Here is a 136,242-nt window from a genome sequence, read left to right as displayed (position 1 = left end):
TTCCTTGATCTTCCTAATGTCATCAAATGGATGCAGGTACTTGACTAAGGACCTCCAAGGGAGGCTACCAAGGCCATCTAAACCAAAAGCAGAAAAGGACAACCCACAAAACACCTTCCCTTTACCACCACATCACAGACTCTTTCCCTCAGTATGGAGGGTTAATGTGCCCTTCAACCATAATGTCTGAGGAACGGATGGGGTTTTATTCCACTTCCTCTGTGTCTCCCATTCCATGAGGTTCTGATCCATTCCCTCACCAGACCACTCAAGAATGAGTCCCAACCACACCACAGCACTCTGTCACTGATACCCAAACAAAGAGTACTAGAATCTAGTTTAAGGAAAAAGAAAAAGTCAACTCTAAGTCTCCTTTCTCCTCTACTGAGCTCTAGTCTCCAGTCAGGAAACAAGATAGCACCAAAAACTACAGCCTAAGAGACCCCTTCACAACACAGGCCTAGTATTTAAAAAGTCTAAAAGTATCCTGTAGTTGCTCTGGCTGCCGTGATGGAGAAAGAGGCACTTTAAAGAGCAATGACAAGAATTCTCTTTCTGTCTTGCCAACAAGAAACAGGCTTTGGTGAGGTTCCCCACCACTCCTCACCAGTGAAAGAGGGAAGGCACTATTGTAGGAAAACTTTGATGAGGAGGTGGGTTTTACATCGAGCTGCCTATGCAGCAATCTCAGAAGTTATTCTTATTTCATCTAGTAGTTAGTTCCATAGTCCTAATCCATCTTCTGTTAAAATTATGTCTTCTGGGGTCATAAGCCTTCCATTTAGAGTCAATACTTCCCCTTATTCCAGTGGATTGTGGCTATCTTGAGAGCTCCTGGTCTAGGGGAGGTAGAAGTTCTCAGGTAATTAAGACCAATTCCATACAAAATTTTAAAACAGGATGGTGGCCTGGAGCTGGACTCTTGAGTTCAATAAATGATTAGCCAGTGTTGAGAGCAACAGATTGGTTGTCAATTACTTGTATGGTTCATCAGGCAGGCTGCAAAGTGGGCTTATATCTGTAAATGAGTTCTACTTCATTTTCCATCCTCATTTGAGTTCACCCTTTCAAGCTAGCATGTGGGAATTGTACTTATTTGCTTAACTCATTCCCTGTCTGTGCCCATTTCTAGTATTTTTTCCCCTTTGAATTCATAACAACAACATGACGAAAAAGAGGTAGTTGCAATAGAGGAACAAAGCTTGCAAATGATGAGAAGTTAGAACTCCCACCATACTCAGAGGTGAACTGTAATAATGATCATGGTTTGTAGAAGAATTAATCTTGTTGGATCAATAAGAGTGCCCTGAAATGATTTAACACTCTTAGCAACTTTTAGAGGGGCTTTTCTAGCAATCATTCACATAGGTAAATTTCATAGTGCCCAGTGTTGCTTCTGGGAGCTTTTCTTTGGTCTACCCATGTGTATTTATTTGCACCTGTGAAGCATATGTGTCAGTAAGATAGAGAGAGACACAGAAATAAAAAGGAAGGGTGGATGGTGGAAGGAAGGTAAACGGCCTCCCAACGCCCCTTTGAACTATTTCTTTCCTCTGTAGTAGCTGTAAATGTACAGACCATAAACAAACAAGAAACACCAAAGCAGTCTGTTCCACCCACAACTCTGATTTATTCCTGAAATCACCAGATGTCTAGCACGTAAACATGACCCTGAGCAGGAAGTGCCTGGGTTTTCTCCAATCCTGGTGTATGAAAGAGGAGTAGGGAGGGAGGTGGTACTCAAAATACAAATTCCAAACTGCTCCGCCCTTTGTGTTTACAAGGGATCAGAGATAGGTCATGTCATGTCATCTCTCTGGTTTCCAGTCAAAGTGGAAAAGAGCAAGAGGCTGCATTGTTTTCTATCCCTGCAGTGACAACTCAGGGGTAACCTTCAATATTAACTTCTGTGTATAGCTCAATATCACCTGACCTGTAACTGGGTTGACAGGATTCACACGGACAAGGAAGTTTCAATCCTTGCAATATACATTAGACAGCTGCTCTGTAGGAAGTTGTTTGAAGCTAGATCTCCTGCCCTCCCTATCTCCTTCTAGTTCCAAAAACCTTGTTTGATTTCCAAAGCATGACTAACACCTTTCTATAAATGCTGTGTGCTGCACCTTAATTCTTTCACTTTGAACAGTTGTTTCATCAGATTTCTGTTTACTAATATTTCAGTCAACTACAGTTGTTTACTGCCTGATGTGTATACTAGAGTTAAATCACTGCTAAGTCATTTCTAGTCAAGCTCCAACTCCTACCTGCTGGGAAAGATTAATTATTGTTGAAATTTAAATCTTTTGGAGGCATAAGTTATTCTGGTGATGGGCATAAATATACAAATTTAACTAGATTAGTTAAAAACAGGGGAGAGGTGTACATTTCTCCCCTTTTGTCAGCAAACATTGATATCAAGTCTGAACTGTTATTAACTTTTGTATCATTTCCTTTAGACTTGTGTACGCTCACATTTTATCAGGAAATCTCCTTCTGTTCCCACCATTGATGCAGCTCCATCAATGGTATCAATAGGCATGAGCTCTAGTGCAGCTAAAGTGTCAGAATGTTACCGCCGTATCATTAATCCTGCACTGAACAAGTCTAGACAATGCAGTGGTAATTAGTGCTCTTTCTACACTGGAGCTCCCACTGTTCCCTTGCGCCTCAGCAGCGCAAAGCAGCTAGAAAGGTGCCCTAAAGAAACACAAAAAAGAATTCTTGGGTGGTGAAGACTGGCCAACTGTATGCCACCCACTTCCAATTTGCCCTCCATCTAGGGGACAGAGGGGCAAGTACAGCACTAAGTGCTCCTGCTGATCCTGAATGGTGCAGCAGTCCCTAATGTAGGACTAATATAGCTGGCATAATTTAGAGCAGGCTTTGGAGTATTCTAAATTATGCTGAGTGCGCCATTTTGGTCCCAAGCTAGTCCAAGATTAAGGAGTGGAAAGGTGGCTTTTCTTTCCTTCTCTCTCTGCTCTCCTGCACTTGTTACAGGTGCGAATCTGTCCCTTTGTCTCCAGCTCTTCCTTTTTCCTTCCCTGGCCTGCAGCTGGGGTCCTGACAATTCTGTGTTACATAATATTTGGATTTTTGGTACTAAATGAGATGCTTTGCTTAATTTTAATTGGACATATCCCATTGCTTTGGAAAGATCTCCCTTTTGAAAACCCTTTCCCAGACATTTCCAAGCTCCTAAACGTCTTTTGAACCTCCAGTTTTAGATAAATGTGTAAGTAGTTTTTATAGTATTTCCCTTGTTTGATGGAAGATTTTACTGGCTGAGTGTTTCAGTAAAACATTTAAAATCTCATCTATAATTTTTTGAAACCTTCCTCATTGAAGATGAGTTTAATAGCTATGGAATTATTCAAGTCATTTGTCTCAAAGGCTAATTTGCTACCATGTAACATGCTGAAGTAAAACAGTGCATGCCAGCGATGAGAGACTTGATGATTCTCAGGCATAGAACAAATTGTTCAGTGGATTTTTTCTATTCCAAGATGTCTTTTAAAAAAATAAAATAAAAAAAGAGCTTAAACTGTTGGTTTGTTTTAGGCTTGCAACAAGAGGGAACCTGTTAGTTTGGGCGCTTGAATGTACTTATTTATTTATCAGAGTGGATCTTGGCCAGAACATTACTTCTCCAGCTGGCACACACTTGTTTAGCGAATGATGAAGTTTTCTTCCTCCAAACAGACACCAAACTGTGTCATCAGATGTGGTTAGGAACAAATCGGTTGCATTCATTCACCTGCTAATGAACTCTTCAGTGTATCTTCTCCAGCATTAAACATGCAAAGAGGGGCAAAAGAGGGACAAATCCTGATCCCTATGGGAAGCTTGTATAGTTCTCATTGTTTTTAAGCCAGTGTTTGCCAGCTGAGCTGTTCCAAAACAACCCAACACCTCTGAGAAAATAACAGGCATTGGCTGGATGTTTAATCCTGTCACTAGCTCCAGGAACCCACAAAAATAATTGGAGCAAACAAGCTCTCCAGTCATTCCCAAAAACCACCAATTGGCCACTGTTAGGTATATGACAGAGGTGTATGAATACTGTATTCATTTATGAATACTGTATGTTGGTTGGTGAGATGTTTGCTATATCATTATAATGGGCTAAATATTGTGATATTTACGGTAGAACTATATTGGGTTAAATCAACAGAGCTATAGGGAAAATAAGCAGGAAAGGAAACAATGCTCCTGATAAGGCATCCTACAGTAAACACTTGAAGGTCATTACAGGACAATGGTAGAGCCATTGGTACCTTGGAATCTGGCTCAACCTCCTTCTGAGGTCACTGGACTGGTTTGGTCCAGAAGGCGAGGAACGGACAAGAACAAAGGGCCTTTGCCTGGGTTACAAGGACTCTGTCTGTACAGAGAGGAGGAAATTGTTGGGGAACTGTTCAGACTAAGACAGGCACCTACTGGAGTGTCGGAAGAAGCTTGGGCTGCTCAGGCCACCATCACAGAATAGTAAACCTTTAGACAAGATAGATTTTAAAACAATAAACAGTCTACATGCAGGTCTATTTCTCAAAATGTCCCCCCCCCGGTAAAATAAACAATATTTTGATTTTAAGAAAGCAGTCTACTGGCTGTATTTACCATAGGTCACAGACTCCCCAAAGGAAGATTCTCAGCCCTGGAACTCTGTCAGACCTGCTGGGCAAGCACTGTTGATACACAGGATCCCGTAGCCCACTGCATGGCCTAGGAGTGGCCTTCCACCATAGGAGAGGTACAGGCAAAGACTGACACCTGATGGGCTACACTCAGAGAGCTCAGGAAGGGGACAGAGGTACAGTATGCCCTGCAACAATGACAGGTGTCATTGGCAATTTCTCAGGAGAAGACCATGAGCAGAATAGCAAGGGGTGTGATGAGAGAGTAGTGGATTAGGATTGAAATGCAATATTGACAGGGCTGTGTAGGAAGCTTGTACATAATGTCTGTGCACACTGTGCCAGATTCCCGGCATGGCTACTAATTCTTCTCCTTGTTGAAACTTAAAAGATCACTCATGAAAAAACAGACAGACAGAACCCTCACCCCAGAAAAACAAAAAGTTTTCAGAGCAGCGAACCCAGCAATTACTCTGATTGTCACTTAAAGCAATGGACCTTTATTTAGTTCTACTCCCAAATTTATTCAAATCTTATGGTGTCCTTGACTGGCTACATTTTCAGCTACAGGTGATATGGTGTAACCATTCATGAGAAAAGAAAAAGAAAAAAGCCCAAATATCTGTGGCTCAACGGAGCCTTCCTTTAATGTACTGGTGGGTGAGTGTGCGCGCGCGCTTTCACATTGCTATCTAACAATAGGCCCACAGAGGGGATTAGGGACTCGCTGGTGCTACTACCACCTAAGAGAGATCTCCTTTGGCTCAAGTGATAGTTAGAGGACTGTTTTTGGAACGGAAGGACGAAGACTCTAGACCCTAAGCCCCATGTGTGAGATTTATCATCTAGTCATTGTGTCTTGGATTTTTTTTGTTTTGTTTTTTTTACAGCACACCTCTCCAAGTCTGATATCTCAAACCCTGTCCCTATGAAAACAATGATGTTTATTACTGGCCTACATGTTTGGGCTTCCCAAAAATAAACCCAAACTTGTGATGGCAGCAAACCTTGTTTTCAGGTGCACAAGGAGAAGATAAGATACATTATATTTGATGTTAGTTGTTGGATGAGGTACAACTTTACAGTGTCTTTTGTGTCCACTGTCTCCTAAATTGCTTTACAGGGTTAAACAATGCAAGTCAGCTAGGTACAAATGACAGAAAATGATTGGTGATAATACACTGCCTAGGATGTGCTTGGTGCTTTCAAGAACAGGAAATCACACTACACTTACTGGTAGATAGGCACTGCTGCAATCAATGCAGCGAGTGTCAATTTAGTGGGTCTGGTGCAGACATGCTAAAATCGATGGGAGAACACTCTCCCATCGATTTGTGTACTCCACCTCCTGGAGAAGCATAAGGAAAGTAAACAGGAGATGCTTTCCTGTCAACACAGCGCAGTATAGCCACCATGGTAACTTACTACGATCTAACTATGTCGTTATTCATGTAACTGAAGTTGCATAAGTTAGATCGATTTACTGCAGTAGTGTAAACCAGCCCAAAGGTTAGACAAACAGACCAAAGTGAGGGAAGGAGAGCAACAAAATAGATTTTCTCTTCAAATCAATGAGATTCCCCACAGGAAGCACAGGGAAAATAAATCAGTCTGTAAGGGAGAGTTAAAAGTGGAGAAGGTAGAAGCCTTGTGCATGCGCTCAGGGAGGTCACATCATGCATAGGGGCCACAAAGAAGAAGGCATGAAATTGATAGTTAGAGAGACTGAAAATTAGGCAGCCATGGGTGATGACGTCAGGGAAGTGAAGAAGGGTGAATGGGGCAGGGGAGAAGGGGGGAAAAAAAGAGTTTTATACAGAGCCTTGAGATTGAAATCAGTCAGTTAATTTCAGCCAGTAGAAAAAGGAAAAACCCAGGGGGAAAAGACAGGAATTCCAATGAAATTTAATGTGGAGAGTCAATGAGGTGGGAAGGAAGGAACATGTAGGCTACCCCAGATTTCACGAGCTCAAGAGGAGGGGACTTACACCAACACTAGAAAGATTCGCAAAAAGAAAAGGAGGACTTGTGGCACCTGAGAGACTAACAAATTTATTTAAGTATAAGCTTTCATGAGCTACAGTTCACTTCATCGGATGCCATTAATAACTCACGAAAGCTTATGCTCAAATAAATTTATTAATCTCTAAGGTGCCACAAGTACTCCTTTTCTTTTTGCGAATACAGACTAACATGGCTGCTACTCTGAAACTAGAAAGATTATGGAAAGAGACAGAAAGGCCTTGTCTATGTTAACTTTTCTGCTGTAATATTCCCCACTCTTGCAATCCCACTTGTGGTAGCAGCAGTGGGAGTGCTAATGTGGACAAGGTGCCAGCAGCTACCAGTTTTAAATGCCATATTATCTAGACCTGCTTGGAGCAGGGCAAGATGACCTAGGGGTGAAAATGCCAGAAGCCAGTCTCTGCTACTACTGCTACCAGGGGTGGAGCGACACCTGTGGGAAATTTTAGAGCTACAGAGGAACCTCAAATTTTAGAGCTAGAGTCACAAAGGAACATAGGCGTGGTGATGCTGAGTGTTGCCACACACAAGCTATGAAATATATGACCCTCTAGTAGTTTAAACGCTGCAATTTTACTGTGTATACAAGGCCTTAGTTGAACTATTTTCTGTTGTATACAAGGAACTAAATGATGGAGGATGAATCAGTTCAGCCCCCAACTACCCTGGCCATACTCTATCACCGGCCAGTGGGGCTGCATGATTTACCTGTGTCTCCCCGACTATAAATGTATTCCTTTATTTTGGGTACAATTCTGCCACCCATACTCACGATACCTTACTTCATGAGTAGCCCCATTGACTTCAATAGGATCCCCTCATGAAGTAAATTACTATTTGGTGTGAGTAGTAGCTGCAGTCTCTGGCCCATAACTTTTTTTACAGGTCTCTGTTGAGCACTGTGATAAATGTAATACTTGTAACTCCTTATGTCTGTGACCTTGACATGTTTTACCTGGGCCACTGTTAACTCTCTCTTTATACTAAGTAATGCATAAGCTTGGATTGCTGCAGTAAGGCAAGTGCAAACAAACAAAAGCCAACAAGGAAAGCACTACAGCTCAGCATCTGCTGTCTTTTTAAATGATTGTTTAAGAAGAACTTGGAAGAATGCATAAACAAAAAAAGGACAGAGACCAATTACTCAGCACACATACTGAAATCTGGTTGAGTTTAATTAGCAGTGAACTCCATTACACCAAGGAGTTTGTTTTTCAACACTGCCATCATTTACAATTTGACAGGGTGGAAAAGGCTTTGAGAGAGTCCATCTCCAGCCGCACAGCAGGAAGTCCATAATGAAGCCTCATCAGCCATTAAACTGTTTAAGTGGCACAGACTGTGGATTGGGGCATGGGTTGGGGGGGCACACCAAACTTTACCTCCTTATTGTGTGGACAGGAGAGGTATAGGCCTTTCCCCCTCTCATTTAGCAAAATGGACTGAAGAAACAAAAGAATTTTCATGATTTATTTCAGCTTGTGGAACTTCATGTGACCAATTTACTATGCCCCCTTTGCTCACATTCCCTGAGCAGCTTCAGAGAGTTAGGGCAGTATTATACCAGTTGTGATGTTTTAAATGCTTAAACCATTAGGATAGCATATTGCCATTTTAAAAGGAAGAATAATTAGATGGAGTACATGCCAAGTAACCTTTCTGGCCCTCAACCTATATTCACTGGCTGATTTCTTGTAGGCACCATGGTGACAGTGGGTCCTGAGGAGAGAGAGAAATAAGAGTAGAAGGTAGTGGCCATCTGAGGCAGTTCAGGGGGAGTGTTTCATGTGGAAGGAGGCCCGAAGGTGTTTGTGTGAAAAACTGACAAATGAGCCAGTGAAGCTGGCACCAGGGAAGAGGGGTGATGCAAAAAGATACTAGACTGAAGTAGCAGAGAGAGGAAGAGTTGTGAAGGGAATTGAAGGGCAGGGCATGAAGCTTGAACATGATCTGAAGAAACAAGGTAGGCCAGTAGAAGGATTCGAAGAGGGGTGTAAAGGAGAAAAGGAGATGATCTTGGCAGCCATGAAGGCAAGGGAGGAATTAGGGAGGCTGGAAGGGAGGAGGATACGGTATTCAAGGTGGTAGATGATGGGTGGATGCAAATTAATTTTTGCTGTCTGAACAGCAAGAAGATTATGAATCTGAGAAATGCTATGGAGGAAGCAGCAGCAGCAGCAGCATTTGAACCCAGCCTGGATGGGTGGTGTAAAAGAGAGGGTAAAGCTGAAGATGACTCCCTGCCCTCATGCCCATAACCTGAGAGAATGGTCATATTTTCCACAGTGACAAAATATTGGGGGAGTTCAGATCTGACTGTGTTAAATTTAACATGATGATGAGGCATTCAGGAGGAGATGTCAAAGAGATAGGTTAAGATATGGGATTGGATTCAGGAAGTCAATTAAGTCCGGGAAGGCAGATCTCTGAGATATTGGCATAGAGATAGTAGTAGAAACTATGTGAGTGGATGAGATCACCCAGCCAGATTTAAAGGGAGAGTAGGAGGGGCCAACAACTCAGCCCTATGCTACCCCACAGAGTGAGAGAGGAGAAGAGGTGAACCCACTGGAAATTATAGAACTGACTTCACTACATCTCAGTGTAGTGGAATAATTCCACTTATTCTACAAGTATTGCAGAAAAAAGAGATCTTTAATAAATGTTTGCATTTGTGACTTACCAATGTCTTTTAAATTTTTATCCTAGCTACCACTGGAAGGTTCAGAAATAAAAACTTAATAATTCACCAAGGAAAAATCAAGTTGTTAGAGAGTGTATAATATAAAAAAGTATCATTTGCTATTAAAAATCCTAATAAATGTCTTGCACTTGACTGAAAATGTTTTGTACTTTTACCAGACTCCACATTCTATCACTAAGTCATATATTCTAATAGCCAAGTGTACAGCCTTCCCGACCAGAAAGGATTGTTAAAATCAGACTTTTATTTGTTATGGTTAGAGGGATACACAACTTTGTTTGTTGTGTACAAAGTATCACAATGGTCTGCAAGAGGAAAGGAGTTTAGACTGCCAGATCCTCAGGTCAGGGATTTGTCATTTGTGTTGTGCTTGTCAAAAGAAACTGTGATAAAGTAGCATGTACACTTATGGCACCACAGAAATGTATAAAAATAATCATTTTATTGCATTTTTAGTAAAGAGATTTTTCTCTAGAGACTGCTGGTTGTTAAATAGACAATTCTGACAGAAATTTATGACTATGGTGTTTAGAGAGACAAGGTGGGTGAGGTAATAACTTTTATTGGACCAACTTCTGTTGGTGAGTGAGAAGCTTTTGAGACATACAGAACTCTTCTTCAGGTCTATGTGATGACTCATTATGGGGGCATCCTTTTTAGTGAATCCACTGCTAATGAAAGATGCTGGATTCACAGCTCTAAAGACTGCAATCTTCTGATTTTTCCATTGAACAATGGATACAGAAGGAGGATAACTTACCTCACACTGCCCCATCAATGTGCCTGACTCCTCACTTGAAAGATACTTCTAAGGGATAAGAGGGATATACAGTTTCCAGGGCCCATTTACTCTTTGTATTTTTCTGCTGAGACTGACAATATGGTTGCCAACTACAACCAGAATGGGTGGTTTGGGGATATTGATGCCTGTCCACAAGCCGGACTGAGACCTCTTATTCATTGCACATAAGCTACTGAACAGCCATTAGTCACACACTGGCAACTATAAGGTTTTAGACCAAAGTTCAGACATACATTAACAGCATTTCCCACTGCAAAAGGTAATGTGGCCTTAGCCTGCTGCACACCATTCAGCTGCATAGCTGAATTATTCAAAAGCAGAGAACAGTCTTTAGAGGATTCCAATTACAGTGTCAGAGATCAAGAATGAAAGAAAAATTAAAATGGTGGCAAGACAAAGATTCTACTAGAAGAGGCGTAATATTGAAATATTACAAGCAAAATATTACCTTCCTCCTTATTCAAATAATGGAATTCAGACACAGGACAAAGAAACAACAGCAACGGGTAATACAAAACACATGTACCATGTCACATAACCCAGACTGAAACACACAAAACCATTGGGTTAGCATTGAAGACCATTCAGAAGACAGAGCTAGTGCAGAATGCTTGGCAGTATGAGCTGAAGGGAATACACTATTGATCCAACCCTTTCGTGTGGCAGGGCATATATGCTAGGGCTGGTGAATGCAGCACTATGTTGCCTACCCCTCCATAGCCCCTGGTGGAGGGGTAAGTTGGGGTTGGGAGGAGAGTGCCAAATGCAGGAGGGGAAGAGCAGCCCAAAGGCAGGTGTAATGAGGCTGTTCTAACTTATGCCAAGGGTTCATGATCTCCTGGAACAGGCAAAATCCAGGATGTGCAAAGGTAGATTAAAATTGTAGTTGTCCAGAGGATGACAATTCTGTTTTATGACAGCTTTCGACGTTTCAAAATTTGTTTTAGCTCTGCATTGGAATGAAGACAAAACTTTTTGAATGTTTTAGTACAACAGATTTTTTGTTGAAACAGCTGTTTTGGGATCAAAAAGCCCAGGTTTTAGATTCAGGTTTCTATGTCTCATCACAAGTGACCAGAGAGCCCTGGATACAATTCCAGACAAATACTTACTATAAACTGATCCATCTTGACATATCAGCATATTTCAATAACATTTAATTGAGCTGAAAATGTTCTGATTAACTTGACTTAAAACTAGGAGTCTCTCAGGAAGCATACCACAGTACCTAGGCCCAAGTCTCAGCTTCAAATTCAGTGTGTAGTTGAAGATGATAAAGTTGGTACAGATATGTTGGAAGAGAGAATAACAGCCTTTGAAGATTATGTAAAATCAATGGATGTAGCTGCTTTCAACAAGATCTAAACCCTGCTACATCTGGAATAAAAGTACTTGAAAGTTTAAAAAAAAAAGTCTCTCAACTGTACTGGTTTCCTGTTTAATTCAATGTATTGGCTGATCCATAAAACCCTAAGAGGCTGGGAGTCTCTCAGGAGGCATACCACTGGATCTCTCATTAGCTGAGAGACTGCCTCCATGTCCATGTGCCATCATTAGAGAGACAAGGTGGGTGAGGTAATACCTTTTACTGGATCAGCTTCTGTTGGTGAGAGAGACAAGCTTTTGAACTACACAGAGCTCTTCCTCAGGTCTGTGTAAGCTTGAAAGTTTGTCTCTCTCACCAACAGAAGTTGGTCCAGTAAAAGATATTACCTCACCCACCTTGTCTTTTCAACATCCTGGGACCAATGGCTGCAACAACACTGCATGTGCCACTGTGGCAGCTGATACCTGGCTGACAGTCCCTGGGTTTGATTATTCAGGCTTGGCATTCTCGGTGAAAGTTCTGAACCTCCACTTAGCTAAACCAAACCCAAATGTATTTGCCATTTCCATTCTCTGGCTTTTCCCTGAGAGGATTGTATGTTGTGTAATAGTGAAAGAGTTTTTCATAGTTGACACTGGTCAGAATGTTACGTGTTATTCGTATTAATATTGTTCAGTGAGCAAGGGCTCAGAGTCTAATCCTGCTCACCAAAAATTGTCACTGACTTCAACAGGAGAGGGATTGGTACACAGAGGATGGTGGCTTTAATAAAATAAAAAGTAATAACAACAACACATGGGGTACTGAATTAATAACACTAACGAGATTGCTAGGCTTAATTAAATATACCTTTAACACTGATAAAATATGACCTAGTTAATTTGATGTGCAACTGCTTTGTTAATATCTATTAGATTATTAACCCAACCATTTCTTGAATAATCATTTTTGAATTTTAATTAAAGTTGTGTAGTAAAAGTTTCTCAAATTTCTCCCACATGAATATTTCCTCCATTTTTCATGGCAACCATTTCATATTTAATTACATTTGCCATATTAAGCTAAGCTGAGAATAATGCCTGAGGTAAAACTTTTGAGCAAGTCATGACAAATTTGGTTGTCAGTGCATAAATCAGATGGTGAAGCCCAGTCACCTCTACCCTTGAAGCCCTCAGAATAATGATAGGAGTGATATAGAGATTTGAAACCACATGAACCCAGATAAAATATTCTAATCTAGACCTGAAATGCTTTGTTATCAGACATTCATCACAAGACCAGTGAATACCTAAGGCCCTGATCCTAAATGAGCTTCATCGATGTTGAATTCTGCTGAAGTCAATGAGTTGCAGTTGCACTGAACTAAATATGCACCCACACGAGTCATTTTGAGCCTGACCCCAGGTTCTTTCCATTACCGTCACTTCTCCTGCCAGTGTCATATACAGTAGTACCGCCTGATGAAAATAGGACTATAAGTCATAAACAGAATCAGCAGCTGTTTAGAAGGCACATGTAAAGGGGAGGATAATGATGAAATTATTCAATCATTTAGTAGATGGTGCTTAACCCTGGTGTCTTGGACAAAGTCCAAACAAGATAATCAATCTCTCTATCTAAATTGCCCTGTTCATTTAATTGGATGAGATCTCTCTTCACTTTCTGTGCCAGATTGGTGTGAAGTGTGGTTGGCACCGTTATAATTGCAGTCATGTTCAAGTGACTGAATTTCATTTCTAGGAGAAACTCTGCAGGGATTTGCTGTTGCTAGAGTATGGGCTACATAATTTGATTCATAGTTTATAATTCTGTGAAATGCTTTGAGGCTTATACCAGGTGCTATATAAATAAATGCACAGGAATAATAATCCTTGAAATGTAATCTGATTACACAAAATTAACAACCCTGAAAATATGTCAGCTTGTTTTATAAATTCATAAGTTTGTGGCAATGTTGAACAATTTAACAGAATTTAATGGAAAAATGGAGCACTCCAAGAATTAGGACATTTGTGTGAAAGTTGAAAAAATTGCAAAGTCAGGTGCAATTTAAGCTTGTCAAACAAAAATGGATACATGGAAAGGATGGGGAAATTGTAACCTAAAGACCATGTATTATTGGTTTACTATGCAGAACAAAGAAGCAGATTGAGGACCATGGTAGGAGGAGATCAGAATCAGAAGAAGGTCAGAGCCTTTGTTTTACATCTCATCATAAGGATGGCACCTTAGAGGCAGAGCACCCCAGCATTCTGGTGAGGCATTGGTAAGGTACTGACTCTGAAGTGTGTCATCCACTGAACCCATCAGTGTCACTTTGTGCAGCACCCTGGATTTTCCCATGCAAACAACAAACAACATCAACTCTGCTCATCTTAGAATCATAGAATATCAGGGTTGGAAGAGACCTCAGGAGGTCAACTAGTCCAACCCCCTGCTCAGAGCAGGACCAATCCCCAACTAAATCATCCCAGCCAGGGGTTTGTCAAGCCTGACCTTAAAAACCTCTAGGAAGGAGATTCCACCACCTCCCTAGGTAACACTTTCCAGTGCTTCACCACCCTCCTAGTGGAAAAGTTTTTCCTAATATCCAACCTAAATCTCCCCCAATGCAACTTGAGACCATTGCTCCTTGTTCTGTCATCTGGTATCACTGAGAACAGTCTAGATCCATCTTCTTTGGAACCCTCTTTCAGGTAGCTGAAAACAGCTACCAAATACCACGTCATTCTTCTCTTCTGCAGACTAAATAATCCCAGTTCCCTCAGCCTCTCCTCATAAATCATGTGCTCCAGCCCCCTAATAATTTTTTGTTGCCCTCCGCTGGACTCATTCCAATTTTTCCACATCCTTCTTGTAGTGTGGTGCCCAAAACTGGACACCGTACTCCAGATGAAGCCTCACCAATGTCAAATAGAGGGGAATGATCTCGTCCCTCGATCTGCTGGCAATGCTCCTACTTATACAGCCCCAAATGCCGTTGGCCTTCTTGGCAACAAGGGCACACCGTTGACTCATATCCAGCTTCTCATCCACTGTAACCCCTAGGTCCTTTTCAGCAGAACCCGTAGGTCTTTTTCTGCCTTGTCAGGTAATGACCCAAATTGTGGTTAGCGCCTAGCCAACAGATTACAATAACAGTTTACATTATGCAATGCCATCCTGAGCAGTAACTTGATTACAGAATGGTCTGAAAAATAACATGGAACACATTATTTTCCCTCTGTGGGCAATCTTGTCTTTCTGTAATAAGTGTGAGTGAAGTCATGGTGCCCACAGCCTTGCTGTGCAACTCCTACACATATGGTAACTATTAATCTGTAACTAATCCAATTAAGGAGCCAATTGTTTTAAATTGTACGACATTGTTATATGAAGTGTGGTTAAGGCAAAGTATTGATAGGAAGGAGAAGTGAGCTCTTTGGGGAAGGGACCATTTTTTAATGTTTGTACAGTGCCTAGGACAATGGGGCCTTGATTCTGATTGGGGTCTTTAGGTGTTACCGCACCAAAACAAACAACACTAATCATGATAATCAGGATTTAAACCTCAGATTTGTGATTGCCCAAAGTCAAAGTCACTCACCTTTTTTGTGACTCTGTTTGATCACCTGTGATCAAATGGTGACAATAAAAATACCTACTTCACAGGGGACTAGACTGTGACAGGCCCTTACAGGTATGCTGGGGTGAGCAGTGCACAAGGAATCTTCTTCCCATCTTTTCCCTTGTGTTCTCTGAAGCCTGAATGCAGTCCCTCTGCATGGGGGAGTGCCAGAACTGTTCTCCCTGGGCACCCCTAATAATGGAAGGAGTGGGGAGGAGGTGGTTCCCCTGCTCACTTACTGCCCCTGCCCTCTTCTCTCCTCCCCACACACTGGCTAGCAGAAGGGATGTAGCTCCTGAAGGAGCTTAGCAGGAATTCTGCCATTCTGAGGCAGAATTCCTCCAACAGCCCCTCCAGGGATTTACTCCACACCAGCACAGACCGTGCCTAACTGGCATGTTAGAGCCCATGGACATTATGTTAATTTACTAATGTTTGCCAAGTGCTTTGAAATCCTTGGGTGGAAAATATTCCAGAAGCACAAATCATTCATAATAATTCTAGGTTGGTTATTAAAAACCAACAACTAGGATTCCAGGTAGACATTAGCATCCCCACATGCTTCCCCATAATTCACTTTTGCCTTTGTTGTAACTGTTTGGAGAATTACTTCAGAAGCATTGCATGAAACACATGCTCTGCAAACTATAAATAGAAGTCAGTCTATCAGAGGTCCTTTAACACATTCATTTGACTAGCTCCTCTCTGACAATTTGCTAGCAATGTAGATTACAAAATAAATGATAAAAATACCTGAATAGCGACTTTGTTGTCTGATTTTTTTTCATTATTCCTTAATAACCTTTGAAGTAGCATTGAAACTCTGCCAGGAATTCTTCCATTTCATGATTATATTCTGGCTGACCTATGATATCATTTAGCATTTCACCTACAGTGGTTTATTCAGATTTGATTGTATGATCATTACACACCACAGACATAGTCTACAGCTTTTGCAGATAATTTATCACTCATTTGAGCTAATTCTGCACTCATTTGCTTCATGGAAGAGAGACAACCGTTCTCTCAATGTTTTTAATGACTGGCTGTATTAATAGGAATACCTTATGATACTCCAGCCATTATGGCCATAAATCATTTGCAGGCCCAGATCACCCATTGTCCCAGAGACATTTGTTAGAGGGGGTAGGACAACGCTGAGGTGAACTTCCTCAGATTGCCATCAAAGCATCCCCTCAAGGGAGCATTTGGGACCATACAGTATTTGCAGATGGTAAAGTCTCCCAACACTGAACATCCAAGGGATCCACAGGGAAGGAATCTGCAGAGAAAGGAGCTATCCACATGTAATGATCCTCATCTTCCCATGTTCTCCCCCTGGCATCATGGTTCCTGAAGGAGCAATGCTGTCATCAGCTGGGCCTTACAGTTGCTCAGCAGCAGATGCAGAGGGAATTAATGCAGCTCTGTGCAATATCAGTTCTCTCCTGGATTTTTGTAGGGAAGTCCAGAGAGGGGGGTGTAGGGCATGGTGCAATGAAGGAGGGCCATGTTGGTGCTCTGCCCCTGCTGTTCATGGCACTCCTCCCTTCTGAGCAGGCATGGTAGTGCATTATACTCACTTCTTCCCTCAGTGTGTAAACAGGTTAGAGCATGGAATTGCTATCTGTTTGGCACAAGTACAGTACAGTACAGACCTGCATGCACTGTGGTGCCATATAAGGGGTAGACTGTAACCTGGACTGCATATCCACGTATAGGTGTAAGGTGAGCAAGAACCCTTCCTTACGTCCATGCCTGACTACCCAGACCTTGGGTCCAGGAGTGCATGGGCAAATAGAAACTGGGCACCCACTATTCCCCCCCAAACTGGTATGTGGGGAATGGATGGAACCTTGGCTCTGCACCCATTAAGCAGGTTAGCAGAACTGAGCCTGTGCAGGGAAGGAGAGGTAGTAATTTGCTGCTGAGATGAGTCACAGATTTTGTAGTGAATATCTAGTCATTTATGTGATATACAGACTTTGCTATATAAGTTTTGTAACAGATCACTTTAGCCACAAGGCATTGTTTCTGTGCTCTGATTGAATGACTTATCATGAACGACTCCCCCCTTTGCCTCAAATGAATTTTGTTTCATTTCCTAAACACATTTCTTTTTTGATTAAGCAACATTTTGGGTTTAAACCCAAAATGTTGATGTTTTGAAATTTTTTTTAAAAGTTGTTGTATGAATGTTTGCAAACAGCAAATACCAAAGGGGTATGAACAGACCAATTCACAATGTAGTTTTGAATTCAGGGAACTGAACAGATTTTTACACTAGGAATTCTGCAGCAACATCTAAAGCCTAGACGTTAGTTGAAAATTGACTGATTTTTTCTTTGACCCCATTCTTGAAAGTAATGCTTTCTGGAGGTGTTACTTTTAGAGATCATAGTTGCAAGGTGGTCTTTCAGATTGCTCATGCTGTAGAAGGCTGGGAATTTTTGCTGTGGCTTCTAACTCATAAATAGGTCCTTTTGATTCTAGCCTCTCTCTGCTGGTGGCCAATAATAATAGTAGTAAATTGTGTAAAACTATGTACAGCGCTGCTCTTTGATAAATAATTATTGTAGTCTAAACCCTCTTCATTTTGTATTAGTGACCTTGCCAAAATGCTGATATTTTAATCTAATCTTTTACGGGCAATTAATGAAACACATGGCTTTGGGGGCCATTTGATTTTACTACCTTTCTGTACTTGAGCAATAGTGGGATACCATTAGATCGGATACTCCCATATAAAACAAGTAGCACAGAGTTCAGGTGCTAACATCCTGCTCTTGTATATTTTGTATTTGTGCTGGGGCTGTGCATATGGGTACTACTGGAAAGCAACGTGTCAGTATTGCGTGGGCCATTTTTCTTGCAGAGAACCATTATGGGTCCAGTATAACAAAAGATCTGGTCTTCTAAAGTTATGTTCACCATCTAGAAAGTGAAATACTAGGAACAGATCAAATCTCTCATTATTTGGCCTCATAAGTAACTCTGATGCTTTGTCTACACTGGGAAACCAATTTTAAAACTAGTTGGTGCCAGAGGCCACATCCACACTACAGACTTTTGGTCAGAGGTATGAGGAGGTACCATCTCTGACTGATAGCTGCACTCAAAATTCCCTAGTATAGACACAGCTATACTGGCAAGACTGTGCAGCTTTTACTAATATAGCATGTTTTACTCGGGGAGGTGATGGTGAGACTAAACCAGCAACAACACAGAGTTGCCAGTGTATGCTGAGTCTATAATAGGAGTGCTTTGCTGGTATAGTATACTGGCATTAGCTGTAACACTAAAGCACTCCTAGGGCAAACCAAAGTCTAGACAAAGCTTTGGCAGCTGGAACCGTTTTTATAGCTGGCTTAGTGAAACCTGCTTCCTGGAGGTTAACCTAAGTTGAGGACATTTCCAGTTTTAAAACTGGCTTGAATTTCTGGGATGACTTCCTGTGTGTAAATCAGGCCTGAAGGATTAAGACAGCCAGTGATAACAAGCACGCACAAACACACAGCTGTGACCTGTGGTGTCCAGGACAATGGGTGGAGCAGTTTTGTATATTTAAAAAGATTCTATTGAAGGACATCACATAGGACTGGTGAAGGCAGAAAAATTTAGAGCTGGGCAAACAGATTTGGATGGACTGAAATAAACATTGGCCTGACCTGTCACCCAAGATATTAACTGAATCTATTTATTTATTTATTTATAGATTTGAAAAAGTTTGGCTAACTTAAAAGAAAAACAAACAAATAAAAATCCATCTTTGTTCCCCTTCCTAGTTTTGACTGAAGGAGAAACAAAACATCATGAGGTAAATAAATCCTGTCCACCTTTTTCCCTGGGGTCATGGAAGCCAGGAGCCTGCAAAGAAGCCTGTGCAAACCCTTTCCTATTCCATACAGCTGAGGATGGAATTAGGGTGAATGATGCTGGTGGATTTGCAACTACGTGATAAACTATTGGATATTCTCCCTGCCCCCCTTCTCTCCCCACACAATGGCTACTGTTTCCTCCCACATCTGTTGTTATTATTATTTATATTATGTCCTGCTCAACATAACATCCTTCAAGCTGCAAGAATGCCCACTGCCTTTTCTCATTCTGGACGTGGATGGGAGGATTCCACTGAGGAAGAACTCCAGCATGCAGCCTGTATATCCAGCATGCAGCCCAGGGATGAAGACTTGCCTCTATTAGGAATCCTAATGGAAACAGAATGCGTTGTAGATATCTTGCAAGAAATGCTCACTGGAACAGGCTTTCAGATGGAATTTTTGCACCAAAACAATTTGGATAGTTCCCCTTAACACTGGGATGCCTTTACCCAAGACCTGATGGTTTTAGCATTAAAAATATCTAAGGTATGTTTTTGAAAACTTATTGATTAAAAACAAGGGAAAGCAGGTTCTTCATACAATATATGAAACGCATCAGCTCCAAACCTCCAAATTCGCACATATCGCTCTTTACTTAAAATGTCTACATAAATGCATGATAAAAGATCTGAATCATATAGAAAATATACTCAGTATGAACACTTAAAATAAGGAATTATCTGCAACCCAGCTGATTACAGCCCAGCCCTGCAGTCATTTCTCACACAAAATCTCCCACTGAATCAGGGCTTAACTTAATTGGATGTTCTATTACATTTTATGGGCCAGATCCTCAGCAGATGTAAATCAACCTGACTCCATTGACCTCATAAGGGGTGAATTTCAGCTGGTGTACATCAGTGTAACTCAGTAAAGCTAGGCTGATTTCTATCAGTTGAGGATATGATCCAGCATGGCTTGGGATGTGGCTGTTATGGAGGGGGGGTCATTTCCAGAGTCCATCAACTGTGCAGTGCAGTGCAGTGCTTTGGCCTCTCCCCTGCTTAAGCTGCTCCTCAGAAAGATTTTACATTCTTAAGGGCATTTAGCACTCATCATTGAGATTTCCTGGCTGCACAGGCCCTGATAATTACAGAGTAGGAGCAATACTAAATCACCTCTGTTGTTACTGCCTGATCTTATCCTATAGCATTGCCGATGGCTGTCTGCTCTGTCTGCAGCATGTGTAGCGAGAGGAGGGCTGATAACTACTGTACTGAACAAGAATACTAACACATCTTTCCCTTAGGCTGTTATCAGTGCTCAGCTGAGTCCCATGCTAGATTGCAGGCAATGTTCTTTTACTAGCACATCCTGTAGGACACCAGTTATCCCAACAACACAACAGAAAAGGTGGCCCAAGAAGCCTTTCTGTGGGTGCTCAACATATTTATAATTATTTTAAAATAGCCCTATTCCTACAAGACTGTGGGGATGCTTCTCCTGCCATTTACACCAGTGTAAGTCAGGACTCAGAATAACTCCAACTGAGGGTCAGAGTTGTGACCATGAAACTGATGTAATGGAGAGAAAAATCAGGCCCTATTTATTAAGAACGTTAGCGTTCCTTATATGATATTAACTTGCAAATAATTGCTCCAGCACTTCATGCACCAATGGAAATATTTTGAATAGCATACTATGGCAATTTGCAACTTTCTTGAATGAGGAATGTGTTTTCTCTCTCTTGTGGATCTTCCTTTGTGACTTACTGAACTGTGGTTTTATATAAATATGGATGGACTTACTTTCTGGTTGGTCTACCTTTAAGCTGGCTGCTGGCCTTGTCTGGTCCCCTGGGGACCTATCTGTGGCCATGCATCCTGATGGTTTCCTGAATCTCTCTCCCCTGGTCTGGGATCTGTGTTAGGTGAGGGGATGAAGACTGAATGGACTAAGAGGAGATGCATGGAGGATGCACATTGCTACCCTTCAATCCCATGCAAATTAGCCAGAAAGGATGACCCTGCCTTGCAGCGTCCACTCCCAAACCTGGCAGATCTATGTTGATCACCAGGAGCTAGCTGATATGCATGTAGAGGATCAACAGAGGGAGGACATGGAAGAACAGACCATCCACACAGATGATCCTGGCCTCCCATGGATCCCAGAAGGTCCACTCAGATCCCTACTAGTCTACTAAGTTTGGAAGCAACCCCCCACAGCCTTTTGCATACAGAGGAGAGGAGGAGCCATGAGCTCCCGCTTCCCGCTCTGGTGATGTGGGGGTAATAGCTGTGTGGGGATCCTTTAACCCCATCCTGTGGGTCTTTACATGTAAGGGGATGATTTGGGCCAATATTAATTGCAGAGGAAGACTGTTGAAAACAGGTGCAACCAGTAGCTGGTTAAATCAGTACAGCAAGCAGATATGCTGTGTCCTGCAGATTTTCTGCATTACCCTCATGTTGACCCAACATTCAAACTAATTGGGTTCATCCTCTGATCACTACTCTGAGGCAGGTCATTTCTATTATTTAAAAATGGATCAGAAGGAGAGCTGGTCTATCTGACTGCCATGCTTGCCTCCCTGGTATCCTTACTCAATTCATTCTTTGGGAAAGAGGTGCAGAAACTAAGGCAAACTAGCTGTGAGTGCTGACTCTCCTAACACTTTCTACTAGAGCTGTTTTTTCAACAGAAAATTAATGTTTGACTTTTAACCCCAATGTGGTAAATATCTGTTTGGTTTCTTGTTGTCTAGGGCAATCTCTATCAGAAAGAGGAAGTAGTAGTTTCAAACATACTGTACATTACTGACTGGTGTAATAGGCAAGGTTTGTCTAAGTTGACTTATGGTGACTCAGAAATATGATGTGCTTATCATTGATTTAAAAAAGAAAGTCATTCAAAAACAGTTTGTGTCTCTTCCCTCTCTGATTTTTTTTGCTACACCCTGCTGTGTGACTGAAAGTAGTAATATCAGGGAGCACTGCTCTTTTCTGTAAATTAATCACTGCTATGCTAAACACTGCTTGTTCTGAAATCCTGAATCACATTTGAATTTTTGGTCATAACTTTCTATGGTATGTCATCACCTTGGGTTTTCCCTATTTTAAATCCAAATGCAACTCCAGAATAGCATAGAATGGTTTAAAAGTTGACTCAACAGTTACACAAGTGCAACCATACTAACTTAACAGGAAACGCATGTGTGTACATCTAAGGGTTGAAATAGACTCAGTGATGGGAGCTATACGTGGTTTAATGACAGGTTTCAGAGTAGCAGCCGTGTTAGTCTGTATTCGCAAAAAGAAAAGCAGTACTTGTGGCACCTTAGAGACTAACAAATTTATTAGAGCATAAGCTTTCGTAATTTGTTAGTCTCTAAGGTGCCACAAGTACTTCTTTACTGTAAGGAGAGTGATCACTTAAGATAAACCATCACCAGCAGCAGGGGGGGGGAAAGGAGGAAAACCTTTCATGGTGACAAGCAAGGTAGGCTAATTCCAGCAGTTAACAAGAATATCTGAGGAACAGTGGGGGGTGGGGTGGGGGGAGAAATAACATGGGGAAATAGTTTTACTTTGTGTAATGACTCATCCATTCCCAGTCTCTATTCAAGCCTAAGTTAATTGTAGCCAGTTTGCAAATTAATTCCAATTCAGCAGTCTCTCGTTGGAGTCTGTTTTTGAAGCTTTTTTGTTGAAGGATAGCCACTCTTGGGTCTGTGATCGAGTGACCAGAGAGATTGAAGTGTTCTCCAACTGGTTTTTGAATGTTATAATTCTTGACGTCTGATTTGTGTCCATTCATTCTTTTACGTAGAGACTGTCCAGTTTGGCCAATGTACATGGCAGAGGGGCATTGCTGGCACATGATGGCATATATCACATTGGTAGATGCGCAGGTGAACGAGCCTCTGATAGTGTGGCTGATGTGATTAGGCCCTATGATGATATCCCCTGAATAGATATGTGGACAGAGTTGGCAACGGGCTTTGTTGCAAGGATAGGTTCCTGGGTTAGTGGTTCTGTTGTGTGGTGTGTGGTTGCTGGTGAGTATTTGCTTCAGATTGGGGGGCTGTCTGTAAGCAAGGACTGGCCTGTCTCCCAAGATCTGTGAGAGTGATGGGTCGTCCTTCAGGATAGGTTGTAGATCCTTGATGATGCGTTGGAGAGGTTTTAGTTGGGGGCTGAAGGTGATGGCTAGTGGCGTTCTGTTATTTTCTTTGTTGGGCCTGTCCTGTAGTAGGTGACTTCTGGGTACTCTTCTGGCTCTGTCAATCTGTTTCTTCACTTCAGCAGGTGGGTATTGTAGTTGTAAGAATGCATGATAGAGATCTTGTAGGTGTTTGTCTCTGTCTGAGGGGTTGGAGCAAATGCGGTTATATCGTAGAGCTTGGCTGTAGACAATGGATCGAGTGGTATGATCTGGATGAAAGCTAGAGGCATGTAGGTAGGAATAGCGGTCAATAGGTTTCCGATATAGGGTGGTGTTTATGTGACCATCGCTTATTAGCACCGTAGTGTCCAGGAAGTGGATCTCTTGTGTGGACTGGTCCAGGCTGAGGTTGATGGTGGGATGGAAATTGTTGAAATCCTGGTGGAATTCCTCAAGGGCTTCTTTTCCATGGGTCCAGATGATGAAGATGTCATCAATGTAGCGCAAGTAGAGTAGGGGCATTAGGGGACGAGAGCTGAGGAAGCGTTGTTCTAAGTCAGCCATAAAAATGTTGGCATACTGTGGGGCCATGCGGGTACCCATCGCAGTGCCGCTGATTTGAAGGTATACATTGTCCCCAAATGTGAAATAGTTATGGGTGAGGACAAAGTCACAAAGTTCAGCCACCAGGTTAGCCGTGATAGTATCGGGGATACTGTTCCTGACGGCTTGTAGTCCATCTTTGTGTGGAATATTGGTGTAGAGGGCTTCTACATCCATAGTGGCTAGGATGGTGTTTTTAGGAAGATCACCAATGGACTGTAGTTTCCTCAGGAAGTCAGTGGTGTCTCGAAGATAGCTGGGAGTGCTGGTAACGAAGGGCCTGAGGAGGGAGTCTACATAGCCAGACAATCCTGCTGTCAGGGTGCCAATGCCTGAGATGATGGGGCGTCCAGGATTTCCAGGTTTATGGATCTTGGGTAGCAGATAGAATACCCCAGGTCGGGGTTCTAGGGGTGTGTCTGTGTGGATTTGTTCTTGTGCTTTTTCGGGAGTTTCTTGAGCAAATGCTGTAGTTTCTTTTGGTAACTCTCAGTGGGATCAGAGGGTAAAGGCTTGTAGAAAGTGGTGTTGGAGAGCTGCCTAGTAGCCTCTTGTTCATACTCTGACCTATTCATGATGACGACAGCACCTCCTTTGTCAGCCTTTTTGATTATGATGTCAGAGTTGTTTCTGAGGCTGTGGATGGCACTGTGTTCTGCATGGCTGAGGTTATGGGGTAAGTAATGCTGCTTTTCCACAATTTCAGCTCTTGCATGTCGGCGGAAGCACTCTATGTGGAAAACCAGGCTGCTGTTTCGACCTTCAGGAGGAGTCCACCCAGAATCCTTCTTTTTGTAGTGTTGGCAGGAAGGTCTCTGTGGGTTAATATGTTGGTCAGAGGTGTGTTGGAAATATTCCTTGAGTCTGAGACGTCGAAAATAGGATTCTAGGTCACCACAGAACTGTATCTTGTTCGTGGGGGTGGAGGGGCAAAAGGAGAGGCCCCGAGATAGGACAGATTCTTCTGTTGGGCTAAGAGTATAATGAGTTTAATGAGTGTCTGGTAACACACTATAAAACATTTTGGAAATTTACTAAGGCCTGATATTCAGAAACTTGAGCCCTGAGGTCTGTGCATTTTGCACATAGGGCTACTGCAACGACAGATGCTAATCTAATGTGTGCAAACAGGTATTTAGTTCTGCTTTGCATATGTAACATACGTGCAACAGCAGCAAGTGCATTCACAAAGTAGGCATGGAATAATATGTGCGTGCAGTTCTTAGGATTCTGAAAATCAGGTGCTTAATATTTTCCCCAGCTACAGTGGGTTCCCCCCCTGCAATTTTACAAGTGAAAAGAATGATGTGATGAGGGATATATGTCAGGTTAAGGTTTTTGTGATGGAATTAATGCCTGTATTCACACCTTACACACTATTGTAATAATCTTTGTATAAAATATGCCTTGTCAGGTATCATTTGAAAACTAAACTCACATGATTAAATGTTGCTATACACATTATATGTAAAGTTATACATGAAGTCAGGACTGAAAGGTGTTTACCATATAACCAGTTTCTCAGAGACAAAAGACAAGCTGATGCCTCTAGCTAGGTATCAAAGTTGAGGGGCAATCATCTGTCAAGTGGCCATTCTTTGGCAAGTAAGTGGGGAGGAACAAACAGATCTGCCTCTTAGCAAGCAACAGCATGGAATCTCTTTCACCACCAGACTCCTTGTCTTTGTCCTGACAGCCAGAATAACCATCAAGAAAGTGTATCTCAAAGGGGATTGGACTATAAAAGTGAGGGGAAACACACCCCAAAGCATCTCTCCTTATCCATCTCTCTTTTACTTAAGACAACAAAAGAAACAGTCTTTGGGAGCAGATTCTGACTTGAGAATTTGGTCAGCAATGTTACTGGGAACATGCGGTAAGGGATTTCACCTTGAACCAAGTCTAGTTTGTTATGTTTTAGTTCTAGGAAGTGTTTTATCTTTATTTCTTTTGTAATCATTTCTGACTTTAATGCCTTATACTTGAACTCAGTTGAAGTATCTCTTTGTAGTTAAATAAACTTGTATTCTTCTTTGATCAAAACTAATAGTGTTGTGAATTGTTTGGGTCACTCCATTTAAAGTGGCAAACTGTTGTATATTGTTCCCTTACAGGAGCGACGGACCTAAAACATCTGAACTGTCCAAGAGAGGGCTGGACAGTGCAGAACACACATTTTTGGGGAAAAGAGAGGACTAGGAGTGTGTTAGGGTCACCCTGCAGGCAGTAACCAAGGTTGTTGGAAGCCAGAGTGTGGCTGGCATGCTGCTGCGGTCAGAGTTGCTGGACCAGGGCTGTGGCTATACACAGACACTCACGGTGTGACTTGCATGCTGGCAGGCTGATTGTGAATGGCCCAAGTTGGAAGGTTTCGGAGTGGAAGCACCCAAGGTTGCAGGGCAGGGGTGACAACCCCTCACTGACCTGGATTTCATCCCAGAATGTCATAAGTAGTATAGTCGGCAGGATTTATACACGGCTTGCAATTGTAACTGAGATTTATACTTTTGAAACTGTTCCATTGCTTAATGAGTCTCCAGAGTGGTGGCTGGGAACAGTCAAAGAAAGGTTAGTTTGTTGTTTCTGTTTGGTTATTTCAGGTAGGGGAAATAAAAATAAAGCATAAATATGAGCACTAGTGAAGCAGCTGTAAAGCCAGAGCTGGCCAGGCTGGAGAAAGAAGAGAAAGACAAAGAGTGTGAATACCAAAAAAGCAAGATGAGATTAAAGCCAAGGAGAGGGAGGCAAAAAAGCAGCAGCAGGAAGAAGCACATGAGCAGAGACAGGAGAAAGCAGCCACCCACCAATGAGCCAAAAGCCTAAGCCGCACAGTGTTTTTGTTTTTGTTTTAAGTATGAATCACACTGGAAGTTCCCACACTGGAAGTTTAAGCAAGTGGGGTTGTAAAGATAGATTTGCAAAACAAAGAGCCAGCAGCTGACTGTTCCTGCTCAAGTCCTCCCAATAGTTCTGCTTTTGTGCTGTTATTCCATGACCATCTCACTCAACCTTTGCAGGCTGGACAATCAGAGAGAAACTTATGATCCCAGCCAACAGCTTCCTTTTTTAAGTGCTTTGCAAAGCACTTCCAACAGCCTGGGAAGGGAGATTAAAAGAAAGACAGGTATTTGAGGGAGTGAAAAATAAAGTGGTTTATCCTGCTATGAATTTATTGGCCTCCTATTTCTCCGTGCCTTAAAAGGCAGGGCTACTTAGGCCAGACCTATGGTATCCAGAGGCCAAGTGCACACCTGAGAGTGTGGGACATTGCATGGTCACATACTCTGGCTGATTCTTCAGAGAAATGGATTGTTAATCAGTATTACTGCTTCACCTGTATTTGTCATGCAGTGAAGGGATATGTCCTAATTATTCCCATTACTAGGCAAACCCAGCTGATTCATGTTTCTTTTAGAAAAGAGAACTAGTCTGGTGTGTACTGCACTGTCATGAATCATGGGCTCTACTGCTTCCAGCTGTATTTATCATGGGAGAATGTGTTCAAAGGAAATTGTGAGTCAGCTTGTTTAAATGTCATGGCTTTGACTTCTGCTCCCTGGATTGTTTCTTGAAAGGTTTCATGTTCTGCAGATGCAGCTCCTCTAATTTTTCTGTGATCGAGCTGTAAACTCACGAGTCAGCTCTCACAAGTGCTGCCAAAAACCAGAGACGTTTTGCTTAATGTCTCTATTCCATCACCTCTTTCCCCATCGTGCCTTTGGGAGACAGGCCAGTCCTTGCTTACAGACAGCTCCCAACCTGAAGCAAATACTCACCAGCAACTACATACCACACAACAAAAACACCAACCCAGGAACCAAACCCTGCTACAAACCCCAGTGCCAACTCTGTCCACATATCTAGTCAAGGGACACCATCATAGGACCTAACCACATCAGCCACACCATCAGGGGCTCGTTCACCTGGACATCTACCAATATGATATATGCCATCATGTGCCAGCAATGCCCCTCTGCCATGTACATTGGCCAAACCGGACAGTCTCTATGCAAAAGAAGAAATGGACACAAATCTGACATCAGGAATCATAACATTCAAAAACCAGTAGAAGAAAACTTCAACCTCTCTGGTCACTCAATAACAGATCTAAAAGTGGCAATTCTTCAGCAAAAAAACTTCAAAAACAAACAGACTCCAATGTGAAACTGCAGAACTGGAATTAATTTGCAAACTGGACACCATCAGATTAGGCCTGAATAGAGACTGGGAGTGGTTGGGTCATTACAAAACTTAGACTTAATTTCCCCAATACTAATTTCTCCCTACTGTTACTCACTACTTCTTGTCAACTGTCTGAAATGGGCTGCTCTCTTACCACTTCAAAATATTTTTTTTTTTCTCCCTTGGTATCCTGCTTTATCTCGTTACACTGTCCTCACACTTGGCAAGCAATCCCCCGTTCTTTCATGTATTTTTACCTGCTCCTGTATTTTCACTCCATGCATTTGATGAAGTGGGTTCTAGTCCACAAAAGCTTATGCGCAAATAAATTTGTTAGTTTCTAAGGTGCCACAAGGACTCCTCATTATTTTTGCTGTTACAGGAATACAGCACAAATGAGCATACGGTAAGCAAGAAAGCAAATGAAGTGGGAGGGTATTGTCTATGGCATAAGGGGAATGGGAGGCCAGGTTAGCACTACTAACTGAGGGAATCTGTTGTAACGTAGAAGAAGGGACTAGAAGAGAGAGAAAGTCAAACGAGGAAATAAGATTTGGTGGATTGAGGCAGGATACCTGTAGAGGGGAGAGCGCACAGAGGGGGAGAGAGAGAGAGAGAGAGAGAGAGAGAGAGAGAGAGAATAAAGGAGGAAACACTTGAGCATGTACTTAAGCCCATCCTTAGTGAAGCTTGATTTCAGGCATGTGCCTAAGTCTCATTAAGAGCAAGGAGACTTAAGCACATAATTCAAATTAAACAGGCTTAAATATGGTGCTGAATTATAGTCAGAAAGAGCACCTGAGGTCTGGATGGAAGACCAGAGGGTAAGAGCATGTGGGCCTAAAAACAAAGGGCCCAGGAAAGACACAGCATTTTCATTACAAATCCCTATTGTTGGGACTTTCAAAATGAGGGTTTTTTTTTCTTTTTTTAATCATTTGGCCAGCATATGCATGCCTCAGTTTGAAATGGATTGATTTAGTCATTTTTTGGCATGTAAAAGGCCAAACTCCCCCTCATCCTTTATAGAAGAAAGGATCATTGTTAATAGCTTCAGTTAATGCATTTTTTTCTCCTCCTTTTAGCAAACTGCCAGGGGGTGGGAGTGGGGAAGACTAGCTGTGCCTTAAAAAACAACAAAACAAAAAGACAGGCGTTTAATATTGAATGTGGACTAATGCCCTTTGCTATTTGAAATGGTACTTATTTCTTGAAAGCTGAGCTAGAAAGGGCCCAATGCTTCAAATAGCTACCGTCCAGCAAACACTATTGATTTCATTGAGATAACTAACTTTAGTGTCTATAGAATCAGGATCTCAATGTATAAAAAAAGTTGCCTGTATTATATGGAATAGCTACTTTTTCTAAAGCTATTGTTGTTTCAGTGGCATCTGGCTCCCTGAAGCCCTGGCTGTGAAATGCTTCTATTGATTTCAAATAATTCCATTGACCCATCCAACTCTGTTCCTACCTACATGCCTCTAGCTTTCATCCAGATCACACCACACGATCCATTGTCTACAGCCAAGCGCTACGATATAACCGCATTTGCTCCAACCCCTCAGACAGAGACAAACACCTACAGGATCTCTATCATGCATTCTTACAACTACAATACCCACCTGCTGAAGTGAAGAAACAGATTGACAGAGCCAGAAGAGTTCCCAGAAGTCACCTATTACAGGACAGGCCCCACAAAGAAAATAACAGAACGCCACTAGCCATCACCTTCAGCCCCCAACTAAAACCTCTCCAACGCATCATCAAGGATCTACAACCTATCCTGAAGGACGACCCATCACTCTCACAGATTTTGGGAAACAGGCCAGTCCTTGTTTACAGACAGCCCCACAATCTGAAGCAAATACTCACCAGCAACCACACACCAGAACCACTAACCCAGGAACCTATCCTTGCAACAAAGCCCATTGCCAACTCTGTCCACATATCTATTCAGGGGACACCATCATAGGGCCTAATCACATCAGCCACACTATCAGAGGCTCGTTCACCTGCACATCTACCAATGTGATATGTGCCAGCAATGCCCGTCTGCCATGTACATTGGTCAAACTGGACAGTCGCTACGTAAAAGAATAAATGGACACAAATCAGATGTCAAGAATTATAACATTCAAAAACTAGTTGGAGAACACTTCAATCTCTCCAGTCACACGATTACAGACTTGAGAGTGGCTATCCTTCAACAAAAAGCTTCAAAAACAGACTCCAACGAGAGACTGCTGAATTGGAATTAATTTGCAAACTGGATATATTAACTTAGGCTTGAATAGAGACTGGGAGTGGATGGGTCATTACATAAAGTAAACTATTTCCCCATGTTATTTCTCCCCCCACCCCACCCTGTTCCTCAGACGTTCTTGTTAATTGCTGGAAATGGCCCACCTCAATTATCATCACAAAAGACTTTCCTCCTTTTTCCCCCCCCTCCTTCCTGCTGGTAATAGCTCATCTTAAGTGATCACTCTCCTTACAGTGTGTATGATAAAACCCATTGTTTCATGTTCTGTGTGTGTATATAAATCTCCCCACTGTATTTTCCACCGAATGCATCCGATGAAGTGAGCTGTAGTTCACAAAAGCTTATGCTCAAATAAATTTGCTAATCTCTAAGGTGCAACAAGTACTCCTTTTCTTTTTTGCAAATACAGACTAACACATCTGCTACTCTGAAATCTGGAGCCATTGAAGCTTTATGTTCTTACAAAGGCATCACTGTCTTTAAAAATCTTTCACTTTTACTGCTGTTGTTCTAATTGTTTCCAGCTATATATGTAGATTAAATGACCAAATGAGTGAACAAGCATTTCAGATCTCTAACATTCAAAGGGAATAGGAGACTGCCTGGTAAATTTTGCTCCGGTCTCGGTCTTGCTCCTGGAAGGTCTTGACTCAGTATTTTATTGTCCAGGCAACATGGCACTTCTGTTGGTGCCAGTGGGAGAGCAGATGATCCCAACTGGCTGGGGAATGAGCTTCCAAATTTGCCCTATAGTGGCATCAAGGTACTATGATTAGTCTTTCAGGTTGATGTAGGGCTTATAAAGATTACTAATTGGACTCAGGGTTTCCCCACTATATATTTTGTCTTTGATTTAAGTGGGTTCTTTCTTCCTGTTTAATATTCTTTATTAATTGTATTACCATAGGACCCCAACTGAGATCAGGGCCTCATCATGCTAGGCACTGTATAAACTCATAGTGGGAGGTAGTTTCTGTCCCCCCAAAGAGCTTACCATTTCCTCTTACCATGTGGAAGAAGAAACAGAGGTGGGAAATGACTTACCCCAGGTACCAGAGCAAATCAGCGGTCCAGCCAGGAACAGATCCCAAATCTCCTGATTCCCAGTCCCATATTGTCTCCCCTCTTTCTATTTTGGAGTGAATGAATTGGGAGTCATCTGAAAAAACTGGCATTCTGTTTGAGTTGCAGGGCCCTCAAGGTCTGCCAGTTTTAGGGAGTGATATTTCAAACAATTATGAATGGAATTCTAATTGTATCACCTGTGAAACTTGCACAACAAATCCTCTAGACGAAGAATATATATATCTCCATCCAAATTCCAGTTATACCACTGAAATCTAAAAAGTCACACAATTTAATTCAAAGCAACTCAGTGTCAACAGGGTAAAGCAGAATTTAGCCCATACTATATACAGTCACAAACTCTTTCATATGGATGGGATCGTCAGCTGGTAGCTACAAGACAGAAGTCAACCTCTCAACTTCAGAACCTCTGAAAGATCTATCACTAGTCTCCTTCATTAGGTATGTGCTTGCTAAGTATGCTTTAAAAGCACTTATTAATTAAACTTTAGGAATATTCTCAAATTACAAATGGGCTTTTAATTGTGGGTTTTCGGCACTTCTCAGGATTGGACCCTCCAATTTCTACCAGATCATAAATAAAGAAAATTTAGAAAAAAGATTTTGAAAGAATTTGAACTTGTTTTCTGTAGGGGATAAATCCAGACTAAACTGAACTGAATTCCAATCCCAGTCACACTGAGAATTAAACCACATTAAAGAAAACCTCTGAAGCGCCATACTTTGGACAGCATTCCTGCCACTACAATGTAAACATGGTTGGCCTGGTCAGCAAGGACCTACTTCAGAACAGGTTTTAAATGAAAACAGTCATGCCCAGTCCACAGCTCAAAGATGTTTAAACTATATGTTAAAGAGGTTCTGTTGACCCATTGTAATTGTCAATGAGATGGGGCCTAAGTGTCCCCATTACCCATAAACCTGAAGGCATGTCAGATTCTAAGATTTGAGCCAAGATTTACAAATGGAAGTAATATGTGCATTTCTCATTCAGAGATCATATGCCGTACATATTTTCAATGTGCTACACGTGTGCATAGACTCTACTATCTGAAAGGGGGCACATTCTTATATCTCTGGGAAATCTCACATCTGAACTGTCCATTCATATGCTGTGTCTAAAAAGAGTTCATAGACAGTAAGTATATTTTTATTTAATGAGTCAAATCCAACATTAATAATAATGGACAAACTTTAAAAGATTTTGAGAAGGCACTGGACAGTTTACTTGTTTCTCTGAACTATCCAAACTTCTGTGTCAGCAAAAATGATCTGGAAATCTCACCAGAACAGATTTTCTCAAGAGATTTCCAGTTCTTTCTGCCTGGATAGAAATAGTTCAGTCTTTCTTGTAGAATTTCAGCACTTCTACTTCATGTCCCAGCCAGATCCAGGAACTGAAGAAGGGTATGCAAATTCATTCTAATGGCAGTAAGATAACTTCCAGGCTCTTTGGGGCAAAGGTTCATTTCTTATTTTATCCATTCCAGTTTTCATCCTGTTTTCTAATTAGTAGCCAACAACAGCGGCACCAACTCTTGCAAGTCTCACAACATTTGGTGTGTTTTCTTAAAGTCCTAGACCACAGATACGGAGACCTCAGTGGTTCAGAAGCCAACTTAACTATCAACATTACCCAAAAAAGCTACTGTAGTGTGAATAATTCATGGTTTCATTTACTTTAGTATATATTCATATTTAAACAGTCTGACAGGGGAAATATTTAGTATATGTATATATTTTATTCTCACAGCAAAATGACTGACCAAGTATTATAATAGTATCAACTGCAATTGATTAATAACATAGTAAAAGCATCCTGATTGGTTAATAATTAAAATCACACTGTTTTAATTTCATGTGCTGCAAAGAGCCGGAGGAGACACATTAAGGAGCCACTTGCAACTAGCGAGCTTCCATCTGAGCATCACTGCTTTAGGCCCTGGCATATGAATACACCATAATCTCATATTCTATTAAAAGTTTTCAGTCCTTAGAGATAAGCTTACCAATGCACTTAAAGTTTCAAAAACCAGAAGTAAAATAAAAATAGATTTGAAATTCTTTTAAGATCTTGTGATTGTTAAACCAATTTCATGGTTTTTGGGAACCTGACTTCTGATTTTTGAATGCTTGGGGTTGGCAATACTGCAAACATTAATGAGATGTTCCTTAATCCTGCCTAATTATGCCTGATACTTCACAGGGATGGATGATACTGAACAATCTCTGAAAAGACATAATTAATCAGAGATTGCAATCAATCTGTGTTTTAGAGGATTTAATAATATTAAGGTTCAGTTTGACTAAGCACCCAAAAGCCTAGATGTAATCAAGACCCTCAGTTGCATTGTCAGATTGTATTTCCAAAACTGATATCAAACTCACAAGATTTCCATAACACTAGAAACGACTCTTAATAGAGCCTTATGCAAAAACTGAATAACTTCAGGATCTTAGAATTAAGCATGAAGCTTGTTTGTGCAGGAGACAGGTTTTTCTCAAGGGCTGAATGAACGCCTTCACAAACTGCCTACCAGCACAAATCTCTCCAGCTTCCTTTCCAAATGCAATGTGTAGTTCTTTGACCTTGTCTTTGCTAATATGAGGTACAATGTACATTTAATACTATACTTACTTTAAAAAAAATAACAATTCTATCCTGGTGAAGAGGAAGAGGGAAAGAAAGATCTTCATGTTAAAGATGCCTGTCACAGCACACAATATATTTTTGGAAGGTGCTTGGATACTCTGATGAAGAGGGCTATGCAAGTATAATAGCACAGAAATTATCATCTTCTTTCTTTACCCTATCAACCCCCCTGTCATTTATCATCTAATTTTGGACAGGTCATTGTATTTGTTCTGAGAGATACTTGTGGGCACTACCTAAATAATACTTTTGCCTCCTGTGACAGACAGAATCAGGAAGTACAGAGTGAAGCTAAGCTGAAAAATAATAGAGAAAAGTTAACCCAAATAATTCAGAGCCTTCCAAAAGGTTCATTTTGGAGGTAGACATAGGCAAAGATGTGGATTCTGCTGAAGGTGAGTCATGTTTTATGGTGTCTGAGCAAACATGTGTTGTTTGTTTATATAGAACCCTAGAAGCACATGGCCATTAGGGAAGCAGTGCTACCTAGTGGCTACAGCAGTGGACTTGGGTATGAGACTCTCTTTGAGATTCTCTTTGTGGCTCTGCCACTGACCTGCTGGAGGACCTTGGACAAATTACTTCCTCTCTCTGTGACTCAGGTTCCCCCTCAGTAAAATAGGGTTAATGAAACTGACCTTTGTAAAGGGGAGTTCACACGCTACCTATACTAATGGGAGGCTCAGCCAGGCTCTCTCAGGCAGAAGCAGCTCCATCCCACTCCCTGCTGTGCTGCCAGGGAGAGCAGCCGAACGTGCCTGGGGAGAAGCACAGGGAGTGAAGGACAGAGCCCCCACCCCACAGCTTACATGGGGGCAGGGAGGGCGCTGCAGCCTCAGGCTGAGTGCAGGGCAGGAGAGACACATGGGGCAGTCATGTCCCCATACTGGGGGGTACAAGCTATCTATGGGTGCAAGGGTGTGTACCTAGTCATTGATCCCCCAGTCCATCCAGTTCCCCACATCCAGCACTTCTCTGCCTTTTATAGGCTTGCCGAAAGAATGACACCCTGGAAAGAGGATATTATGATATGAATGAAACCCTCCATTTGTTTAGTCATTCTTCTGCAATGATTGCCTCATATTCCCCATGATTCAAGGCCAAAATTCAGACCGACAATCTCACTCGTGGATAGCAGTTCAAGGGAGCAAGGAATAAGAATACAAAACAGTGACTCGCGTTTTTTGTGCCAGTGGATCGTGAGCCCATATAAAAAGCACAAGCACTTTAAAAACATGCCTCAGACCAATAGCCAGCCTGTGGCACGAGCTCAGTTACATTAATTTGCTGATGGTTTTTAACAATTTATAATAGTGCACACTGGGCACTTGTCTATACTGTAATAGCTGCCCCCACTGATTTAAAATGGAAATCACTTTTCCTGTTTTTAACCAAGCACATTTGCTATGTGAGAGATGTGCCATTTTTCCAGACCATGCCAAGTATATCTGGGATACTGATCGGGTTAGGTAGACCGTGCACCGGACTGTCTTGGCCCCTCACAGGACCTGAGCTGAGGCAATTTTTGTGGGCAGAGGCTGCAGGTTTTCTAATAGTTGGCTACAGTGGAAGAACAAACCTCACATTTTGGGGGAGGAGAGGGCTGTGTGTGCCGCTGGTTTTAAGTCTGGTCCAGCTGTGCACCAGGGGCCAAAGTTACAAAGGTATTGCAGTGCCTAAAGATGCAGATAGGGGCCTAGTGGAATTCACAAAGGTGCCTAAGCAGGTTAGGCACCTAACTCTCTCCCAGTTAAGTTAATTGGGATCCAGACAGACACATACAAAGTTCAGTGGCCATGTCTGAAAATGTTGGCCAACTATTAATATCCGCCTCCACAGTGAATTGCAGATATAAAAAAAATGTGTGGGCAAAGTTAAGACTCCACTAAAACAGAGACTATCACTGGAAGCCATTAAGCCTACTTTTTGTATTGTGATCTCCCTTGATACATTTCTGAATAATTATATTATACATTTATGACTCTTATTTAGTGGGTTAAGGACAGAAATGAGATGGATGCATGTTATTAGTGTGACATATGTCAATTTCCCACAATATCTTTGAAAGGCTTTATGGCGTTAAGCTTATGTATTATTGTGGACTGGGATTGTATGTAGCTTCTTTCTGGGAGAGATGAGATAAATATTACAACCCCATGCTTTGGGGGTCGATTTTTTTAACTGAATGGTTGATGTATGATTGTGTTCTATTCCATAGGGGAGGGCTACCACAGCTCCATTAGGAACTAAAGACAGTGGTGGTGATTAAGGCAAATCAGGCAGGTTATAACTCCCCAGAAAAGTATCACCTCCTGGGAAGGCTTGCATGAATTTTTAAATATAGACAATAGATTGTTTTTAGGCAGTCTTAGTGTTTATGACAGTGGTAAGAATCATGGAAAGAATCACTTTCTTCTAATACCTAACATGGACATTTATTAGAATGAGGATAATAATGGTAGCTAGTGCCTGAGTTTCTTCTCAAGATTTGCTATCTTAAAAAAAAAACAAAAAACGAACCCCACAGTAAATGTACCCTTGGCCTGCTCACTTGTGTCAATTTAAAATGAAATCTTTATATATACTTTGGGTTCAGTTTTTCAGAAGTACTCAACATCGACCCACTGCTGCTCCCATGAAAGTTTACCCTTGACTTCAATGGGAGCAGAGTTAGGCCAGTACTGAGTGCTTTTGAAAGTCAACACCTTTACTTCTCAGTTTAAGCATGGTTCCTCAACACAGTAAAATTGTACATATGGCCAGCTTCTCGGGGAAGGTGAAGGATGGGTTCATTGGCAGAGACGGAAAGTTGATGTGGAAGTCTGGCATTAGAGCCGCTGGAAAACAATTTCATTTTGTGAAAACTTTCGAAGTTTGTTTTTGTTCTGTATTGAAACAAAACCAAAACCTTGCTCCCATTGTCACAAAACAGAATCAGTGGCATTGGAACAATTTTTACAGTGGGTGTGTTGAAAGCCATTGAACTGTAAATCCTGTATGTGATGGAAACCACTTCAAGCCAGGGGTGATGCTGTGCCCTCAGCACCCCTAGTTCGAGCATCCCCAAACAGAATTGTAAAACCCTGTCTATTTCTGAATTAAAAAGGTTTCCAATTTGGCTCACTCTCACTTTAAGTGACCGGATTGGAGAGTTCACTCTGGACCTCAGGAAACTTCCTGTCAAAATAGCCATCAAAAACTGATATATCTTTGCAAAACAGTTTGGCTTCAGTGAAACAGAATATTTAAAGGTGAAAAAAATGGTCAAAAATGCTCTGACCAGCTGTATTTGGCATCTTGGGTATTCAAGACTTCTCAAAAAGATGTGGTGGAAGGGGACTAGATGTGGTCCCTCTGTGAGAGAGATGGTAGGTCCATTTGGCAACTGGGAAGGAGTGGTGTTTGTGGTTGTTTTCTATGTGGGCTACAGAACCTATCACTCTATAGAGACTTTTGCCTAAATTGTATCAATACCCAAGGATACCCAAGATCCTAACTTGTGATGGACCTTACCAGCACTGTCCTTACTTATTGCTGGCATTTTTATACCTAGACAATACACAACACAGGCTAGCTACTACTCCAGTTATGTGTTCATTTTATGGCAATCCGCAGTGGTTTGAGTAGTTACAATTCAAAGAGAACCATTCTGTTGGGCTGTGAGTACATAAGGGAGAGAAGGTATTTGTTCTCTTTCGATAGCTCCACCAAACAGATCTGTGAAATGTGATCAATATTTAGTTTGCAAATATCCAAACAGGCAAATGGCAAGTGAGCAAAATAAGTTAAGAACCTCCCTCCTCCTCAAACAGCCTTGTCCCTCAAAAAAGCACTTATTTCCCCTGGGTGAAAATTCAAGATCCACTGTCATTTATGTCATCTGTAAATATCTTTTTCTATATAGCTCCAAAGTTCACAAGTCTAATTCATCTAGTTTTGAAATAGCTAGGGTAGGCTTAAATTAAAAATCCTAAATTTGAACATCAGGCTCTGGGAATATTCAGATCCACATCTGAACTTCATGTTTGTCCTTCATCCTTATAATGGATTATAAATACCCTAGCTAGAAGAGAGTTCAGATCCTGCTCTAAACTTTGTGGTTCTTCTACACGATCTGTGCTTTGTGTGGACAAGCGCATGTTGTGTCACAGAAAAGAACAACTTGAAGCATTACTTACACACACACACACACACACAAAGAGCCTTTGAGACCACTGATTAGAATCTCCACTTTGAGTTCTTTCTAATTAGACAAAGACGGGACCCCCCCCCCCATTTAAAAAACCACCACAAATGTGAAATGTTACGTAGCCCAGCAGATTTGCAAATGTGATTAAAAATAATTGGAGAGATAAACCAAACCTACTTAAAAGTAACCGAGGGCGGAAAAACCAGGTACTCGATGGGAAAAATAGAACTCCTCCCGCACTTTGATTTAGCTCTTACGTGCAGCCCTGCACGAAGGTGTTTGGTTTCAGCAGCACTGTAGAGTCCGGGGTTGTGTTTTTGTTTGGGTTTTGGCAAGGGTAAAAGAATGTGGTGGCAGGTTTTAACGAAGCCGAAGGGCTGTTGGAAAGCAGTAACCCGCCTGACGGTCTCCCGAGTTCTGCGTCCACAGAGCTGGGAGCTGCAGAGGGCTGAGAACCTGGCGCTTCTCGTGTCTCGGGGCTTCCTTGCCAATCCATCCTTCATTGGCCACGCCGCTTGTGTGGCCGTTTCAACAGAACCGTCCGCGCAGTGCTGCAGGAGTGGGGAAACACGCGCCTCCAGATGCAACCCTAAATGCATCTTGCCATGGGCTGTTCTGGTAAAACGTTCAACAAGGGTTAAAATAGCTTTCTTCCAGGGCAGGGCTTCGCCTTTTCGGCGCAATTGAGCCCTCTGGCATACCTGTATTGTCTCGCCACTGCTCTAATTGGCATGCCTGTAAATAGACTTTCCGGTTGGACCTCTACCTGCAGCACTAGCAAGGAAACAGCTGAGCAGAGGCTGAGCCAGCCAGATTCACTGAAACTGCAAGGGCGGGGTGAACTCAAAGATCCAGAGGTTTGGCTAGGCTAACGTAAGACTTCTGCATGTACCCCTTCCTACAGCCGCTACTTGGTTCGTCATTTACAAAACGCATTAAAGGGAGACAGAGTCAGGTTTAGGATTCCTCCCTTCTCTTAAGAACTGCATGTAAAGTCTCTAGAACACCAGCATGTTTATAAAAAGAACAGGAGGACTTGTGGCACTTTGGAGACTAACAAATTTATTGTAGCTCACGAAAGCTTATGCTCTAATAAATTTGTTAGTCTCTAAGGTGCCACAAGTCCTCCTGTTCTTTTTGCGAATACAGACTAACACGGCTGCTACTCTGAAACCTGTCAGCATGTTTGAGTCCTACAAAACCCAGGAACAATGCTGAATACTCCTGGCACTTTATTGATTAGTTTTGTATGTGTTCACCGCATGTCGGCTTCACAGAGCATTTTCCTCACCCTTTCCTCACAACTCAAGACAGCCGGCAGTTTCCAAGTCTGCATCTCTATAACCCCTCCATCCCTCCTTGGTTCCTAAGCCCATGAGGTAACCTCTTTCTTCTTCACTGCACCCCAGCAGGCTCTTCTGAACTTCCCAGATAGTTCATTCCCCTCCCCCGCCAACTCTCTCCCTCTCCCACACATCACCTCATCTTTAGACAGGGTGGCCAAACATGCTGGGTATGGACAATTTCTCTGTCTGGCCCCCCATGGCTTCCCTACTATATAATAAACCAGCACTTTAAGGACTGCGATGGGAAAGTCCCAGAGTGGGCAAGTATTACTGAAATCTTGCACCTTTTGGAGTCTTGGGACAGCTACATCAGTTGTACACACAATGCCACAAAAAAAAAAAAAGCATAACAGCAGGGAAAGAGTAGGGTGGATGCAGTGATTCTCAAACTTCATTGCATTGCTAATTTCTTCTTACAACAAAAATTACTACATGACTCCAGGATGGGGGACTGAAGCTTGAGCCCTTGAGCCCCACCACCCAGGGCAGGGCAAAGTCCAAAGACTTCACACTGCCCAGAGTTGAAGTCCTTGGGATTCACCTACAGCCCCTGCCCCAACCAGTCTAACACCAGCCCTGGTAACCCCATTAAAATGAGCTTATGACCTACTTTGTGGTCCCGAGCCACAGTTTGAGAACTGCTGGGCTAGAGAAAATGATGATCTTGTTGGTAAGGCACTAGACTAGGACTTCAGAAATCTGGGTTCCAATGTGTAGCTCTGTCCCAGATTTCATATGTGTCCTCAGGCAAACTACTCACACGAGTTCTTCAGCTGTAAAATGTGGATAATAATCCCTCCCTTCTCTCATCCTTTGTGAGGTATACTTAGATTGTAACCTCATTGGGGCAGAAGCTACTAGAGTTATGCACGTAGTACAAAGAAAAGCAGTACTTGTGGCACCTTAGAGACTAACAAATTTATTAGAGCATAAGCTTTCGTGAGCTACAGCTCACTTCATCGATGCATCCGCTGAAGTGAGCTGTAGCTCACGAAAGCTTATGCTCTAATAAATTTGTTAGTCTCTAAGGTGCCACAAGTACTGCTTTTCTTTTTGCGAATACAGACTAACATGGCTGCTACTCTGAAACCACACATAGTACAGTGATTCCCAAACTTGTTCCGCTGCTTGTGCAGGGAAAGCCCTCAGTGGGCCGGGCCGGTTTGTTTACCTGCCGCGTCTGCAGGTTCGGCCAAGCACAGCTTGGTAGCCGTGGTTTGCTGCTCCAGGCCAATGGGAGCCACTGGAAGCAGCGGCCAGTACGTCCCACAGCCCGCGCCACTTCCAGCAGCTCCTGTAGGCTTGGAGCAGTGAACCACGGCCAGTTGGAGCTGCACTCGGCCGAACCTGCAGACCCGGCAGGTAAACAAATTGTCTCGACCCACCAGGGGCTTTCCCTGCACAAACGGCGGAACAAGTTTGGGAACCACTGACATAGTGGATGTTTAAGTTTATTGGCAATTGCAAAAAATAATTAAAAAATTATATTGGTTGAACAAAAAAAGGAAGTTTGAAATTCAGTGAATTGAAAAGTGATTTTGGGTTGAACTACATTTCATACAAATAAAATGTTTTGTTTCAATTTTGAGCATTTTTAAAGGTTTTGAATTTTTTTTTAAATAAAACTGAAGGGAATTTCAAAACAGCAATTTGAACCAAAACCCGAAACATTGAAAATATTGATACAAAAAGTTGGTCTGAATTTTGTTTTCGTTTGAAACAATTTGGACCAACTGATGTATATTTGCAAGATAATTTGGTGTTGCCAAATCTACATTTTTGGCTGAGAAATGTTTTGCCTGAAACATTTCACTCAGCTCTAGGACCTATACCTTACTATGCACAAAGTCGAGGAGAACGAGGCAATGACATTGAGTTGGGCCCAAAAGGCTGGGCCCCACTCAAACAACAGTCTTCAAAGGTGATCATGAACACTGGAAGCAGGAGTCATGGCAATGAAAGGCTTCTTCAGATGTGTGGACCCAGGGAGAGGAAAAATGAGGGTTGTTCTAAAAAGGTGGAAAGTGTGACTGTTCATGTCAGTTTTATTTGAAATGGTTTATCTGTGGGTCAGTCTAGGTACTTAAATGGCTCACATCACCATAGTATCCACAGGTCTCCCACGTACTTAAGAAATAAAAATCCCACACTCCCCATCCTCCTTCCAAATTGCAGGCAAAATAGCTTGATTAATTTATAGGTGCATTATTTGCTTGTCTGTCTAGGTTCATCTCTGTATGTATGTATGTATGTATGTATGTATGTAATATAGAACTTGCTGATGAGAAACTAAAACAGAGAAACGAGTGTTGCAGTTAGTTCTGAAAGTGGCATGGCCTAAGCTCATTCGTCGTTCTTGTGGGGGTCAATTGCACAGACTAGGTTCAGATGCTGTGAAAGTTCTTTTCCTTAATGCCGAGGGGGGGGGGGAGAGGGACGACGACGGGGAACAGACACACCAATCAGTGAAGATGAATTACGTTTCCCATTTCTTTGGGAAACTGACCAAAAATCACATTTCATCTCTCATCTGCAGAGACGGGAGATCAAATTAAATATGGTAAATCATGGAAAGTATTCAGAGTAGCAGCCGTGTTAGTCTGTATTCACAAAAAGAAAAGGAGTACTTGTGGCACCTTAGAGACTAACAAATTTATTTGAGCATAAGCTTTCGTGAGCTACAGCTCACTTCATCGGATGCAATGCTCCTATCCACAGAAGGGCCAGTGTGAGATTAACATGATGAAGCTTCATGCTGTCACTTGCTACTCAAAAGAAAAATCAGCTCTCTCCTTTCTTGATAAGCTGATGAGACATTTATATTTCATTGCCTGCAATTTTGTTCTGAATTGAAGCATTACATCCATCTGAGATGGAACTATGTACAACTCCATCTGCTGGTAGCAGCTAAAACTGCAATTCCTCAAACAAAGCATTTCATGCGCTAGAGTTTGTCAGAATAAAGTATAATTAAATACCCCCCCATTTATATAAACAATAACAAATTTAGAAAATGCAAAGGCTGCATATTGCTTACCACACTGAATATACTGGATGTGCTTACAGATGTTTATTTTCTATGTATTGATTTATCTAGATCCTGTCAGGCACCCATCATTGTTATATTTTAGTAATTCCTTATCTATCACCATCTCTCATTCTTTCCCAGTGGGTAGGTTTGACTGGGTAGGTGCATTATGGTGGGGGTTGTGTTTCTGTGTATGGAGAACTACCATGGGACAGTTGAGCTGAAGAGTTTGCATTGAGTGAGACAGGAGTATTTGGTGACCTAACATTAGTAGTGGGTCCCAGCTGCTCTCTCTTCTCTTACCTTCCAGGAAAGGAAAGAGTCAGAATCACAAATGATAGTCATTGCTGTTTCTGCTTCAATGACTGCCATTTATGTGAACAACAGCCCCACTAGTAATCAGAACTATGATATATGTGCAGTGTAGTTTAATTAGTTACTGTGAAAAATCTTAACTACACACCCTAACTTTGAGGGTGGCTAATCTAAGGTTGAGCCAGTTTCTACCTAGCCCTAGCACAGGTGTGAGAGTCAAGAGGAGGAAAGCACAAGGAAGCAGGCAAGATAGCACTCCCAGCTCCCCCTTCTATCCCTTCCATCCCCAAGCTGTAAATCACCACAATGATGATCCAGTTTGTAGTATATGGGACATTAGCCAGATAAAAGCTTTGGATGCATCCCCTGACATGTCTGTAGTTTTAGTACAGAGAGGATCTTATTGTCTCATCTGCATTTTGACAACAAGGCTGTATCTTATACAGAACTTCACTTCTTTAGATTATGTTTACATGCTGCTGCTCACTGCCAGAGATACATTAGGTACCTCAAGAAGAGACCAGATTGATATTCTGAAAAAGTGCATATAAACCAGCTTCTGTTTTGCTGCCTGTAATGAAGATTATGTAAGGAGATTCATTTACAGATAATTTAGATAACTATAGAAATTTACAAGACAGGCTGAGTTTTGCCCAAATCGTAATTTTAAGATATGGCTTTAATATAGTCAATCCCACATTTATCAATTTTTCAAAAGATCTTTGATAATGTGAATCATTCTTTATTGGGCAGTAAACTTTACAGCTTTGGTTTTAAGTACATCTTCTAGAGCTGTGTGAATAGATTTGGGGCTGGAGCAAATCAGTTATTTTCCCAGCAGTTCTGGGCCTCCACAAGTTTGTAGTATTCTGCAGACATTGCTGGATTGGTTGCTTGATTTTCAAAAATACTTTTTCATTGAGCCTTTTTTGTCTCTGCTGAGGAAATGCTGATGGCCTCTCCAGATTAAAAAACAAAAAAACTCCCAACCCCAAACTCATTTATTTCTCTAATTGAACGTTGGGAATCACGTCTCAAGAGATCAGTAGTAATAGTACAGGGAGCTTTTAGTTAACTGGTAAGCCTTAATCTGTAGCATGAGTCTGCCACTCAATACTGAACACTAGAAGTCATTACGGTCAAACAGCTGTTTAGAGATCTATATGAAATGAGTTAACTATTTCAGCAGCTGTCCTAATGGAGAGATGCCTAAATCCCAAAAATTAGTATTATACTTGACACTAATTGGAACCCATTTGGCATCTCAGTAGTGATAACCAAGAGTGAATGGAAATGAAGTTTAAAAACCTCTCACTCAAATCATGATCTCTTCATACCAGCACTGAGGCCATTCAGGGGAAGGTGGCCATCTCATTGCCCATACAGTAGCTTTGGATATTAAAAAAATGAGTTAGTCGTTTTCTGATAAGAAAACATTTTCTAGATTTGAAAGCTGGAACCCAAGCCCTGGGCCCCTGCAGGTGGGGCCAGTGGAGGGAGAATTGAAAAAAATGGTGTGTTCTGGTTTTAGGTTGAAAAAAACCATTTTAGCCAAACTGATTTTTTTTATTTTTTGAAATTGCCAACAAGCCAAACAAAATCCAGTATTGGCCCAGCTTTAGTCACAAATGTAATGGAGCCAGAATATCATTTTGGCACTTTTGCCATTTGGAAGATGTCATTTTGCTCCCAAAATGGCATCCTCTGCACAGCATGACCTCACACTTGCGTGGGAGGATCACATTATTTGCCATGCTCCTTGAGCATCCTGGCTGTATTTCCCTATGCAGGCAAAAGGGCCTCCATTCACTTCCATTCTGCTACTACAGCTGTACAACCCCTGCTAGCAAGTGCTTCCAGGCACATTTAGCTCTTAGTAGTTTAAAATCTACCGTTCTGCTTGGAAGAAACAGGCAGATCCCAGAGAAATAATGATCTATGCTTCCTCTCTTGACTCTATAGCAACAGCTAAGAAGCACAATATTGTTACCAAAACAGTGCCATCATCAGTCAAGGCTGCAGATGCTAACTACAGCCAGCTGTGGTGACAATGAGTGAAATAAAAGGATATTAAAAAAGCAGCTATATTAGCTTTAGCTCTGATAAAGACAAGAAAAGTTATGTTTGCATATAGAAAAGAATGTGTGTGTGTGTGTGTGTGTATATATATATATATATATAAATATAATCTCCACTATTTACACACACAGTTTTCAAATACAGCATCATCCCCCAAACATTTTTTGACTACAGATTTTAGTCCAGCTGGTCTGAAAACAGAAGACAGTTATGTGAAAATCACCGCGCAATACTGTTTTTCTATCAAACATTTCAATGAAATCTTTGACCATCTCTGTTTTCAAGCTTCTAAAAGAGCATTCCTAATAATGATGGAGAAACTCTAAAGACTCAGATCAAGGCCAGTTTGAATAATTTTCCCAAATTACGTATGCTCATCCAAACCTTTTAAAATCTGCATAATGTAGCTGAAAAACTGCTAAAACTGGTTCCCTTATGAGATTTCCGATACTTTCTGCTTGAGTCAGAAGTACTGCAGTATGCTTTTTCCATGGTATTTAGGTACTCGGAGTTCAGGGCCTAATCAGAACCAAACAGTCCAGAGGGAGGCAAACAATGAATAGTATACTGCAGAAGTAACATTTCGGAAAAGTTTGATTCTAGCAAGGGCTATTCAAATGGTTCAAGAAACAAGGCGTGCATATATTTGTTTGAATTCCAAAGAATTGTTTTGTTCAGCCATATTAATTCCCTTCCCCCCCGCCCCACAAACACACACTATCCAGAAATGTTTACACAAATGGGGTTTTGTTGCACATAAGGTTGTGTAGCTGCTTTTTTTTTTTTTAAAAAAAAAAAAAACCCACACACAGCCAAAATGAACAAGCCACTTGAACAAGCTTATTTGTACGTAGCCGCCTCTATTACTTGTCAGTTCTACATCAGCACTGATGATTTTCCCCATTTGAAAAGTTTCAGTCTTCCAATTCAATTCAAATCAATCTAGACATCCATTCAATCATGGGGCAGAAATGATACTGTGGGATTGATTGACCAGTTCTTCACCACAAATACTGCACAGTTCCTGAAAACTGATAGAATGAGAATAGGTGTCAAATATTGATCAATTAAAACAAAACAAAAAAACCACCAACCCACACACCATACGTGCAGAAGTCAGGATTGTTTGCAAATGATTCACCAGCAGGAAAAAGAGCATGTGTTCACAATTCAGTCATCACTAATTGTTAAGTTACATACTTAACACCAAATTTAGGGCTCTTCTACACAGGGACACTCAAGAAAGCTAATCAGAATTATTACAGTGGATTAGTTAAACTACATTAAATCCATGTATATTTTTACTCAGAATTAAAGTGTTCTTAACTTGGTTTAGCTTAAATTCATTTCTAAAGTGAGTTGGAATAAGATCATCCACACAGGTTTTTAATGCAGTTTAACTAATCCATTGTAAATTCACACTTCTAATTAATTTGGATTAATTTTCCTCAGTGTCCTTGTGTAGACAAGCCTCTAAACTTCATTGTGGGCTCTCTCTGTGTGAAGACTTTGGGACAGTGCTCATAAAATTTAACTGGACAGCAACACTTCTGGTGGTCACTCCAGCCTCATGGTAGTCTGCCTCTTCTTGCAACTTGGCTCTCCAGCCTGGGCATGTTTGAGTTCCATCCTTTCCAGAGTAACAGGAAGTCCAACAACTAAAAGTCCCAATCCTTATACCAAAGCCCTCTGGTTCTAGCCTCACAGGTTTCTCTCTACCTTTAGCCCAAGAGAAGAAACTTCCAGTTACCTCTCACCTGGATCTCTCTCCCCTCACTGCCCTCTACTCCTTCCTTTCTGAAGATTCAGCTCCTCCCCAGCTGGGCTTGCTCACCACTCATACCTGACCCAACCCCAGGTGCCACCTAGTTACCTAATTGGGCTCAGGCTACTGTTAACTCATGGTTAACTGTGTGGAGTTTATACACCCATTACAGTTGGGTAGAATCTTTGTTACATTTAAGCATTTATCATGCATCTGGTGGGTCTTAAAGCCAAGCTGAAGTGAATGGTTTGATAATTTACAGGGCTGAAGCCTTCAAGTCTGCAAAACTTCAAGCAAGAATTCAGGATGGCTATTTAGAATCCATAGTCATATGCCAGAGATGAAGCTCTGGGTCCTGCTTGACAATATGAAAGCAAAACTTCAGTTTGGATTTTTGTGGATATTTGCAAAGAATTATGCCAAGAGTTGCTTTCTTCTTCCAGATTTCTTGTCAAAAACTGGGGCAAGCTGGCTTCAGCTTGCAAATTGCTGAAGTTATGTGGATTTAACCAAGTACTATACCTGCTGCTACAGATCCACAAGATTGTGGGGGCCTAAGCAATTGTTTGTCTTTCTTGTGATTTGAGCTGCCCCAAATTTTTGGGAACCATTCATGTATATATTCATTGAGCAAATTATCCTTCATTCACTATTGCAACCCCTCAACATTGAGAAGTCATTTGTCAAGCCTCAAAATCATGATATTAACTGCGAAATAAAGTTGTTTTTTTTTAAATCAGGTCTTTATTTTTTGCTTATTTCTGATTTTTGAGATTTAGGTGACTTTTGGGCTTTTTTCCATAACCATGGGGCTAGAAATGTACTTAAAGTGAAACCTCCAGAAGCTGGGGCTTTAAGAAAAAATAGTGCAAAACTCATGAGAGTTGACAATATGTGTTTGTATTCTTTATCTAGGACTAGAGTGCCACAACCCCTACTTGTCCGTGCAGAGAATGGGGAGGTTTGGGGTGTCGGGTGTAGGCTTAGCCCCGCTCATATTGTGGCTCTAGCCATTGGGACAGAAGAGTATAGGTTATTTGCCTGATAATTTCTTCAGTGAGGATATGGGCAGGGAGACAGGTGGAGACTTGGAGTCTTAGAGCCCTGGTTTCACCATCCATAACTCACCTGTCAGAGTAGCTGTCTAGACATAGGGACTATTAAGCAATTCCAGAGAAAGCACAAATGAGAGAGAAATCATTATCCCCATCCACCCTTGCAAGTGAGGAGAAGCAGAGGAATTGTGTCTCTGAGGTTGTTTGTTCTCTAGGCTGCTCCTGTGATAGTGCAGTTACATGGCACCCCCTCCTTAGGGCAGATTGTAACTTTACAGTCTAACCCCTTCCTGCACATTTAAAAGCAAAATGTTATAGTAGTCAAAGTTCGGGGCTTTGTGGATGTTCCAGTTGGAGGTAGAAATTGATGGAATCTGGTATTTTCTTTGGTGTTGTCTTCTTTATTTACAAGGAATGTGCAGATTCCTGAATGCAGAAGACAAAAGGAGCAATTTCTTGGTTTATACCCTCAAGCCTCTTTAGCCAACAGAGGCAACATTTTCTCTAGCTTTTTCCACTGTGGTTAGAGGCTCCTGCTTGGCTTTCTTGCCTCTTCCTCTCTCTTTCTTCTTGTTTGTTCTCAGTTTTTGTGATCTCTTCCTTCCAAACAATACTCAGTCAAAAACTCCTGGGTAGGTTCACATGCACCCTGCTTTTGTCTTAGGTGGGGATTTATGCTAACAGTAATGTTAATTGAAGGATAAGTTCATGCCTGTCAATCAATGAGTTTTAATTAAATCCATAACAAGGTCCCACCATGCTCATAACATTGTTGATAATTCACCACAGGAGGAACAATGTAGTGACTTTTATTAAAACTTTGTTGTGAAAACATTAAGAAGCCATTTATTTGTACTGTATTTATAGCCTGCTAACTAAGTGCATCTTATACATTGAAAAATAAATCAAAAGCATTCCATGATCTGAGAAAGGATGTGCATAAATGACAGGAAAAAATGTTTATTTTGTAGAGGGAGGGTTACAGCATGTTTAAGTTAAAATGCTGCTTACTGACAAAATTGAGTTTTCAAATTTACTAAGGAACTAAATATTCTCTTTAAACAGAGATCATTCATTTTAGTCTTTATTATCTCTTCTGTGGATTAATCTGGTTGGCAAATAGATACCAAATGAGCCAAATTAAAGCCCTTTATGTTGTTACACCAGAGGTGGGGTTTTTTATTGGGCCAAATCCAAACAAAAGAACCAAGCTGGGACTCCTTCCTGGCCAGGGATCACCCTCCCCACTTCAAAGTCTTTGTCTGCCAGACATGTTTTGAGGTGTTGAGTTGTGGATGGAGTGAGGCCAAGTGATGATGCCACTTCCCCTCTTTTATAATTTCTTCCAGCTTGCTGTAAAGATCTTTGCTGTGAGGTGGGTTAATTTGCCCCCATGGCATACATGCCTCCTCCAAGAAATCTCTAGGATAGCGGATTCTTTTCTTGATTAGTACTGATGAGACATTAATGCTGTCTAGCTACTCCATTGTTGTACCTGAAAGGCTGGTTGTGGGTGTTCCCCACTTCACCACATTTCAGTAACGTATACAGCAATACTTTATAAACCTCACATAATGATAGCACATACAATCCAACAGGATATTAATGTTCAAGAGATCAGGACTTTTAAAGTGACACCTCATAAGGCGTACAAAACATATAATTGTATGACAGTGGTGAATATGGAGGTTTCAGGGTGCTGCTTTGAGATACAGAGTGTCACAACCTCATTTAAGCTAAGCTCAGCCACACATGGCAATATATTAAAGGATCTTATGGAAGACGTTCACAAAGATGACAACCTTGACACACATGCAACTTCAAGAGGTTCTTAGTAACATTGGTGTCAACTGGCCCTAGTATCTAATGGACACAGAGGAAGTGACAGGGAGACTACTTTTAAGTGAGTAAAATGGACTCATGATTAAAGGTAATTGTATTGTAATTTCAAATTAAATGAGAGGAGAAATCCTTAACTTTATCTTGTAAGGACATCGAAGATTCATAAAATGCTATGAATGGCCAACCAGTCAGTCAACGTGGTGGCCAGGCATCAGCAAGGATGTAAAATAATAAAGAATCACCTGTGAACATTGCAAAGCTAACAGACCAACACAACACAACAAACTTTTAACACCTCTATCAGACAGAACTAGGAAAAGACTAATTGCAGATTTCTGTGAATCTGGAGGACATCTACTTGGTCACAGAGGATGATTTTTCCAGGTATATAGAAATAATGTACTTGAAAGTCATGACGTACCATAATATTGAGAAACTGAAGTGCACTTTTGCTCACTTCAGTATTCAAGAACAAGGCTCAAAATTCACTGGTGGATGACAACTCAGAACTACTGCTCCAACTTTGGAACAGAACCTAACTCCAAAGTGGCAAGAAATTAAGATAATAGCCGCCTCCCCACCAAAAAAAACCCAGATAAAAAGGCAAAAAGAGCTTACAAATATTTTTACAACAGATAATTAAAGACCTGCTGGCTGTAGAACCTTTGTGCATGTCAAACTTGATAGGCAAGGGGGGGGGGAAGATGGCCAACGCCAGCTGTTGTAAAGGAAAAGAACTCATTGCCCAGATCATATAGGTGATCAAGACTACAGTGGAGAGTTCAACACAAGCCATTAACATCTTGAGTTTGTTCCTCAGTAAGAGCAAACAGAGCAAAATCTACAGATGGTGATGCAGAACAAGAAGCCAACCCCAGCCAGTCATTGCAACTAGTGGACAGCCAGATGACCGAGTTGTTACACATTTGGGTTGGGTAATTAGAAAACCAGTACAATTCCGAGACACTTGCAGGCTGATACGTACTGAATTTCAAAGAGAGCACGATAGTGCGTAACATACCTTAATAAAGCTAACATTAGCCATACCTGGCAGTACACTAAAGGATCTTAGGGGAAGACCTCTTTGGAAGCTCTGTAGTCAGTCCATATCTGATACAGAAGCCGGACCTGCTAGTAGAAGTCCTGCAACCTACTATGTGCATGTAACTTTATTTCCTAGAACGTAGAATACACAAGAACCCCAAAATTGGAGAGAAAACAGACTGCACCCAAAGACAGCAAAGCACAACACACCTCACCTTACTTTAAGAGAGCTCTTTCCTGACAGACTCTGATCACATACTTTGCTAGAGAGCCCCCTAGCCTGCAATCAGGGCCAGAAAACCTCTCCTCCCCTGATTATGGTACAGTTCTCAATATACTACCGTGAAGATAATCTAATGTTTGTGAAGCACTTGGATACTGTACTGATGAGTGCTTTAGAAGAGCTCATGTGGAAGTTAGTAATTCTGACTTCAGAGCGGGGTCTTAATAGTATTCAGTAAATAAGGCATAAGGTTACATGTTGAGCAGTAAGGCTACAACAAAATATTGAATAACTGCTCATTCAAATAAGCACTGTCCATGCTGTGCTCTGAATGAGGCAGGGATTCTATAAAAAGTAGGTGACCATGAAATTAAAGACTATCGTAATGAAAACATACCAGGCTTGGACAGTCTTAATTCTGGCATTTCCTTACTTTTAGTGCTTGACTTTCCAGTCTAAGTATTATTGTTAATTCCATACAAAAAAGAGAAGTCAGACAAGCCAGGTCTGCATTTATAGTCCTTTCCTTCCCCTTTCCCATACAGATAAAGTGGTTTATTTCACTAAATATTTTCAGTGTGATTGACAAACAGAAATAAGATATTACTGAACTGAAATTCTTCAGGATGAAATATAAAAAAAACTCTTCCAAGGATTTCTTCGTGGATAACAGATTGATGTTTTTCATTTGCATTGTAATTAAAACATGAACAATTATAATGCTTTGCTTAAATGCCTACAGCTTCTCTTAAATGCCTGCAGTGTCATGAATTTGACTGTCATGTTCATGATTCCTTTAAAGTAAGAAAATATGAAATTAAACCCACAGGGTAATTTCAAGACTTTTTGTACTGTTATTCCCTTTACAGTTTTTTAAAAAATGAGGGTGGTTGGACATGGAATTATTCTGGATTTACACTGGGTATCTGGGATCGAAATATAGGGATAGATTCTTTTCTGACCAACAAATGTTTCCCTAAAAAGAAAAGGAGTACTTGTGGCACCTTAGAGACTAACAAAGTTATTTGAGCATAAGCTTTCGTGAGCTACAGCTCACTTCATCGGATGCATGCTTATGCTCAAATAACTTTGTTAGTCTCTAAGGTGCCACAAGTACTCCTTTTCTTTTTGCGAATACAGACTAACACGGCTGCTACTCTGAAAAATGTTTCTCTGGCTCATCTCATATGAAATTTAATTTTCCATGATATGAAATATAGATAGATGGGAAATCTTTTCCTAATCACATAAAAATCATGAGAAGCTATGTTTTCCCTATGATGAATTTTAAATTGCAATACGTTAAGTGAAAATAGTTCAAGAAGCTAATTTTAGACAAATGTTCAGGAGTGATGTAAGTGTCATAAAGAGAGAATTCTTATGGTTATAAATGCAGAATTAATCGTTTTGACTGGGGGCATTTATATTGCTGAGGATTAATGGCCTGATTGGAATTTAAACTGAACATCTTTACATATTTTGTTATTAAATTATGTTGCAATGGAATCCAAACACCACACATCAATTGTTAATCTCTTTTGAAAAATTCCACAACTTCCATAAACCAAATAAAATGAAAACCCCAAATCAACACGCAACCTCAAGATAATGGACAAGCAAGGGAGATGAACTGGGAAGGGATCCAGCCAGTTTTCATTGCCATATCACCCTCCATCATTCACTATCAAGTCACCTGGTTTACACCACCCACCCAAATATAACTTTGCCCCTACAATTTGCAAAAAATATATGCAGAAGTCAAAATCCTATTTCCTCTTCAAGGAATCAGTTTCCAGCAAGTTCTTATTTTGAGCTGTGTATATATTTTTGAAAACGTTAGGGACAAAATGAAGGAAGGGTGAGTATGAATGAAGAATGATTTAGATTTTAAACACTTTGGGGCAGAAATTGTCATTTCTTATATCTGTGTTAGTCATCGTACAGTGGGATCCAACCTGGCTGAAGACTTTAGGTGCTAATGCACTCTAAATGTTAAACAATACTAGGGCAGCAGTAAATGTATAGTTCCCTTAATTATTTATTTCCAGGCAGTAAAAGGTTGCATTAAAAGCAGCAGCAAATATATTTCAAAGGTGAACTCTATTGCTGTTATCCTAGCCTTTGGACACTTGTATTGGGAGAGTTTCTTTTTTGCTTCTTTTCTTCTAATGCTTTGTCAAGAAATGTTTGGAGGTGTAATAAGAATTTTAAGAAGTACTTAGCTATTAATTGCAGACGCCAAGATTTTCAAAGAGGATCCTAAGAATCCATATTCAGGGATCTAAATCTGTGGCCTAATTTTCAGATGTACTTAGGAGCTCATGGACGCTCAACATCTTTGAGAAATCAACAGGGATGCTGGAACAATTTTTATAGTGGGGGTGCTGCTGATAGAAACCATGGAAACCATATATTTGGTGTTTGTTATTACTACTTCAAGCCAAGAGGTATGGCAGCACCCCCAGCACTGTTAGTTCCAGCACTACTGAAAATCAGGCTACTTAGTTATATTCCATGTCTACATGGAAAAGCTTTTTCAATATAAACTAAGCTATGAATTTAAACTAATAAACCATTATAAGCTCTCCCCTCCCCCATCATAGACTCTTATTCTGGTACAAGAATACTTTTTTTTTGGTTTAGGTTATGTTGCTTAGGAAGAGGTTTAATGTGGACCAAAAAAGTCACTCTATACCAGAATAAGAACATCCATGGGGGTGAATTATAACTATATTGGCAAAACTTTCCTGTTTAGACAAAGCATGAGGTCCTGATTTAGCAAAGCACTTAATCATTTAAACAACTGTGCTAGCTTCTGTAGGAGTGTATATTCCAAAAGAATTGCTGTTCCTTTTCAAATTTAAAAAGGAAAAAACAAAACCAACCAACCAACCACCATGCAAACAAGTTCTCCCTTCCTTTTGACCCTGGTACTCCAACCCTAAATGGTAAACTAAACATTCATGAAAAGTTAATCACTTGGGAAATTAATACCTTCTTATGTTTCAGTCCATGAAAGCGCCTCCTTTTCACTGACAGGCAAAACTCGGTTGATATGCTAGACACTTTATCTTGAACTACTTATCCTTCAAGCAATCTCCTGTACAGGCAGCAGCTAGAGCAGCCCTGTGAAATACAGTCACGATGCCTAGACACGAAAAGCCAACCACCATTGAGAGTGCTGGTAATTACAAATATAATTATACATCTTATACATGTATTCACTTATTGTATACAGCTCAACATTCTGCAAGATTGCTTGAAACTATTTCCCCCTCATTCTTCCTGGTAGAACTTTACCTTCAAAGTGTAATTCACTATCTGTTTAAAAATGTATTTTACTTGAAAGCACCTTTGCTTTTAGTTTACTTCTTATAAGAGGTCAATTAGTTTTTCCATTAGCACATATATCAAAACAATGCAACAACCACAATTGCTTGACCCACAATTCTATCAACAGATGGGACAGCTGAAGAAAACAAAGAATTTTCGGTGCCTCTTGCAGTTCATACTCAGGCAAAAATCCCAGTTGCTTCAGTATTTAATATGAAATGTAGTACACATTATTAATCATAAAAGCCTTTAGTAGTATTTCCATGTTGTTGCTGCATCATTATGTGTTGGATATTAGAAATGGTTTTTCTAGGACTGTAATTATTTAAAGACTAGATCCTGCAAAGTATTGAGCAGCTTCTGAAGGTGTGACATGTACATTTCTCTCATGGGCAATGCTGCAGTTTTCTAAATGTAGTGGGCATGAAATATTTGATTTTTCTCCTGGAAGAAGGTGTGTCAGGGGTCTTATATCAAATTGCTTTCAACAGGAATTCATCAAGTCTCATTAAGGATCATGGTGATACCACAAAACAAATTTTTAGCAAACTCATGTTGTTCAGAAATAATGCAGTAAATTCTACTTTTATAACCAGCAGTTCAAAGAACTGCTCAGCACTTTGCAGGATAGGGCTCTAAAAGAAGTAATTTGGAGTTATATTCTGAAATCCTCTCTCCTCCTCTCCAAATACCTTCACATACATTTTTTCCAGTCTTTTTTCCCCCTCTTTTATTGATTTATATAATTTTCAGAGTGCTCGTGGGGACTCTAAATTGTTACGCATCAGTGGAATCTAGTTTTAGTATGGGACAAATTCTGATGTCCTCACTCAGGCTTTACTCAATTAGAATTCTTAGTGACTTCTGTGGGTGTTTGTTCATCTTTAATAATGTCTTACTTGGACAAAAATGGACTACAGCAATCACCCATATTTGTAGGAAATGGATACTGCACTAAATTTTAAACCAGCTAGCTAGCTAGTCAGCTGCCAGCATTTTCCCTTTGGGTCTAGATATTGGACTAATAATTCAGTTATGTTAGCATCTGTCAAAAAAAGTGATTCTTACCAGAATTAGTCTCTTTTCTGCACTGGATAACAGGACCATAATTAAACTTTAGGTAGATTTTACATCAGATTTTATTAGTAATATATAATGTTCACTTCACAATTTATATGAAAATCCATTTGGCATAGCGAAATTATCTTGACTCTATTTAGAGATGGGCTCATGCTGCTAAATTTAGGTCTGGATGTGGATTTTAAATACCCAGAGTTAGGTTGTGTTTAGTTCCGGAGCTTCAGTTCAGCTTATTATAAATATATAGGAAGCCTCTGAGAAATGCTCCATGGTTGGATTTCATACTCCCTCAAGGGCTCAGGATGTTTGATTCTGGTGTTTGGGTTCAGGCTCATCTCTAATTTTATTGCTATAAAAAGGTAAATTGTATTATATTATTGCTGGACCAAATGAATTTGGTAACAATCTGTTTCATAGTTATCAGTCATGGTATTTTATCAGTCTGAATGAATTTCTGTCAGAAACAATTTGATATAAATAGGTTTAGCAAAATTCAATATTATTTTTATAATGTTGATGGATACGTTCATTATTTTAAAGTTTTTTAAAATTTTTATCTATTTAAATGTTCACAGTTGCAGGAAATTATGGCGGGGTGTCAGACAAATATTTAGTGACAGCAGATGTTGAGATTCAAGAAGTTAAAGCTTTAAACCACAAATTGTCAACATCACAAGTCTAAATATGAAAAGTATATATCCTTAACTCAACAAAGCATGCCTTTTTTTTAAACTATTCATTCACTAGCCCATAAGCCTAATTCACTAGTCTAGATCACTGGATTTTGACTCTAAGAAGTTCCCAAGCAGCGTTTTTCTTATTTTGCCTATCTGTAAACTTCTATCATCATCATCATCATCATCACCACCGACAGAAATATTTTTTCATTGGTTTGTATGTGTATGGTGAAATAGAAGTTTACCAGGACCTACTGATAAAAATCTAACCTTTCAAAGCTAGGTATAAGACACCTGACCCACCTCTTTCCATGAGCAGCAATGCTTCAGACAAGTCTAATCAGTGATATCACATCCATACAATTTAGAAAAGTGTAGCATTTTCTCAAATGTTTGGCAGATGCATCATATCTGGGGCATTTTCAGGATGGTGCAACACAATCATTTGCTGACATGTTGCATGATGTGAAATGATCAGTAAGAGGTGTGGAAATAGGTGGACTCCTGAACATTGTCTGGTGGACCAAGCAGGGGCATGGGAGTCAGGACTCATATCTTCTATTGCCAGCTTTTTGATCGATTTGGTGCATGGCCCTCACCAAGCCACACAGGGCTCAATTCTGCCATGCTTACCAATTGTGGCCCAGGAACCTCTTAGTGCTAACTGGCAGAGGAGAAAGGAGGGTGCACAGAGTTTAGCAGGGATTCCCTGGGTCAGATATATGCTTAATAATTCACTCGAGGGGGGCGTATGAGGACTCTGCAGCCAGTAATCTGCTTGTCATCATCCATCCATACATTTTGCAGTGATGTATGATTATGTATCAATACTGGAAATTATATTCCTAAATTCAGGCATGTCATCAGAATGGGACATGTCTCAGCCAAGTTCCTTTCAACCTGGAGGTAACAGATGCTTCTCTCTCTGTCTGGTCATCTGTGCATACTGAGCCAAATGTTAATCAAGAGATTGAAATTCCCCCCACCCCCCCAAGAGAGGAAGTTTAAATGAAAAAACAAACACAAGGGGATCCTGGTTATGAATATAGACAACGGGTTGTTGGGGGTATAAGTGGGGTTGCAGAAGTAAACCCTGGATCCTCCACTGAGGAAGCAAGTTAACAATAGCGTGTATCTTATCAATGGCGGTCACAGCAAAGCCTGACTGTAAAACACTGGCAGGACTTGGGTGAGCATTGCTCTATAAGATATGAAAAGATCTAGTTAAATAAGTCTAAGTTCTAGAATGCATGTTATGATTTTATATGTAACCATTTGTTTCCAATACTTCTATTTGCTATCACTTGAATTACTACACTTTGTTAAGCTTTTCTTGGTTTTCACTATAAACATCTCTAAGTGCTGTGTGCCAAGCAGAGCAGTGATGTGAGGTATAACTGGTAAGCCAGGGCGTACTACTTCTTTGGCAGGACAGCAACAGTGAATACTGCAGGCCTCCAGTGGAACAGGAGCTGGACGCTTCAGGGAGATGCTCGGAGGGCTCAGAGTTGGAGTTGCCTATCAGTAACCTGTAGAGAGAGAGTGGGGCTTGTGTAGACCTAGACTTTGTGTTGGCCATGGCCCGTGGAGTCAGGTAGGCTGACTCATGGCAGGCAGAGTGAAGGCTCTCACACTAACGGCAGGTGGTACTGGGTTGCCTCACAGCCCTGAGTACTCCTGGGAAGTGTCACCCAGTGGGATTACTTTAGGCAATACTCAGCATGAGTGCATCTCCTTAATGGAGGAGCCCCAGAAGAAAGGTAATGCAACCCAGGGTCTCACAATCTATCTTTCCTGATCTCTAGAGGATAAGTGCAGCCCCTCCCCTCAGTCCTGGCCAGCCCACTCATCTAATTGATCCAGAGTTCTCTCTTCAGGGCCTGGAAGTGGATGGAGATGACCATGATAATAGTGAGGCATTGGGTGGTAGGATTGGGACCAGGTCTGTTTTATGTACACTAGACTTGGAACTTGTACAGAATCTTTCTTTTCAGTAGCTAGCAGGTCCACCTGTTCTTCTCATTACCAATGCTGTAAATGGGAGAATGGGAATAAGATGAGAAGTCACACTTTGGAAACTGTAAAGGTCAGAGACATACAATTTACTACATTCCCAGTTTTCATAGACAATACTGGGCATTAATATTTTGCTCCTACAGTCTTAGGACAAAGATTGCAATGAGAATGGGAAATGACCCTACATCAATCTGCTCAATTGACAAAGTGTTAACAGAAATAGGAAGGAATACAGATGTAACCTGTTCTAGTTCTCGTCTTACGTGCGTAGTTTAAGGAGTTCTGCAGGCTTCACAGACCCCAAATTCTACTTTACAAATTGTAAAGCACCATAGGCCAGCTCCTCTGCTGGTATAAGTTAGCACAGCTCCACAGAAGTCAAAGGCTTCAATGGAGCTATTCTGAACAACGTTGGCTAGTTCCTCTATTTTTTTTTTTAATTCTTTCTTCCTGACCTGATCAAGAAAAATGTATAAGCTTGCATCCTGCTCTCCACATAGTACCAGGTGTTTTGCAGCAAAACCCTAGATTCTCAGGTAGGGGCCTAATTAAAAACCAAAAAAAACACACAACTCCTAAGCAATGAGTGGTTTTCTGTTCTGGGTATTTATGAGCATGATGCAAGCAAGGCTGTCACACCATCCTTCTGCCTACCCATCTGCTCAGGAGACATGGGCTGGACAGGCAAAACTCACATGCGGATCTGAACTTGTCCCAAATTCAGCAGGAGTGCTCTGAACCGAAACCCTTGTTAGCAGGGCACTGACTTATACTTCACATATATAAACAGGTTTTAATCTCCTAGCCCCCCTGCATGCATTCAAAACAAAGTCAGTATGGCCTGTCTAATGATAGGGCTGAGCATAACCTTGATATTGGCGATGCTATGCAGAACGTTTCATTGTAAAGCAGGCCCAGGAGCCATGAGGATTCTGATGGGTCCACAGGGCTTGGAGAAGGACAAACCCTGTGCTTCCCATGATGGGACAAGATGGGGGAGGGAGGAACTCTGAAGGATTTTTTTTATTGAAGTTTCCTCCCCTCCTCAGCTTGGGTTTTAATGGCAAGGGAGAATAATAAGGGCTTGATTCTGCAGCCCTGCAACAGGCTTATCAACCCTTGAGCTGAAAGGGAGCTTTGCCTGAAATAGGAGTTTTAAGTCTTGCCCTAAACTTAAAGGGCAACAAATGAAGCCGGTGATGTACAAGTACAGAGTAGTAGGAAACTGGAAGCAGCCAGCCAGATTATAGGATATCATACAAGTGCATGACAAGATGCCAACCCTCCCAATTTAGCCAGAACAGTTCCTATTGTTTTGGCAAAACATTTACCACTTCTTCATTCTACCAACAGAAACCAATTGCCACCCTGCGGAGCTGAACAGAGTTGAAAGAATGTGTCCCTCCCTCATTTACTTCCTACATGTTCCTGTTTATAACTTTCAGATGTTGAGGAGGTTGCATGTTGTCAGGGAAAAAATCCTCTTCAGTGAAAGCGTGGTGTAGGGAATGGATAATAATAAGGCACATGACTGACAACTAGGCAGTTGGGGGGGGGGGGGGGGAGAAAGAAAAATCTTACTTTAGTTATCTGAGCCTGGTCATTAAAAACTGAACCTCATTAAATGTATGTAGTGATGACATTTTGGACCTGTATAAACAGTCTATTTAACCAGCACCCCTTAGCACATTTGAAATGTAGCCTGGAAAAAGAAAAAAAAAAAAAAGACAGTGAAGGCAAGTGAGGGTTGCAGAGTTCCTGTATCAGCCTTCTAGAGTTTTGAAGTAATCTCATCAGCTTCACATATAAGGTCACATCAAACTGCTGACAAGCAAAATCTGACAATATACTAAAATGGTAAAGAAAACTGGAACTTCTCAATGTGCATTAAATTTGCAGTATGATCTATAATTAAGTAGAGGTGAGATGTTTGCTTAAAACAGCAAGAAATCTCTTGATTTCTGTAGATTGGATCTTGGCTATTTGAAGGACTTCATCTCTCCCCATATGCTACACTATAGCAGATGCGATGCTTCCACTGACAGTTCCCTGGTTAAATGAGATAGGGTTGCTAGCAGAGCATCCTAGGGGAGGGATAATTGAGCTTAGCATAACTTGGCCCCTTCAGGTCATCATCAAGCTCTAGTGGTTTCCCCAGGGTTGGGTTGCAGGGAGGGTTGTGAGTGGATGGAGTTGTGGTGAGGTATTTAGGATCTCTGGGACTACTTATTTTGAACATTAGTCTATTATTCAAGGGGCAGAGAAGAATGTAAAGAGAATTTCAGATTTTTTTTTAAGCAACTGGATGTAGATCTTCTGAGGTATAGATGACTATCTTTTTGGCATTGGAGAGAGAATTTCACTAGTTTCTAGTGAAAGAGATCCACCTACATCATCAGATCTACTGACCAGGTCCAGATGTAGAAGGGGTACTGGGGCCTCCTGACTACTCCCTCATTGAGGAGTGAGACTCTGCTATGGCTTGTCTCAGTTTCCACCACTTAACGGGGTAACAAGAGTCACTAAAACAGCCTGACAAGGGAGAAGCCAAAAACTCTACCGCAGTACATCTTCCTTTAATAAAACTTTCGGAAAGGAACACTTACACCAGGGTTCTTACCTCAGAGCCCAGATAAAACTTAAAAGTCCTAAAGCAAAATTCTCTAAGTTCTAGAAGCAGCTTCTTGTGTTCTAAGGCCTCAGGATTCCCCAGCTTGTTCATGGTCTTTCTCAGGCTTTCCTTGTCTGGATAGCTGTTGTCTAGTTCAGGGTCTATAGGTGTTCTCCTCCTTTAGAGCTTCCTTTCTCCTCAGAAGCTTTTATCAGCTGAGATCTCCTAAGCATTTTATTTGGCTCCTTACTTAATTAACTGCCTTCTAGCTACATAGGCAATTAACAACACCCAGGTGGAGCAGGGTTGGCTCATTCCCTTCAGAGGAGCCTGTCACAGGTAGGCTGGGCATTTGACTCCAGGTAATTACTTGCAAGTCTGTCTGTACTTCAGTATATTGTCTTAATGATTAAATAATAAAGTCTTATTATTCATTTTTTATTTCACCCTTTATCCTGAAGAATCTTACAGCATTTTCCAAACTACATACAAAACACTTTACCTATTACTGAAATGCATCCTCCTCCAGGGTGAATACAGGCAATTGTTGAACAGTTGCCAGCCAACAGTGTTACACAACTGGACCATATTTTATGGATTAGTTCTGAGGAACATTTGCATGCTGCATCGTTATTTATTAGGATGGTGCTATTGGATTGTAACTCGGTATTGTATGTTGCTGAGTAGACAGTATCAACAGCTACAGTTCAATGATAATTGAAAGTATCAGGAGAGGAGCTGCAGCCAAAGAGCACCAGACTTTGGAACATGTGCCTTTCATGGTAATCAGTGTCAGCAACATTGCTACCGGTTCCAATTTCAATTTCAATTGTTCAATTGAGAACAAGACCGCAGGGAAAGTTTGTCAGTAAGAAAAAATAGACTGAGCTAGAAAACAAAAATTAAATAGGAATGCTTCCCTCTACTCCTCCCATTTCAGCTGCACAACATATCATCAAGTGCAAAAGTCAATGGCAGAATGGATGAGGTAGGAATTTATCAGTACCTACAGTTCTAAATCTCAGGTTTATGAGGGCAGAGTGACATGGGTGAACAAGGCCACTGAATGGCCACCCCACACACAATCTGTCTCTATATCTCATGGAGTGCTCCACTTGTGGCCATCAAAGTGAGAAGTTTCCAGCTTTTCCTCTGAGCAGTCTATTGTCATCTATGAGTCAGGCTTCACTGCAGCATTAACTCAGCCTTTTACTTGGGTGTTGCCCCAACCCTGCATTCCATCCACACACAAATCCCTCTCACTTGAGTTTGGCGGAGCTTTCAGCCCAAGCTAGCTAACCTGACTGGGGCTATAGGCTAAAACTTGACTGAGTCTTTGGTTGGTAACCTCACCACTTTGCATTGAGGATGAAGGCTAAAACACTTGAGTGGTGAAAGTCCTTTAGTGCCTTCCCATGACTCCCTCCATGAACTCAGAAGGACAGAGAAGTTCTCCCACAATTCACTGGGAACGAATCAGAGTGATTCAGCTTACCACCGCACAAAGAACCACTGGAGGCATATCCTGAAGTCCTAGTGACACATCCAGGTGCAGCACCAGTAACTCAGGCTGCGCACACTAGGCTAGGCTAACCTGGATGCTCAGATCCTGGTGCTGGTCACCCAAGATAACTCTGCAGTGAACACATACCCCAAGATGTTTGAAACCCTCTTCAAACCTTCTCATTAACACTGGGTCATTCTAGATGTTGATGCATAGCTCTGCCCTGCTTCTTGGAGCTATTCACAAGTCTGATCGCGTGTAGGCCAATTTGAAAAAGCTGGAAACAAGTGACAGTTATACAGCTAAAAGCATCCCACATACTGATGTTTATGGTCTTGCACCACAGATTATAAATAACGACTTCAGCAAACCAGTGTATCATGAAGCCTTCAGTTTTGATGCAGGGTAATAGTAAAGTGTCTGAGGAATACTTTGCTGCCATTTCTGTAGGCTGTGTCATATAGAAGTGAATTGAAGTTTAGTGCTAAACAGCATTTAGATTTAGTGTCACCATGAAATGTAATTTGTATATGAATGAAATGCTCCCCTAATAATTCAGTAAGATAGGGTTTACCATGAATAATTGTAGCATTGAATTGTGGGCTGCTTAGCCCCTGCTTTTCCTCTTAGAAAACTATTACTGAGTTAATGATCTGAAGTAGCTTTCTAGTAATAATGCTAAGTATATTTCTAACAATTTATTGTTCCTATCTACCAAATGTCCAAATTACCAGTAATGTTGGCCTTTCAGATATGTGACAAAACCAACAAACAAAACCAAAAAGTCAATTATTAATACAGCAACGATCTTAAAATTATTTGTATTTCTACGCATGTGGTCTTCGTCACTCCAGCAGCTGAGAAGGGATCTGTTTCTTTAATATGTATATTTGCTAGTTGCATGATCAGTTTCATGACGCAGCTTTTCTAATGTCAATAAAGTGCAGAGCTACATGAAATGTTTGCGAGAAAGCCACTAGAAACACTTTAGGTTTCTGGCTTTTTTATAAAGTCCAAACTTAGGTCAGGTGTGTCAAAAATCTCACTGGCCTTTCAAGTGAACCTGAACAGATCCTGTAATGTGTGCATGCTCCTGTGGAGCAGAGAAAGTTTTGGTACTAATGTAACAAGTGCCACTTACCAGGCCTACACCCTAGACCTCATATTATTCATACAGTTTACCCATTTTTTTCTGCTTTGCTTAATATGCTTTGTCCACCATGTCAGGTCAGAAGTCTCATAAGTATTTTAAAAATTGGCACCAGTAGCAATGTTGCTGACACTGATAACCATGAAAGGCACATGTTCCAAAGTCTGGTGCACTTTGGCTGCAGCTCCTCTCCTGCTACTTTCAATTATCATTGAACTGTAGCTATTGATACTGTTTGCTCAGCAACATACAATACTGAGTTACAATCCAATAACACCAACCTAATAAATAATGCTTTGTATCAGACCACACTGTGAGCTCTGTAGGTAAGAAATAAAGATAAGAAATTTAACATGTCCGGACCACTCTAGAACTTTTTAATGCAATATATTCTGTATTGCCCTGCCCCCCCCTTTTTAAAAATTACTAGTGATATTTGCATGGACCAGGGTTTTTATCTGTGTGAAGTTCATTTTCCCTGCTGCTTATTCCTGTCTTGTTTATACTTGAGCACGTTTGTTACTTTCTGTGTAACATTTCTGTAAAAAAACAATTTAGTTAAAAAAATGATTTCCCAAAACAAGTCTTAACAGGTTTCATCAGCTGCACATACATCAAGCAGAGCAGTTTAGGTCTTACCTATATGGTGTAAAGGCATTGCAGTAAAATGGCTTAAGCTGGTAACAACTGCACAACACACATACAACTGCTGCCCAAGCATTTTGCAAGCATCATTTATATCAGGGGATGGAAAGCTGGGGATAAGGGTTTTTTTTTTGCTTTTTCTAGCATCTATTTCTGTGAGAGTCTTGTTTTTGCTTCCTACCATGCTTCTTCTGGAAAAACTTCTGATAGAGCTGAAAACTGGCCTGAGACCAATATGAGAGCTCTGCTTGGGATATGGAATGATGAGGTGTTCCAGGTGGAGCTCACCAACATTGTCCACAAGCGGTTGGTCTCCAGCAAGGTGTCACAAAGTTTGGTGAATTGGGTGTAGTGCTAACCAGTGCTGGGACAACATCCAGAGGCTGTTGGACCAATATCATAAAAGAGCATTGTCAGGGCTGCTTGAGTCACTGGCACCTCCATCTTCGGCCCTTCTATGCAGTGCTTGTCTCCATTCAGGCAATCATTCCAGGTTGTTGGTGCTTGCGGGGGGTGAAGGTGAGGCTGATGAAAATTGCCAAGAATCAGGAGCCGAGTGTCCTGGAGTCCAAGGGACAGCTGACAGAGGAGGATGACTGAAATGAAAATGAACTATCACAAGATGAGAGGACATTGACATAACTAACAGTCTTCAGACTGTAAGCTTTTTGGGACAGATACTGTCACTTCCTCTATGTATATACAGTGCCTGAGACAATGGGTACCTAGCCTGTCTGAAGCCTCTAGGTGCTACTATAATAATTATGATGAATAATAATAGACACACTGTGTGTTCTGTTTGATGTCATTGTGCCTTATTGCCTTTTTTATTCGTTTGTGCTTGAGGGAAGAAGAATCCTGGAACTAACAATACCAATACCATCAATGTAGTACTGAGATATTTCTTTAATAGGCATCCATCTTCATTTGGAAATTTATTGACATTCACCATCACCCCATCCAGCTATCATCCCAACATAAAATACAGGTCTCATCCAGAATGGTGCTCCACTCAGGAAACATTCATGAACTGCAAGAAGGCAAGGTTGGTCCTCAGTGCCTGCCTGCTGCACCAGTAAATTATTCTACAGCTGATCCTGGGACGTTGTGCTAAGGGGAGTTATAAGCACCGTGCCCATTAACTGAAAACTCAGGAGCTCTTATCTGTTCCTGAATTCTGCCCGTAACACTTTCCAATCTTCAGCAGCAATGCAACTAATCAGTGGAAGCTGTGTTAAGAACTGTCACTTCTGCTCCAGGGTCGGGTCTATGTTGATGGTGATACTGACTGCATCTGGGAATTCTGAGGTATTAACAAACAACTCTGATATCCTTTAACTCCCAGAATGTTTCACTATGTGAAAATTCTTCTCTTTTATCCCAAGACTACTTATTTTGCTTACGAGCCTTTGGTGAGGGACCTTGTCAAAGGCTTTCTGCAAGTCCAAGTACACCTATGGAACTCATTGCCAGGGGATGTTGTGAAGGGCAGATGGTCAGGGACGCAACCCGATGCTCCGGGTGTCCCTAATCCTCTGAGTTCCAGAAGCTGGAACTGGATGACTAGGGATGGATCATTCAATAATTGCCCAGTTCTGTTCATTCCCTCAGAAGCATCGGGCACTGGTCACTGTCAGAAGACAGGATACTGGGTTACATGGGCCATTAGTCTGACTCAATGTGGCCATTCTTATGTTCTTATCTACTGCAGAGAAGGCCAGAGTGTTTGTGGAATGAAGCACAATAATGTGTAATTCCAGCAGATATAAAATTAACCTGTGATAATTTGTCACTTAAATGTTACCAAAATGGTTTCTGTTGCACAGTAAATTTTTTTTTTAGAGGGTATCTTTAGGACAAATGGATTTACCAGGTTTGCAAGGTCTATTTTTGCAGAAAAATGAGGTCATGGAGGCAGCAACTACCTTTCAATCTAATGCTGTAAATTGTCAGCTTTTGCAAAAAAAACCCAAGATTGTGCAAGGTCTGCACTATGAACTCACTACTCTTGCAGGTGCGTGATCCCCTCTAATCCTCTCTTTGCACTTCCAGGCTAATACAATGCTTTTTGTCACGTCCTTTTCACATATCCACTTCCATTTGGTCCTATGTTTTTTTCTTTGTTTGTTGTTTAAAATCTCTGCTATTTAGCACTTCTATTGCTGGTCACATAGATAATCAAGCATGTAAACATGTTGACTTTCTATTATTTGGATGACTTTCTATTATTTATTAATCAGGATGATGAGTGATCCTATTATTTAGTGGAAGATATTATCTTGTCCGATATGCTGGATTCAGTTTAGCACATTTATTATCTTATGCCACTATATTTAATTAAATTCAATCAATTACCTTCTATTGCATTTAAGTTACTACACTGCATAGGCATTGTTTTTATTTGTACCAGATATAATGTTAATTTCTGCATGATATACTTTTAGCTCCAGTGAATGATTCAGAATATATTCTAACTCCCCAGCTGTTTGCTCATTGTCTGCACTCATCAAAATCTGAAGTAAGGCCAATCCTATATCATTATAATGCTTCCTTGGGAATTTCTCTTTGGCTGGAGGAGCTCAGCAAAGGAATTAGTTGCAAATAAAAGACCATGAGCTTCTGTTGCATGCAACATATCTTTTTAGAGATGTCTGTCTTCGTCATTGCAAGCTCTCAATAGCAATGTAATGATCTTTGTCAAATGTAGATCCAGTTACTGCCAGCAACAGAAGGCATATGTCCAGGCCGAACAAAAGAGCACTTATTTTCACATCCCACTGATGATATTGCACAATTACATTTTTGCATAACCTTAAAAAATTATTATGCAGATGTTGTTCAAATAACAGAAAATACTATTACAAAGAGATGCTTTATGGAGGGAATTTAAATTTTGTGCATATGTCCCTGTTTTAATATGTCTGTCAAATATTGGATAATAATCCTTTCAATGTTAATTCACAGACAGAAACAAGACTCTTTTTTGTTTCTTGTTTACAGCTTTACATATTTTACCATTTTTTGATTTATAATCTCCTATCTCGGCAAAGCTAAGCAGCAATGTCTGATTGTTTGGTTACAGTTTTTCACTGGATAAATTAACTTCTACATCATTGTTTAAGAGGTCACAAGCTGCTTAATATGAGTCTATGACAGAAACTGTGGTGGAGGGGAACCACTACAAGAGTGAGGAAAAGTGAAAAGGCACAGAAGGAAGTGAATAATAATGATAATTTTAGTTTCCTGTTGACTGAAAGGTTGTTTTAGAAAATTTGAGTTGCACAATTTACTATAGGCTTACTGTCCTGACATTACAGGGAGAAAGTTAGGTAGCACATGTCTGAAAATATATGGTAAAAAGAAATGGAATAACAGCTGCATAGTTATATTAATGGACAATATTTCTTAATTTCCTCCTTAATTCTTTCCCACTACATATCAATTTATACATTCCATCGGCATGCCTCAAGCCATCTCCTTCATGCTTCTGGACCTCCAGGCCCAGACAGAGACACCTTGAGAACTTTTCAGGGAGCCGGCTGCAACCTTCTCCTCTTACACCAGTACAAATCTTTCTGAGGGAACATCACTGGTCTCTACACCAGTTGATCAACACCAGGTTGACTCCAGGTCACCAAATAGTTCTTTTCTACAGTTGAACTTTTTTGGAATTAAATACATAGGGTTCCCTACCATCACCACCACTGGTTCAAAGTGCCCCAGGGAGATTATTTGGGATATACTCCTGGTTACTTGTGGCTAGCAGGTACAGGATATCTCCTGCTCTACTCATTAGTAATCATTATTAGAGCGGTGTGAATAATTTGACTCGAATGACAACTTCCATAAAATGAAGGTAGGTTTGTGTGTTCTAGATCTTTCCAGGAATAATAAACCCAGTTCCGAAAACATTTAGGTAACAGGCTTGATAATGTTTGCAGAACCATAGATCCACACCCTCCAACCACATCTCAGTAAACAGAGCAACTCAACCAACCTCCTCTATTCATTACAACCAGTGCCCATAAGTGCCCTTCTCTCATTAAGCCAACCATCAGCTTCCTCCGTCACTGGATTACTGGACTCCAGTAAGACAGTAACACCGCAGCCATGTCCCTCCACTTAAGACCAGGGACCCCACTCTAACCTAAGTATTGTTGTCCTGGGAGTGGAAGGTGGCTAGTATATGGGGTCCTCTCTCTGGAGTCTCCGCTCCCTATCTTGTCTCTGGAGGGCTATGAGGTAGGGCAAATCCCTGTCCAAGAAAGAACAAAATCATTTCTTGCCACTTTGCTTTGGGTTTTGAATTCTAAATCTGAAGCTTCAAGAGAAACTCCTCTCCCCTCTTCTGAAACCCTCTACCCATCAGCTGTGCTGCTACTCCTAAATCTCATTCCCCCTCCACTCAGTTTTACCAGGAAATGGCTCTTTGTTAAAGCCTGCAGGTGATCTTAGAAGATTCCAGAGCACTAGTCACTGCTAGTCTTGCACATTTTTAAAGAAAGTTTGAGAATTGCCTAGGGAGGCAGCCATTTTTTCATTGTCTTTCTGCTCTCTGCCAATCAGGAGGTAGCTGCTAGTTACCTCATCTCTCCATAAGACTTCTACCTTTCACATCCTCCAACTTCTTCCTATTTGAAAAAGTAAATCTCACTTTTTATTACCATCATTCTCAGCTCCAGTGCTCTGGCCAAAGAAAGGGGGCAAGGGGTGCCACATGCCACTGTGTTGTTCATACTTCCCTGGTTGTTCTCACAAAAATATATATTCTAAAACTTCAGTGTTCCAGTATGTTGGGTTTTTGTAACTAAGAGCCCAAATATGACACAGTCAAGTCATTTCAAAGCATATCTTTTAAAAATGTCTTTAATGACTATTCATCTTTCAATGTACAGCATGATATGATTTTCTTTCATAGTGGGCATTGAAGTTGACAATGAAGAAGGCAGTGCAGCTGAGAGTGAAGATGATGACAGCAAAATAGGTAATTAGTGATGGACAATTTCAATTCTACATTCAGACAGTTTCTTGTTGCAGTGCATGACATGAAATGTGGAGGCTTAATCCAGTTCCTGTTTGGCAGGTCTCCACTTAACAAAATGACTGTTTTTAGTGAAGAGACTTGGGCTGGATTTAAACTAGTCATCTGAAGTGAAGAGCTCTATAGCTTATTACTATTCTTTTGAGACATCCTGATCCCATAATTCATGAATTACTGTAATCATGTTTTGACTGTAGTGCACTCTGAATTTCATGTTTAAACTAATATCTTTGGAAAATAACTCCAGTGGTTGGAAGGCAGCAGGGAAGTCTATCACTAGGGTGATAATATAATGAAATTGGTATCTTAATCTGTCAGGGCTATAGGAGTGTTATGAGCTCTAATGATAGAATCATAGAAATGTAGGGCTGGAAGGACTTTGAGAGGTTATCCAGTCCACCCCTGGCACCAAGGCAGGACCAAGTATACCTAGGACTTCCTTGACAAGTATTTGTCTAACCTGTTCTTAAAAATCTCAATAACAGTGATTCCAAAATTTCCCTGGAAGACTATTCTGGAATAGCCTTCCAGGGAAATTTCAGAATCACTGTCATAGCTTAACTATTCTTATAGTTAGAAAGTTTTCCCTAATATCGAACTTAAATCTTATTTGTTGCAGATTAAGCAAATTACTTCTTCAGTGGACATGGAGAAAATTGATCAATGTCCTCTTTATAACAGCTCTTAACATATCTGAAGATTTATCAGATCCTGTGCTGGGAACAGGGGGTTCAGGTCTGCTCCCAGCAGCATCGCTTGCTGGTAGTACTCTGGGATAGGTCTCACAAAGTGAGAGTCAGTGGCCACTTTGCCCTGTAGTGAGAGTCAATGGCCACGTCACCCGTGGCAAGAGTCAATGGCTGGAGTTAGGGAAACCTGGGACCTCCCTGCTCCACCAGGTTCCAACCCAGGGTCCAATGAAGCAGTAATTACAAAATGTATGATCCAAGGGAAGGGGCCCCTATATCTTCTCCCTGGACCACTTCCTACCCCAGCTTCTGTTCCTCTATTGGTGTCACTGGTTGCCTGTGGGTCCCTTCTGAAGCTCTTGCTGTCCATGCTCCGAAGGGTCTTCTTCTCGCAGCCACAACTTGTTGTTGTCAATCTCCGCAATTGATAGGTCTGTGGTGGCTTGGCATTGAGGATTGGGCCTGGCCACCTGGACATCAGTGGCTTCTTGGCAGGAGCTAAACTGTAAAACTCCAGATGGAGCTAAACTGTTCCCTTTTGAGCTTAGCGCCCGCTGTGAGCATGCCCAGCAGGGGCAGCTGGGCAGGGCTTTATGGGCCCAGAGCTACTCCTTAATCCTTACTTCACCAGTGTAGGTTCAAACATCCCATCACATCCGCTCGCACCCCCCATAGTTTTCTTAAGACTAAATATGCCCAGTTTTTTTAAACTTTCATCATAGGTCAGGTTTCTAAACTGTTTATCATTTTGTTATGTACTGTGCAGCCACAGTATATCATATTGATAACATACATTCTGTACATGTGTGTGCAAGAGAGAGAATTGCTGGTGTCAATACACAATATTAACTTTTTGTTTTTGCGTGTCCCCCTTCCCACCCTCCATCATGATTGTGAAGATGAAGAAGAATCTGAAAAAGAGAAGGAAGTAACTGCCAAAACCAGAAGAGGAAATGCCAGAGCCAGAAAGGATTTGGAGGAGGAAGAGGAGACAAGGACAGCTGGGCAACGCAGACAGAGAAACAGGAGAGCACAGAGGAAACAGACTGGGAATGAGGACAGTGATTCTGATTGGGAATCCTGCAAAAACAAGAAGAACAGGGAAAATCAGATATCCAAACAGCAGGAGCCCAATGAGGATGGAGAAGAAGACAATAAAGGGGGCAGAAAAGGAAGAGGCAAAAATGAGACCAAACAGGAAAAAAAACCTGATGAGAAAGGGAAAAAGGAGAAGGACAACAAGAAAAAGGATAAAAAGAAAGGCTCCTCAAGGTAATTATATATGTAATCTGAAACCTATCTGAATTTATGGCTATAGTTATGAAGTACCCACAGCCAGCACAACTCCCTTAGCTATAAGGGCCAGTTTTTCAGAAAAGATCAAGGCCAGAGTTTCAGGGACTCAGGACCCACAACTGATGCCAGATTTTCTAAAGAGCTCAGTTCCCACAGCTCTCATTGTGATACTTATGGCCAGATTTCCAAGAACCCATGCCAGGTATGCTGAGATATGTTGTAAACCTGTCTACTTATTTAGATGCCTAAATGGAATCTGAAGTCTTTTGAAAATTGAGCACCCAGTGTGGGTGCTGAGGCCTTCTGAAAATTCCAACCTTTGTGCTGTTCTGCTAGTAGCCTTGATGCTCTCATTCTTCTACCTTCTCTTTCCACCACCTCATGCTTTGTGTTTGTGAATCACATTCTTTGAAAGGAACCACCTGCTGGGAAGAGTGCATCCTGAAGCAGATGGAGATAGATACATTTACATAGCTGGGAGAGATATTCCACTTCCCTCATTTTTACATTCACTATGGGTGTCGGTGCCCCCAGAGAAACCCCAGAAGAACACAGCAGGAATCATCAAAGGAAAGGAACCCATAATGTGAGACGTGTTGTCCTGACTCTCATATTAATTTCTCCCCAAACACATTTCAATACAATGCTACTCCATATTAGCATTCCTAGAATTTGTCTTTGTTCCAGCTCTTCACTATGAAATCCATTACAGCATTATCCTTCCTTTATGTGGTTTCCTGCACTCAAGTATATTTTACTAAAATCATATTCCTGGCTGTGCCAATTGATATTCTTTCACTTATTGTTGTTCTTGTCTTCTGTTGTGAACATTAAATAGTTATGTAGTAAAAAAAAAAAGACCCACTGAAAAATGTAAAATTGAATGAAAAAAGAACTTTTTGGACTGGATGATAAATTTCAATAGAGGAGGATATATTCATTTAGGCTAATTAATTAGAAACATTACAGACTAGGACATTGCTCATGGGGATAGCAAGGATAACATTTGAGGAATAACTAAAGATAGTTATCTATTCCTGGAGGGACATCAAGAACATTGTCTCCTTAGACAGTAAATGGGACAACTAACAAGATCACTTTCCCAACAAGCTATTGTAAATAAGGTATGAGCTCTGGGATACCAAGAGTAGAGGGACTGTCCTTTCTTCTGATAGCAGAAGCTTATGAGGTATGTCACAAAATGACATCTTAAAGATTTTAAAAAAGTAATTGTAAGAAAGTTGAAATGAGTTGAAGAAAGTTTTTTAAATTGTATATTGTTCAGACAATTTCTTACAATAAAAACAAAGGGTGTTTAAAGAGTATTTATTTTGATAGGCGAGCACAAATAACGTATGAACAAAGAATGACGTGCTGATGATCAGTTTGGCTGATTTAATTCAGATAGAGCATTTGCAAACTTGGGGGAGGAGGAGAGGGTGGAAAGTATGAGCTCTTTAGTATGTCCATGTGGATTCATCACAACAAAGGCTATCTATGGCAGTGGTCCCCAAACTGTGGGGCGTGCCCCCCTAGGAGCAAGCGGAGGAACATCGGGGGGGGGGCATGGTGGGACCTGGGCCAGCTTCCATGGTGGGAGGGGAGGGAACGGCACCCAATCCCGCTCTGCCCCCAGCCCAGCTCTGCTCTAGCCCTGCCCCCAGTCGCAGCTCTGGCCCTGCTCCTGGCCATGGCTCTGCTCCTTGCTGCAGCCCCAGCTGCAGCCCTGCTCCTGGCCTTCATCCAGACTGTGGCTCCCAGAGGGGGCGCAGACCAGGTAAGGTGTGTGTGTGTGACCAAAGACGTTTGGGGACCACTAACCTACTGATTTAAAAGTGATGCACAGCTTCTGGCTTTTCAGGCAGAGCAGATAGGAATGAAAAAAAAATAAACAAGGAAAAGAAAAGCATAATGAGGAACCTTGGAGCATCCACTGCTAACTTTTTGCCATGTTGTGCAATTATTTGTTTTCCCTGTCCATATTCTGTCCATGAGAGAACACTACCTCTCACTTCAAGATTACTTAGATTCCTTAGCAGCCTCGTGCAAAGGACCTTGTCAAGGTCTTTTGGAAAGCTCTGAAAGTCTTTCATCTGAGCTTGTCCATTATTATGGGGCCAGATTGTGATACTCCTATACTGAATAGCACTTTATGAGTAGTCCCACTGATTTCACATAAGCAGCATTTAAACTGGTTGTAAATAAAGCTAGAAGAATTCAGATCTCTTGGTTCCAACAGCAGAGACCTTACACTTGAGCTAAAGGAAAACTGTCAATTTTTTACCCAAATTATTTTTAAATGCAATTTAATTGAAATCAAACTGTTTCACAAAAGTTTGATTTCAATAAAATTTTTGATTTTGTTGATTAAAACATTCTAAATAGAAGAGATGAAAACATTTGGTTGGCTTTATTTTGAATTTTGTTTAAAAAAATAAATTTTTGCTTTTGAAGAAATTATATATATATTTTTACCAGTGCTATGTCTGACATTACATCATATAAGGAGCAGTGGGACAAATAAAAGCTCTTATATATTTTATTCTGCCTTGTTTGCAGTGTCTCGTTCATTTTGTACAGCATCCTTTCCTTACTGGCTCCAGAGTATCACAATTTATTTTTCATACTCCCACACACATTCCTCTCAGAACTAGCTACAACACTTCTAACAACACAGAGATTCCCCTGTGTCAAAGGGAACCCTCCTTAGCTGCCTTGGTCAGAAAGGTTTCTGGCTGCTTTGGTGCTGCCTCGGCTGGAACAGGGACAAAGGATTTAACTCCTTTATCATCAATAGTATAATATTCAATTCCCTGTCAGTCCTTCTGATTTCTTTTTTAAAAAAGAGTACTCCCTTGCATTAGGATTCAAGTGCCTCATGATGATATCCATGAGACATCTTACTTTTGATTTTCAGTACGTTGGCCTAGATCTTTCTATAGTGCTCATCTCAACACCAAATAATAAATATATCTGATTGGCTTTCAGCAAGGCTCTTTCTTTCTGTAGAGGTTTGTTTTCAGCAGTGGAATTTTTTTTATGACACATTCTTGCTGAAATTTTATGGATGATGAGTTCAAGTTCTTTAACGTTCAGCTCTCTTGAGTATGTAGCATTTGATTCTTTAGTAACAGAGAATTTGGTAATTGTAGAATTCTGTTTTTCTTTTTTTCTGGCTCAGTCTAATGTGTCTCATACAGTCATCTCAAATGCTGTTTTTATTTTCTTCTCACATAGCATTTGTTACCAAAGGTAGAGCTTGGTGAAGAGTGAAAAAAATATCTTTTGATTTTGATGTTTTGATGTTTTCTAAAAAGAATTTCACTTTGACTGTGCTGGTATAACTTTTTATTATCTTTTAATGATTATTCATGCTGGGAAATGTTTTGGAGCAAGTATTAATAGAAAGAACATTTTAGGTCAATAACTGAGGTCTGGTTATTCATATAATTCATTGCATTAGCAAATGGAATTTGTTTTGAAGGGAATTCGAAGAACTTTATAAATCCTTGTTTATCCAGTCAGGGAACAGAAACCACATTTTGTGACTTAATCACACAGCTCAAATATCAGATCATTCATATCAAGCATTCAAAGATTTAATGGCAGCAAGCAATTTGCAAACAGTCCATAGGGTAAACTTTGCATGAACAAACCGTTCCTAAAACTAATTCAAATAACAAACAATTTCCTAAAGGCATCAGTCCATTCACAGAACATTCAGAACAGGAAAAAGAGCTAAATTCACTGGATAATTTCTTTGTAAATTCCTTTAGTTGCCATCCTCAGCACTGATTTGAATTGGGTTCAATGATTTTTAAGCATTTTTCCCCATGCCACTGCTGCAAAAAATGGTTTCTGTCATACTGATGGTTATCTGTTTGTAGTCATATCTGGGAGAGCAGTAGGTAGTTATTGTCACAGTTCAGGGCAATTGCACCTGTATTTCCCTCTTCTGATCCTTCAAGGGCACCATTCTAGGCTCCCAGCTCCTCAGCAGTCATCACTATGGGGCAGAGACCAATGTCTCTCTCCCCCTCTTGACCAGGGTTTTTTCAGGCTGCACAGTTTACTGCCTTCACTGTGATATTCGCATCAAGCCAAACTGCCTAAACAGGCCAGCACCTGCACTTTACTTTCTCTTCAAAGGCTCTGGGCACTTGTAACCTGCAGTTATATGTTAATATACAGGTTTTTATAAGCACACATATTTACTCTTAAGGTGAAAACATTTCAGAGAAAAAATATTAAACAATTAAAAAAATTACACGTGCCATTAGCTTACTCCAGAGATCACCCCCCCCCACACTCCAACAAGAACTCTGATAGAGTCACCTATTCCAACCCTTCTAGAAGGATTGGGGACATTCTTGGATAGAAGGTTCTGTCCGTTGGATCAGAAAGAGTATGTTTAAACTCAGGCTATTTATCCAAAAGGCAATTCTTTGTCTGTTGGTCTCTGGAGAATCTAGTTTGAACTAGTATATGCAAGCCATCCGAGGAGGTGGTATCTCCCTGCAGGGGGAGTTACAACCTGGCTGATTTGCCTTAATCACCACCCAATGTTTTTTGTTCCTGGTGGATTTGTGATAGCCCTTCCTCATGGAGTGGAGAATAATCATATTATCAACCATGCAGTTAAAACAATGGACCCCAAAGATGGGGTGCAATATTTGTCATATCTCCCCCATAGAAAAGATACATACAATCCTGGCCCATAATAATACATAAGCTTAATACCAAAAGGTCTTTCAATGATACTTCATGAAATTGCCATATCTGTCACAACTATCTTTAGCCATGTTATCCACTCAGGTAGTGGAGGGAATATTACTCAACACAGACCCATATCCAGAACATTCTGAGCTACCCACTAACAGCATGATATCAGCTTAGCTTTACTGTGGTAGTGGATTTATATATAATTGGAGATAATTGCAATGATGTTTGCATTTTCATTGGGTTTAGGCTAGGGTTTAAATTTAATTTTGATTCAGAGCCAGGTTATGGGTTTGACAGTGCTAAAATTTCATGACATTTTGCCCCTAAATAGCAGAAGTTGCATGAAATTAGCTGATCTTGTGAGAGTTCTGAGGTATGTAAATTTGCAAAATCAATTTCTCATGCAAAATTTCCATACTCTTATGTGAACTGATGGTGTCACAAGATTTTGGCCACATATAAACTGGACCCAAAAATAAGTCCCTTTGCAACCAAAGCCATAGGGTGGGGCTGAAATTCAGAGATTAGAACACAACACTCTCTCCCGCAAATTTAAAGTGGTTCAGATCCAAGATTCTGGTTTTAGCCCCTCTCTGTATAAAGCATGCATAATTTAAAAAGCCATAGGCTCTGCCTTTCTGTATTAATAAGAAGATGGTCATTATTACAATTTAAAGATCAGATTATGATTAGCCCAGGTATCGGGGAAGAGAGAGTGAGAGTATGACTCTTCCTACTCCAAACTAGCCAACAGAGATGAGCCTTCACAGGTGGGGAATGGCTCTCTCAAAAACTGCGGTTTGAAAAAACACCTCCCTCCAACTGGTTTAAACACTCTTTTAAAAAGAACCTATACAATGTTCTGAGTTGGGTTTCCTTACATGAACCTTTGCATCTAACAGATTGAGGAGCAGATCTCTTGCTCTCTAAAGGCCTGATCCACAGCCCATTGAAGTCAATGGAAAAATTCCCACCGACTTCAATGGACTTTGGATCAGGTCCTACATCTCTGTCTTTGTCATAGTCCAGCTCAGTTTCAGTACTTCAAGCTCCAAATACTTCATTTCAGGTTCAGGGTTACAGAAATTCAAGTTCAGAGTTACAGCTGCAAAACACAGACTTAGAGGATCAAGTTAAGGAGTTAGCACCGAACATCTGCTTCAGTGAAACCTTCTATTATCCTCACGTTTTTAAACTTACTGTATTTATCCCTCCACTTTTGTTTGAAGCTCTGACTCTGACTCTGAAGAGGAGCCAATTACGGAGGAGGAATTGGCCAAGCTGAAGGAAGAGGTAGAAGAGAAAAAGAAACTAATTGCCACATTACGAAACAAACCATGGCAGATGAAAAAGAAACTAGACGTCCTGAAGTATGGTCTGATTCATAATGAATAATGCTGTCACTGTGGTGTTTGTACTGTGTACTCTTGTTGTTTTTCTCAATTTTCTCTTTATTTCTATATCTGTTGAACTTCAAGCAGCCCCAGAAATCAAGCTCTTTTTTTTATTTTTTTCTCTGAAAGCCCATCGTTGGGACTTAAGTGGCATTGTGTGTCAATGCTCCTTCACCTCCTTAGATCTGGGGTGAAAATATGAAGGAGTCAAATCTGTTTTTTAGGATTCTATTACCCACCCTGATCAGACCTTTCTGATCATGATAGTTTCCCATCAATTAGAAAGGTAACTATCTTTGGAGCTGTCTTGAATGCCATCTGATGGCCTGTGTGCTGTAATTTTAGCATATATTTCAAGAAAATTCTCTGTCTCTTAAACTGCAAAGGAAATGAATGAAAATTTAATTGACTTTGGGAAAAACAAAACATTGGGAACATTTTATGCATTTTCTTGTACGTTGTAGGCACAAACTGCCTTTGGTCTTAGTGAATGCCACACTTCCATTTTCACCAAAGCAAAAAGGTTGTTTTCACTAGCAAATAAGTCTCCAGTGGAGACAGAGGCTTATCATCAAAATAGATGAAACAGAAACATAGTGTGGGAAGGGGTGTAACACACAAGCAGAGTGAACAATGTGATGGCAGCAAATGTCATGTTAGTTCCACTATTTATTTATTTTTGCGGGGGCAGGGAGTTAGTTAGGAGGGGATCAGCTAAATGGAAAGAAAAGTGGAGAGGGGACATTGAAGGGAAGGGGTGAGAGTAGACAGTATAGAGAAGAAGGTGAGAAGGGGACAGGTGAAGAGACTATGACGGAGGGGCATGATTGGAGCAAACAGCCAATTGGTGCAGGCCAGAGAAAGTCCAGTCCAAACTATACAAAGCTCTCAGAATGTCCAAACATCCCTCCTTTGCCTGCTTCTAGAGTCTCTGGCTGGTTGTTCTACTCTGCAGTTTTTCTCCAAGGCCACATGGTGAGGGGAAGAGACAGGTGGCACCTCCTGGGTTCTAGTGCCCTCAGAGTAGTGGGGGCCTGCCCTGGATAGTTCTAAAAGTTCAGGGGAAGCTGAGGTGGCCCCAGCTGGGCCCCATTTTCTCTTCTGCCGTCAGTGCAGCAGCCCCTGCTTTGGCTGCTTAGTTTGCTTAGCAGAAATTTATATAGTTCCACGCAGAGCCCTCAGGGCTTATAGTTTTGTTTCCATGCCCACTTGAGTCTGTTTAACTGTGATGGGTCTGGGTCTCAGGTATTTTCTCTTGAAACAATCTGAAAAATTCATCTGAAAAAGCTAGAATGTTTAGGTCTTGGCTAAACTGGCAAAACACATGAAATACTGATCTTTCTGTCGGAATCAACTTGGCTTGTTTAGTTAAGTGACATTTTGCAATCCAGAAGTCAATGCAATTATGAATGAAATGAAATGAACAATCTGCTTCCCCAGGAAACTGTGCAGCCCTGCAGTGTGCTTTTGTAATCTGGTTTCCTCTGTGCCTGCCAGCCTTCCCTCTCCCTGTGCCCTCACTGACTGCTGGTAGCGTTCTGCCAGTATCTTCCAGGAAAGGGCTTTTGGTTCCATGTTTTTGACTAAGGGATCCAGGCATGTACTTCTGTACCCTTATAGCTTCCTCTGAATCTTGCAATTCATTTTCTTCTTTTGGGAATTACCAGCAAAGTTACCCCCAAGTATCTAGTACTTCCAAATTATCTTAACTAAAGAATATTTTGGTCTATAAGTACCTACTACATGGGGAACAGAAATTTGATAACAGAGGAATTTTCAATCTAGCGGACAAAGATATAACAAGATCCAGTGGTTGAAAGTTGAAACTAGACAAATTCAGACTAGAAATAAGGCACACACTCTACCAGCAGTGGTAATTAACCATTGGAGCTACTTAACAAGGGTTGTGGTGGATTCTCCATCACCGGAAATTTTAAAATCAAATTGTGATGTTTTTCTAAACGATCTGCTCTAGTTCAAACAGATATTAATTCAGGGAAGTTCTATGGCCTGTGATATACAGGAGGTCAGCCTAGAATGATCACAATAGTCCCTTCTGGCCTTATAATATATGAATTTGTGAATTTGGAAAATGGAGATAAATTTCAGAAAAATCAAAGATATACAGAATACTCTTTATCTAGTCTAGGACTATAGAACCCTCACCTAGATAGGATAAACCTTACAGTTACAATCTGTTAAGCAGGAACAAAATTTTCACCTTAAGTTCAGTTTTCTCTTCCAGCATTAATACTGACACGCTCTCTCATTTTATTTTCATGACCCTATAAAATGTAACTGTCTGGGGACAACTAGTGCAAATTTTTTACAGTGAGGGTATTAACCATTGTAATAATATACCTAGGGACAGGGTGGATCACATCATCTAAAGTCTTTAAATTAAAGCTGGATCTTTCTAAAATATATGCTGTAGCTCAATCAATAGTTAAGAGATTGATGCAGGTGAATTTCTATGGCCTGTATTATGCAAAAGGTCAGACTAGATGATCGTAATGGTTTCTTCTGGCCTTAAGACCTAAGGATCTATGAACTGTGCTGTAACCAGGTCCCCTAACTCTACTGCTATTGTAGGGTAGGTGAATATGCTCTCCATTGTCTGTTAAAGTTCTCTCATTGTTTCTCTGTGGCTTATACCCCTTTTTTTGGTACTCTGGCTGTGGGATTTTCAGTTAGACAAACACTGAGCTCTTTTAAAAATCTCAACCTGGATAGTCTTCTGATGTATTTTGATGTTATAATGTCAATTTTTTAACCAAGATATTCTTGTTCATTTAACAATTTTAATTATATATAAATTAGTTTAGTTACTCAATTTTAAAATTAGATTAGCTAAATTATTATATTTTTGCTATCCAGACTGGAAGACTACAAGTTTATTAAATTTTATTTTCTCATATCAAAAGGTTTATGTGAATACACATATATGCACCAACGTGTTTTCTGGTGTCTTTCCAAAACAATGGTTTCTTTTGTGATGTGCTAAGCACACAGCTCTCTTTGAAGTAGGCTTAGAAGCATTTTAATAGCTGACTCCAGAAAATATCAGAGTTCCAAGTGGAAATGACAGTTCTTTAGATCAGTTCTTTATACTGAAATCTATTTTTGTAAACCAGTGAATCACATTTATTACCCTCTAGCTACATCAAATACATTCCAAAAATAGTTACAATTTATACCAGGCAATCCTACTTAGTGAGCTGTAGCTCACGAAAGCTTATGCTCAAATAAATTTGTTAGTTTCTAAGGTGTCACAAGTACTCCTTTTCTTTTTGCGAATACAGACTAACACAGCTGCTACTCTGAAACCAGTCCTACTTTAGATTGTCACTATTATGTATAGAGAGTCATATCTCAGCTCAGCAGAGAAGAAACAAACAAAAATTAGAACCTAAAAGCTAATAACCGGGCCACATTTTCAAACGAAGGTGCCTAAAATTAGGCATCTAAATCTATATTTGGCCCCGTACATGTGTCTTGATTTCACTGAAATCAATGGAGTAGTGAGTGTGCAGCACCTCTGAAAATGAAGCCAATTATTTAGGTATCAAAATATGGATCTACTGTAAAATTTTCCAAAGTGTCTAAATCCCATTTTCAAAAGTGATTTAGGCACTTTGGAGTCCAAGTCCTATTAACTTTTAATACAAGACTTAGACCTTGTTTACTCACAGTTTTTGTACTGCTTTAACTATGTATTTTAGAAATCAAAATATGTTTGGACACATTTATATTGATGTGAAGATGCTTATATCACCAAAGCTTACTACAGGAGAGTGGGGGGGAGGGAAGGGGAAAGAAACATTATGTAGACTGGCCAAAGTCATTTCTGAAAATGGGTCTTAGCCTATTTAGTAACTTAGGTGCTTTTGAAAATGTTATCTCTAGGCACCTAATTTTAATAACCCAAGTTTGAGAATGTTGGTTTTAGATTGTAATTTTTATTAAATTATTTGCTCCATCCTTCCCCTGGCTCTTTTCTGAGCACCTGTACCATCTGACTACCTGAGCTGGGAGTGGATTGGTGCAATTCATATCAAATAATTGTTACAACTGTGTACGCCAATGCTCTATAGCTAGAGGGAGGTAAGCCTTCCATTCTGCTTTCTCCAATCTCTATAAAGTGAGATTTCATTGGCAGTTGTCTCACCATTCTATCAATTTTCTTTGCTTCCATTTTTCCCAGGGGAAAAATCATTAATAAAGAAGCTTTAGTTAAACTATCATGACAAAGTTAGAGTAATAAGTGAGCATCACACTGACCAGAAAAAATGATCACATTGTAAATAATTTCATTCTGTTTTAGAAGGAAGTGTATTTTTATTTTTTGCTTTTTAGTTTTGTTCTGAAAATGTGTGAACTATACATTTTGAATGTGCAGGTGCAGAATTCACATACAAAGACACTTACACTTACATTAACGTCTGGCTTACACCTACAAGGGAGATGTATCATAGGCTGAAATGCCATTCCTGCCTTACACCCTTGTGCCTAGCATTATGCACCTCACATGGCCCTGATTTTTCTCTCAAGATCCACGTGTGGAGGGGACCAGCAGGCAGAGCTATCCTGGGCTTATGATGAATTTGGGGTTATAAATTTCTGTAGCACTGCTCCCCAATCTTCAGATCTCACAGACAACTTTTCATAGGTTTGATGATTTGCAAAGCAGGAGGGGGCAGGCCAAGGATGGGAATCGATGGGGAGAGAGAGTGTGTGTCAGAGAGAGATATTAAGAAACTAGATGCATCATCCTTCAAACAGCCTCATAAGGAATATTCATGCTGAAATGTGGGCATGGTTCAATAAGAGCCCATGTAAAGGCTTTGCATCTTGGGAACCTCAAGGGATCCATAGTGGGTGACTGAAGCTTCTGCTTAATCTATTTGAGGGCAAAACTTGCCCTTTGATGGAATGATCTGTCCCTTGCCACCCCCTCCTCTATTAATCCCCACTTCCACAAGTTTTTCTTCTTGCGTGGGGGGGGGGGGGAGAATCTGACCTATATGGTATGTAAGAGCACAGTTCTCAGTTACCTGGAAGAAGGCCATATTCTCTGTACTACCTCAGCATAACTGAAGTAGGGAAGGATGGTGATTCACCCTTTCTCTGAATTTCCTGGGGCTTTACTGAGGTTAGACATTTTGCATTTCCTTCCTTCCTCTTCTTGTTTAACTACATGGGCTTTTTCTGGTTTCAACTGGAGTGGGACAAACCATTATTCCAGGATGTGCACTATTCCTTTTGCTGAGTGTAATGCCTATGAACGAGATCAGATTGGACACTTTGGAGAATAAAGTGCTTTGTTTATTCTAGGAAAGTTGTAGCATGGGCAGTGTCTGTATAAACTTCTCCATGTTACCAAGCCAGTGTGCATTAATTCTGACCTGGAGGGAGAGCAGATGAGGATTAGAAGGTAGGACAGGTTGTCTCCTGTCCTCTCCTCTTTTTTGGAGATGGTATTATCTGTGATATAGACTCTTATCCTCTGGGAACTGGTCTGAGACACCAACGTGTTTCACAAAGGCAACTCTAATGGTAATGACCTTCAGTTCCTACCTACTGAACTGGATTTGGAGAAAGTTGAACCTACAATTGATGCTTATAGAGATAGAGATAAAATATTATGGGCCAGATCTTCAGATGGTGTAAGTTGGTGTAACTCTATTGAAATTTACACAAATTTACACCACCTGAGGATCTGAGACATACGGGTGTATCCATATCTAGTCAACTACCTTGTTTTCTAAGCTAATGGTTCTTGGTTCTGGAGTGATGGATCACATTTGAAAAGTGGGATTCTGTATTTGGTTCTGGAGCACAGTTCTAATTCTCACTGTTGACATAGCTCAGTTACATTTTACAGATACACATACAAAGTATGCATTGTATAATCTACAGAGACAATTAACTTCTATATAGTCAGATCTTCTAGCATGCTCTTATTAAATTACCATGTAATCCTGCAATTATACAATAGCATGCCATGTAACTATAATTCTACCTTGTTTAAAGTTTTTACTAAATGTAAAAGCGACCCAATAAAGTTAATATCAATGTATGAACTACAATTAAATGAATGACAACAAAATATGATGGAGATGGCAGACATAGATCAAGTTTGTATCATTCACAAAGTAGCTTCAAATAAATATGGAATGCAAAGAGATTCATAAATAGATAGATAGATAGATACTTAGGTCAGAAGGGACCATTCTGATCATCTAGTCCGACCTCCTGCACAATGCAGGCCACAGAATCATAAGACAACTTGGGAGTGGCTGTAGGAACAGTGACACTGAACAAAAGATATTTGGGAGGGCCCCTAAAACATAACTGGTTTCTATAAAATTAAAAGGAGGAGGGAGCGAATCTTCAGTCTGTTACCAGGGCTGGATTTACACCTTATGCACCCCTAGGCACAGCATCGTCAGCGCCCCTCCTGCCTACAGCTGACCTATGTGTTGCACACAGTTTTAGAGAGGTCAGGTGCCCCTAGAATGCTGATGCTCCTAGGCATGTGCCAACTGTGCCTAATTGGAAAGCCAGCCCAGGCTGTTACCAGCATCCTGCAATGGGGGAAGTAGAGCCCAGCTGCTGTGCTACAGGTACTGAGCTTGGTTCCATTGAAATCAATGGCAACACTCTCACCGACCCCAGTGGAAGCAGTGCAGTACCAACCTGTGAAGATTTTTTTCAGTGGATTATTTCTAAAGCATAGGGGTAGGTGAGAAGGTGGGTGGGAGGGGGTTGTTTAGGCTTTGTCTTTTTTCTCTAGTTTTACTTTCCAGTCCAGAGTAGCCATAAAAATAGATTTACAGTAACAGAATACAGTATTCTATAAATGCAGCATGACAAAAACAATCACATGCTACTCTGTGAGATGAAGAAAAAGATTTTCTTCTTCCACTGTTATCTTCATACTCCCACAGATCTCTTGTTATGAACTTATTGGCAACCACCAAAACCAAATTAAACAACACTGTTGTTTGTCCATTATTACTGTTGAGCTACTTTCCAAACTAGCTGCCACCTGGCAACAGTTGTGTTGCTGTCAACTTTTAGCCAGTCTTTTTAAGACTTACTTGGAGAAGTCCAAAGTGATCAATATTAATAGGACATTTCTTTTTAATGACTTTTTACATGTTAGTGACTGAAACCTTCCTGAACTGTTGCTGAAAAACGTGAGCTATCCACTTGAATCCTGTTCACCAGCAGCAACCTCTAAGTGCTGTAATACATCCTCTACTTTGTACATGCTGAACTGCCCTACATGCAATATACTTAGCACTTTGGAAGCTGCAACCTCATACCTAGGATTAATAATTAACCTGGGCTACTTAAGGGCAATACTACCTGACTCCATGAAATATTTAGTAGCTCCTTATGTCGGTAATTAGATTAAGATGTTTTTTTTTCAACCAAAAAAGCTCTCACAGTTAGGCCAAATTGTACCCCTTTAGCTATCTTGTGCTATAGATAATTTACCTATAACATGATACCAGTGATTACAAAGCTCACTTTTGTCTTTCAGTGTTGTTTTTGATACTTTTTCATATTTGTGAGGTTGTATCATTTTGTGATACATGCAGTGTGTGATATTTTTAAAGATGCTCTCAAAAATGTGCAGATGGAATTTAATAAACTGTTGTAATAATAGGACTGCTCTTCCTCTGCTTCTCACTTTTCTTAGCACAAAGTGCAGAGGCGTGTTATGATTCTCCAGGGATGTGCAAATAAAGTTCTTATTCTCAAAGCTGAGACCTGAGGTAAAGAGCATTTCAAAATATGCTTAGGAAACGATCATGTGCATAACATACAAACATGTAGAGGACTGGGAAATACGTCTATTATCTGTGTATTCCCTGATAGTTGCATGTTGATTTAGATAAGGGCATAGAGAGTACATTTATAAAGTTTGTGGATCATACCAAGCTGGGAGGGATTGCAAGTGCTTTGCAGGAGAGGATTAAAATTCAAAATGATATGGACAAACTGGAGAAATGGTCTGAAGTAAATAGGATGAAATTCAATAAAGACAAATGCAAAGTACTCCATTTATGAAGGAACACTCAGTTGCACACATACAAAATGGGAAATGACTGCCTAGAAAGGAGTACTGCAGAAAGGGATCTTGGGATCATAGTGGATCACAAGCTAAAAACAAGTCAACAGTTTTCAGAGTAGCAGCCGTGTTAGTCTGTATTCGCAAAAAGAAAAGGAGTACTTGTGGCACCTTAGAGACTAACAAATTTATTAGAGCATAAGCTTTCGTGAGCTACAGCTCACTTATCCGCTGAAGTAAGCTGTAGCTCACGAAAGCTTATGCTCTAAGTCAACAGTGTAACTCTTAAAAAAAAAAAAAAAGAAAGAAAAAAAAGGAAACATCATTCTGGGATGTATTAGCAGGAGTATTGTAAGCAAGACACAAGAAGTAATTCTTCCGCTCTACTCCGCACTGATTAGGCCGCAACTGGAGTATTGTGTCTGTTCAGGAAAGATGTGGACAAATTGGTGAAAGCCCAGAGAAGAGCAACAAAAATGATTAAAGGTCTAGACAACATGACTTATGAGGGAAGATTGAAAAAATTGGGTTTGTTTAGTCTGGAAAAGAGAAGACTGAGAGGAGAGATAACCATTGTCAAGTAAATAAAAGGTTGGCACAAGGAGGAGGGAGAAGAATTGTTCTTCGTAACCTCTAAGGATAGGACCAGAAGCAATGGGCTTAAATTGCAGCAAAGGAGGTTTAGGCTGGACATCAGGAAAAACTTCCTAATAGTCAGGGTGATTAAGCACTGGAATAAATTGCCTAAGGAGGTTTCCATCATTGGAGATTTTTAAGAGCATGTTAGACAAACACCTTTCAGGGATGGTGTAGATAATACTTAGTCCTGCCTTGAGAACAGGTTACTGGACTAGATGACCTCTCAAAGTCCCTTCCAGTCCTATGATTCTACGGTTAGAGCCAGCCAGGACACCGGAAGTTTAGGAGGGAGTGGGGGAAATTTCCTTAGTTTACCCTGACCTACAAATCATTGAAGGCCTGACTTTGATCTCACAGCAAGAAAATCAGAAGTAACTAATTTTAATTCAGTGGTGTATCCCAGTGAAAAGCCATTCAGATTCTCTGGTGAAGGAGGGATGAGCAGGAGCAAGGAAAAGAGCACTTCGCAGTAGCTGCTTGATAGCTGCAGCATCACATGGGGCTTATGGTTTCCTTATTAGGTTCCTTGAATGCAACTGCACACATATTCTCTGCCTATCACCCACAGGCCCTCTTTCATGCTCTGTTCCACCACTAGATATGCTTGTCATATCTTTTGTTAAATACTGCGGTGGGAATTTTTCATGGAATTAAATTGTTATTGAGACTTGCACTCAACTACCAATTAAATAGGGACTTGAAATTAGTCATGCAAGTATTCCTATTCCTGGATGCAGCTGGGCTGCTGCAGAGCACAGAATGGCTTCTCTACAGGTTTTCATGTGGCAGGGTCCCCCCACGAGGATGTTATTCATTGTGTCTTCTTAAATCTATAACGAGTGTACAAAAATGCTGTTTAAAAGTCAGCTATAACCAAACCTGCACTGCCTACTCAAGGAGAAGGTACCTATGTAGAACATCAAGTGTAACTTTGACACATAAAGGGCTTTCATTCTGACCCAAGATGCTGAATAGTGGCAAGCTTCTTCCATCTACCCAATAATACCTTGTGGTATGTATTTCCTTTCATTTGCTGTGGAATGTGTGAGAAGCTTCCAAGTGGTTCTTTAACAGGAATGGTGAGTGCTATCAGTACTGTATTCAAGTGCCTCATACTTTGCAAAGGTACTTAGATTATGACAGGCAGATAGTTCAGTATTAAATATACAGTTGAGCCCTGTTAAAGTGAAGGGTCACTTTCTATTTAAAACAGAACATCTGCATAAGTGGATAGTAACTAGACTAGATGATTAATTTGGCCCAATGTGAAAGTTAAAGCCCTTAACAAATATAGACAGATTAAATACTGTCATGCAGATAAGGGATTTTTGTAACATACACGGGGAACCACCAGAGGTTTCTAGTCAGAAACCTGAAAAGATATGGAGAGGAAGAAAAGCCTAACAGTCAATAGGAATGGGGGGAGGGGACCAAATGAAAGAGGGAGGGGAAGGGGAACTTCAATGAGGGAAGTCATGGGAACATACCAGCAGTAGTCCAGGAAACCTAGATCAGTACATCCAAAGGGCAAGAATTCAGTTTGCACTAGAAACCTGCAACCAGCTTGCAGATAGAAACAGAAAACCTATCGTTGTCAGAGAATCCAGGACCCAGAGAGGAATAAAAAAAACTATATTCTAATGCAGAGGAAAACACGTAAAAGGCATTTGATATGACATTCATTGCATTGCAAACAAGCATGCCCAGTTTAAATCCTTGGATTCAATTGAGGGGTTGAATTCATGATATAAAAGACATGTTTTTATAAACTCTGCCTGTGGAAAATAATTTCTTTGTTTTGGCTTAGCCAAACTCATGATAATTTTATAATAGAAAAGAGAAGTTTCTGGAGAATTTCTGTGCCCAGCTATGGATGTATGATGTGTATAATAAGGAGGACATTTTTTCACATTAGTGACATTGTGTCAGGCTTTTGTTTGAATATTATCCTGCTGACCTTCTAATCTCTTTGTTTCACTTTGAGAAGTGTATTTTTTAATTTTGAAGACTGGAACAGTAAAATAAAGTGGATGAAAGGCTGAAAGAATAGATTTTAGCCATGCCACTGCATGTTGTGATTTCTTCTGCCCTTTCACAATCTAGGCCCTGTGCTTGGATGTAAAGGCTCCATAAATCAACTAGTGCTACAGTAAGTGGTGTTGATGGTGATTCACTAGGTGACAGTCTTCCTTCTGAATTGAACAAATGGTGTTAGAAGGATCAGGGCTACTTCTGAATGCTTGCAGTCATTAAAGTCCCACAATATTTTTCATAAGAATAAGAGAGATTAGCTTTGGTTCATGTGGCAATTCTGAGCTGATTAATAGTATTCTTCTTACATAAGCATCATCTGAAGTTTTAAAAAACGTTTTGACACATTGTAATGTTTTTATTTGCTTGTGTGGATATAAGCTGTGGGCAGCAGATCTATGCATAAGAAATAACTCCAGTCAGATGGACTCAGACAATTAATCTATTTGCACAGCTTCCAGAAAAGAACTGCACCACAACTAATAGTTAGCAATTCTCCAATTGCCCACGAGTCTCCAAATGCGTATACAGGCAATTAATCAAAATGTGTAAGGCGCTCTGTATTAGTGTCATCTGGTGACAACCAATATGTTTTTGATATCACTGTGCAAACATTGGATTTCAAGAAGTCTTGTTTCTTTGATATAGTACTTTAGATATGGTCATTCAGCAGCTAAAGCAGCCACCTCTCCTCAAAAAAAGTACATACACTGGTGTCTTAAAATTTGTGCTCACAAAGGAGAATACAATGGGGGTGAAGAGGACTCTAGTAAATGACTGGTCTCATCTGATCATCATTTAAAAGGGCTGATGTTACACAAAATCTTAAAAACATTTTAAAGGAATTCTCATTCTTTTTTTCCTTTCACTCTTATGTCCTATCTGTCTCAAGGGAACACTTTAATAATTTTGTCAATAAAAACTGTAATCTTCTGGAGCCAATTGAAGCCACAATTATGAGAAAATGATTCATAGACTGTACAATGGACAAGACCTATGTGGAGGCACTGAGGGGAGTGAAATATATATAGTTTAGAAGAGAGCTGACACAAGGGAACCATGATTACAGTCTATAAATATCTTCAAGGTAACAGTTAAAATGAAGGAGAAGAATAATTAATTTCGTTCCAGTGGATGAATGGATTAGGACCAGTGGGTTGAACAAAAGGAAATAATTCTTAAGAGAAAATACTACTGGAGAATAGGCTAGATTACAAAACAAGACACCACGACATCAGGTATTCAAGAACAGGCTAGATAACATTAGCAGGAATTAAGTAAACATCACTTCTGGAAAATGCAGATGGCTCAGCCTAGATGACTCAAGTTATTTTCTTCTGGTTGCACTAACGATGATAAAGTTTCTGGGAAATACAAATGATAAGAGCATCACTGAGAGAACAGAGATATATGAACATCCAACGTGGAGTAATAGGACATGTTTTTCCAGCCTGAAGTGGCAGGAATTCCTGTGTTACCATATCATCACATGCATGTCTCTTTGTTCTTATTTCTCAGGGAAGCCCAGCTTTTTGTGGAAAAATTTGAAGGTGCACTTGGAAAAGGAAAAGGGAAAAAGTTTTATGCGTACAAAGTGATGATGACAAAGGTAAGGATTTTATTTCATCACTTTCATACAATGCAAAATAATAGACTGTTGTAGACTATCATTCACCACATCCTCATAAATACCATGCCATTCTTCAATTGCATTTTTAACCACTTTTGCCCCAAATGATCCCAAAGCAGAGGTCATTAACCAAACCCATACCTGCTGATTGGGGTCTATCTTCAAGAACCTTCTAATTTGCTCCACCAAGAGTTCCATCCTCTGGAGATTAAAATTGGGTTTTGGGTTAGGCCCAGTATAAAGAAGGCCAATGACAATCATACTCCTTGAGAAGATTCAAAATGTTCCACTCTCTCCATTGTAGCAGAAAAACTGGCATACGGCAAACCTGCACTTTACATATTAGATTGCAGTTCCCTTTTCCCTTATACAGTACTTGGACAGATTGTCCCTTTGCCTCAGAGCTGAGAGAATACTGCAAAAAATCTCTGCAAATATTTATTCAAATTTTTAAACAAGTTTTGCTTCAACCATGTTCAGTACTAATTTGGCTTCATTTTCTATAGACATTTGTGGAACCACATTTTACTAGCATTAATGTTCGCAAAAATACCCCACAAATTGTCAGCTTTCATATTCTGAAATATGCCTGGAAAGCTGGATTAGCATAGTTGTTCTTATCCAATTGAGGGACAGAGACACCACCACCATTTAGACTAACCACAACTAAGCAATACAGCTTGAATTACAGATTTGGAATAAAATACATTAAATGATCAGAAACAGTTCTCAAGTCAAATAATAGTCAAGAAAAATCACAATCTGTTCAGACATTCCACAAACAGGAAGAAAAAAAAAAAGGCAAAATACAGCAAATTAAGTCTTTGATACCAAATGATTCACTCAGTTTGATGCTGGATCTCTGAGGAGTGACTGAGAATGTATATGAGAACACTGAGAATGTGGCCTCTTTTTCTTTGTGAACCTTTTCAGAAATGGATGAAATTTCAACGAGATTTTGAGAATTTTAAAACAGCCTGCATACCATGGGAAATGAAAATCAAAGAAATTGAAAGTAAGTATTATGGAAAAACAATAAAATTAGCACTTAGCAGCAGGTGTACTCCCAGAGGCTCCCCTGATTCCAAGAACATTCTCACTGCTTTTAAAAATAGCTTTCCAAGTGTTTTATTCCTCAGAAGAGAAGATGGACCCGCCTTCTTAATTTCCAGTGAACCCAAAATGGCCTCTTCATCATTATTCTAGAGCACTGACACCCCTCCTAGCAGTAATGGCAGAGGGCACAGCCACAGTCTGAACAAGAGATTATGCTTCATAGTCAAAACTTGTCTACACAAACATGTAGCTTGCAGCAAGCTGGAGCGTGAATCTATCTCACACTAGCCTGCCCCAGACTAACATCCAAAGCGTCCTAGGGGCTCCCTGCACTGATTGGAGCGTACATTTTTCCTTCCTTACTTCAATAAAGCATAGTTTACTATTCTTAGGCCTGAGTGTCCTCCTTCCACTAGTATCTCTCTTCCCCCCACCCCCGGCCCTTACAGGCACGATCCACATGGACTCTGCTGATGTGTATTAACAGTTTGTTAACATGCTTTGATCTAGTCCTCTTTGAAATGGGATAAAAAAAGCACACCGAGCAAGCCAAAAGGCAATGTACTGATTGGACCTGAAGACTAAACACTCCTCTGACCCTTAAAAAAGGGTCTCTGCAGTCAGGGCTAAGGCCCTTTGGTATATTTGTTCCACCTGTTGTGTGGGTAAAAAACAAACAGAATTCTGTGTTTAGGGCTCTCAATCTGGCACTTTTTAGTACCACTAAATTCATATAACTTGTTCTCTCAAGAACATCAATTGATCTAAACTGCTGTGCTGGTGTTTGTGGAAACAGGGTATTTTTCAGGTAGCCTATAACCAAACTATCACTTCCGTCATTTTGACTGCATAGCTCTTCTCTTATTTTCAAGGACAACTCCAGTGTACCATAAACAGTATTGTCACCACTACATCTAGTTGCAGAGATCATATATAAAATTGTCATGTTGATGATTTGGTAGTGCAGAATCAGATAGAGAATTCAAATCCCACTTGAAAGAACTGGAAAAGAGAAGGTTTCAAATTTGTTAAGAAGTTCAATATGGTAAGAGAAAGAGCTGCTTATCTAACGAACAGATTATAGGCCTGGAAGGGACTCTTCTACTCTAGTCTAGCTCTTCTAGTCTAGTCCCCTGCACTCAAGTAGGGTGGACGACTTTCTACTCGCACAAAACCGAACGCTCTTGCCCTGCCCCTTCTCCGAAGACCCGCCCCTGCTCACTCAATTCCCCCCCCCGTCACTCGCTCTCCTCACCCTCATTCACTCACTTATTTTCACTGGACTGGCTCAGAGGGCTGGGGTATGGGAGGGAGTGAGGACACTGGCTGGGGGGTGCGGGCTCTGGGGTGGGGCCAGAAATAAGAAGTTCAGTGTGCAGGAGGGGGCTCCAGGTTGAGGCATTGGGCTGCGAGAGAAAGTGAGGTCTCCAGCTGAAGGTGCGGGCTCTGGGGTGGGGCCAGGGATGAGAGGTCTGGAGTAGAGGGGGGGGTTCCAAGCTGGGGGGTGGAACCAAGGGGTTCAGAGTATGGGAGGGGCTCTGGGCTGAGGCAGGGGTTGGGATATGAGAGGAGGTACGGGCTCTGGCCTGGGGTGCAGGTTCTGGGCTGGGGCAAGAAATGAGGGGTTCAGGGTGCAGGAGGGGGTCTGGGCTGGGGCAGAGGGTTGGGGTGCAGGGTGGTGTGAGGGCTTTGGCTGAGGGTGCAGACTCTGGGGTGGGGCTGGGGATAAGGGGGTTGGGGTGTAGGAGGATGTTCCAGGCTTGGACTGAGGGGTTTGGAGGGTGGAAGGGGAATCAGGGCTGGGGCTGGTACAGGGGTTGGGGCTCAGGAGGGGGTCAGTGGTGCAGGTTCCGGGTGGCACTTACCTTAAGCAGCTCCTGGAAGCAGCAGCATGTCCCCCATCCAGCTCCTTCAGTGAGACACAGCCAGCTGCTCTGCGCACTGCCCCATCTGCAGGTGCTGCCCCTGCAGCTCCCATTGGCCATGGTTCCGGAGGGGTCATGTCGGCTGCTTCCTGTGAGCCACGTAGCACAGAGGCTAGCAGGAAACCTGCCAGCGCCACTGCACAGTGCTGACAATCCGGACAGTCAACAGCCCAGTCAGCAGTGCTGACTGGAGCCGCCCGGATCTCTTTTCTACTGGGTGTTCTGGTCATAAATCAGACACCTGGTCACGCCACAATCAAGGCAGGACTAAAGTATTATTTAGACCATCCCTGACAGGTGTTAGTCTAACCTGCTGTTAACAATCTCCCATGATGGAAACTCCGTAACATCCCTAGGCAATTTATTCCAGTGCTTAACCAACCTGACAGTTAGGAAGTTTTTCCTGATGTCCAACCTAATCCACCCTTGCTGAAAATTAAGTCCATTGCTTTTTGTCCTATCCTCAGAGGTTACCAAGAACAATTTTTCTCCATCCTCCTTGTGACAACCTTTTATGTACTTGAAAACTGTTATGTCCCCTCTCAGTCTTCTCTTCTCCAGCCTAAACTGTTAATCCCAACTGGTAATGTTTTCTAGACCTTTAATCATTTTTGTTGCTCTTCTCTGGACTTTCTCCAATTTGTCCACATCTTTCCTGAAATGTGGCACCCAGAACTGGACACAATACTCCAGGTGAGGCCCAATCAGCACAGAGTAGAGTAGAAGAATTACTTCTAGTGTCTTGCTTACACCACTCCTGCTAATACATCCCAGAATAATGTTTGCCCTTTTTTGGTAAAAGTGTTACACTTTTGACTCGTATTTAGCTTGTGATCCCCAAATCCTTTTCTGTAGTACTCCTTCCTAAGCAGTCATTACCCATTTTGTATGTGTGCAACAGATTGTTCCTTCCTAAGTGGAGTGCTTTGCATTTGTCCTTATTGAATTTCATACTGTTTACTTCAGACCATTTCTCCAGTTTGTCCAGATCATTTTGAATTTTAATCCTCTCCTGCAAAGCACTTGAAACCTCTCCCATCTTGGTATCAACCTCAAACTTTATAAGTGTTCCCTCTATGCCATTCTCTAAATCATTGATGAAATTATTGAACAGAATTGAACCCAGAACTGATCCCTGCGGGGCCCCTCTTGATATGCTCTTACAGCTTGACTGTGAACCACTGATAACGGCTGCTACTCTGAAACCTACTCTCTGGAATGGTTTTCCAACCAGTTATACACCCACCTGATATAATCTCCATCTAGGTTGTATTTCCCTACTTTGCTTATGAGAAGGTCATGTGAGACAGTATCAAAAGCTTTACTAAAGTCAAGATATACCTTCTCCCCCTACCCACAAGGCTTGTTTACCCTGTCAAAGAAAGCTATTATGTTGGTTTGTCATGGTTTGTTCTTGACAAAGCCATGATGACTGTTACTTATCACCTTATTATCTCCTAGGTGTTTCCCAATTGATTGCTTGATTATTTGCTCCATTATCTTTCCTGGTACCAAAATTAAGCTGACTGGTCTGTAATTCTCCAGGTTGTCCTTATTACCCTTTTTATTGATTGGCACTGTATTTGCCCTTTTCCAGTCCTCTGAAATCTCACCCATCTTCCATGACTTTTAAAAGATAATACTAAAATTATTTTACAGTTTTATTTGTACTTTAATTTTACATCAACTGTGAAATGTCCATTGCTTTCAAATGGGAGTTTTATTTTTATTCATTGTGACCTGCTCCGGGCATGGGATTCTTTCTGGGAACCATGTGCTGGGTCACTAGCCCCATTCACTAAACTGAGATTCTGAAACACAGATAGGTATATCTAAAAATACTTTAAAAAATCATTGTAAAGTGTCTACATTGTATACAGTCGTCTTTTGTGAAAATTTATTTAGCTTTATAAGGCATTAATAGCTATTCATCAGAAATATCCTTTAAAGTCTTAGTTACCGTAATAATAATGCCCAGTATAGATGCCACGGATAAGTTTAAACCTTTTTCATTACCCAGTATTGAAATTAACTCGGGAAAAGTGCTCTTGGGATACAGCTTATAGGCTAGCTTTGTTGTTTGCCTATAATATGCTATTTAAGTATTCTCAAATCACAACATGTAAAATAAAGACGAAAAAGAGAATATGATCATGAATATCACTGTGCATATATAAAAGTGCACAATACTTGTGATGAGAGTTGTGGCAAAATTTGAGAACGGTCTTATCATAAAGTAAGCTTTATATTTCACAGGGAGAAAGGCCTTCCAGTAATGAGCTAAGTTACCAACAAATCCCCTATGAAGCAAACTTGGCTTAACATCACAAGGACTTGAGTGGGAGCCTAGCCACTGTTCAGCCCTAATTATAGCACAAGATAGCTTTACTGAAGGTAGCTTTGGAGCATGCAATAGACAGTGTCAAGGTGGCCATGACCAGGAAAATTATCAACTGTGAGTTTTAGCTGATTTGTATTTTGTGTTGCAAAGCAATCCTAGACAAGGCGGCAGTAGGCCAAAAAGAAAGGGTAGTTCAACACATAATAACTTGAAACACATGGCATCACAATCAGCAGAGAACAAAGCAGGCTATGCAATCACTGAGGTTTAATTTAGCATGCAGAAGAAGCTGTTTAATAAATGTAGTTAAATCAAATTGAGCAGCAGGAGGCAGGTGGTTCTTTTGGTGGGCTGGTAACAGAATAGAATTCATTCTGAGAACACATGTGAGTGATCCTTCAGTTATATTTGGTAAATAAATGGGCCTGGACTGTGTTGTTTTGCCATTAAAACCCATGTCTGTTTCAAGTTACATTAGCAGGATAAGTACGTAAAAATAGACCAGGATAATTAACTGATACTGTGTCTATGTACAGTTTTTTTCTCTCCTATAATGAAATAAGCTCCTTTTTCTTTTCCTTAGCTTAAAGATGCCTGGACACTCAGAATGTCACAGTATAAATGTTACCTTTATAATGACCCTCAATAAGTAGGATTGTGAACTTTATCTTCGTAAAAAATAATAAAAAATAAAAATCAAGTCTGGATAGAGACCAAGCATGACATGTATCAGCTCAAAAGAAAACTATTTTGCAACATTAACTTGAATGGTCACTCTACTGCAAATTAATGTGTTTTTACTGTACAGGTTTGCATGGACAGCGTGTGTGACTACCTAACCCTTACCAAACAAAGACATCTAACTTTTAAACCTAGAAAATCAGCAAAGCAAACCATATGGAATGCTTGAGTTAGAACTTCAGAACTTGCTGCCCCCCATCTAACACAGCTCAGGGAATGGGTGGACATGAGGTTACTTTTAAGACACCTTTATGCCCATCTACCCATCCTGGGGCCACTGGGTGCTTGACCAGTCCCAATGTGCATTTAGGTCCATTACAACATCTGGGAATCAGATGATGTGCAACTTAAAGTCCTTTATATCGGCCAGGAATCAACCACACCTAGTGGTTCCTAGCACTGATTCTCTTTTCTGCAGCTATGCATAGGGTGACCAGATGTCCCAATTTTATAGGGACAGTCCCGGTGTTTGGGGCTTTGTCTTTTATAGGTGCCTATTACCCCCCACCCTGTCTTGAGTTTTCACACTTTCTCTCGTCACCCTAGCTATGCACCTGTGTGCTGGAATATAGGACAGGATGGCATACAAGCTGAGGATTCTCCTATATTGAGGGGGACCAGTTAAGGTAGATTTCTGTCTGTTTTGAGGCACAAACGGTAAAGAACAGGTCAGAGGCAAAACCTATCCCTTTGTCTTGTTACAATTTTCTACTTAAATGGAGCTACTAGTGGAAGTGTATGGGAAACTAACAGAATGTATAAAGGCTTCCTCTCATAGGAGCTGAAAAGTTCAATGTGCTGGACAAGCAGTGCCAATTGCAAATACTAACATAAAAGCTCAAAGTCCACATAAACAGGACTAGGTATTTCAGTTCCTCTGCAACAAGGGCCTGGGATGATTCTCCCCTCCCCAGTTCAATCCCATCTAGTGACAATTTTAATGAATAACTACAGGTCAATAAATGTTAGAATTAACTGGGGTACAAAGCTAATCTTAACTGATTTAGCATCAAGAGGGCCATTATCAGAGAAAATAAGTGACATAGTAACAAAACAGTTTATGAAATCATCAATTACAATAAATGCTCACATGTCCCAAACCAACAGGAGCCACTTTAGCAGTAAATAAAAAGACCATGTGACCAATGTTTTCAGTTACGGCAGCTCCAGCTCCAGAGCCACGTGAGGATAAAAGTCTTCATTTAATCATAAAGCGTTTGATTCTTAATTTAAGTGGAAGGTTTCTTCACATAAGTATTGCAGAATCAGGACCTGAACTGCTATTATTTTATTATTAATTATTGTTATTATTAATATAGTAGTAGTATCTAGAGGCCTTAACTAAAATCAGGGCCCAATTGTGCTAGGCGAGGTGCAAACACAGAGAGAGACAATTCTTGTCCCAAAATGCTTACAGTCAAAATGGACAAGGCAGACAAAGGGTGGGAGGGAAAAGAGAGGCAAAATATATGAACAAAGTCACACAGCTGGTCAGTGGTAGAATTGAGCTCTTAGCTCATAGCTCTCAGTTTAAATACTCTGACCCCCTGATCATGCTACCTCCCCTGTTCTTTCCTAACTAAATCTTTTCTATTTACAATAATAGTCTTTCACACCGTATATACTTGTTTCCCTAAACCTGAATCTTAAACCATCTCTTGTTGTCATTGCTAAAACTTTTATATTCGTGATGCATAGACTAATCAGCCTGTTGTGAAGAATCTTTTGTATTGAGTAACTGTATACTCCTGGTTCTCGAGGTATTCTGCATCTGGTTTTGTGACTGACACCAGTCATAAAAATACCACTGTATTCTATACAATAACAGCAACAGTAGTACCACCATTGCACATTCTAGTGTTTTGGACCACTGTTGTAGAATAGCATGGGTGTGTGTTTTTAAATTCAGGAAATTATCTTTCCAGCAACATTTTATTTTTTTCCCTGGCTAGTAGGCCAGAAACAAAGCATATGTAGAAAGGCACTGATAAGTTCTGGAGACCAGGATTTCACAGGTATTTTTAGTGGAGTTATGTGCCTCATCTGTTTAGGCACTTTTGAAAATCCCACTAGGCACCTATCTGCATTCTTAGGCAACCAAATACCTCTGAAAATCTGGCCCTAGGAGATCATCCTGAAGTTCTATTCCATTGTGTTGGTGTCATCTTATTTATATTCCTTCAATATAAAGGTATAATCTTTGGTAGATGGTGTCTTGGCTTCTGTTTTTTAAATCATGTCAATGAAGTGAATGCTAGTCTGCAATCTTGAAAAATTACTGAAATGATAAAATAATAGGTATTAATATAGAATAAAGAAAAAATTGATCTTTTTGTGTCTTAAGCACTCATGAAAATGCTCAGATAATCTTGTCTCAAAGTAAGAAGACAAGAAGATTGACTGATCTGTCTTTTTGTCACTGCAAATGTTTTCATAGGTCATTTCGGCTCTTCAGTAGCTTCTTATTTCATATTCTTGCGCTGGATGTATGGAATAAATATGATTCTCTTTGGATTGACATTTGGCCTTGTAATGGTGCCTGAGGTGAGAATGGGTGATTTGGGATTTTTTTAAATTGCATTTCTTATTTCTATAGGAGAATAAAATGTCATTGGGAAACGTTGCTTAAAACTTTTACCTTTGTTACTAGAACACTTAGGGCAAGATCCCTACCAATGCTCCAGCTCCTTTAAGCCATGAAAAGAGACAGAATGGTGTAAAACAGACCTAAACGCCCTGGTTCTGCCCAGGGGCACATTCCTGACACAGGCATTGCAGAAGACAGCTATAAGGCTGCCTCCCAAGAACTTAACACCCCCTGGCATGGAGGGGAGGGGGACATGGCAGAGCAGGGCTGAGTGTGAGACAAGTGTGGGGAGCAGGGCTGCATCTTCCAGTGCTGGGGATATTCCAGGCAGTGCTGTGACTCTTAGGGCAGTCCAAGAAGTCTGTCTAAATTACATCAGCGGCATCGCCACTCTATACCTGGAGCAGCACAGGATTGGCAGTGAAGAGGGGTGGGGAGCACAAAGGTGGTTTAAAGCTACCTTAGCCCCCATCCCCTGGACTGTGAGTTCCGTGCTGCACCTCTAATAGTATGTCTGCACTTTGAGCTGGAGGTATTATTTCCAGCTTGAAGAGACATACCTCATGCCAGCTGTGATGAGCTAAAAATAAGACGTAGCCACAGCAGCGCAAAGAGCAGGCACAGCTAGCCAGCCCACATATGTACTTAGTATCTTGAATGGGATTGTACTCAGGGCAGCTAGCCTCTCCCCCTGCTCACGCTGCCATGGCTAGACTCCATTTTTAGAGTGCTAGCTTGCTTAGAGCTAGCCTGCAGTACATGTCTCCTCAAGCTGGAAATTATACCTCTAGCTCGAAGTATAGACATATCCTTAGACATGCAGCACAGAATCTCATCCATAAGGTGGAATTCAACCCAAATTGAAATTATCCCATGCAAAGGACGAGTATAAGACTTAAGCAGGGCTCAAAATAGGACTTAACTGGAATTTAAGTGCTACATAGGTCTTGGGCTGGCCCCTAAATTTCTGTTATAGAGAATATCCTCTTGATTATACTTACTTCCAGTGTGTACATGTAAGTGAGTGCAGCAGATAACATCAAGCCCACAAAATTCTGGACCAAATTCTGCTTTCATTAGAGTAGAATAATTGAAGCCAATTGAGTTACTTTGGATTTATACCACCTTAAGAGCCTGGTTCTGCTCCCATGGAAGTCAAGAGAAAAACTGCCAGTGAGTGCAGTGGAACAATATCAAGACCCAAGTGAGAGTAGAATCTAGCCTAGTACTTTCAGTGGTTGTGCAAACATCTCACCAGAGGCTCCAATACTTTCAGAATCCTAGCTATCATCATCTGAAAACTATATGCATGTAATGACCCAATATATTTTCTATTAACAAAAGCAACAACACAAGAAAATGAATTTGCATCACTGAAAGAACTCACTGATCTGATGAATATTTTTAACCTCTTTATTGCTGCTGAATATAAGAGGTACAGCTTAACATTCCATTGATTTTTAGTAGACTACCATTTAATAAAAAATTGGCATGGAATACTTCAGTAATAGCATCAATCATGATAAACGACATGAAGGCAGAGGATTTGGAGAGGTGGATTGCTATCAGTAGGGAGTTAAGGAGAACACAAAGCAAAATCTCCAGTGCAGTTGGTCTCATCTGCACTTTATGGTTGTTGGTGTTATGTTTTGAGCTGTTATCTACATTCATCATATTTTGGCTACAGGTACTGATGGGGAAACCATATGGCACGTTACCTAGAAAAACTGTCCCGAGAGGTGAAGAAAGAACTGCTATGAATTTTGCAACTTTGTGGGACTTTAGTGTAAGTGTGCATTATTGCAATACTGCATATTATCATGACTCTTTTGGCTCTAAAAGGCTTTGATTTCAGTGCTCAGTGCTTCACTGTTCAATTTCAGTAGTTTAATATGAAATGTCAGGAGATCATTCAAATGGATAGAAATCAATTCAAATCCCCTTTTCATTAATTCTAAGTATAGATGTTTCTTGATCTAAAAACAGAACGTATGAATATTCCATGTCCATTACTGTGTCTTTAGGAATAAAAAAGGAGAGGAATTTGGGAATAAGAGTCTAGACTGCTTTAGTCTCTGGTGTAATTCCATTTGCTTCAGTAGAGTTGGACTCTGGATGAATTTGACCCTCTGTGATTATATGCATTTAGATTTCAAATTGGGGATGCTCGGTAAGTTCCATGCAAGACAAAACCTCATACTTTAGGCCTTTTTTTAAAGATAGACTAGAAGCAAAATTCTGTTTTTTAAATATGCAAATATTTTAGCTGTAGTGGGACGGATGGCTGAATCCCTTATTGTTTCTTTAAGGTTCATCGTATCCTTAAGAGATGAACCTCCTCAACTGAAAGTCTGAAGGTAGACTTCTAAATACCATACAATACTTTTATTTATTGAAACAATATTTTCACCACCTTTCACACAGGGGAAACTTTTGTAAACATGAAATAAATTTAAGATGACTGTATGGAGGATAAATTCCATATTACAATGAGTCCAGAAAACGGTTGAAAGGCAATGAAAGTCTCTGCATTTATCTGTCAGGCAGCTTCAGAGGTCATTGTAAAGGATTTTGCACAAACGAAAAAGGTGGAATCATCCAGTTATAGGTGTTCTCCAGATTAATGGGAACAGCATTCAGATAAGGGTGACTTTGACGGAAGCTTCTGTACTATCTCCCTTCTACATTTAGGCCTCAATCCTTCAAATCTTTATCAACATGGTTAACTTTAGCACTTGTTATGGATTTCAGCAAAGGTAGGTATGATAGAAGATGTGGGAGGTGAAACTGGGACTCTGTTTCTTTGGACAATTTACAGCCAGACATGGCAAACTCATAGAACAGTTTATTCTCTTCATACTCATAAGCACTAGGAAAAGTTTTAAAAATTACTCAGAGGAAGAAGGAGTTAAAGTCTCCTTGATCTGGACTGCTGATGCCAGGAAGGGTGATGAGGGATGTGGGCACTGTTCCATTCCTCACCCTAGGGAGTTCTGCCAGTTGAGGGCAGCTGTAAATTCTGGAGCATCCTAGGAGCCATGCAGACAGAGGCTGTGGTAGGGATTCACTGTATTAGCTCAGCCCTTGGCCATTCCTCCCATCAAACATTGCCCACTTTCAAGCATGTGCTGGCTGCCTAGAGAGGGCTCCTGCCTTGTGCCACTTCAACCCCAGGTGGATGTTTTTTTATTAGGGGCCTTACCTCTGGCTCATGGCTTATTCCTCCTGTACAGTGCCTGGAACAGTGGTGGGCAACCTGTGGCCTGCTGGCCGCATGCAGTCCATCAGGGTACAGATTGCAGGCTGTGAGACATTTTGCCAATGTTGACCATCTGCAGGCACAATCCCCCACACCTCCCAGTGGCTGCGGTTCACCATCCTGGCCAATGAGAGCTGCAGGGGGCTGTGTCTGCGGATGGTCAATGTCAGCAAAATGTCTCGCGGCCTGCGATTACCCAGATTACCCTGATGGGCTGCACCACTGGCCTGGAATGAACTCTGGACCTTTCATTTACTTCTTTGGACAGTTTCAGCCTGGTAGCAAGCCACCTGTGGAGGAAATGTTGGGTTTTTAAACTCTCAGCACACAGACAGAATACCAGACTGGATACATTGATCTGTATGCTGACTTCCTGACTTTTAATGCAATACTTCCAGGCTGACTCACTGAAACCCAGTGAATTTTTAAAATTTTAGTTTAATAAAGTGTTCAAAGTAACACATTTAGCTCTCTCCACATTGCCTGATGTAAAATGGTAACTGGCCAGATGATCTGATTTCCTTTAGTCATAAAGTGATGACCCCTCTCTAGATCCATGAAAGGAGGCCAATGTTCTTTTTTGGGTGAGCTCCTGGCCCATGACAAGAAGCAACTAAATAGCATTCTGCAATCACTGATGTATGTCAGTTGAACTCCATTGGATTTGGATGATCAGGAGCGACAATAGTTGAACGGTAGTAGCAGGAGACACAGCAGTGAAGTCAAGTGGTGAGGCCCATTTAAAGAAAGAAGTGTTGCAGAAGAGAGGGACCTTGGAGGAGAAAAGTGAACCTTATAGCAACAGGGAGGCCCTTGTAAGAATAGTGGATCCTAGAAGAAGGGTAAGAGATGTTTATACTATTGTATGGAGAAGGTGAAAGAGAGAACACTTGAGAGAAAAGAGATGGCAGCAGGAGAAGGGAAGCTCCTAGTAACTGAGAAAGAAACAGAATCTTGCAGCTCTGAAAGAGAAAGATTAGCAAATAGCATGAAGGCTTGATAACTGCAGAGTACCAGGTAGCAAAAGAAGCAAATGGGAAGTAGAGAAAAACAGTTGGCTATAAAAGCAAAGAAAGAGATAGTGAAAGACATGGATCCCAAGAAGTAGTAGGGAAGACAGAACTTTGATAAATGAAATATCAGGCCAAAGAACATTCCCAAGGGTCAATGAAAACTTTATCCAGACAAGGATAGGAGTGGGGACTATATAGCTGAGATAATTTTAGAGGCAAAAATAATTTTTTCAGATCTAAAATAAAATGATAAACTAATGTGTATATTTAAGCAAATTTTTTTTGCATTCTGAGTAATTTCCCAATAACATTTTTCAAAAATAATAAAAAGGACTCTAAAATGTCTAGCAAAACTTGTCGAGGGGGAAATTGTGCCTGCCCCAATCATCCTTGGCAATGTGGCTATTTTCATTCTGCAGAAATTGCTAAATTGCTGTTGTCTTTTGTATTTTAATCTTGAATTGAATTTTTTATATTTATATATAATCTACAGATCAGACCCTACTCCACAGCAATCAAAATCTCAAGGCTCATTTTAATCACACATGCAGCTAAAGAGAATATGTTTATCTGTCTTATGTTAGGCTGTGGCAAGGGTGTAGAGGGAGACCCTATATTTATGGCTATCGCTTCACAGCTAAAAATATATCAGGCTTCACAGTTAAATACAGTGGGCAAAGCCCAGGAAACAACATCCTCAATTATTCACAGTGTAGGGCTCATCTAAAAGCTTTAAAACACCTATGACAACACTGACTTAGCAGAGCATGGTGACTTTAAAGATATTTTAATATGTAGTGTGATCTAAACAGCCATCCAGAAATGTATGAGGCTCTGTACAACTACAGATTAGAAAATCCAAGCCCCATATAAATTCTTACATGAAATTACACCATTTCTTAATAGAAGTATAATAACTAAAGACAAACCTTCTCACTTTTCAGAATAGTAGCTGTGTTAGTCTGTATTCACTGTAGCTCATAAAAGCTTATGCTCAAATAAATTTGTTAGTCTCTAAGGTGCCACAAGTACTCCTTTTCTTCTCACTTTTGGTGATCTACAAATAAATAATAATATTCCCTTTAGCCTAGGATCAGATGCCTAATATTGTCTCTCCTGCATGCATATCTCTAAAGCTGTTCTGATACCAATACAAACAAGGGGATACCAAACCAAGAAATCTGTGAATATTACCTTTAGTTACCATATATTAATATATCATTTTCACTTTCACAAGAATTGCAAATGAGGTTCTGAAGACTGTGTGTGACTCATTTCAGACATTTTAAAAGCTCCAATAAATCAAATGCATAGTTTGTGATTACACAAAACAGAAGGAAGGATGTTAATCTATAGACATTATAATCTATGAATGGATTAATTTTAGGAAGTACCAGCAGCTAAACAGAAGGAAAGTAAATGGACCTTTTAATTTAGGAAGACTAAAGAACTCCGCATTAGCACTGTCAGTTCATAATCAGCACATTTCAGATTCATCAACAGTATATTGATAAATTACACTTTGGCATGCTGAACTCTAGTGTTTGATTTGAGTTAATGGTGCCCATTTGGAGCTTTGCTGCTGATCTGCATGTGCTATGCTGTTCATCAAAGCGATTTAAATACATTGCTCTCCTACAAGGGTAAATTCTTATTCTAACCAAAATGGTCTTTGATAGGCTAAGCCAACTATCTTGATTATTTTCAGACTCCAGTAATTGGCTATTAAATTATTTTGAAAAAACAACAATTCAAGCCAATAGAAACGTCATTCGTATGATTTTTTAAAGAAATGCAAATTTTTCAATACCAACCTAATAATTTGTTTTGTAAACTGTAGATACAAGAATCGTTTCAGTATCCAATGAAACCCAGCTATCTGCTGAATGAAATTTATCAACTGTTAACCAGCACACAGCAACACTACCCAGTACTTTAGGACAGAAGTGAAGAATTTTATACCAAACTGGAACTGGAGGGAAATTTTAAGAACATGGAACATAAGTAACCAAATTTTTGGTTTTGTTGAAAAGCCACTTTCTGTTAAAACACGCATAGAACCAACCAAAAAACCACTCGGATGAAAAAGCTTTCAGCTGCTATGTTGTAGATGAATTGCTCAACCTATAAAATACCTGACAGGTTATGGACTTGACAATCAACATGAGGATCTGAAAAAGATTTCTTTAAAGACTCCAAAATAGAGCTGTTCTGAATTCTCACAGAATAGTCAGGCCCTAGCTGTCAGGTTTACCATAATGATGTCTGAGAATGTCATGAAGACATAAGAATGAATATCTCTTTGGTATTCACTGCTTTTGGTGAAGTTTCATGACGTGGTGTGTATACGTATGTATGTAACAGGCTAGTTAAGCTGTTACCTGCCATGTACTTTTCAGGGCCTTGCACAGTATTCTGTGCTCTTTTATGGCTATTACAACAACCAGAGAACAATTGGATGGCTGAAGTTCAGGATGCCTCTTTCCTATTTCCTTGTGGGAGTTGGGACCATTGCCTATAGCTACATGGTTGTCATCCGAACGTAAGTTCCTTCTGTCTTTAGGGAAGTAAAGAATGAATTAAAATAAATGCAATTCCCTTCACAAAAGGATGCACTATCAGAAATAATAATGTAGCAGTTTTAACAGCGGAATAGATGTAGCTGTGGTAGGGCAAAGCTACAAGGAAATGCTGGACTATGTTAAAGCCATTTATAATTTCTTAGGCCAGAATTTATTTATTTGTACCAGAAAGCATGTCTGTGTTTGGCAGAGGTGGGGGAAAAATCTTTACTGAAATAACATAGCACTTTCCCTCTGCACCTTAAAGGTGTAAAATGAATGTATAATGCACGGAACAAAGCTGTCAACCCCTCCTTTTATAATAGTCTGCATCTAGCACAATGTCAGATAACATTCAGGCCATTCAGTTGTTCCTCTTTTAATCATACCTGGTGTGAAGTCAATTAAAAGAAAAAAAGGAAGAAGAGGAAAAACACCTGCCCAAAAATTCACATGTATAAGTCAGTGAACAGTAAATGATTCTCAGCAAGACTATAGTGGTTAGTTCACATTTGCACAGTGGTGTATCAGAATTAATACCATTGGTCAAGGTAAAGGATTAGTGTCCTATGACAGACAAAGTAGTTTCCAGTTGTGTTTTTCCATTAAATTATATTTGGAGCACAATACTAAAAACAGTAGGAAGAATATGGGTAAGTGGACAAAAGGAAAGGGAGGCTAGATAGGTTAGTGCACTAAACACTAGTACACTTCCACTTCTGGAATTCTGGGTTTAAATCCTGGCTTAGATCCAGAGTGAAAATGAGTTTGGTTGTCTTATTTTAGGACCAAATTCATTACTGGTATAAACTGGGGCTACTCCATTGGTGGTATGCCAGTGGTGATTTGGTCCATAGTACTTATTTGAACACACTAGAAAACCCCTTAACATAAGAAAGATCAATAACTGAACAAGCATACTGAAGTGTTTCTTTAGAACAAGCTCAGGATTGGAAAAGTCAGACCATCGCAAGTCAGGATTATCCGGCGCCCTAGTACAGCTGTGTAGCAGAAACTCACACACATCCTTCATGTGCTGTATCAGGCTGTTTGTTTTTCACTTTCATAAACACTAGATTAACTCAAACAATACATGGTTTCTTAGATAAGGTAAGCAGCATTCCCAAACAAAAAAAAATGGCCTCATTCTTTTTGTTTAAAATAATGTGTGTGTGTGTGAAGAAAGAACAAAACACCTTGATGCAGCAGGCATAATTTTTGACCTAGAACAGCCTTTAAAAATGTTTCTTTGATGGTATATTCCTGAAGATTAGAAGATTCTTCTCACTGAATCCTCTCAGGGAATTATATTTGAGTGGCTGTCAACCAGAAAAAAGAATCCTTATAACACAGAATCTCTGAGGACAAAACAAAGGGAATATCCTTGGAGAAGCATATACCATATGTGCTAAATTTCCATCTGGACACAGATACTAGTGCTGATCCACATTTAGGTAAACCTATATAATCTTTTGTTTAAGGCCATTTTTTCATTGCAATACAATAAGCACAGAAATTAAAACCTAGTGTCATTAGGGTTATTGTTGTTTTTGTTGGTGGTTGAGGGTAGACGAGAGAGAGAGAGAGAGAGAGAGAGAGAGAGAGGAGTTGACAATTAAGTTTATAGAAGCCATTTTGAGTTAAGGCACAAAACAGCAACTCCTTCACTCACCAGCCCAACACTCAGTGGAAAAATCCACAGCCTTAAGGTTGCAGAATTCACATATTTAAGATAATTTTAGTTTCAAACTCTTAAGGAGTTTCTGGTGCATCATGCAGTTGGGGCCAGATTTGCCTATCCAAGGAGTGGACAGGAGATATGGCTGCCCACACCTACAACTATTCTGAAATCCATAGGCATTCTTTGCAGTTCTTGGGGCATCCTAGAAGAATCTGGGCATTCACCCAGGCACAGAAGCTCCATGTTACTCTCTGGGCCCCCTGTCTCCATACAAGAATGGCTACATCTGGATTGGATGGTCAGGAATCAAATTACAGAAAGGTAGATATGATAGATTCAAGAAATTGACACAAGGAAGCAATTGGATTTGTCGAGACTATTCTGCCTTCCCTCATTCCTCTTTTTCTTCTCTGTAATGGTAAACAGTGGGTATATATATCCACTATCTAGTTGCTGCTTGCTTTAATAATGACCATGCAGTGTTTCTATATTCTTTAAATGCTTGTGGAACATAATACTGGAGAGTATTTTCCCAGATGATTTCCAAAGGAGTAGGGGATGATGAGGACAAGAGGTGTCAGAAGAGGTATTCACAACAGGTTATTTTCATGCAACTTGAAATGACTAGCAGAGACAGTACATTGAGAAATCTGCGTCTCAGATACATATATGGTAACAGACTCAAAGTTAGCTGCCTGGACTCACATGTAATATAATGCATATAGATACAAAACAGTAATTGCACACACAAAATATGCATTTTAATATCCAAATTCCCATGGTACATTGGCCAACTGCACGTTGGACCAAATCCTTCCATCCTACATATATCCCATACACTGAGTTGTTCACCAACTTTCTTTTTGGGAACTGGGATAATGAATCCTCCTACAATGTCTCAGAGAAGTAGCAGGGCAGAAGCTTCACAAGGCCCATTCAGAAGCTCTTTGTGCTGTTAGTATCTTCCACCACTCCCACCCGTGGTATCAACTCCACAGCAGCTCAGCTGCCAGAGACAACTTCGTCCCCACGGATGAGTAAGCAGGAATGCTGTATAGCAGACACAATTACCCTGGGTTAATGCATATATGCTTTCTTGTGCATCTTAGGAGTTTTGTGGTTCACATTGTTTATTATTATTAATATGATTCTGCTCCACAGCATAACCTTAAAATAGAAATTGTTTTTCCCTGAGCATGAAATTAATGAAGTATCGAAGGCTAAATTTATCATTCCCTAGTAATGTATCCCTTCCTTGTGCTTAATGATCTGAATTAAGTAATAAAATATACAGCAACCTGACCATCAACATTAAAAGGCTGATAATACCTTGAAATAGGGAAGTTAGCAGTCCAAGGCAAAGTCAAGCCACTTAAGAAACAATTTGATATTGGTGGATGCTATTATAAATCCAGTTATAAGCACATAACAGACTAGCAGTATAAAAGAAAGCAGCATTTGTGATTTATTTATTCGGTGCAACCAGATTTTTTTCCTGGCTAGTTATTAGAATTTATTTTTCTCTTTGTCACACCTAGGATCTGATCAGCAGCATTGTAGTGTGTTCTATAGTTTTCGGTTTAAGATAATTTAGTCCTCCCTCTTGATATCTTGTTTCCTGCTGAGTTTCTCATCCAACTGAATTTCTCCAATGTGCTACTGAAGAAACAAATAAGAAATTCTATGGTGAGAAAATGAATTGACACCACTGGATATGATCTATCCATCATTTCATCATCATCATGGGATTGGAGTGCATTTCTTTGATTTGGGATGACTTGGCATGATATTCTATGACATTAGGAACATTTGAAAATCTAAATCACTTAACAGAGCCAGCTGCTTCTTTCTGACCTTGGGTTCTTTGTGCATCTTTTTGGCCTTTACAGAATGGCAAGAAATGCAAATGAGGAAGGTGGTGGGGATGATACAAGTTTTAATTTCAGCTGGAAAATGTTCACTAGCTGGGATTACCTGATCGGCAATCCTGAAACAGCCGATAATAAGTTTGCCTCAATCACAACGAGCTTTAAGGTAAGATATAGCTCACTAGAGAGTGGGAACCTGATTCTCCCTTCACACCAAAGTCAGTCAGTCAATGGAAATATATCACTGTAAAACCAGTATGAGAGTGGAACTGTGGTATCCAGGCTCTTTCCCTCTAGGATTGCAGGGAAGCAGTACTAGTAGCAATGGCTGTGTGCTGTGGGATTGCTGTACATGTACTTGTAAAATGATTCCTGTGCAAAACATGTTTTTCTTCTTCTCCTCACTATTCCTAGCTTCCAGTTTCTATGGTGCTTTTATTTAAAAAAATGTTTTGTTTGAAAAATGCTGGTGACATTTTGCAGCACTGACATTATCATATTCTCTTGCTGCTCTGAAGAGATACCATTAGACAGCAAAATCATTGTCACAAGGGCCCATTTGGCATGTCAAAAAAAATTGATTCAGAAGTTTGACACCACACCTGCATTTCAGTTAGATAAAAAAAGGTCACTTTGTGTTTTCTCACAACAACAAATGTTTTATTTTCAAGTGAACAGGGAAACACAGCCCAGTTCCCTGTGCAATACAGCACATTCACTGACTGGACTCTAGACTTAGGGCTGTCTGGTGACTTCAGTAATCTCTGGCGTGCTCATGGGTGTGTGAGGAGTAGTGCAACAGCTGCACTGGCTGGAGGCACTCTGCCTCTGGAGTGCTGAGACAGGCACCTTAGGACACTAGGGGGAGTGAATTCAGGAACCGCTTCTACCATGCACTTCATTTTGGAGATGCAGCATGCACTCTCCTCCATTGCTGGTGTGGAGAGTGCAGGAGGCTAGGGCTGTGTTAAGGAATTGGAGGGACAAGAGCTCCACTAATTCCACACTACTCAGCCAGCCACACCCTCTGAGCTTTCTGGAGTACTGTCCAGGGTGCTAATAATCCCCTCCACTTTATGCATAAAGGGCATCTCTCCCCCATGCAAGTAATTTCACTGGAAGTTACTCAGGTCCTGTGGGTGGAGAATAAGGCCCAAGGAGCTCAAGCAACAGTGACTCTTTGTGCAGATTCCCACGGGGGTTAGAGGGCTGTGAAGGTCTGCCTGTGTCCTCGCCTCACATTCTCCTACACCTACGCGGGGGCAGCCAGGAACCGGCATGAAAAGAGTGAAAATCACTTGAGCGAGAGAGAGAGAGAGTAAAGTTCTTGATGGATATCCCATGATGCAACCATCCTACCTTCATTTCTATAAACAGGCTGGGAACTGAACAGTTAGTCAAAGCTTGAATTCCTGGCTGCACTGAGCTCAATAGGAGTTTTGCTATTGACTTCAGTGGGGTCAGGGTTCCACCAAGAATTTTTGCTCTTGTTTTCCTTATGTAATAGACAAAAGTGGAGTAAAGAAAGCAGAGCCACATAGTTATAAGAAGACAATAATCCAGCTGCCCTACTGGGCGATTGATACATTTATGTACAGTAAAGAAAGAAGCTGTAACTAAACTCTCCCTCCACAAGAACATCTTGATGACAGTGTGAGCTCTTTATGCTGATGAAGCTAGGAAGGGATGTGAGTAGGGTTAGTTACTCAAGAGCCCTGAAATTCATCTGCACTCTACACAGAGTAATGTTGTGCAAATGTTTCATTTCAAAATCTGAAATCATCCAGCCTTGGTCTAGTCTGGGGTTCCTTTACAGACACCCTTTTAAGTCCCCCTGAATTGCAGACCCTCAAAATGAAACTTTGCTGTCTCTGGAGAGATACATTTTTCAAGTTTCCCAGTTCCTTAACAAAAAGATTTCTGACAACTAGTCATACACTTATCTTTCTGGGTCTCCAAACTCACAGCACCTTGTGAATTCATAGTCAGTGCTGGCTTTGTTTTGAATTACAGCTTTGGCATGTGAGTTCAGGTGTAAGAGAATCTCAAAATGAAACTCAATGGGGACAGAACCATAGAAAATGAGTCTGATGATACCCATGCAAGCCAAATCCAGCATTGCCCCACAGCTCCAATGGAGATTTTGATTCTTAAGAAACCCGATGCCCAGGAGTAAAGTCCATTCATCACAACTCATTTAAAAAGACTCTGTTATTTAGTAGCTGCACAGACAGTATAGAGCCTGATGCTTTTCATGCTGCTCACTTACAGCTACACTTTTGTTTCCAATAAGTGCAGGAAGCTATTGTGGAGGAGCAGGAGAACCGAAAAGAAGAAAACATTCACCTAACCCGATTCCTGAGAGTTCTTGCTAACTTCCTGGCCCTGTGCACACTGGCTGGGAGTGGTTATCTCATCTATTTTGTTGTGAGGAGATCCCAGAAGTTTGCCCTGGAGGGCCTGGATAACTATGGCTGGTGGGAGAGAAATGAAGTTAGTCCCAGCACACTTTATGAAATAGATGTGGTTTGAAGCCACAGGTCTCTCTCTCTCTCTCTCTCTCTCTCTCTCTCTCTCTGCTCTCCATGGTGCTTTTTTTTTGGTAGTCTTCTGATTAGGGCTTGGATGGTAAATGTGTAATAAGGGATTTCCCTTTCTTTTCTCTGTTTCCCATATTCATTAAGACAGTCATGTTTTGTTTTGCTTTTTAAAATAGCTTTTCACACCGAGCTCCCCCACTTCAATTCCAGCCCTGACTATAAACTCCTCCATGCCTAAACCTGTCTAATTTCTTGTACACATTCAAAGTAACTAGTGACAGGGCCTCACCTACTTTATTAATACAGCCTGTTGATGTCATTGTGCGGGTTAGCCAGAAAGATGGATGGGGTTGAATATTAGCACTAACATTTCTGTTTTAAGCCTTTGTTATTGGTTCCTGCAGGTAAATACAAGCAAAAAGAGAAGTCATAAATCACAGTTTCAAGCAAAATGAAAGTAAATTCAAGGACATAGGAGAGTTCCATTAAGTCTTTGGTTAAACATGATATGTAACATTCACAAACACACACACACAAGTCTGGGTCTAACAAATGGAGCGCACTTCCCCACAGTACAGACCAAATAAAATTTGGGCCTGATTGCCCTCTTGCTTACACTGATTCTATATTGGTGTAACTCCACTGTCTTTACTATTACTCCTGATTTACACTGGTATATGTGAGATTAAAATAACAGATTTTGTTACAGGTAGCTGAGGCAAAAATTTTGTTCTGCCACAAAAAGGGAAGAGCATCAGTTGGTGCTCTATAGCGTTTATTCTATATAATGTTGTCTGGTTTAACTCACAGGTCACATTCACACAACAGCACCTGACCTAGCAAGGAATTGTAAACTATGATTTATTATGAAAGGTTCAGTACCTCATTACAGTAAACCTCTCACTGACTCCATTGGGAGAATTTTCAGAGCAAGGGGTGATTAAGGAGTGATGAACAAGACGCTGTATTAGGCATAGTGATATATAATACTCATCACTTTCTTTGTAAAAAAAGGTGGGGCCAGATTCTCTCTTGCAATCCAACCTTTTGACACCAGTTTGGTGGTACAGAAAGGCCAAGGGGTACAAAGATTCCCTGGTACAATGGATCCCCAGCTGGGCAGAACCAGCAACTATGCCATCCATCCTGGCAGCCCCCAGCAAAGTGGGGGTAGGGCATGGCCGAATATTACTGTGTTTCTGCTATTCGCCACTGGCATAATCCAGGCCCAGTGCAGAACTGGTCCTCAGAAGTAGTGAGATCACAATTGGCTCCTTTTATGGGCTGTAGCAATTGGATTATGCACAACTGAGCCCATTCTTTGGAAAAGGAAAACAATTGGTGTGAACAATATGAGAGAATCTGCCCCAGTATCTGACCCTGAAGCAGAGCAAATGTGCAGGGTGAAGCATTGCTCCCTCCATACACGTATATTAGATGTAACTGAACTTGAGTTTTTGAAGAAAGTGTTCAATGAAATTATGAATTTCAATTATAAAAAGTGAAAAAAATTCAAAGACATTTACTGAAAAGGTTGGCATTTTCCAGAGGGCTTTTTTTTTAAAAAATTTTTTTTGGTGAACAATTACATTCTGCCTACCTAAATCTCTTTTTGCATTTTCAATTGCACACCATATTCTTCGCTTTCTGACTTAAACAGTCATAGTGTTGCTGTGTATTGTTTTATGACTTACACCTTCCATCCCACAAATGGCTGTTTTTCATTGATGGTTGCAATTAGCTAGAAGGATATTGCAGAATAAGAGGGGGGTTCAGAGACAGGAAACAAGAATGACTAGGGGCATGGAAAAGCACTGACATGCAAAGAGATAGAAAAGAATGGGGTATTTTATCTTAGAAAAGAGGTTAATAAATGTGGACATGATAAAAGTATTGAAAATAATGAATGGTAGAGAGAAGGAAGTTCAGAAACTTCTGTTTGTTCATCCTGTGTCATAATAGAGAAACAAAGGAACAGTCAATAGAATTGAAAGGTGGTAAATTAAAACCGACAGAAAGAAATACTTTTTAACATAAAACACATAATTGGACTTTGGAATTTATTGCCATAGAATGACATTGAGGTCAGATTTAGCACTATTTAAAAAGAGGGACTGGACATCTATGTGATTAACAAGAGTACACGGTTATGATAATAAACATTAAAAAGAGGGAAGAATTTTGGAAGGTAAATAAATCCTCATACTTTAGGGTTAAACCAACCTCAGATTATTAGTGGTTACAATGAGATTCCATTGGGTGCCGGATTATCCCGTAACTGCCTATTGGGGAGTTGCTTACACCCTCCTTTGGAGCATCAGGTGCTGGACACTGTCAGAGACAGGATGCTGGACAAGACTGGCCACAAGTCTGATACAATATGGTAATTCAAATCTACCTATTACATGTGTTTGCATGTGTTTCTCTATCTATAGAGATTAGTTCATTGATTCTGTACTGACTCAGGAGTGTAAAGTTTCTTAAGCACTTCTGAGATTCTCTTAGATAGTCTATTATTATCCACATGCCTGTTTTGTTCAACAGCAACATCACCAATAAAAAGTAAGGACACCTCACAATAATGCAAAACAATAAGAACCAATGTTCAGGATTTCTATCAAATTTAGGTATACCAAATAGGTAAGCACCTAAGAACCATCATCTGTTAAATTAATAGCATACAGCGGTAAATAGATTTCGCCTTCTTCAATTATAAAGACAGAAGCTGCAGGGAATGTTTGTTCAGATTTAACAAGTAAATGTGATTTCTTTATACTAGAATTAGTTATTTAAATAGCAATAATTAAACACCTTTAATTAAACAGTTTTGAAATTCTATCATCATAACAAGCCTCCAGCTATTCATAGAGTTTACATTGTGCTACAAGCCCCATACAGAATATGCTACTGGTTGTCTATAAATATGAAAATCCAGTAATTAGCACTCATTAAAATCCAAAAATAGAAAAGCAGCAAATAGAAATGCCATTTATTTCTTATTTCTCATTGATGAAACTCTATGAGACACCAATGCTCTGTAGTTGCAAATGCCAGAGGGTAATTTTTCTTGCCTGCATAGTCCCTTTCTGGTGTCATATTACATATGAAAACAGAAGTGTAACCTCAACTTTCTACCCTTCGTTATTAGGATGTTGTAAATGTATTATATTTTGTTTAAGTTTTGGAAAGAGTAGGTACAAAAGAGGTTAATTTCAGGGAATTCCCAAAATATCTGGGAAAAAACAAACAAAAGAACAAGAATCTACTTCACCTACACTCCAGCAACCAACTCCTTATGAGTCCAAATGGAATTAGATTCAGTTTGTGGAATGTATAATCCATACTGAGTTTCAAAATTATTAGCAGATAGCTTTATGCTCTAGGACCATTCAACACAATACACTTCCATACAGTTATATAGATAAGTTAATACAGTTACAGAATGCTAATCACAAAAGGTAGAAAGAGGACAGACTGGGTTTGCACCTGCAATGTGGACAATCAATTACAGATAATTTAAGGGCTATATAAGGGCCCAGATACTGAGTTAGTGGTGCATTGTTCTAAAAATACCTCGTTTTGTTTAAACCCAGATCCCTTTGGCAATCTATTCACCTTAACACATAAGAGGGGTGGATATAACATGAAAAATTATTGGAAATGGGAAAATCCCTCAAATCTGATACAGAATTAGGCCTGAAAATAGGTGCCATTTAGAATAAAGTAACTGTTTTATTATCCCTTTCAGTGCTAGTGGTTAAAAAGAACTTTAAAAACAGATATTAAGAAAAGTTCCTCAATTATCCATTTACAGTAGATTACAGCTGATTTTTCCCCACCTCCATCCCCCATAAAAACATCTTATGTGAACTCCCACAATAAGTTTTGTTTATGCACTGGTGAAATGCCAGCTAAAATGGCAGGGGAAGAGCAAAATCCCAGGACTCATATCTAACTTTTTCTTGTGTGATTCTTTGCAGGTGAACATGGTCATGTCTCTCTTGGGAATGTTCTGTCCGACTTTATTTGATGTAATCAGTTCTCTGGAAAATTACCACCCTCGAATAGCTCTGAGATGGCAATTGGGGCGCATCTTTGCTCTCTTCTTGGGCAATCTATACACATTCATCATTGCCCTGATGGATGAGATCAATCTCAAGGCAAGCTAACCAGGAAGTATTCCATTACCATTGAATGTGGTTTTTTAAAAAACTTCTAATGGCTGAAGTAAAGGTTTCGCAAGATGGGACTGTGGCCTACAGGGAGACAAAACAGGCATTAAGAGGTTGTGACTACAGCAGGGCAGGAATTTTTCAATAAAAAAAAGTTTTTTCATCAGAAAAATGCTGATTTGTTGAACCTGAAACTTACTGGAAAAAGAGTTGGTTTAAACAATTACCTCAACTCAAAAAAAAAAAAATTAAAAAAAAAATCTGAAATTGTCAAAATTTCATTTTGACATTTTCAGAACACAAATCTCTCATTTGAACTGACTTTATGTTAAGAAAATTAAGCTAGTTATAGTCAAAAATTTAAAGAAATGGTCAAAATCAAAACAAAACATTTTGATTGATGCAAACCTAATTATTTTTCATTTTTATTTTGCAATTGTTTCCCCAAGATCTTTACTTTTCATTGTGATTCAAGATTTTTTTTTTCAAAATCTCAAAATCTCAAATCTTAATTCACAGGATAAGTAACTTTTCCACACCTCCCCACCACCAGCTCTAGCAGTGACCACTCCACCATTCCCATGTTGTTCCCTCCCAGTTAAAGGGAGGGAAGTTCTAGGGTGTTGGGAAGGGCTAGGAATGGGAAAGATTGAGAACCACTGAGTTAAGTTCACACAGCTGATCTGCTGTTTAGTAAAAACACATTTGGGATTTCTTTTTCTAGCTGGAAGAAGAGAAGATAGTGAAATATAACATGACAATATGGGAAGCCAGCCTCTATAATGGTACGATATCAGAAAATGCCACTGCTCCTCCAATACAGGTGGATCCTGCAGACGTCCCTAGAGGGCCATGTTGGGAAACAATGGTAGGACAGGTAATGCAATTCATTTAGGATAATAGTGAATCTCTCAGAGGATTTTACATCAGCACCACTCTTTGTTTCTGTTGTCACGTGGCATTTCCCTAAAATAGGAAAAGGCCTGGGGATTGGGGGAAGACAGGGTCCCATGTCACTCCTTAGTTAATTGGCAGAGAAATACTTATTCCTTTTTTGAATCCTCGGAGGCCCTCAAAGTTCCCATTGCCCTCACACATTGACTATAGCTTGTAATGATGACTAGAAACATTTCTTTTCTCCTCTGCTTTTCTATTCTCTCGGCCTTCTCTCTGTCTTATACAGCATATTTAGCACTCATGAAAGGTGATGAATTTACCATGTGGAAGATGACTGGCACCATTTTGATTGGAATTCTGATTACCCAGGACCAATTTGTGACAGCAAAATTAGTGTACTAAAAGGTACAACATGTGTAATTCAACAAGACAAGTCTTACAAAATCGTGAATAGCCATCACTGCATTTAAGAAGTTATTTCTCCATATTTTATGGAACAGGTGCAATTGCTGCAATTTAAGACTGTGGGCAGTTTCAGGCAGTGCAGTTTAGTGATGGGTGTACCTAGCAGTTCTGTTTGATTCGGTTGAACATACATATTCATCTTCAGTATCCATGTTCTATGTGGCTTCTATGATCTCCCTGCAGCCTGTTTTCCTCCTTTTGACCAAGTTTTATCCTCTCTCTCTTAACTTCCACCTTTTTCCTCTCTCTGAGACCAAATCCTCCATTGAATCCTTTTGATGCTCCAGTCACACTGCCAATTTCCCCGTCTGGAAATCAGGATCTTCACTGGGAAATCTTACAGTCCTTTCAAAAAGCCCAGTGGAGATGTCACCAGTAGGGGGCAGCTAGCCTGGAAGATACTAACAGTTTTGCAGGCTTTCTGCTGGACGCACTGGTGCAGAATTACAAGCTGTGGAACTCAATCTGTTGTGTGCCTCAGAGGAACAAAGGTTTTAATTCAGCAGCGCTTGAGACCAATCAGTGACAGTGACTGACTTTCTGGAAACCACAATAATAGGACCAAAAATTGAGGGAAGAGTAGGTCTGGGGTGAGGCCTGATAAGGGGTAAAGCATCTACTGGGGCCTCCCAGAGGGATGTGGGCAGGAAGCAACTTTTATGTTGAGATTTTCCATCTTCCTCCCTCTCCAACTCCTGTGGGAACTGGCGGGAGGAAAGAGAGGACGTTCCACCCTACATGTTTGAATGCTTAGTGTCAGGGGTAAAAAGGGGACTTAGGATATCATCTACGGGACTGGATTATACTCTGGCAGTCCCAGCTGTTAATGGTCACTTAGCAGGCTGTTATTCACCACGTTACAGCAGTCCTCAGTCTGCTTTAACATGCTGGGGGACAATTTGGCCCCTGGCAATACCCAGGGATCAGTAGGGGTAGTAAAGAGGTAGAAAGTTCCCCTCTCTTCTAAAATGTGCTGAACACATCTGGGGATGTCTCCCAGTATTATTTATTTATTACTAGCCTAAACTTTGTCTTAAAAAAAGAAAACATTGCATCAACAGGAATTTGTGCGACTGACAATCTCTGACACTATGACAACATACATCACAATTGTAATTGGGGATTTCCTGAGAGCCGTCTTTGTCAGGTTTTTCAATTACTGCTGGTGCTGGGACTTGGAGTATGGATTTGTAAGTATCTCTCTCTCAATTCCATTGTCACATTATCATTTGACATGTTGGTAGTAATTTATATTTTAATCTTGAGCATCCCAAATTTAGGAAAGACAAGACCCATCATCTTCAAAATCCCTGAACAACATTAAATATTATTTTTTCTCCTCTCCTTTTGTCTCTCTTGCTACTCTGCTTTGTTTATACACATTTCCATTTTAAAGGATCTAATCTATATCCTACTGAAGTCACTGGAAAGGCTTCTGTGAGCTGCAGATCAGGCTTTAAATGGTTTCTTTTATGACTAAGCCAGCCAGTGGGATGGGGAAAAAGCACCAAAGAACTGGTTTTAGATACGCTAGAAATTGTTTTAGTTGGAATGCTGTTTTAACTAAAATTAATCATGATCATATAACATTCACCTGATTTAATCAGTGACTCAATTTGTTTGGTGACAGGTGTATTCGGAATATTGAGAATGAAAGCCTGTGGCTTCATTTAAGTCTTTTGCAAAATCCCATGGACTTCCATGGAGCAATGATTTCATCCTTAGTCTGTATAATGTTTTCTAAGGTCAGTTCTTTCCTGGTTTCATTATCCAACGATAGAAAGCATTCAGAATTGAACTTGATGTAAACTTAAGTCTATGTCTACACTAAAGACTTCTTCTGGCACAGCTATGTTTGTCGGGGCTGTGATCCCTGTCTGACTAGATATGCCTGCAAAGCCCCTAGTGTAGATACAGTTATACCAACAAAATGATGCTTTTACCAACATAGCTTGCTTTATTCAGGGAAGGGGTATACTGGTAAAGCATAGTTTTGCTGATATAAGCTGTGCCAACACTAGGAGTGCTTTTGCGGTTAGAGTATACAGGGATAGCTATACCGGTAAAGGACTCATAGTGTAGAAAAGTTTTAAGTGTAAACAGAGTTCCCTTACACAGTTAATTTCTTGGTATTTCTAATGCAGCCATCCTGGTAATATTTAACACCAACACAATAAATAGAATGCAGTGTGTAAAACTGTAATCTCCTTTCGTTTCTCACCCATCCCTCTCTCCTCCTATTATGCCATGAAAGTATGCATGGATTTATTATTACTTATATTAGGAGCTATCTTCAGGGGAAAAAAATGACACTAAGCCATTCAGTTGGGTTATTACTCAGGGACAGCTAGTGCAAGGTGATTAGGATGCTTGCCATTCTGGTTTCTGGTGGAAGAGTTCCATAGCTATGAGCCAGACACTGAGAAAGTACTCTGTTGTGGCAAGTTTCAGCCTTAGCTCTGTTAACACCAGCATCCCCCTGACAAATGGAGCTATTGTGGTTGGTCTCAAGAGAAAGGCAGTTCCTGAGATAACCAGGTACAGTCTCTGTAATGTCAAAGCCAGGCACATAAATGAAACTCATTGTTGGACAGAGAGTCAGTGCGCCATGTGAAGCTCTGGAATGATGTACTCTCACTGCTCTGTGCTACTTAGTAAATGGGCTGCTGCATGTTGGACCAGCTGGAGCTTCGTCAGTCTTCAGATTTACCACAGCCATTGAGCCCAGAGGTGACGAACGCATGAATCATTGTGGCCAATCTTACATCGGACAGAAAGGGGCACAGTCTCCTCACTGGCCAACAGTAGCAACAGGCATTTTGGGGTACTATGGCTATTAGGAGATACAGGAGCACTGAAAAGTCCAGAATGACTCCAAGCCTTCATGCCACTCTAATAATTGGAGAGCAGATGCCGTCCATTTAGAGTGATGTTATAGGTTTCGCCTGTTTCCCTCTTCCTACAAACTGCTCCTCTGATTTGCCCAATGTTAAGAGCAACCAGCTGCTCTTCACGAAGGTGCTTATCTTGCTGAAGCCCTGGGAAAAGTGGAGGTGTCAGAGCTTGACGTGAAGGAGATATAGAGCTGAGTATCATCTACATATTGCTTGTACCAAAGGCCATGGGAGCAGATGTACTATAAATCTTACTGCATGGATGATAATCACAGTCCTTGAACCAGAGTGGCAGGAACTCCTTTATTATTCTCTGCAGGGAATGTTGTTGGCTTTAGAAAAAAGATGAAAAAAAAATGCCAATTTGCTTCCTGGTTTCTAAAGCCTGGCCAAATGCTAACAGTAAGAAATGTCATTTGTTAGATCATCATCATTACCCCAAAATATAAAACTGTCCCGGGAAAGATGTTACAGGTACTGTTTAAGAACAAGTGTCAATGAAGTGATATAGACTTAGGCCAAACTATGACTTTAAGCATGGGAATAATCTTACTAAAGTCAACAGGCTACTCACACTTAAAAATGGTGTGTGCTTCAGTACATTGCTGAATGGGCCCTCAACTCGAAGCAAGTCCTGTTGCTCATTGTGCTCCACTCAGTGCCCCAGAGCCATTGCACCCGACTAAGAGATCATGCCTCTTGACCCAGCTACTTTGGGCATGCTCCTCCTCCCTCTTTCCCTGACTCATAAAAGATGTCATTTAGCCCTCAGAATAGTATAGACACTGCTTTACTCACTTGGATTTAAAGTATTAAACTGGCTGGTCTTAGTTTCTAGTTTTTACGCTTGAAGCAGGAGATCTATTCAGCCATTTAGCATTTCAGTTTCTCCAATTAGTATTTCATACCACTGCCTAATTTCTGCTTCCCCATTGCTTTTAGCTACCTTCTTGTATGTTAAAAGAATAACAAATACATCAATAAAGCATAGGCTGGACAATCAAGAGCCCCAATTAAGTATAGACTAAAAGAGCAATACCGTGTCTCATACCTTTTACACTTGAGCAGGCCTGCCATGCACAGCTACACTTTGACAGGATAGTCGCACACTCTTGATTGCATGCCTGGGAATACGCATTGTCAGTGATCCTAGGGCAGTCAGCAAATGGGAGGCTCAGATAAAATGTTTAATGAAAGCTATGGAATGTTTACTTGGGAGTAAGTGGATTCCTTATTTTTATTATTGATTATTATTCACTAAGTGTCACTAATACATTTACTGGTTGATGAAGTAAATGAACTAGGCTATGGATAATACAAGGTCACATTTAAGAGATTTGCTCAGTTTACAAGTCAAAAGTGAAGGGTCCAGATTCACCGGTGCAATCTAGATACCTTGTGCTGCCCTAGAAATGTAAAGCAGCCAAAATCCAAGCCAATTAAGACAGGTTTATAGATGCTGTTGAAGCACACAAAGTAGCCAGAATTTACTAGCGAGTCTGCCTCAGATTCTCCCACTACCTACCCTGTTGACACGATTTAATTTGGGGGGGAAAAAATCAAGCTGTGTTCATTCTGCCTCTTCCATTATCACTAGTAGTAAACTGAGGGTTTTGTTGATATTGTATGAAGTAAACTAAAATCCACTTTACTTATCCATAAAATAGTGAGAATTTGTATTGGCTAGCAGTATTCTTTTACTTAGAGCAAAGGCTATATAAACAACATACATATCACAGCACTATATATAGACATGTATATTTCATACAAAAAAGCTATATTAAGAGAACATAAAGGTTGCAAAGTCAAGTACACAGGTTATAGTATTTCCTAAGGTTGCCTGTGCAACCTTTTCCAGAGAAACCTTCCCCTGGTTTCCCCCCTCCCCCAACATTTTCTGACTAGCTCTAACACACACACACACACACACACACACACACACACTTATACATAGATAAGTGCCCAAAGGTAACCATTACTGGAATACTATGTCCAGTTCTGGAGTACACAATTCAAGAAGGCTGTTAATAAATTGGAAAGAGATCAGAGAAGAGCCATGAGAATGATGAAAGGATTGGAAAACACACCCTCTAGCAATAGGCTTAAGGAGTGCAATCTATTTAGTTTATCAGAGAGAAAATTAATGGTGATTTGATCACAGTCTAATTGCTTACATGGTGGGAAAAGCGGATTATAGAGGACTCTTCAGTCTAACAGTCAAACAGATAAGAAGATCAATGGCTGGAAGCTGAAGCTAGACAAATTCAGGGGAGAAATAAGGTACACATTTTTAACAGTGAGGGTAATTAGCAAATGTTAATTGAAACAATTTACCCAGGGTTGTGGTGGATTTTCCATTGCTGGACAATTTTAAATCAGGATAGAATGTATTTTCTAAAGATATATCCTCTAATTTAAATACAAATTAATTCAGGGAAATCCTACGACCTATGTTATGCCCGAGGTCAGACTAGATGATCTTAGTTGTTCCTTCTGGACTTAGAATCTATGAATCATTGTTTTAAAAGTTCAAATCATATCCAATAAGAATGGAACTCTGTACTTTCCAATACTACCTTCACCTCTTCAAAAAGCTCAATAAGATTTATAATGAAATATTGCAGGCTGTACTGAAGGCAACACATTGGTCTTGAGTCATATTCATTTGTTTCATGAATCATTGTTAATATGCAACAGAAGAGTCTTGAGAAGACATTGCCGATATGTTGTTGCTGTTGTAGATGACAGTTTTAATCTACTCCTCTGTGTCAGTTTAAAACATTATCTGCAAGCCTAATGAAAGCATTTGTGCCTTTTCTTTCAGCCTTCCTATTCAGAGTTTGATATAAGTGGAAATGTGCTGGGACTGATCTTTAACCAAGGCATGATCTGGTAGGTGTGGCAGAGAACATGTATGGTATTAACAGACTGTTGTATACTAGGTCAACTTAGCCAGCAGGGCTGTGTGAATTTTTTCACATTGCTGTGAAATCAAGCATGAAACACAGAAATTCACATATTTGCCACTTCTGAAATGCTGGGCTTGATTCACCACTGTATTACTCCAGTTTTATGCCATTGTAGCTCAATAGGTATCAAACTGGATACCTTGAAATCAGTGGAGTTAAATCAGCAAAGAATTGGGGTAACAGTGGTGAGTCAGTTCCAGGCTAAGGTTATGGGACCAGATTCAGCAATATACTCCGCTATCTTTTGCACTGCTCTGATGACACACAGCAGCTGTAAAGTTAGGTTTATAGCTGCTGTGCATTGTCGGAGCAACGGAGCATTCTGGAGACTCTGATCTGTTGTTTTATATTGAAAAGGAACAATGTATTAATGTGGCACAAATCCAAAGAGTTTCTCAGTCAAAAAGCTGTTTCCTTACCCCTGTATCCTATGGGAAAAAATGGCAGAGATAAATAAATACCTAAATAAATCTGCCAGTGTGAACTAATGGATCACTTAGTGGTAGTGCTCAGCTGTGCTATATGACAGACCTGAGTTTGAGACCCCTTTCTGGTCTTCATGAACTGAGCTAGTAAGTGCTGGGACCACTGTGGGGCAGCATGCTAAGTCCTTTTGTGGAGTGATTTACATCACTCAGGAATGATCCCTCGCTCCATTATTGGGACCTATACTGACATATACTGCTGGGCATGCCTCTCAACCCTCACTTGTAAAGACAGGGACCGATTATGCTCTACAGTGCTTTTACTCTGATATAACTTAATTGGACTTCAGTCTCTATACAGGTGCAAATGAGAGCAGCATCAGGCTCATAGGGCCCAAGTCTCTAGTGCATTAGGGGGAGTTAGTCTTCCTCTGGCTACCCAGATAGCAGCTGGGGATGTCCCCTTTTCCTGGCCACCAGGAGAACTGGAGCAGCCTTTTGACTCACAGCGGAACTCATGTGTATCCAGCCTCCTGTGCATCTAATCTAAGCCTGGAGCACCAGCCTCATGCTGCAGCCAGTCTGCTAATCACATACGTCACAGAGAAACAGAAATATGGGCCCGTTGATTAATCTGGCCCTAGGTACATTGAAAATCCACAGGGCCAGTGTCTACTTGGCACTCAAGGTTAAACAAACCAATTAGCTTGCAAAACAGCATATTATTGTGTGATCATAAAGACAGCAGCAACTGACACCCCAGTTACTCATACTTAACATTTCTGCTGCACTCACTCCACTGTTCATCAAGATGATACAGCTGTAGTATAAAATGCACTCCCAAGTTTATGCACCATGAACGGCACTCTCATTTCACCACCATAATAAGTACTTTTTGGGGGGCAGGGAAGATGGGAGGGGATTGAAAGTCAGCCTTTGGTTAGGAGAAGTTGGGAGGTTGGTTTCGGGATCAGATTGGGTTTCTTTTTGATTACTTTCAGAACATTTCATGTTTAATACCTGATTAACATATAGATACTATACACTTCTATATTCTGTCACAATATACACTTTCTAATATAGCCTGGTCCCCAATGTGGGATCCCCATGGACCTAGCAGTACACCTGCCTGCTACATATTGTAGGAGCGAGACCATAACATGTTAGCTAACGTTGCCTATATCAAGCAGTGAACTTGAGCGGGGTTATGTTTTTTAGTGATTTATCATTTATAATAAACATTTGATCATCTCAAGTGAAATTAAGAGAGACAGTAAAAATTACAGCAATAAAATAATGAATAACTATTTTAGTAAAAATTTTAATATATAATTAGTTATTGTATATTTTTAGAATTATTTCAAGCTGCACACACATGTACTCACTTGAACTGTAGTGACATGAGAGCTTTTGGTGTGGCTGTGTCTAGCATGTATCGGGAGAGGATTTGAGAGGCCTGCGTTTGTGTAAATTTGCATGTGTATGTAGGGAGACTCATTCCTCTCTTTATAGAAAGGCTTCCTGTTCTGCGAAGTGAATGGACTGTAAACCTTCTCATGTGAATTTGCAGATCAGTGAGCCATCTGCAAAATTTACTCTGCATTGCTTCAAAATGTTGTACCTAAAGATGATGATAATGGGCACAAATTAGCTTGATCCTCAACTGACTGGAGTCAGTGAAAGTTTTGCAACTGATTTCAGTGAGAGTATGATCAGGGGCACAAGGTGAGGTATGTGCCCTCAGCCAAGGACTAGCACAGTCTGTATGGTCTCTTTCCATTAAGAACAGATGAAAAGAAGAAGGGGGTAAAATTACAATATAATAGTAATATCTAGCTCTTATACAGCATTTTTCATCCACAGATCTCCAAGTGCACTCCATAAAGGGAAAGACTATTATCCCAATTTTAAACATGGGGAAACTGAGGCATAGAGAGGAGGTGTGACTTGCCCAAGGTCACCTAGTGGACCAATGGCAGAGTTGGAAATAGAATCAAGTCTTCTGGATCCCATCCACTTAGCCACACTGGTAAATAGGATTAGATCCTCAAATCAGAGGGGCAGGAAGAGTGAGCTCAGGCCAAAGAACATGAGTGCCCAGTGTTTTAAAGTCATAAACATGTAACTATAAACAACTAACAACATTTATCAGAATCAATAGGTACTTAATTAGAATCAGGCACTAAATAACTGTGTGTCACATTTGGGTGCAACTACAAAGAGAGAGAGGTTTTAAATGAGTACAAGTATAAGATATTAAAGTCAGAAATAGTTACCAGAATAATAAAGATAAAATGCTTCCTAGTAGCCAAAACTTTACAAGCTATATTTGGTTCAAGGTAAAATCCTTAATACATGTTCCCAGCTACTGGGCTGCCCAAATTCTCAAGTCAGAATCTCTCCCCTAAAGTCAAAGGGATGGTTCAGTTGTGTTAGGTAAAAAAAGAGAGAGAACCTGCTGTGTTTTTGCCCCCCCCATTTATAGTCCAATCACCCTTTGAAATGCATTTTCCTGAGGCTTACCCCTAGATGAAGTTCATTCCAGCTGTGAGGAAAGAGACATGGAGTGAAAGAGGTTCCTTGTTATTGTTTGCTAAAATACAGATCAATCTGTTGCTGTCTCCTTTGTTGCCAAAGAATGGCCGCTTGACCAGTGATTGCGAATCAACTTTGATGATACCAGGCTAGATGCGTCAGTTTGTCCTTTGTCTTTGTGAAATTGGTTTAGCGAGATATGTCTGGTAAACACTTTGTAATAATAATTTCAGTTTATGTTTATATCTCTTACTACACATTCCATAGGTACATTGCACAGGAATATTAATGATCGGTCTGTTATTAGTTTTTAAATGATACCCCACAAGGCATATTTTCCACAAAGATTATTACAATAATCTGTGAATACAGGAGTGCTCTTGGTCACAACATCGTAACAGAATAAATGAAATAAATGTCAGTTCAGGAAACAGCAAAAATATTAATAAGACAATAGCAAATTAAATTAAGACCATGCTGGATTATGATAAAATAAGATACTCATCAAGCCTGCAAGAAATGATGGGGTATAACGTTTGGGATTATCCGTTCTACAAATGAGTGACAATCTATCTGAACGGATTTAAAAACGAAAGAACCATTTAAAGAAGAAGAAAGTGAAAGGGGGAAATCAATAACAGTTTTTTGACTGGGTGGTTAAAAGTCATTTGGAGAAAGAAAAGTGGGGGTGGGGGAAGTCTTGAGACTTGGAAGGAGTTGATTTAGAGTATTTTAGCCATATGCCAAGAAGTCAATGGAAGGAACAGAGCCAAGACCAATAAAATGAGTTAAACAAGGTTTCATAAGCTACAAAATGGAGTGCATTGTGTGTGGCTGCAAAACAAGAGGATAGGAAAGCCCAGGGTGGGTGAAGAGTTATGGTGTATCTAAGGTTGCAGAGTTTTACAGAGCACTTTCTTGTTTGTTTCTAGGATGGGTTCTTTTTACGCTCCATGCCTGCCAGCTATCAATGTGTTCCGTCTCCACATCTCGATGTATCTGCAATGCTGGGCTGTGATGTGCTGCAATGTCCCTCACGAGAGGGTCTTCAAAGCCTCTAGATCCAATAACTTCTACATGGCCATGCTGCTCTTTATTCTCTTCCTCTCTACTCTGCCTGCTGTGTACACTATTGTCTCTATCCCACCATCCTTTGACTGCGGCCCATTCAGGTGTTTCACATTTTATATCCATCTCTTTCTTAACAAATAGGTTATCTCATGGTATGAGTACTGTACAGTGAATGACATAACTAAAATCAACTTCCTTACTAAGTGGTGGCACTTTATAAACTATGCTAATTTTACTTGTGCATAGGACCATAATCTCTGAAGATGAATTAAATGTGAGAGAAATGATTAATTATTTAAAAAGTATTCACTAACTGGTAAGACAGAAATTCTTTTTTTAAATAAAGTGTCTTACTAGTGTGATCAAGTCTGAAATTATATGTAAGGAATAGAGAACCATTCTGTTAGAGATACATTCTCTACCTGCTTGAGATGATCTGTTAGAGTGTAGAATAGACTCATTGCTTGGGAAACAGAACATTTAGAATAGTACTGCAGAAAGGGATCTAGCAATAGCAGAGGGGAAGACTAGATGACTGAATAGGACTTTTCCATCTCAAATTTCTGAGACTCTCTGCAGTACTTCAGGGAGTTAGATTCAGTAGCACTGTTATAATATATTTCTGGTGCTGTGAGTCATCCTCTGACATTCTCAGGAATGATGGAAAGAAAGGGTTGACAGCAATTATGTGTGTAAATCCATGCATATTGAAATAAGAATAAACAATATCCCAGATAACGTGGCCTACATTTTCAAAAGGGACTAGTGATTGTGAGCACCTCAGTTTTTGGGTAGCCAGCTTGAAACACCTGAAAGGGAATTTTCAGAAGGTGATGAACACCAACTCTTCACCAGTCTTTATGGTGTCTCAGGTTAGGCATCCGGAATCACTAGTTGGTTTTGAAAAAGATGGCCTACATTCTCCTGCAGGTAGGTAGCGGCAGAGGGGGATATAGCTAAGAAGACATCTGCCCATCCAAGAACCAGCTGATCCCACACCCTATTCTTCACCCTGTGCATTGCAGAAGTGAAATATCAGGGGAGAAAATCTTCAAATCTCTGTTTGCCATTTAGTGTGACATATTACACTAGTAAGCAAGCAGTAGTTAGACATGACATTTAGATTTTAACATGTTTGAGTCTTTGATATCTGCTTGCAAAAATGTGTTAATGGAGTTAAAGGAGAAGAGCAGTAAAATGGAGATCTGGTTTCCAGTGAAGGGCTTGAAAAATTCATTAGTAAAGTGATCCCAGTGCATCTTCTAACGACACAGAAGTCTTGACGTCTTAGTTCTAAAAGTTCCTTTGGGTATAGGCAAACCATTCAGGAGATGTTTTCCAGTATTGTGTCACACTCACCATCACAGGAGAAATGCATGAAATAATAGCAAATCTGCTGTGACATGAAACTGGCTGGATTTCACAGAACTGATACAAAGCAGGTGATACTGATTGACAATTTTCATTTAGTAAATCAGATCATAGAAGACATAAAAGGTGACATCTGGGGACTGTTTTCTGTAACTGCAATCCTGGACCATGTGTAATTCAGGATTAGATAAACTAGAACAGCTTCAGTAAGATTTCCTCTGCCCCGCTCCCCAAGGAATGAAGTTGCGTGAACAAGCTACTGTTAACTTTTTCTGTGCTGCTTTAATCTGTTAACATGCATAAAAAGTAATGTTTTTCTTAAAATTGGCTCAGTAAAGAACATTTAAATAATGTGAATGACAATAACTTATTGTTGGGCCCATCCCTGGTCTGATATAATCATGTTGTATATTGATACTCAATGCTACACTGGCATGGCAGGGTTTATGATACAGTGTTAATTTTTGTTTTTAACAGTGGGAAAACCAGAATGTTTGAGGTCATTTCAGAAACCTTGGAGAATGACTTCCCGTCCTGGTTTGGAAAAGTATTTAGTTATGCTTCTAACCCTGGACTGATCCTGCCCTTCATATTGCTTATGGTGTAAGTACAGTATCTTAACTCAGATCAAAGCTTTCCTATGTGAATCTCTATCCAATTCCTTTCATGTCAAGCCTCCACCACCATAGTCCACTGGAAACAGTCAAGTACAACACTGATTTCCTTGTGGTGAGGGCCTTGAAGTATTCATGACTCTTTTGCTTGATCATAATTAATGTGTAGTTGCACAAAGGGCAGGCTTCCCAATCTCTCTCTCGTGTTCAATGGCTTAATTTTTGTTTTGTTTTGTTACCAAAACAACAAAAATAATTAAGAAGCAAAAAAACTATATGGGGTCCAAACCACAGCAAATTTAATCAGTCTTTTGGGCAGAACTGCACATCAGAAAACCTAGCATGTTTAGGAGGGAACTCTCAGAAGTGCTATTCCCCTGATAAAGAGCTTTCTTGAAGCCTGTTTCTGGGCATCTTGGGTTTTGTATAATAATAAAGAGAAAAACTACCATCATTTTGCTAAACTAGGTATGAGGTAAGAATTGGGGGCATGTAGCAGAGAAGCCACATAGAGGGCTTCCAGTCTAGATTCTTTGGCTAAAACCCCAGTGTAAGAGGTGTGCAGAAAGCCATGATTGCTACCCCCTTGTACTAGAAATTCCCTGTCTAAGTCAACTTTCTGAGGCTTTGGACTACGAATGGACATTTGTCCATAAATCAGTCCTGAATAAGAATAATAAACCTGATATCTTTAATCCCAAAGGACTTTACAAAGGATCACTTTATAGGATCACTTAGTACACACAAAAGTGCAGCTACCTCTTGGATGAAATTCAGTCATGATTTGACATAGCACAGTTATACTGCCAAATATTTTAGAACAGGAAGTGAAAAACAGTAAGTGAAATAGAAACTGTAGACGGAATTTACACAGGGAGAATGCAATTTTGAGATGAAATTTGCCAAAGACTTGGTGACAATCATACTACATACAGAAAGACTCTCACTGAAGAATATGGGTAGCTCCTGCTGATTTCAAGGAGAGCAACTCATATTTTGCATTAGGCGACTATGGCCCAAAACAAAGGCAAAGACAATACAAGGCAAACCAAAGACAATACAAGGTAAAATAGGGAGAAGATTAATCACTTATTTCAATCAGGAGCATAACATACTGTTAATATCATTATAAAACATCACATAGCTGGATCTCTAGTTAAAGTAGGGGGTGAAAATGTGCTAATTTCTTACAGTTATTTAACAAAGAAAATTATGCCATGTAGTTGTGATTTTGTGTGCTAGAAGATTATGATTTAGAACAAAAATCAACTAGTTTTCCATGTTTTTGCTTTTTGTCTTTGCTCTCACTACAGCACTTGAATTTGCCTATTGTTGTGCAAGTTTAAGGATTTTATAAACAACATTTGGTCATTTGAAAAACATATTATACATCTTTTAAAAGTCAATTTTGCAGAACATCCATGTTATGGAACAACAGCTGGCTGGAACTGCCTCCTTAACTACCATAACTGAAAGGAGGGTTCTTAGATAGGGAAAGTGAATTTTTCAGTTGGGTTGTTCTGGGATCTCAAGTAGAGATGTACTTTCTTTCTCCTGTGAAGAAGCACATAACTGAACTGTCAAAACATTAGTGTTAATAAGACAGGGTAGTGGAATAAAAGCCACTCTTCATATTAACACACTATAGAGGATAGGGACAACCTATTTATTGTTATGTGGCTTTATTAAGAATTGTGTTAGATTTTATAATTGTTACCTAACAAAATATATTCTTTTTCCTTTAAAATTTAGATTGAGTATCTATTATCTCAATGCTACATCCAAATCCTACAAGGAAGCTAACTTGGATCTCAAAAAGAAGCTACAAAGCGTAAGGATGCAATAAAGAGGGTAGAACTGTTACTTTTTATTGTTGTGAAACAGTAGAGAAATGATTTAAGTAATTAAGATATGTTTCCCTCTCTCCCCTTTGACCAGCAAGCTGAGGAAAACAAAAAGAGAAACAAACAAAAAGCACAACAATCACGGGAGATGGAAGAAAACTCCCTTGAGGCTAAACCCAAGCAGCAAGGAAGCAAACAAGCAGCAGATCAAGGTGTGACTGCTCTGAAGATGTCTGTATATTTGCTACCATCCCTCTACACTGTCTCAATTTCTTTACTTACTGTACAGTGACACCTTGAGAGGGACAGTCATGAACATTAAATGGTGCAAATTAACCACAATACAGAAGCTTGAAGTCACCAGGTTAATCTTTATGGCATTGGTCTTTCTCCTTCCCTTATAAGAAATATTAGTCTCATTCAGTAACAATCCAGTAGCCTACAGTAATAACAAACTACAAGCTGTATTACTTTGGACTGTTAGGCCCCAATCCAGCAAAGCACTTAAGCAGGTTCTTAATGTTAGTGGGACTATTTGCACACTTAAAAAACTAAGCATGAGCATAAGTGTTTTGCTAGACTGAAATTTTACTGCAGAATACTATAGTAATTTTTATATTGGAATATTGAGGACCAGGTTGTGGCTTTTAAGTCCAGACTCCTGCAAGGGGGCGGGGAGTAGCAAGGTCATGATGCAGTAGGAATCCTCAGGAAGAATTCTGGCTCAGTCAGCCTAGGCATGGTCCCGGGCTGCGTATGTGGCAGCCCTACCTGCCTTAAAGAGGGTGTGGTGTGCTCTCCCCTCTGCACTCAGGCACTACTGTCCTCATTGTCCATGCCGCAAAAACAAGCGCACCGTTTGGCATGATTGGCAGCAGGAGAAGTCAGGGCTGGAATGTTAGGGAGGTTGTAGGTCAGGAATGAGGCACATCAGCAGAGCTATGTGGGGAATTCCAAGTGCAGCCTGCTGAAATTGGCCAGTTTTATAATGAAATTGCTGAGTTTTGCCATCTCTCTCACACCGCCCTAATTCCTCCAGTAGCCCTAGAAACTACCTCCACTTACTTGGTGCTGCCTGTGTAAGGGGGGGCAGGGCTTCTACGTTCCTTACTTAAGGTCTTGGAGGATGGGAAGGGCTGACTGGAAAACTTCAGGGGAGAGCTGCTGGACCACTCCTCATAACCTCCCTCTAAGAGATGGGGTTGGCAGGGAAAGTGCTGAACCTGCTGTTGCTCCTACAGTCTGCGGCTGATGTGCCACAGCACTGTTCTAACAGGTAATCTCTGTGCTATGGCTCAGTTTGGTTTTCTGAATACATTTTAGGTACCCAGAAAGGACGAGGTGACAAAGAGTCTAAGAAAAAGACCAGCCATCGACAGGAAACAAGCCCCTCTCAGCAGCATGGCCCTGGCCCAAATGCTCATTATTCGTTGCATGGCAGAGGAGGAAGCCTTGCTCCGCCCCCACACATAGCTGTGACTCGACCACCAATGCCAAGAGGATATGGCATGCCCGGCTACTCCCCCAGAAATCCACGCTTGGAAGGTTTTCCAGGAGGACCGCCAAGAATGGCAAGGGGCACTCCTAACTATAGATAATAGTAAAAGTGAGCTACAGGATTAAATGGTACAATCCTGGCAAAAACAATGGCCCTGATCCAGCCAACCAGCGAGGTTTCAATGCAACTCCTCCTATGCATGAAGTTGCTCAGTGTGCCTAAGTATTTTCAGGATCGGGGGCTTCAATACCAATATTTAACAGAAACCACTGCATTAGTCTTCTTGTTAATTTGAATGTCTTGGAAGGATGTATGTTGCCATGAGTGTCAAAGTGTTTCTAAGTATATAAATATTTATGATGAGAATGAAAATGTTAGTTCATTCTTGCATAAGTTTCTTAGTGTGTTTCTGTAGCATCTCATTGTTACTTCATTTATTTTTAAAACCACAGGCAATTGTCAATATAATTGTTTGGAAATTATATCTGAGTCAGTTTTACTTAAGCAGTGCACACAGCTTGTGCTGGCCATTTACAGAGAAGTGAGATTCACCTGATTAGTTTAGATTAGATTAGCCTGAAAATATATGGCTACCTTTCAATAGCCAAAGCATGACCTTTAAATACCCAGAGATACTGTGCAGCCTAGTGTTTGAAGCATGTGATTAATAACAAGAATTTTAGTTATAAGCTGGGGACGCATCAATTAGAAGTAACAGAGGAGGAGAAGGACCTTGGAGTATTGGTTGATCATAGGATGACTGTGAGCTGCCAATGTAATATGGCTGTGAAAAAAGCTAATGCGGTCTTGGGATGCATCAGGAGAGGTATTTCCAGTAGGGATAAGGAGGTTTTAGTACCGTTATACAAGGCACTGGTGAGTCCTCACCTGGAATACTGTGTGCAGTTCTGGTCTCCCATGTTTAAGAAGGATGAATTCAAACTGGAGCAGGTACAGAGAAGGGCTACTAGGATGATCCGAGGAATGGAAAACTTGTCTTATGAAAGGAGACTCAAGGAGCTTGGCTTGTTTAGCCTAACTAAAAGAAGGTTGAGGGGGATATGATTGCTCTCTATAAATATTCAGAGGGATAAATACAGGAGAGGGAGAGGAATTATTTAAGCTCAGCACTAATGTGGACACAAGAACAAAAGGGTACAAAATGGCCACCAGGAAGTTTAGACTTGGAATTAGACGAAGGTTTCTAACCATCAGAGGAGTGAAGTTTTGGAATAGCCTTCCAAGGGAAGCAGTGGGGGCAAAAGATCTATCTGGCTTTAAGATTCTACTCGATAAGTTTATGGAGGAGATGGTATGATAGGATAATGTGATTTTGGTAAGTAATTGATCTTTAAATATTCAGGGTAAATAGGCCGATTCCCCTGAGATAGGATATTAGATGGATGGGATCTGAGTTACCCAGGAAAGAATTTTCTGTAGTATCTGGCTGGTGAATCTTGCCCATATGCTCAGAGTTTAGCTGATCGCCATATTTGGGGTCAGGAAGGAATTTTCCTCCAGGGCAGATTGGAAAAGGCCCTGGAGGTTTTTCGCCTTCCTCTGTAGCATGGGGCACAGGTTACTTGAGGGAGGATTCTCTGCTCCTTGAAGTCTTTAAACCATGATTTGAGGACTTCAATAGCTCAGACATAGGTGAGGTTTTTCATAGGAGTGGGTGGGTGAGCTTCTGTGGCCTGCGTTGTGCAGGAGGTCGGACTAGATGATCAGAATGGTCCCTTCTGACCTTAGTATCTATGAATCTATGAATTATGCAGCTGAGCTTTTAATTTTATTAAAATCCCTATTTTTCTTGTCAGTACAGTAATAATTCTTACCATATGCAATATCATACAGCCAGCTCCCCAAGCACCTTGCCTGTTTCAATCTCTTTAGGATCTTTTAAAAACTCACAGTTCAAAGGTGGTTCAAAACAACTCCACAAGGACTCCTGATTATTTAGTTACTGGCCCTCTAGGCCCCAAGCAGTTCAGTATCGCTCTCCTGATTAACCTGAAATAACACAAAACACAAACTCACAGAGTCTTCATCCCAGCTGGCCTTTACAGGATCTCCTTTGGTTGGACTGAGTCCCTCACAGGCCTTCTATTCTGAAGGCCTTTCTCTCACTTACTCCTGCTTCTACAGCCGTTTTTTCCACTGCTAAATCAGGGACCTACAAACATCTGCTGGCTCCCTGGAGTTGCAATTTCCCCAGCCCCCACTCTCTTAAAGCGACTCCTTGCTCTTTTTTTTTTAATCCTGGGAATCACCTTATTCAGCCCAGATTCGGCTGACCCTGTAAGCAGGGATGGCTTAGCCCTAAACATTTCAGCCCATGGGGCAAGCTGCCCTGTTACATCATTTTTTAAAAAAGCATTTCATATGCAAAAAGAAACCACATAGCCCTGTCCTTCAGTATCCACCTCCAAAATGCTTTCCAAGGTTGGAGTGCTTTACATGGGGGTCTTAGGGACAGGTAATGGGCACTTGCTATTACGGCTTAATTATTATTATTTATTTGTATTGTGATAGTATCTGAGAGCCCCAGACATGGACCAGGACCCCATTTTGATAGGTGCTATCCAAACACAGAACAAACAGGGGGTCATAGCCCAAGTATTTACATACACATGTTTGGGAGTAGTTACACAGCTTTACTGCATTGGCCAGAATTTGACACACGATATCTATAAAAAAAAAAATGTAAAAAAGGTTAGTCAATGCAGCTCTGTTTTGTAGTGTAGAAGAAATGTTAACCAGGTTTCATAAGGGAAAGCCTGGGGTAAATCTGTGACATCATGAAACAATTTAGGCTACCCTTAATTATGGTGTAACTAAATCAGGAAGTCAGACTAGATGATCATAATGGTACCTTCTGGCCTTGAAATCTGTGAGCCGTGCCCCCTTGACCCAGGGCTGAATTTGTTCTAGAATATTGAAACCAAGGGCCAGATCCTCAGCTGGTGTAATTCAGCATAACTCCATTGACTTCAACAGCCATTGGATGGCCCTCATAGGTGAATAGTGACCTTAGAGGTGAAAGTCTGTATCATAATTATCAACTTCTCTAGCCAGCCAAACCCTTTGTCTTCCTACTTTTGGGTTTCCCCTCATTTTCTCACCTGCTTACAAACTGGCTCCTTTCCTCCCTCATGAAGACTGAGGTATTGGAATGGACACTGTATCTGTGCATTTGTATTGCTGTACTCATGCAGTTCTGGATTAGCATTCTGTGAATAATTTAAGGAAAAATGTAATGAAGTTCAATTATGGCTGACACTCAGATTTCCAAATTCATGCGAGTAAATCTCCTTTGATGGGTTTTTCTATGGGAGTGATTATTATTGTGGAAGAAAGGGTGGTCCAGGAGCTAACCTGGGTCTCAGAAGACCCAGTTGCAATTCCCTCTTTTCCCACAGACATTCTGTATGACCTTGGACAAGTCCTTTAATTTTCTGTTCTTCAGTTTTCCCATAAACTAGTAAGAACAGTCACAGTCCAGGGCTAGCTGCACAGTTGACCCCTCTCAAGTCTCCCAGAGAGTGCCCCTCCAACTGACAGGCTTCTTGCCTTTACTGTCCTAGTGTGGAACCCTGCAATTCTCCTTCTCTCAGACCAGGTCCCTGGGCAACAGCACCATGTCCTAAGCATAATTATTCAGCAGGCCTGGCTGGATCTGGCTATCGGTGCTGGTGAAGGGGAGGGACACCAAAGGCCTTTGCCTCCCCCCATGCTTTACATTTTTTTTTTTAGTGGGGGGCATACTCAGCACTTTTTAGAACTTGAACTCAGCAGAGACAACAAAGAGGGAGGGGCAGGGGACCCAGTCCTCCTCTCCCACCCCCTTGGCTTAACGGTGCTTAACGGTAGCTTAAGGGGGAGCCCTTCCCTGATGGAAGTGAGTGGTGTGGTGAGCTGGTGCACAGGGTTCAAACACCACTGAGATTTGGCTATGGTGGCATTCATGAAATTCCAGACATTCTGGCCCTTCTGGGAACAGCACTTACTGTGTATGTGAGGTCACACCACATGGGGGACTCAATTCTCAAGACTGCCTTGCTCCACCGCCACCAGCATGACCCCTGCATGAAAGGTTGCAGGGATGAGGCAGCATACTCTTCAAAATGGCATTCTCCCATTTAATACAGGTCAAACGCACGTCCAGTTTTGTCCCAGTACTGGATGGGGGAAAAGCCAGCCAAAAAGATCGGATAAGCGGCCTCACTAAATTTTGCCCATTTTGGTTGCTTCTCCTGCCATCACCCACACACACTTTTGGAGCCCTTCATTGCCACTGGATCTGGCTGCCTTGCAAGATACCCCTTCTGGAGCATGACCAACAGCTACTATAGTGACACAGCCTTTCCAAAGAAAGATATTGTTTAATTATGACAATGGGAACACAGAAGAACAAGAAAGAACATAGACTACATGGATATCTGTTTTACCTGAAGTTTAAATTGGCTTAGATTAACCTAGGCACTCCACCTCCAGGAAATTGGGGATCAGTTTGCTTTCAAATAGTCTCTGCTTCTCTCTTCCGCGTGCTTCAGAGGCTGAAGTTCTTTGCATTCTGCCTCCAACACCAAGTTCTTTGTTCTAGTCTCCCACCCG

The 136,242-nt window shown here is 40.6% G+C and overlaps 1 protein-coding gene across 1 annotated transcript; it reads left to right on the top strand.

Moving 5' to 3' along the window:
* Positions 1–53,881: 53,881 nt before the first annotated feature.
* On the top strand, positions 53,882–131,728 carry TMC1 (transmembrane channel like 1). The gene is made up of 21 exons (XM_043515470.1): positions 53,882–53,944; positions 68,695–68,760; positions 70,406–70,778; positions 74,195–74,197; positions 76,754–76,894; positions 89,190–89,280; positions 90,235–90,316; positions 97,802–97,908; positions 99,639–99,737; positions 104,623–104,765; positions 108,355–108,499; positions 110,632–110,826; positions 114,854–115,033; positions 115,770–115,922; positions 117,469–117,597; positions 122,126–122,193; positions 126,163–126,402; positions 128,150–128,275; positions 130,039–130,117; positions 130,225–130,342; positions 131,454–131,728. The coding sequence occupies exons 1-21, from the start codon at positions 53,905–53,907 to the stop codon at positions 131,726–131,728; spliced, it is 2,853 nt and encodes a 950-aa protein (XP_043371405.1). The 5' UTR covers positions 53,882–53,904.
* The last annotated feature ends 4,514 nt before the right edge of the window (positions 131,729–136,242 follow it).

Source organism: Dermochelys coriacea, chromosome 5 (assembly GCF_009764565.3).
Source record: "Dermochelys coriacea isolate rDerCor1 chromosome 5, rDerCor1.pri.v4, whole genome shotgun sequence".
NCBI lineage: Eukaryota > Metazoa > Chordata > Testudines > Dermochelyidae > Dermochelys > Dermochelys coriacea.
Note: the sequence above shows the minus strand (reverse complement) of the source record. Positions and strands in the feature narration are given on the sequence as shown.

Coding starts and splice junctions, on each gene's coding strand:
- TMC1 (XM_043515470.1), top strand. CDS start 53,905: ATGCCTAGACACGAAAAGCCAACCACCATTGAGAGTGCTG. Junction 89,281..90,234: donor ACAAAGTGATGATGACAAAG/GTAAGGATTTTA, acceptor GAACCTTTTCAG/AAATGGATGAAATTTCAACG. Junction 108,500..110,631: donor CAATCACAACGAGCTTTAAG/GTAAGATATAGC, acceptor CAATAAGTGCAG/GAAGCTATTGTGGAGGAGCA.